At 42.8% G+C, this 143,371-nt stretch overlaps 1 protein-coding gene, 1 long non-coding RNA gene, 32 other non-coding genes and 3 pseudogenes across 66 annotated transcripts; 1 reads left to right on the top strand and 36 right to left on the bottom strand.

Moving 5' to 3' along the window:
• Positions 1-25,275: 25,275 nt before the first annotated feature.
• Positions 25,276-25,349, bottom strand: LOC136147685 (small nucleolar RNA SNORD113/SNORD114 family). The gene has a single exon (XR_010659340.1). It is a non-coding gene; the product is annotated as a small nucleolar RNA SNORD113/SNORD114 family (small nucleolar RNA).
• An 862-nt stretch (positions 25,350-26,211) lies between these two features.
• LOC136147705 (small nucleolar RNA SNORA79) lies at positions 26,212-26,356 on the bottom strand. Its single transcript, XR_010659358.1, has one exon. It is a non-coding gene; the product is annotated as a small nucleolar RNA SNORA79 (small nucleolar RNA).
• A 1,893-nt stretch (positions 26,357-28,249) lies between these two features.
• LOC136147669 (small nucleolar RNA SNORD113/SNORD114 family) lies at positions 28,250-28,324 on the bottom strand. The gene has a single exon (XR_010659327.1). It is a non-coding gene; the product is annotated as a small nucleolar RNA SNORD113/SNORD114 family (small nucleolar RNA).
• A 747-nt stretch (positions 28,325-29,071) lies between these two features.
• LOC136147658 (small nucleolar RNA SNORD113/SNORD114 family) lies at positions 29,072-29,143 on the bottom strand. Its single transcript, XR_010659316.1, has one exon. It is a non-coding gene; the product is annotated as a small nucleolar RNA SNORD113/SNORD114 family (small nucleolar RNA).
• Positions 29,144-30,352: 1,209 nt separating this feature from the next.
• LOC136147680 (small nucleolar RNA SNORD113/SNORD114 family) lies at positions 30,353-30,424 on the bottom strand. Its single transcript, XR_010659337.1, has one exon. It is a non-coding gene; the product is annotated as a small nucleolar RNA SNORD113/SNORD114 family (small nucleolar RNA).
• Positions 30,425-31,779: 1,355 nt separating this feature from the next.
• Positions 31,780-31,855, bottom strand: LOC136147670 (small nucleolar RNA SNORD113/SNORD114 family). The gene has a single exon (XR_010659328.1). It is a non-coding gene; the product is annotated as a small nucleolar RNA SNORD113/SNORD114 family (small nucleolar RNA).
• A 1,795-nt stretch (positions 31,856-33,650) lies between these two features.
• On the bottom strand, positions 33,651-33,723 carry LOC136147660 (small nucleolar RNA SNORD113/SNORD114 family). Its single transcript, XR_010659318.1, has one exon. It is a non-coding gene; the product is annotated as a small nucleolar RNA SNORD113/SNORD114 family (small nucleolar RNA).
• A 1,122-nt stretch (positions 33,724-34,845) lies between these two features.
• Positions 34,846-34,918, bottom strand: LOC136147686 (small nucleolar RNA SNORD113/SNORD114 family). Its single transcript, XR_010659341.1, has one exon. It is a non-coding gene; the product is annotated as a small nucleolar RNA SNORD113/SNORD114 family (small nucleolar RNA).
• A 752-nt stretch (positions 34,919-35,670) lies between these two features.
• Positions 35,671-118,981, bottom strand: LOC136147291 (uncharacterized). 33 transcript variants are annotated; one of them, XR_010659144.1, is made up of 33 exons: positions 118,842-118,981; positions 118,204-118,366; positions 115,107-115,220; positions 104,116-104,186; positions 101,275-101,372; positions 96,672-96,757; positions 69,462-71,684; positions 67,507-67,548; positions 64,503-64,561; positions 63,508-63,584; positions 63,113-63,209; positions 62,504-62,587; positions 62,148-62,284; positions 61,623-61,682; positions 60,381-60,587; positions 60,190-60,248; positions 59,166-59,249; positions 58,197-58,273; positions 57,538-57,714; positions 56,028-56,099; positions 54,114-54,195; positions 53,296-53,371; positions 52,042-52,131; positions 49,509-51,372; positions 48,785-48,876; positions 48,183-48,260; positions 45,586-47,105; positions 44,703-44,786; positions 44,060-44,118; positions 43,452-43,514; positions 41,360-41,444; positions 39,936-40,009; positions 35,671-37,750 (listed from the first exon to the last, which is right to left on the bottom strand). It is a non-coding gene; the product is annotated as an uncharacterized lncRNA (long non-coding RNA). The 33 variants fall into 33 exon arrangements; XR_010659155.1 differs by lacking the exons at positions 62,148-62,284; positions 63,113-63,209 and having other exon boundaries at positions 69,462-69,521; positions 70,779-70,884; positions 71,632-71,684; positions 118,842-118,975; XR_010659160.1 differs by lacking the exons at positions 62,148-62,284; positions 63,113-63,209 and adding an exon at positions 40,724-40,928.
• On the bottom strand, positions 36,047-36,118 carry LOC136147681 (small nucleolar RNA SNORD113/SNORD114 family). Its single transcript, XR_010659338.1, has one exon. It is a non-coding gene; the product is annotated as a small nucleolar RNA SNORD113/SNORD114 family (small nucleolar RNA).
• On the bottom strand, positions 36,331-36,402 carry LOC136147689 (small nucleolar RNA SNORD113/SNORD114 family). Its single transcript, XR_010659344.1, has one exon. It is a non-coding gene; the product is annotated as a small nucleolar RNA SNORD113/SNORD114 family (small nucleolar RNA).
• On the bottom strand, positions 39,524-39,593 carry LOC136147683 (small nucleolar RNA SNORD113/SNORD114 family; annotated as a pseudogene).
• LOC136147682 (small nucleolar RNA SNORD113/SNORD114 family) lies at positions 41,008-41,079 on the bottom strand. The gene has a single exon (XR_010659339.1). It is a non-coding gene; the product is annotated as a small nucleolar RNA SNORD113/SNORD114 family (small nucleolar RNA).
• LOC136147684 (small nucleolar RNA SNORD113/SNORD114 family) lies at positions 41,920-41,988 on the bottom strand (annotated as a pseudogene).
• On the bottom strand, positions 43,657-43,731 carry LOC136147657 (small nucleolar RNA SNORD113/SNORD114 family). Its single transcript, XR_010659315.1, has one exon. It is a non-coding gene; the product is annotated as a small nucleolar RNA SNORD113/SNORD114 family (small nucleolar RNA).
• LOC136147679 (small nucleolar RNA SNORD113/SNORD114 family) lies at positions 45,179-45,250 on the bottom strand. The gene has a single exon (XR_010659336.1). It is a non-coding gene; the product is annotated as a small nucleolar RNA SNORD113/SNORD114 family (small nucleolar RNA).
• Positions 46,170-46,241, bottom strand: LOC136147654 (small nucleolar RNA SNORD113/SNORD114 family). The gene has a single exon (XR_010659313.1). It is a non-coding gene; the product is annotated as a small nucleolar RNA SNORD113/SNORD114 family (small nucleolar RNA).
• LOC136147663 (small nucleolar RNA SNORD113/SNORD114 family) lies at positions 48,406-48,480 on the bottom strand. Its single transcript, XR_010659321.1, has one exon. It is a non-coding gene; the product is annotated as a small nucleolar RNA SNORD113/SNORD114 family (small nucleolar RNA).
• Positions 49,339-49,410, bottom strand: LOC136147659 (small nucleolar RNA SNORD113/SNORD114 family). The gene has a single exon (XR_010659317.1). It is a non-coding gene; the product is annotated as a small nucleolar RNA SNORD113/SNORD114 family (small nucleolar RNA).
• LOC136147664 (small nucleolar RNA SNORD113/SNORD114 family) lies at positions 51,858-51,930 on the bottom strand. The gene has a single exon (XR_010659322.1). It is a non-coding gene; the product is annotated as a small nucleolar RNA SNORD113/SNORD114 family (small nucleolar RNA).
• Positions 52,600-52,673, bottom strand: LOC136147677 (small nucleolar RNA SNORD113/SNORD114 family). The gene has a single exon (XR_010659334.1). It is a non-coding gene; the product is annotated as a small nucleolar RNA SNORD113/SNORD114 family (small nucleolar RNA).
• On the bottom strand, positions 53,645-53,718 carry LOC136147662 (small nucleolar RNA SNORD113/SNORD114 family). Its single transcript, XR_010659320.1, has one exon. It is a non-coding gene; the product is annotated as a small nucleolar RNA SNORD113/SNORD114 family (small nucleolar RNA).
• LOC136147688 (small nucleolar RNA SNORD113/SNORD114 family) lies at positions 55,678-55,753 on the bottom strand. Its single transcript, XR_010659343.1, has one exon. It is a non-coding gene; the product is annotated as a small nucleolar RNA SNORD113/SNORD114 family (small nucleolar RNA).
• On the bottom strand, positions 58,751-58,828 carry LOC136147661 (small nucleolar RNA SNORD113/SNORD114 family). The gene has a single exon (XR_010659319.1). It is a non-coding gene; the product is annotated as a small nucleolar RNA SNORD113/SNORD114 family (small nucleolar RNA).
• LOC136147652 (small nucleolar RNA SNORD113/SNORD114 family) lies at positions 59,961-60,035 on the bottom strand. The gene has a single exon (XR_010659311.1). It is a non-coding gene; the product is annotated as a small nucleolar RNA SNORD113/SNORD114 family (small nucleolar RNA).
• On the bottom strand, positions 60,466-60,539 carry LOC136147671 (small nucleolar RNA SNORD113/SNORD114 family). The gene has a single exon (XR_010659329.1). It is a non-coding gene; the product is annotated as a small nucleolar RNA SNORD113/SNORD114 family (small nucleolar RNA).
• On the bottom strand, positions 62,142-62,214 carry LOC136147667 (small nucleolar RNA SNORD113/SNORD114 family). The gene has a single exon (XR_010659325.1). It is a non-coding gene; the product is annotated as a small nucleolar RNA SNORD113/SNORD114 family (small nucleolar RNA).
• On the bottom strand, positions 63,107-63,181 carry LOC136147668 (small nucleolar RNA SNORD113/SNORD114 family). The gene has a single exon (XR_010659326.1). It is a non-coding gene; the product is annotated as a small nucleolar RNA SNORD113/SNORD114 family (small nucleolar RNA).
• Positions 64,079-64,153, bottom strand: LOC136147656 (small nucleolar RNA SNORD113/SNORD114 family). Its single transcript, XR_010659314.1, has one exon. It is a non-coding gene; the product is annotated as a small nucleolar RNA SNORD113/SNORD114 family (small nucleolar RNA).
• On the bottom strand, positions 64,999-65,073 carry LOC136147666 (small nucleolar RNA SNORD113/SNORD114 family). The gene has a single exon (XR_010659324.1). It is a non-coding gene; the product is annotated as a small nucleolar RNA SNORD113/SNORD114 family (small nucleolar RNA).
• Positions 69,012-69,084, bottom strand: LOC136147674 (small nucleolar RNA SNORD113/SNORD114 family). Its single transcript, XR_010659332.1, has one exon. It is a non-coding gene; the product is annotated as a small nucleolar RNA SNORD113/SNORD114 family (small nucleolar RNA).
• On the bottom strand, positions 70,942-71,015 carry LOC136147673 (small nucleolar RNA SNORD113/SNORD114 family). The gene has a single exon (XR_010659331.1). It is a non-coding gene; the product is annotated as a small nucleolar RNA SNORD113/SNORD114 family (small nucleolar RNA).
• On the bottom strand, positions 73,732-73,806 carry LOC136147672 (small nucleolar RNA SNORD113/SNORD114 family). Its single transcript, XR_010659330.1, has one exon. It is a non-coding gene; the product is annotated as a small nucleolar RNA SNORD113/SNORD114 family (small nucleolar RNA).
• Positions 79,826-79,900, bottom strand: LOC136147678 (small nucleolar RNA SNORD113/SNORD114 family). Its single transcript, XR_010659335.1, has one exon. It is a non-coding gene; the product is annotated as a small nucleolar RNA SNORD113/SNORD114 family (small nucleolar RNA).
• Positions 95,880-95,949, bottom strand: LOC136147675 (small nucleolar RNA SNORD113/SNORD114 family; annotated as a pseudogene).
• Positions 110,287-133,773, top strand: RTL1 (retrotransposon Gag like 1). Its single transcript, XM_065906630.1, has 4 exons — positions 110,287-110,469; positions 110,676-110,753; positions 119,786-119,845; positions 128,707-133,773. The coding sequence occupies exon 4, from the start codon at positions 128,825-128,827 to the stop codon at positions 132,821-132,823; it is 3,999 nt and encodes a 1,332-aa protein (XP_065762702.1). The 5' UTR covers positions 110,287-110,469; positions 110,676-110,753; positions 119,786-119,845; positions 128,707-128,824; the 3' UTR covers positions 132,824-133,773.
• On the bottom strand, positions 116,254-116,330 carry LOC136147708 (small nucleolar RNA SNORD112). The gene has a single exon (XR_010659361.1). It is a non-coding gene; the product is annotated as a small nucleolar RNA SNORD112 (small nucleolar RNA).
• Positions 133,774-143,371: the final 9,598 nt, after the last annotated feature.

The raw sequence follows: 143,371 nt of genomic DNA, 5'->3' as shown, positions 1-143,371 counted from the left end.
GCCCCTGGGTGAGCGCATGCAGTCCATCCAAGCACCCAGGGGAGCAGGCCTGGCGGCCACCTCAACATCCTGAAATTGGCATCGTGGCCAGAGGCTGGTGAGACCACAGAGACGCTGCTCAGGAGAGCGGGCACGTTTTTGGCTCACTCCCAGGGCACACTTATCTCAGTTACCACAGGGACACGTACACCCCAATCCAAGGTGGGTCCCCCTGCCCCAAGTTCCCCCCCAAGGATTCCCTGGATACTGAGATGTATGACCTGGGTCATCAATAAAGTCCACACGCCCCGGTCAGCAGGTCACTCCAGTACTCTGGGGTGGCGCAGACAGCATGCCCCTTCCCCTGAGTTTGGATGGCCTCACATCTTGGAAGCCCTCCAAGACAAGATCCCCTACTGAAAACAAGTCCAAGTTTGCGGTATCTGGCACGCAGGTGGCCGCCGCCTCGAAGGTGTTCTCTTCCGAGTCCCGCGGAGCCCAGCTGACTCCGCAAACTCTCCTTCCCCCAGAAGGGCGCTTCTTCCGGAAGTTCTCCAAGAGGGAATTAGATACTGAGGGTTAGTGGACCAGGTCACAAACGGCACAAATAAAGCGTGTGCTCTCTGGTCAACCATCTCATGTACCCAGGCACGTGGTGAAGCCACTCTCCTCGTCCGCCAGTTAGCTCTGCCCTCGAAGTCACCAGGCCAGCGGGGTCTGCTGAGAATAAGGCTGCCGCGGGTCAGTCATCATCACACACAAGATAAATGCATCACAAACAAACCCCACCGTGTGGCACCGAGCGCAGACAGAGCGTGCCCACCCGCCGCTGATGTTAGCTCCAGGAAAGCTCGCAAGGCGGGATTAGATACCGCAAAGAGGTCGACCGTGTAATGTGCGCCATAAATAAAGCGAACGCGCCACGGACCACCTCTCTCCAAGTACCAAGCAGCGGCACTGCTGACACCAGGGCTCCTCCTCAAAGCTGAGATCACCTCCGGGAAGTCTTCCAAGGCGAAGATGTGATATTGAGAAGAAGTAGACCATGTGTCCTACGTCATAAATAAAGCGTACACACCATGGTCAACCGCGTCTTCAAATACCAGGAAGGGACGCCGACCTCGCCTCGCTTCCCTTCATCTGGGACCACCTCCCGGAAGCCCTGGCAACCTACATCATGAGTTACCAGCCACCAGCAAGGGTGGCCACAACCACACATACCCACGCCCAATGCCACTACCACCTCCAGGATGCCCGGAAAGGCTGGGATTGAGTGCTGAGTGTTGGCCGGGGGGAACAAAGCCCATGATCTGTGCTGGATGGTGCCTACCACCTGCTTCCGAGCTGGCGTGGCCTCCAGGAAGTCCCCTCAGGCTGACTGATGCTGAGAATTAGTGGACCATGTGACATACGTCATAATGCACACGTACGTTTTATGGTCGACCATCTCTCCACATACAGCGAAACGGTGCTGAAGCCAGACCAGCGCGTCTCCCACGAAGTCGGCTTTGCCTCGGGGAAGCCCTCTGCGACTGAATTTGATATTGAGAAGACGTGGACCACATTACATACGACACAGAGACAGCGCATGTTCTATGGTCAACCATCTTTTCAGGTACCGTGGGAAGGGCTGATGTCAGAACCGGCGTCTCTTTCCTCTCCTTAGCATCCCCTTCCGGAAGCCCTCAGAGGCTAGATGCAGTATTGAAAAGAGGCCACTATGCAATGTCTGCTAGAGGCGCAGTGGACGCGGCACAGAGAAACCCTCAAGGACCCACAGTGGAGGTGACGCCGGGACGAGCGCTATGCCTGATGCTCAGCACTGCCTACAGGAAGCCCCCCCGAGGTGCATGGCTGTTACGGAAAGGTGGACTGAGTCACATGCTTTGTAAGTAAGACGTATGAAGCGTGGTCAACTTCTTCTAAGTATCTCAAAGCGGTCCTGGAGCCAGAACCGATACCTCGTCTCAGAGGTGGACATGACCTCCCTGGAGACTTTCGAGGCTGAATGCGATACTGGAAAGAAGCAGACCACATCACATACGCTGTTAATCAAACACATGCAGTGCGGTGGAACCCTTTCCAGGTACCGTAAGGTCGGCGCGGGCGCCAGAACCAGGGCTCCGACTCGACTCTCAGGCTGGCAGCATCTTCGGCAAGTTCCTCAAGGCTGGATGGGAGACGGGGGAAGAAATGGGCCTGTGGACTGCACATCGCCTGAAAGCACTTGAGGCCAATCAGATCTTCGTGGAGGCTCAATGTTGAGTCCAGAGCCGAGGCGTCTTCCCCGAGAAGACTAAGGTTGATATGGAAAAAAGATAGACTGTACACGCATCGTCAACGAAAAATATGACTCAGTGTCTCTTCAAGTACCTGGTGTGGCACCGTCTTGCAGGCACCGTATCCGCCTCTGCATGGGCACGTGGTCCTGAAGCCAGCAGAGGATGGCCTTGAGGTTGACGGGACGCAGAAGGTGGCAGAGCCCTCCGTGAACATTCTTGGTGCTGGCGACGGTTACTTCAAGGACCAGGGGCGAGGGGTGTGCCACGGTGGAAACAGCTCCGAGAGGCGATCATTGTCCTCGGGGAGCCCGTGAAGGCTGCATTTGACAGTGAGGACAAGACGGCGTCGCAAGCATTAACAGATTAAGAACACATCTACCAGTCTACCATTCCGCCAAGTACCATGGAGCAGGCAGGGCGCGGAGCGCAGGGTCGCCTCTCTCAACTTCAGGCTTTCTCCAGGAGGGTTTGGATGGCTGGGCTGGATACCAAGAAGCGGTTTACCGTCCCACATACATATTCAGAATGTATGTGGGACGGTAAACCATTTCTTCAAGTACCGCACGGTGGCAGTGATGCTGGAAGAAGGCTGGCATCTGCAGAGTTGCCTCTGGGGACCTCTTCACGGCTGTCTTTCATGCTGAGAAGAAGCAGGTCACGGTGTCATACTAAACAAGAGTTGCGAAGTCAACCATTGTCATTGAATGCCAGAGAGCAGCATTGATCCCGAAAGAGAAGCAAGATCCACTCCCCAGAGACGGTGAGATTTCCCGAGGCAGAACTTGATATAAGAAGAGCGAGAGTATGCAATTTCGCACCATGCAGAGAAGAGCATGCCATACAGAACACCATCTCTTCGCGTGTCACGGAGAGGCCTGATGCTGGGTCCGAGGGCGCCTCCATGAAGACGGCGTCACTTCCGGGGGCCTCGAGGATGGATTTGATACTGAGGGTTAGTGGACCGTGTTACATACGTCACAGATAAAGCGTACGCTATACGGTCTACTATCTCTCCAAGTACCACACAGGGACGCCGAGGACAGAGGCTGGGGGCACGTCCAGAAAGTCTTCCAGAGCTGAAGAGAATCAGAGGGCAGGTCGACTACAACACAAACATCACGGCACAAGCACACACAGGCTAGAAGTCTTGTCTCCGCTGTCAGGAGTTGGCGCGATGCTGGAACTGGCGGCTTATCCCCAAAGCTGGCAACTCCTCCAGGAAGCCCTCCAAGGCTGCAAGTCCCACCGAGCAGAAGTGGACGACGTTCTGTTTCACCATTCCAAAAATATCGATCAAATGCCTACTAGGTGTCAGGCTCTGTGTTGGATCTGAGAGAATGGGTAGGTGGGTATGGCAGGCGGGTGGGCATGGCATGTGGCAGAGAGGAACATGTGAAGGGCTGGTCATGAGCAAATTGAGAAATAGAAGATGGCATGTGTGCCATCACAAGGAACACCTGTCTAGTTCTGAGCAGGCCAAGCAAATAATCTCCAGGCACATGAAGCCCAGGTCTCCGGGCACATGAAGCCCAGGTTGTGAGCCCTAGTTTTGAGCATCAAAAAGAAAAAAATATATATATGTATATGCCACAAAGAAAGATTGATGGCCAAGGGAATTTCCAAGAGATTGTTCCAGGCCAGATGGGATCTGAGCAGTAACCACCGTGCCATCTTCGGTGAACCAGGCAGATGTCATTTTGGTCAAACAGACTCCCTAAGGTCAGAACCTCCATCTCATCCCCAGTCTTGGCATCACCTCCAGAAAATCTTGGAGGAGGAATTTAATATTGATCAGAAGTGGACTTTCATACAAACATAGGAACTTCAACATAGGGGACTATCTCTCCAATACCATGATGGAAGCTGGGCTGCTGGGTCTCCCTGAAGGTGGTGTCGGTTCCATGAAGCCCTCCAGAGCTGGCTGGGCTACTGGGAAGTGGTGGCCCACGTCCCACCAGTCTTTCCTCGTGCACAGGCCACAAAGCAAGCCATCTCTTCAAGGACCATGACTGAGGCTGGAAGCAGTGTCTCTCCCCCAGGCAGCGTCACCTCCAGAAAAGCCCCCAGAGGATGCACTTAAAAGGCCTTGTTGCGAGATTCGGACATCAGACACGGGCCCCGGGGGTGACTGCAGAGGAGGGCCATGGCTAAACCCAGTGTCCTCTTCCCTCACGTTGACAACACCTCCGGGGTGCCCTCCGAGGACGGATTGGATACTGAGAGTTAGTGGACCATGTTACATAGGTCAAAAATCACAAAGCCTACGTTCCATAGTCTACCATCTCTGCAGGAACCATGGAGTGGTGCTGACCCCAGAATCAGGGCTTGTCCCTGAAGTTGGTGTCGCTTCCAGGCTTAAGGTTTCTGAGGCCCCGTTTGGCATTAGGAAGCAGGCACATGGGGAACACAAACAGCTCCCCTCAAATGTGGGGAAGCAGTTCTGATAGGGAAGACGTGCCTCCCTCCTAAACCAGCTTCTCCCGTAGGAAGGCCACGCCAACTCGGAAAGACCGAGAAGAGGCAAACCACACAGCGCTGACTGCTGTGGCCACTGCACGGCCAACGGCGTCTGAATCACAGGGAGCGGCAGTGGTGTGCTCTGCGTGGCAGAGCGGGAAGCTCCAAGAGCGGAGCTCATGTGTGAAAGGAGGCCCTCAACTTCTGCGCACCGACCTACGCGCGCTCACCCAGGCTCCGACAGTCCTCGCCACATGCCACCCCGCCCTTGGAGACTCGAGCCGCAGGGCTGGGTGTGAAATGGGCTCTTCGTTATCCTGCTCAACACCAACACCTCCATCTCCTCCCCAAGGTCTTCCCAGGGTCTCTCCGTCCCCTCTCATAGCCCAACTGACGATACAACCACCCTGGACGAATGGGAGGCACAGCCGTGAGGTTGGGTGGTCACCACGGAAAGGGCAGGGCTGGCTCCAGGCAACACGGGGGGCATGGCTGTCCCCTGAACTCTCAATGTCCCGCACACGGCACCCCTGCTCCCAGTCCAGCCACTGAAGACCAAGCAGCCCGGAACCACGTTCTAGGCTTCAGCTTCGTCCCAATCCTCATCCCTGGGCTCCCTGAGCCGTGTGCCCACCCTCCAACTCTGACCTTTGCATCCCCTGCCCCTGCAGGGGGCAGGCTCCACAGTCCCCCACTCACGTGGTCAAAGAAACACGCTCATGTTTATCAAGCACCCATGAGCTGCTGCAACTGTGAATAAAACATGATCTCTGTCCTCCTGGAGCTTCTAGCCTATCAGAAGAGACTCACGTGGAAATAACGCAGAGCATTGATTTCAAAATTAAAAGGGGCCAAAATGTTGTGAAATCGCAGGGATGTGTAAGAAGAAGGTCTAATCGTTGCAGAGAACGCTTCTCAGAAGAAGGATAGAGTAAAAGATGAAGGATGCGGAAGCTCAGCCAGGAAGAGAAACAAGAGAGGACCATGCAGGGCTGAAGTAGAGGAATGGATGCGGTGTGGACTAGAGAGGTGTCTCAGGGACCAGATGGAGCACGAGCCAGATCAACGGCTCCTGGACCAGACAGGTGGAGCAAGGTCTGCATGGAGCATGGTGAGCAAAAGAGCATCTATAGGAATGGTACATGGAGAGGCAGAAATGTGCCCAAGGTCGAGCCAGGTGAGGTCTAGATCATTTAGAGCCTAACAGCAAAGTTTAAAGATTACGGATTTTATCCTCAAGCCAAGAAAAAGCCAAGAAAAAGCTGATAAAGAACTTGAGTTTGGCATTTTGATACAGTATCTCTTGCGAATGTGGAAAGAAAGTGCTGGGGGCAAAAGTGGAAGCAGGGAGAAAGAATACAGGAGTCTCAAAGAAGAGAGCAGTACCCTGGACAGAGGAGGAACCACGGTCGTGGGGGGAAGTGGGCGTGCTGGGGAAGAGTCAGGAAGAAGAGTGGAAGAGATGTGGCAAGGTCCCAGGTACGGGTGGGGAACGGGGAGAGTAAGACAATGGGAAGATTCTGGGCGAGTGTTGGTCACAGAAGCCAGGAGAGGGCCTCTGGGCTGGCGAGCATGGGTCGGGGGCAGGCGTTCACTGCTGAACACTCCGAGTTCAAAGCGCTGGTAAGAAATCCTAATCCAGATGCTGAGTCGGCAATCGGATGGAGGTCACCGACGATCCTAATGGAGGCACTTCTGGGGGAAAGGTGGGGTCAGAGAGCAAACAAAAATGACACATGGAGAATCCACCAGGAAGATGGTGGCTCTATATTTTTTAGACTCAAAGGACAACAGTCTGGTGGGACCCCGTGGGAAGGCTATAGGAAGTGGGGGCTGGAAAGGGCGGTGGGAGACCCCTGAGAAGCTGAAGAATGGAGTCAGGCTCGGGGGCAGGTGCTGCAGGGCCAGAAGCAGGTCACCTCCTCCCCTGGTCCTAGGGAAAGGGAAGCAAGGGGCCGGGGAAGATGGGGGGAAGCCACGGGGGTTCACTTGGATGGCCTTGATGTCCTCTGTGTCCGGGATGAGGGAGGAAGCCAATCACATCGCTCCTTGGTACGGGGGCTCCTCTGACGCAGGGAGGGGTCACTGGCCCAGCACCAGATATATTCCACAGAGTAGTGGGCAAGGAAGAAAGGACAACTCTGAATAGCAGAGATGGACCCGGAAAGTATCCTTGTCCTCCTGGATAAAGTGACATGCCGCTCCACTGGATCCTGGATTACTAGAGACGCAAGGAAGCCCACCTCTCCCTCCCACCCTCCAGACCCCAGAGGGTGGCCCTTCTCACTTCCCCCAGACCCCAGGCATCACTCCACTCCCTTGCATGTCCACCGGCTCATCCACTCTTTCAAGGACACATCGATTTGCCTGTCCACTCATGTATTCTGTCTCACAAACTCACCCCCTCACACACATCTATTCCCCCAGTAATTCACCTGTTCATTGACGTCCTTGCAGACACACAGCCACGAACACACATGTGCCAACAGCAGTCCCGTGAGGAGCCCAAGGCGGCCCTGGGGCGACTTCTGCGTTCCTGCCTCCTGGGAGCTCACAGGATGAGAGACAGACAGACACAGTCCACACGGCAACGCATGATGACGGAGCTGCACTGAGGATGAGGATTTCTAGTCCAGAAACAGGACAGAGTTTCAGCTACTGCAGGATGGGCTGGTGGACCACAGAAAGCACCGTGTTCCTCCCAAAGATTAGGGCAAGCAGGTGGGGGATGTAAGCAGAGGAGATGGTGAAAAAAACCCACCCATCTCTTAGCATTTGGGAGGGGATACACAAGAGGAAGGGGAAGAAACAGATACATCCTTGACTTAATAATTACACAGAGGGCAGAGGGAGTATGAAATCATTTCACTTTAAAAAAAACTATTTCATTTTTACCATAGAGAAACTTAGATGAAAGTTGTTTAAAAAAAAAAAACAACTAAGGTGTAAGCACTAACAGACTTAGAAACTGATTGTGTACTTTTTGAATCATCAGAAAACAATTTAAAGAAAAACGTTGTAGCCGTTGACTCACTAAGTCATGTCCAACTCTTTTGTGACCCCATAGACTGTAGCCCTCCGGGCTCCTCTGTCCATGGGATTTTCCAGGAAAGATACTGGAGTGAGTTGCCCTGCCCTCCTCCAGGGGGTCTTCCCGACCCAGGGATTGGAAGCTGCCTCTCCTGCACTGCACATGGATTCTTTACAACTGAATGGCTAGGGAAGCCCAAGAGAAACATAGCATATATAAGACAGCGGGAAAGAAAGTAAGGGCAAAAAAAGAAAACAAGCCTTAAGTGCAATTAACTGAAGTTAACACAAGAAAATCCAGAAAACAAATGTGAGTTATACGCCCTTAAAAGGAGTTTCCAACTCAAGTCAAAAATCCTCAAAGCCAACTCTATTTGTCTATTTGAAGCACACATTCAACAAATTAAAAATAATCAAACCCAAGGAATGGGCATCCATTTTCATGCATTTGACTCTCAGGCAGCCCACACAATCATACGACATCTGAAAAAACCACGGAATTGATACAGCAGCTGACGGCCAGCAGTCAACTTCCTATCAACAGCACCCTCAGTTTTGCATATACAGCAATTTGCTCAATTTATTTGTGCAATTCCTTAAATGACTCATTGTGGAGGCTTTCAAATGGTATTTTAGGGGTGCTTGGGGCCCCCACCACTGTCAGGATGGTGCCCACAGCTCAAGCTCTCCAACCAGCTCCAAACAGGGCAGCTTTGATCTGATCTATTTTACTCATTGGGCTTCTGGGTAATATTTGGTCTGAATAAAAGGCTTGGCTGCACTTGAAAACCAGTATTTAATTACATTTTGCTCTTATTGTTTTATAAAAATAAGTGGAAAATGGAAAAAGAAAATCACTGATACCAGTGGTAAGAGTACAGATCTTACATGTACTTAAGAAATTAAGACAAACATGGAAGTCCTTAGGCGAACCCAATATGGCCAGTCCTTAGTCTCCATAATTGAATTTAAGGCAGTCAACTATGTGTTTGGAAAAAATAAAATTAAAGAACATCCGTGGAATGCTAGAAATTGCCTGGAAAGGTACAGAATGTTGAGCTCTCAAGGAGCAGAATTCTTTGGAACGCGCAAGTCTCTGGTTCAACTTTCAAACACCACTTTGCCTTGAATACAGACTTCCAGAAACAATTATCTGAGAGAGCAGGGTTACCTAACTCAGGAAAACAAATGAAAATGAAGGAGAAGTGCTTCTGAATTTCACGTACCCAAGAGCAAAGTCATTATACAGGTTGATGAAAAACACCTCTCAGAGACAGAAGGTACCATCCACAGCAATGACACTCACGAACATTTACATTAGAAATAAAATAGCATCCAAAGATGGGGAAATAGAAGCACAGTTTCCATAAACCTCTCAGGCCAAAGTCATCAAGTGGGCAAAAAGACAATGAGAAAAATACCTCGAATCTAGAGACAAGCAGCATCATATTTAACAGAAAATGAGAAATAAAGAAAAATGTCTACTCCTTCAATACTAGTTTATACTGTTCAAAAAGCTCTAATCAATATAACAAAGGCAAAAAAATAGACAAATGTTATAAATGCTTGGAGTGAGGTTTAAATTATGATTGTTTTATAGGTTACTTAATTATTTACTAAGAAAATCCAAAAGAATAAACTGAAAAGCTTGTAAAATGAAATGCCTTTACATCAAAATCTGTACCCTATAAACAAGATGTCATCTTACTTTTAAAGGTCCACGAGTCATTAAAAAAATTGATAAAAGAAGGCACAAAGAAGACATCCATAAATTCTCAAAGTAGAAATTTGTGTGTCCACATTCTCTAACCACAATAAAATAAGATCATAATTTAATAAGAAAGTATAAGCAACAATAAAACCCAAATAAAGTAGAAAATAATTTAAAAAGTAAGCTCCATTTTTGCACATTTTATTCAGATAATCATTTCTTCTAAGAACAAGAAGAAATGAAAAGCATTAATATAAGAAATTTAAAGCATAATTACAAATATTTTAAAATTTTGAAAAGGCTACATATTAACACTTATCACATGCAGTCAAAATTGCAACTAGAGGCAAATTCATATTATGAAATGCTTTCATTATTAAAGAAGAATAACAGAAAGGACATATGAACAGGTCCACAGAATAAGGAAACCAGAAGGCAGTAGTCCATAAGGATAAAGGCAGATATTGGTGAATTTGAACACACACACAAAAAAGTTAAATTGACAAATTATTCCAAGAAATGATTCCTTGAAAAATCTCTAAAATAGACACTCCCATAGCTCATCTAATGAAAAAAGAGATAAAGTACACATGTCCAAAATTAAGAATGATAAAGACGATATAGAAATAAATTTTATTATACAAACACTACTTATAATTCTACATTAAGAAGTATTTACATCTCAAAAAATAGATTATTTTCTAGGATTAATATTAGCTTTAAAAGAATCACAGTGCACTCACTATGTGCCATACTCAATGAGAGATACTTTATCTCTTTAATTCTCACAGTGGCCCTCTTGGCTTCAGGCTCTTATTATCCATTTAACAAGTGTGCACAAACTAAGAATTAGGGAGAAGACATAGTTTTCCTGAGGTCACATGAGAAATGAGAGAGCAAGAATTTGAACCCAAGTTGTCCGATTCCAGTGCCTGCACATGTAAACACTAAGCTATATTAGAAAAAGAAGCAAACCATCTAAAGATTTAGGAAATCAAAAGTATCCAATCAATACAGAAGAAATAGAAAAGGTTGCCAGAATTATCCCATGAGAGTTATATAGCTAAGTTCTTTCAAGTTCTCCATGAAATAGATCATTTAAATGATGTCTATATGGTACAGAATACAGAAAAAGATGGAATGTTCCCTAATTCATTTTACAAAGCTAGCATAACTTTGATGTCAAATGACCGAAACTTTAATTCCAAATAGTAGCAGACCAAATCACGAAGTATATTAAAAGAACAATAAACGAAAACCAGGTAGAATTTCATCCAAAAATGTTTCAAGGTTATGAAACATTATTATAATTCATTTCATCAACAGATCAATGGAGAAAAACAACACAAGTATCTCTACAGATATCAAAAAAGTATTTCAGAAAATTCTAATCCATTCCTGATTTTAATCATACATGAAGTAGATAATTAATTAGCATTATAAAAAACATACAGCCTTAAAAAGTACCTGTTATCACACTTTACATGAACCAGAAATGAGACAAACATTTGTTATCAACAATTTAATGTTTTGGAAGATCTAGACAATACTATAAGACAAGAAAGAAAAATAAAAAAGATAAAATATTTTCCATTTTTTTCTATAATTGTATAGATATGTATGACACTTTACCTAGAAATTCCAAAACATTCAACTGAAAACTTGTAGAACATATGAGAAAATTCAATGAGATAGACAATAACAATAGATACATAATCTCTTCCCTACATACCAGCATAACCAGTTAGAAAATACAAGAAAAATTCACAACAGAAGCAATACTTAGTTTCTTGAAATAAGCTTAATAACAAATTGTGAATTTGTCAAATTTGACGAATTGTGACTGTATATTGTAAACTATAAAAGATGCAAAGCCCAAGTGTCAAAACATACCAATTCTCTTTAATTTGTAATTTTATAAAATTTCACATCAAATCTATAAGGAATGTTTTTAACTTCACTATATCACTAAAATTCGCCTGGAAAAATAACAGGTGAGACTAATCAAGAAAATCCTGAAAAATAAGAAGGAAGGAAGACTACTTCTATCAAATAATAATACATATTTTAACAATATGATCTAGTATAACAGAGCAATACTAGGATAAGAGTAGATGAATTAATGTCATATTAGAAAGCCACAATGAGAAACAAAAACTATAAAAGTACCTAGCACGTGGTAAATTCAATCTACCACATGCTATCTAACATCTAGCATGTGGAAATGGAGCAAAAGTTGTTTCTTACAATGATTCAGTTAAAGGATTAAACAGTCAATATAAAGAAGAAATCATAAAAGAACTAGAAAAAAATAAAAGTGACTAAATATATGAGCCTAGGGTAGGAAATTTCTTTCTAATTAAGAAGTAACTATAAGAAAAAATTAGTGAAAGATTTTTCATAAAATGAAATTTTAAAATAAAAAGTTAAATGCTTCATGAACAAAATGGAATGGTAAATGAAAAATGGGGGGGCAGGATATTGGTAATATAAGATGGAAAAAGTTACTATTCTTACTTTCAAAGGTATTAATAAAATAAAAATAAAAGATACAACAGTAGAGAAAGATGGGTAAATGAATTTACAGTTCAGCATAGTGAATAGCATATAGATATCCACCAGCCTTTGCTCTTGAAACTGCGCTAAATGAAAGTGAAGAGATTTTGATCTTGAGCATGAGTACATAGGACAAAGACAAGACAGTAGGAGATTTGGAACTGATTCAGAGTGGAAACCCTGGACCGGCAGTGAGGGGACCTGAAATAAAGGCCAGTGTGTTCAACAGAACCCACAAAAGTCTTCAGGAACCTCCAGGAAAGCCTAGGCCTAAATAAGATCAATTGGCTAAACGTCTGTTAAAGAAGAGACAGAGCCCCCAATCTTCACCCATTAGGCAAAGCCTTCCCTACCCCTGAGAGAAGTCTGAGAAGGTATTACATGCAGAGAGCAAAGCAGAGGTGACTACAGCAGAGATGCATGCACTGCTGAGGGCAAGAGTCCTAAATTCAAAAGAGAAAGAAGGCAAAGCTTTGTAAGTTGGATGTTGAGACCACTCAGTCTTCCTTCACAAACCTCACAGAACACCAGCAACTAGTAAAATTCTAGATCAGAAACTTTTGGATCATCCAATCAGTCTAGAAGAAAAAGATATAAAAATGCTAAAACCTGGGGTTCCGCAATACAAAGACCAATTACCTCTCCCTACAGTAAACGCCATAGTTTACAAGATCCAACCACATACTGAGAGCTTCCAAATAGCTCTTTAGTTTATCTGGATGTGTGCATTGTATATATGTATCAAAATCATCTATATCTATATATCTATCTATACAAATAGAGAGTTGAGAAAGAATCTGAATTGAAGGTTAGACACTGACACACACAGAAGGGAAAAAAGAAAAAAAAAAGCTTGGAGACTCTTTACGAGAAAGACAATTTCAAAAAAACTATTATTAATATTTTTAGAAATACCAAAGAAGCAATTGCATCCATGAAACAAAATTCAATAAAATAATACTTAGAGTGTAATAAAAACTCTTGAAAATCAGAGATTGCAGAAGTGAAAATAGATTGAAAGATGAAGACAGAGTAATTGCTCAGTGAGAACAAAGAGATGAAAGATACGAATATCAGAGGAAAAATACATGAAAAGCAGAGAACCTGTCAAAGAGATCCAACATACAAACAATATAAGTTCAAGAAAGAGAAAACGGATGGGAGGCCATTGTCCACGGAATTGTCCAAGAAATGTCCACACCTGAAAGACACATGCTTTCAGATCAAAAGGGCCTGGCAAAACGGATGAATGTAGATCCACATCAAAATACATACACATGAAATTCAAAACACAATGAGAAAAGACTACAAGTTCCAGAAAGGGAGGGTAACAGAAGATCACATACAAGGGGTGGGAATCAGAAGTCTTCAGACTTCTGATCAATATCACTGGAAGTTAGAAGACAATTAAGTGTGCTTTTCAAATCTGAAGGGGAAAAAAGGTACCACCTAGAATTCTATACCAAGCCAAATCATCATCAGTGTGGACTAGTCATTATCCTTTTCTTATGTGAAAGATCTCCAAAAATTTACCTCCCATGGAACCTTTACCAGGGACCTGCTAGAGGATGCACTCTAGCTATACAAGGGAATAAACAAAAGATGAGAATAACACAGAATTTATAAAACCAGGGATCCGACCAAGGAGAATCCCCAGGAAGAAATGAGGAAGTGATTCCACAATAAGGGCAGAAAGCCCAAAGATGAACCAATCTGGAACAAAAGAGGGAAGGAGCCTCCAGGAAGAGATGTCTTCAAAAAGATAAACACATTAAGTAAAAACAAAAAACACTAATGTGTTTGGATGTCATGAAAGGCTGAAGATAAATTTGGGATAAGTTCATTAATAACCAACCAAAGAGAGAAGGAAAAAAGAAAGACAAAATCAAAACAATTGTCAACTCCAGAGAAAACAAAAGCTGTAAGGAAAAGTAAACAATCATAGTGTTATTGTTGTACTCTCAAGTATTTACACTGCTATAGTATAAAGACTGAATACTGATCAAACCAAAACTGAGCTAAATATATTAAAAGAAGGGGACAGACAGGTATTCCTGTGTGTCTTAAGGCCAAAGGTGAAAGAGTTAAATCTTCATTTTTTGTGGTTGAAAAATCAAGATAATGCCTAAGTCAAAAAAAAATTTTTTTGAGAACTAGAAAAATCAGAATGTTACTTAGAAAAATTGTTGTAAATGTCAGAAGAACCATTTAAAAGACTAAAAAGCTGTAGCTTAGGTGGAGAAGGATATGGATTTGGAGTGGAGAAAGATGCTTCTACAGAATCTTATAAAGCTATTCAACTCTTAAAATGAAGCATATGCATGACTTTGACAAAAATAAAACTTAATGAAAGCTGAATAAAGTAAAGAAACTGAACTGGCAATTCAGCTACAGAGAACCAATAAAGATATGGGGGAAATGTTCTTATCACAGTAATAAAAGAACTGAAAATGAGAAGAATGAAATTTGACAAATTGATGAGTGCTAAAAACCTTGATAATTCCCAGAGAAAGTCACTTGTTAAATTAATTCTGAGAATGTAAATTGGTACAAAGTTCAAGGGGGGCAATTTGGCCATAAAATGCTCATACCTTTTGGCATGGCCACTCCACTCTTAAGAGTACAAATAAGAGACATACGTGCAGATGAAAAAACAAAGCTATTCACTCCAACTTTTTATCATCCAGCTTTTAAAAAATCATGTAAATATCTGACAAGAGTGTGTCAATTAAATCAATTATGATATAGTCATTTGCTAGGATACTAGGTAAAAAATTATAAGATAGGAAATTACTTAATGGCATGGGAAATGTTTAGGATGTATACTTAGGTGAAAAATTAGGATGGCTATGATGAACCCAATTAAAAATTTATGTACAATGTACACACACACACACACACACACACACACACACACACACTCACTCACTTTTGCAATTTATAGGTGAAACCAAAAGACCAGAAGCTGGTCTTCAAAATGCTGGCAGTGGTCATCTTTGAGTGATGAGACTAGGGTGAGTCCTGTTCTTCCTCTTGTTCTGTCCAGTGTTTTACAATAAAAGTGTTTCTTTTTCTAGAATTACTACATGTAATAAGTTTTACTTCTCAGCTTAGTGTCTTTTCTAGGAAAAGCTGACATGACTCCCCCTTCTTCATTCTCCAGTACAGAAATGAAATTATCTGCATAATTTGTAAAAGAGATTCAGTGGGGGCAAGGGTGTGAAGGTAAGCCTGAGTCCTAAAAAGGACTCTGGTGTCCAGTCAGCTGCAAAGTGACCAGTTGGGTGGGAACAGAGATGAAGGCCGGGTGTCTGGGGTTGGTCCCCTGCTGACCTCACCTCTTTGCCCTGAGTAACTTCTGAATGGCTTCACCCTCCACGCAGAGAAGCAGCTGCCAGAAACAGCCCCACTGCCACCTGCCACTGCTGCAGGCAGGCAGGGCGTGCCTTCGGGCCCCTCTGAGACCTGGATATATGCCCCCAGCTCTCCTAGGATCACCTCTAGTCTTCACCTTTTCTAGACCATGCCTGAAGTCACAGGCACACATGCCTCTTAGAGTGTAACCCAGAAAAGCAGGACTCACCCAGTGAAGGAAGGGATCCACCCATCGGAATCACCGAGGGGAAGTCTTGTGCTTCGCCAACCGCACCTCCACGGGCTCCGTGCGAACAACCTTCCAAGACAAGAGGGCTGAGTCACAAAACCAAGTCCAACAGTGTGAGCACACGTCTGACCACACCGCAGCATCCATCCCCAGAAGGGGGGTGGGAAGGGCAAGGCCAGCCCTGGGGACACGGAGCTGGAGCTGAGCTGCTCCCACCTTTGGGATGCTTCTAATCCAATGAGAAACGAGCAGCTACGGCATGAAGCTCAGGGGTGTTGCACGGGTCTGGGTGTGAATGGGGAAAGGACGAGAAACTCAGGCTGGAAAATGGCAGAGGGGAGGATGGAGAGTTTCAGCCAGCCTGGATGTTCCTCAAGGTAAACATAGGGGTCCATGGGACTGGCTGAGCCGATCAGCGCCCTCAGCCTTCCGCCCATCGAGGTAGCACTACTATTAGCATCACTGTCGTCATCCTTATATCCAGGGACACACAGAATTGGACTGATGACAGTCTTCAATCCCAATACCAGCCACCACTGGTCCACGAATGGCTCTTTCAGTTTATCCTCTTTATGTGACATTTTAAGAAGGTACTGCTCATTCATAAATGCACCAGAGCGCCAACCCAGAGAAAGTGTCGTTTGCATCCCCCAGGGCTGGGGGGCCATTCTGTGCAGCCCTGCTGTGGGAGGTGGGTACCCCCCAATCCTGGATTTGGGAAATGTGCTCTGGCTCTCTACCTCTCACCCTGACCAGTTCTCGCTTCACGGTTCCTGACCTGAGAGCCTCAGCCTGGCTCTCCCTGCTGGGAAGGAAACGGGCTGGTCTCAACAACAGACCAGACCCAGCTGAGATTCTCCCAGAGGTCCTGGCAGCCAGTGTTTGGGGGCAAGTGAGCACGAAGTGGGCTCTGGGGCGGGGGGTGAGCTCAGGCAAACCCAGGGTGGCCCTGCACCAGCTCCCCTGATGGGAGGGGCCCTGTGATCCTTGTATTTTGAAACGAGCTGTTTGGGGTGACTCTTAGGAGCAGGAGGAGCATTTTCTAGATGCTTCTCTGCAGGGTTTTTATAACGCTTCTCTGCAGGTAACCAAAGTTACCGCACTGGTGGACTTGGCCAGACACACTGGTTCAGTTCTTTCATTCTGACATTCAAACCGCAAGCCATGCTGTGATGCTCTCAGGACCCAAACCCTGGCATGAAGGAGATCAACCGCCTCTGATCCCACAGGTGGGAATAGCACACCAAGCTCGGTGCCCAGAGCACCCCCCCTTTACTCTCAGCAGAGGTGGGGGGACAGTCGGGGCCAGAGCAGGGACACATCTAAGCGGGCCCACCTTCCTCCCCTCCAGGCAGCCACCAGCAGCTCCCGCTGACACCAGGGACGTTTGCTGGTGATGCGGCTCAGCCCCCACCAAGCTAGCGGACGCTCATTGTATCATGTTGAAAAAACATACAAGCTGGGAGATACCTTAAATCCGACTCTTTGTGACCCCATGGACTCTGGTCTACCAGACTCCTCCGTCCATGGGATTCTCCAGGCAAGAACACTGGAGTGGGTTGCCATTTCCTTCTCCAGGGGATCTTCCCGACCCAGGGATTGAACCTGGGAGATGCCTTAGATCTGCGGGAAACGAAAATAAAACCTGGCCCCCAAATTACAAATGAGGCTCAAGGGCCTAAAGGATACATGCGATGGGGTCAGGACTGCAGGAAGAGGGGGAGACAGATTTTCTCTCGCCCCAGTGGGCAAAAGGGGGATGAGAGGGCTTGGTGTTGTAATCCTTGCTTCAATCTGCAGATGGGGGAACTGAGGCCAGGCTAGGCGGCCTCTGGCTACAACTGCAAGACTCGGGTGGTGAGAAGAAGGAAGCAACACCCCTGGGAGGGTCCCTGGGGGAGACCAAGGTTCCCTGCGAGCCTAGGAGACCAGGGGAGGGAAGACGTGAGGAGGAGGAGGCCAGTGGGGAGATTCCTTGCTGGAGGGAAAACAGACAGCACCGCTTAGGCTCAAGGGCAGGGACGGGAGGAGAACATGTGACACGGGAGCGCACACACTGCACGGGGCGTGGAGCTGCACGCAGGGGCCACGTGCTCCGGCCTGGGCACAGCTCTTCACGCTTTCAAGATGCTGGTAGAATCAATGAATGAAATGTGACTTCCCTTTTACAGGTGACGGGCATGGAGCTCGGAGAGGCCCGGTGACGTCCCCACAGGCACACCTTGCTGTCCATCCTGGTAGAAAGAAGACAAAGTCAGAAGAGAACGAGACACAACAGAATCGCCTGTCCACGGGGGCCAGTGTCCACTCAGCGAGGACTGTCAGCCCCCCCAGCGCTCATAGACGTGTCTCACTGATGTCAGGACCAGTTCAAAGTCCCCTCCGGCTTCCGGAGGGTCTGAGGCCTCCACCGAAAGCTTGAAAGAAGAGCTGATGAGGCTGACCCAGCCCGCTCCAGTTTCATCAGAGAAGCAAAACCAAACCGCGGAATTCTGTCTTGCAAACCCTCAGCCTACTCAGTGACAGCTGAAGGTTTGTTTTCAATCTTCCCTTCCCTTCCTTGGGAGGAGGCCTCAGCGACCCCCACCAAACCAGACTCAGTTCTGGCCGGTGGCCACTGGGTCTCAAATTTTGAAATGGGCCTTTTGCAAAATATTCAGTTTCAAGTCCTTGGTCCGATTGCTTATATCCTGTCCAAACTTCCTGGGGGAGTGAGATTTATTTAAGAAAGGAATAAAATCCCCATGTTCAGGCCATTGAGTGAAAACACGCTCCATCCCAGGCAATTTCAAGGATTAAGGTTACATATCTCCTAATGAGTCGCAGGCAGAAGGCAAAGTGGAGCTGGCTGGAAGAGCAGGGCTAGCCTCAGTCATGAGGAAGTGCCAGTCCTTGGTGCCAAGGACCCCGATTCTCTGCCAGGGAGGTAATTTGCCCCCCAGCATGGCCTCACAGTCATTCCTTTGTACATTCATTGATTCTTTCACTTCATCTGCATTCTTACTGTCGGATGAGCCAGACTGCATAGGCTCTGTACTGGACAGTGGGGAGATCCGAGGCACCCAACACTGAGCACGTCCAGCTGGGAAGCTCGAAGCTGGCTGAGAAGGCAGATGCCTAACCAGATCATGGCCAAGCAACAGGACAGGTTTCTGCACAGAAGTGATGTTCATGGCCATGCAACAACTCTGAGTGTTGGCGGGGGGGGGGGGGGGGGGGGGAGACTCATCCCACCTGGGGACGTAGGACAAGCCCTCCAGCGACTGAGCACTGTGGGGAGAGCGCGAAAGGATGAGCTTGTGCAAAGGCGTGGAGAACCAGATGCATGCAGACTCAGTGGGGAGGGGACTGGTCTGCTGGGCAGTGCACGAGGCCAGGGAGCATGTGGTAGGATCTGTGGCTGGAGGACAAGGCATGAGGATCCTCGAGCATGAAGCCAAGGAGCTTGGACATCACCCTGAGGGTCTGGGAACTCATGAAAGGGCTCTACGGAGTTGGGGACTCTTCTCCAGGCATTCTAGAAAGATGTATAGGGAGGAGGAGCAAGAAGACCAATCAGAGGCAGACGAGAGCCCAATTAGCCTGGACCAACATGGAGTGATAGAGACGAGAGGGGTGGATTCCTGGGCTCCTTGGAGAGATGCTGAAGGTGGGAGGGACTGGAGTCAGAGGCAGAGTGAGGGACGGGTCCGGGGTGGTGAGTAAAACAACACTGGTGGTGCTGTAGAACATTCTAGCAATGTTAGTTAGCAACAGCTGGTGTCCCAGACAGTCATTTTGAGAAACTCAGTGGAATACAGTAGAGGAAAGAGAGAAGGGTCAACACACTTTATCCTTGCCTTGTCATTTGGCAACATACCTAAGAGAAGTACCTGAAAGTTGATGGGGCACATCACAGCCTGACATGCAACAGAGCCTTCCTTAACAATACGATGCTGGCATGAAGGTAGTGGAGGCTGGCTGGTCACACCTGCCCAGGAAATGGTCACACCGACCAGCAGCTGCACAAACTCCAAGGTACACTGGTCTCTCTTTCCTCCAAGGATGACCGAAGACCCCACTGACCTGACTGATCCCAGGGAGCCAAAGCCAGCGACCAGCTCTCTCCAAGGCTATAGCCTTGTCCTCCTGCCTCTCCCTGAACACGGGAGAGAAGCACGGGGGGCTTCTCATGACGGGAGATCAGTCCAGACGGCAGGTTCACAAAGCCCCGGGCACCTGGGCTTCATGGCAACTGCTCACACGTGTAATTAGGTAATTTGGAAAACCTACCTCCCACTCAAGACTGGACCCTCCACCAAAGCAGAGATGAGATACACCTCATTTCTCGCCATCTAGCTTCTTGCACCAAAGAAAGGGCCCAATATTTTTTGAGTACATGAAAGAATGAATGATTCTTTCAACAAGCACTTCCAGATGCCCCAGACCTTCTTCTGGGTGAGTGTGACACAAAACGAAGACCCCCAAACTCAAGAAGGTCAAAGCCATTTAGGAGAAATTGGTAGTCCACAGTCAACGAGGCAATATGGGCTCTGTCAGCAGTATGGACAAAGGATGAAAGAGTGAAAAAGGGCAAGTTTGGACACAGGGATGTGGACAGCGGGAGGAGAGTGCAGGGCACGGTGGGAGTGTGAGAGGCAGGGGACGTCTGTGTTAGGCTTCGAGGTGAGCTCAACTCATTTACCTGGGAACTCTGGGGCAATGAGGGAACCCAGCCCCAGGACTTGCACACACTTGCCAGTCAGATCTTAGACTCTAGCCCAAGGCCATCAATGCTTATCGTTCTGCTCACCCTCAGCATTAGGAGGGTCCACCAGCTACCAGTATGGTTTGAACTCCTCTACAGAGGGACCGGAGTTTAACCAGGTGGGAGACAGTTGACCCAGAAGATTCAAATTTAGAGGTCCGGATGCCCAGGGTTAGGAAAGAGGATTCAATTCTACCTGTTCAGTCTGCAGGAGAAAGGTCAGCGGTTTGGTCCAACATCAAATCTTGTGAGGGAGATGGCTGTAGTCCAAGCCAGATGACCAAGCAGCATCATCAAGTTCAAAGGAAAGATGCAGCATGAGGAGTGGGAGATGGAATCCAGGGTCAGGAGCCGGTCAAGACAACAGAGGAAGAGGAGTGGTCAGTGTTAGATAAACCATGGATACTGAACAAACAATTGCTGGAGGGAAGGAGAGGATGGGAGGGGTAGAGGGAGGGAGGGTGGATTTGGGACAAATGTGCGGTCAACTCACGGTTCTTCTTGTCTGTCCCTGGAAAAGGGCACATTATGCTGCCTGAAAGGTGAGTAGTCTGGGCTCATCCTAACTGGCATTCCTTAAAAACTCAGTTGAACTCTTTGCTCTTCTGGGACAGGGGAATATGGGTGCCACATCCATTTGGGAGCTTTTAAATGAATGCAGGTGACACCATCTATTACAGCTGCTTAGTAATTCCTAAGGCATCTCTTCCCTCCCTGGTACCACATTATGTATAGGATGGGTATTATGTTAGGTAAGAAGAGCCTCATAAGTTTTTGTTAGATAAGGTTGGGCTTCCCAGGTGTCTGCTAGTGGTAAAGAATCTGCCTACCAGTGCAGGAGATGCAAGAGACTTGGGTTTGATCCCTGGGTCAGAAGATCCCCTGGAGGAGTGCATGGCAACCCACTCCAGCATTCTTGCCTGGAGCATCCCATGGACAGAGGAGCCTGGCAGGATACAGTCCATGGGGCCACAAAGCGCCGGACACAACTGTGCAACTGACTCCCCCCGCAACACACACACACACACACACACACACACACACACACACAAGATTAATTCTCAGGAAAATCCAGCCAGGGAGGTATCATTATCCTTGTCTAACAGGTGATGGTGAGGCTGGAGGTGCAGGGTGTTCCCCGTCTAACCCACTGTCCCACAGATGGAAAGCAGGAGGAAGCAGAGGAGCGGCCCCCCTCGCTAGAGGATCAAAAATAAGACTGTGTTATTTTCGACCTCCTGTCTTGGCAGAGGCCGGGGCAGCTTTCGGGAAGACCCAGGGCCTCCATTCCACCAGTCCGAGCCAACGTTGCCCAAGGATGGGCCAAGGTCCAGGGCAGCTGGAACTGCCAGGATCCTGTCTCACTGTCTGGCACTGGATGCAGGAAGCTGGACTCGAGGGGGAATTTGCACAAGGGTGGGAGAATGCCGCGGACCATCTGACACACCGCCACCTCCCCATTCTCAGAAGGGCCATCCCATTTCCACAAAAGCACATGTAGTTTTAGCTCTTCATTCATTCATTCAGCAGTAATTTACTGGGCGCCTCCTAGGCTCAGGCTGGGAAGGCCCAGGGGAGACAGAAGAATCTGACCCATTTCTTGGCTGTCGGGGCAGGTCAGCTTGGTGGAGACATGGAAACAAACGCTTGTGAGCGGAGGAGGACGGGTAGCCCCGGGTACTGAGCGTGTGCCCTGAGACTGGGGTGTGGCTGCGTGGTCGGGGAAGGAAGCCCAGTGGGACCTGCTCCCCTCACTGCCTCACACACGGGTCACTGACTTCCTCACTCATTTACTGATCTGTTCACCCTCACTCTTCCATTCGCAGAGCGCTCCATTTAGTCTTGGATGACATACTCACTCATTGAGTCATTTACTCACTCAATAATTATCCTTTCCCTCGATAACTCTAATACATGCATTCCCCCATCCATCTGCCTATTCACTCCCTCATTAATTTGTGCCATGCGTTGACTTATGTACTCATTAGTTAAATTATTTGACTTTGTCCTCTTTTTACTGACTTTATTCCCTCACTCATTTTTGACTTATTCGTCAATTAATTCATTTGGTTCCTCATCGACTCACTGGCTTATTCATCCCCTCATTACTAACTTCTACTAAACCACTCATTGATAAACTTGTTCCGGAATGTACTTAGTAATTCACTCATCTTTCACTTATTGGACCATTGACCTACTACTCTTTCGTTCATTCCCTCCTTGACCTATTTGTCACTCACTGTCCACCTCTTGACAATTTTACCTACACAGAGACTCATCCACTCAAGAATGTAACATACACATATTGATTTACTCAGTGCATTATTAATTTATTCCCTCATTCTTATACTCCACATTTTCACTCAATTTTCCATTCGTTTGTTTACCCAAAAACTCATTCATTCACTAACTCACTACTTCATTCATTCATCATTTATACCCTTTATTCAACAACTCATTCAACAAATATATTATGAGTACTCTACATGCAGTGCATACGAGGAGTGCAATTCCTAATGTCCTGGATCTTACAAACCAGGGATTCGGTCATTGGCTCAGGCATCTTCTCTTTTATAAAGCATCTGATACCTAAGCTGAGGTCCTGCCTTCTGTGCTTTTGGAAAACCCATGTATTTGCCCTTACATTGAATTATTATATTTATCAGTAATCCCACCTAACTCCAAAGAGTTACCTGACGGCTGCAACTAGATCTGATTTAGAAATGAATGCCATGACTAATACAGAGCCTGCCATGGATTCGGAGCTATACTTGCTGAGCTGAAATTATTACCCTAGTATTGGTTATTTTTCTACTCTCTCAGATAAAAAGTGCCAGGAAAACTTCAAAATGTGGGATATAGGTACCTCCTGCCATCACCTCCAATCAGATCACTAATATTTGCCCTGAGATAGGGTAAAAAAATAATCCAAGTAATGAATTACGATCTCCGCATGCAAAATATGCAAATAATTGCAATCAGCACGCAGAGCAGAACTGCATACTGTGCTGCGCTTCGTCACTGTGATGCGTCCGACTCTGCGACCCCGTGGACTGTAGCCCACCAGGCTCCTCCGTCCATGAGATTCTCCAGGCAAGGATACTGGAGTGGGTTGCCATGCCCTCCTCCAGGGAATCTTCCAACCCAGGGATCAAAGCCAGGTCTCCCGCATTGCAGGCAGATTCTTTACCATCTGAGACACCAGGGAAGCCCAGGAACAGTGGAGTGAATAGCCTTTCCCTCCTGCGTTGCAGGTGGATTCTTTACCAGTTGAGTTACCCAGGAAGCCTGAACTACATACTATGTACTATTAAAACCAATGTCTTTTAAACTGTGTTATTTCATAAATTATAGTAATGTAGAACTGTAATAATCATAATCTTTGTTTCAAAATACATCTTCACCACTGGTCCTCTTCTTACTTAGGTTTTCATAGATTTAACTCACTAAAATACAAGAACGAATGCAACGAATATTTTAACTTCTATGTCCTCACTATACACAGAATTAATATTGATAGATTAAATCTTCTTGGTTAAATGGATCTCAGAGAAGCAAAGCTGGGTCAATCGCAATTTTTGTTTCACAAAATTTTATCATTGGAATATTCTTGGTCATTTTAATTTTCTTCATGTATGAATTTTACTTATTGATTAATTTAGTCAGGTACTCATTTTCAAAAATAAAACCAATAGCAAAGAATCTGCTTCTAAACAAGAGGAAGTTGGAATTGGCTGTATGAGGCAGGGAGCTCAAACTCGGTGCTCTGTGACAACCCAGGGGGGTGAGATGGAGGGGGAGATGGGCTGGAGGGCACATATGGCTGATTCAAGTTGACAGATGGCAGAGACCAACACAATATTGTAAATCAACTACCTTCCAATTAAAAATAAATTAATAAAAAGAATCAACAAGAGGTTAAACTTTGACTATTAAGTCTCTCTGTGTACCCCTTAAACAGAGTGGTAAAATAGTTGAATTAAACAAATGTTTGTTTCATGAATAATCACATCATTGGTCATGAGTGGCCACTGTGATTTTACTAGTCTGTTTATCTTTAATTTGTTTAATTATTTAAAATCCAAGGAAAACACAACCAACCCAAGAATAATATCTTTGACTAAGTCTAAAATTCATCTATGCCCCTTTTACTCTAAGAGGAAGCATTAAATCTATGTTCTAATGAAAATCTTTTTTTTTTCCTTTTGCAAAATGAATCAGCCATGACATTTCTCAGACAAATTCTTATCCTTGGTGCCAGCATAATCTTTGATTTGTTTATAACTGCATGAAACCCTCTATTTTTAAAGAATATACTTATCATCCATAAACAAAATGACCAAACCAAGAATAAAAACTTAATCTCATACTTACATTGATCTATGTTCTCCTTGACCACATAGGTAACCGTTAAGATCATCATCATTAAATAATAACTAAAACAACCAAGGTGCAGCCATTCTAGGGCACAAAATAGAAGAAAAAAAAGAACATACACTGATCATCGGCTCATATCTTATATACTCATTCATTTAGTTAACCATTTGTTTAATGACTCAAACCCACTTCAAACTAAGAGAAGGACATATATTTAGCTTAGCTGTATCTCACACAAACCAGTAACAACTTGATGTGTGTCTTCTTGATGGACCAACATACTTCAGATTGAGTGAGTGAAATAATTATATTTCAGAACTGAAATTTCACACTGAACTGAAACTAATTATGTTTTATAAATGTCTTCAAAGTTGATCTGTGCTTTGACCTCTCTTTTCTTTTCAATATATTTATTGATCCATTCATTTATTTACAGAGAGTATAAAGCCAGTATCTATGAACCCTCTCAACTAGATTCTCAAACATCATGGGATGATTCCCCCAAATATCATACACTAATTGTCTTTTCACCATGGACCTCAGGGGTTCCAAACATGATTGATCATAATTTTCATTCAGATGCATTCCATTCACATCATTGGTCCAGGTGTGGGCCTTCAGCATTTAATTTGAACAATTTTTAGATGTTACAATGAACAGCCATGAATCCTCTGTCCTACTCAACAAATGGAGTATGTCTTCCTAAATGAGTAACAGCCTAGATCATCATCAAGAGAGGAATGGGACAAACATAAAAAGGGACATATCAGTTTTGAAATGAATGGGAAAGCTCAGGGTTTTTTTTTTCCCTTTTACCTCACTTGTGCTAAACTACGTTAATCATAAACTTTGGCTCATAGCACATTCTCATCATAGGTCTATGCATGGCCTTTAATTGTAATTACATTTATTCTTTTTTAATGATACAGTGGAAACCCACAAACTAACCACCCAAACCAAGAACTTCATTACTCACATGGCATGGTGTGCTCCTTCCCCAGAGGGATTAGGCTAAGCTCTTCATGGTTGGAGAAAAACTTAATGAGCTACAGTCCATCCATCCTGTGGAATGAAAAGATGTTGACAAATGAAAATGCCTGGATCCGGGTTTTAATTTAGTGAACACTAGGTAACCATGACAACAATTAATTGTAAACAATCATTTATACTACATTCTTATATCTGGCTCTACGAATGAATGGACCTCCATTTTATTAATTAATGAATTCAGTTTATTTTAATAGCATAATAAGCACCCTTAAATAAGCCACCCAACATAAGAACTATGAATCTTGCAGACAAGAGACTCTGGCCCCTTTACTGACGTTGATAAGAGGTTAGAACTTCATCTTGTAAAATGCGCCTGCTGTGTTGAATCAGACTCATCATGAACCTTGGTTGACAACACAGCCTTATCATTGATCCTTATGTGACCTTCTTTGGTTATATCCTGTCCTTCCTTTTTTCCAAATGTTCGACTTGCAAAAACCAGGAGTCACTATCAGATAGGCAAGCTATCCGCATGGTGCTCTGGGTGAAAACAAATCCGCTTGCTCTATGATGGACTAAATCCCACTACCCATGGTTTAAAGTAGTGAGAGGAACAGCCATCAAGTGTATCCATACTTTCAAACCACAGACTGAATATCCTAAACAGCTTCCCCCAATGAAGACAAGAATTTGGCTATTGCTCACCTTGAACCATGAAGGTCTTGATCATTACAGTAGTTCATGTCCATTCTGTGAAGGACAAAGCAAATAGCAAAAAAAAAAAAGGGGGGGTGGGGTGGCGTGGGGAAGGAAAAATGAATAGGCATTCTTTTATAAATTAAAACGTTAAACGAAATGACAGAATATCTCTTGTTCCCAAAAAGAGAAATATGCAAAGGAAATAAATTCCTTCTGCTAATTCATGTTTTCCCCTCAATTGATTTGCTATTTAGGTTTTGACTAATTTACTTCATTATTTATTTCCATTTCTCTTAACAAACTAGAACTCACCACTGATCGAGGGCAAGAACACTGACTATGACTCTTCTCTGTTTAAATGACCTTACCCCAAAAAGGAAACTACTCTGGTTTCTTGATCCAGTGGTTAAGACCTCACCTTCCAGTGTGAGGTGTGTGGCTCTAGGATGATATTTTTTTAAATATGTACAACTCAACAGTTGTATTGACTGGTTACAGCCTAATCCTTAATGTGTAATTCATTCTCATATCTGGTCTTTTCAAATTTTGTGTCCAAATATAGCCATTTATCCATTGTTCTGTCATACAACAGACTACCCGCCCAAGGGTGAAAACGCTGTTTGCCACTTAATCAGGCCTACAGGCTTCTTCTCCAGAGACTCCCGAGCCATGACACTTACCTACGAGGAGCCCCTCTGGGGAGCACAAAACAAATATTAAAAAGAATGAAACAGCCTAGATTTCGACTTTGCTCTAATGCACTAATGGATGCAGAGTGAGAAAAGTTTAGATTAATCTGAAAACTTTGGGTGTGCCACTTGCTTCAGTTGGCAGAAAGTTAACCCTTCTTTTAATCTAATCAGTTCAATGGTAAATTTTTTAATCATTTTTTTAAAGATCCTTTCTGATGTGGACTATATTTTAAAGTCTTTATTGAATTTGTTACAACATTACTTCTGTTGTTTAGGTTCTGATTTTTTGACCATGAGGCATGAGTTAGCTCCTCAACCAGGGATCAAAACCACACCCCTTGCATTGGAAAATGAAGTCTTAACCACTGGACCACCAGGGAAGTCCCTCAATATTCTTCTTACCTGAATTAGCAAGAGACAGAATTTCTGCTCTAAGAGGGACATCCTCTGAGTGGAACTGGTTAAATCATAATTATTTCAAGACATGCTCATTACTGGCCCAGGCTTTGTCCCTTTGAGCGACTGATTGTTATTAACTTATTCATGTATGCACTCTAATGATAAAACTGCACAGGCTCAATGCCATAGCATGAATAATACTGACACATGCGCAGTTCGCTGCTCATTACCAAATTGATCACAGACAGTGTAACTCTGTAATGGAATTCTGTGAGCACAATAGCTCGTGCTGCCTAACAAACTTTTATCAGTGTCCTTCTTTAATTTAAACAGTGCTTAATCTTTTATTTAATTTTATAAACATGTTTCCTAATTAGTAATATAACAAATAACCAGTAGACCAAAGACATCCCAGAACGTGAAACTGACAATTCATGCATCTGGCTCTGTGTGTTGCATTCTGAAAGATAAGCAACGTGAATACCAGCTCCTCCAAAAGAGGTTAATAATACATGCTCCATGGCATATGCAATCATTGTTCTAGGCCTGGCCACGTTTTTATTCACTTATTCCTACTGGCTAAACCTTCATGCATTAATTCGCTTATACTAATATATAATCATTATCTGTGACCCAAAAAAGCCCCCAAACAGGATAATCAAATATTTGTAACAATTGTCTATAGGATCATTTTCAGCAGACCCATAGATTATATTTATTCTCATGGTGGACCTCAGATATCCAAACAAGTATTATTCACCATCCTTGACTCAGACACCACCAGCCATTAGCAAAGATTCAAGCACAGAATCTTTTTCTTCATCATGCTAAGTCACTTCAATTGTGTTAACTCTTTGTGACCCCGTGGACTGTAGCCATCCAGGCCTGTCTGATGGTGGGATTCTCCAGGCAAGAAAACTGGAATAAGTTGCCCTGCCCTCCTTCAGATCTTTCAGACGCAGGGATCAAATCCAAGTCTCCTGCATTGGCAGGGGGTTCTATACCACTAGCACCACCTGGGAAGTCTCTTTTCTTCATTCTATTCTGTCTATTGATTTATTAAGTTATGACTTATAACTAAAAAGAAATATACGTGAATCAGAAAAAAAACAAAATAAGAACCTTGATATCCCTAAGAGCTACCTATCAAATCATTTTCCAGAAATGAGATCTATTTCTTGAATTGACCTCAGTACTTCATACATGGATGCCTTGACACAATTTGGCCTATCAATCCATGTTATTGGACTACAATTGCCCTGCTTCGATTACATTTCCAACTTCTTAACAATGCACTGACCATGATAAGCCAACCAAACCAAGACATGAACTTTAACTATGACTCACACTGGTCTCCCTGCTCCTAAGACAACACTGAGTTTGGGGCCATGGCAGAATGCTAAAATCAGTGCAGGAGTGATCGTTCTGAGCAGCACAAAAAAAAAAACAAAAAATAAAGTTTGAGACCTTCTATCTATTGGCTGTTTGCATTCCACCTTTCCTAGACTCAGTCATTTAATATTCATTAGTTTAGAGTAGTCTTTCCAGTTGAACCTCAGAGTTCGAGACACGTATTCATTGTACATGACTCATACACCACCAGTAGTCATCACTGATCCAGTATTCCTTTTTAGAGTCACAGATTACCAATAATTTATTCCTTTTGATTGCTGAATAGTATTACACTCCATAGATATACCACATCTTGTTTCTCTATTCACCAGTTGATAGACATTTAGATTATTTGTATGCGTGCGTGCTCAGTCATGTCTGACTCTTTGAAACCCCACAGACTGTAGACCTCCAGGATTCTCTGTTCATGGAATTTTCCAGGCCAGAACACTGGAGTGGCTTGCCATTTTCTCCTCCAGGGGACATGGATTCAATATTGTCCCACTTTTGCTTCATTCATAACTGTGTATACTGATCAAATCTCATATGCCCCCGGTCATCATTAATGATCCATGTTAGATCCTCATTTTATTCATTTGTGTTACATTTGTATCAATTAAATCATTCATCATGGATATTAATAAAAATCACATTATTTAGGAAAATACACCAATGAGATCCTTAAATATTCCTGAACTCTGTCTAAAGAAGCTTTTCCCATATACTCTGTGTGTGTGTGTGTATGTATGTGTGCGTGTGTGTATGTATGTGTGTGTATGTATGTGTGCTTACTTGCTTAGCCATGTTCAATTCTTTGTGACCCTGTGGACTATAGCCCACCAGGCTTGTCTTTACTCAAACAATAACTAAAACCAAAATAAGATCTTTGATTACTGTTACTCACCATGTTCTCCTTCCTAACACAGGCAACATAATCTTGACCAAGACAGAACCCAAAATCAGCTTGGTGCATCCACAAGCACACAGAATGATAAACAAGCTGAGATACTCCCCTCTCCCCATTGATGCACAATTCCCAGTCTCCATGTATGGAATCATTTAAGTGTTTACTAATTCATAGTAATCTTTACTTTTCTTTCAATACAACAAACATCAAACATGCAGCTGACTCAGGGCAATTACTGGTTACTACTTATCACTGAAAATATGCTTAATTTAAGACATAATATATTTAGTCAATTTTATTATCTATTTCAATATATTAATATTCATTTTCCTGACTAAATATTAATGAACAATGTTTCACCCTCTTCATCTTTATTCATTTATACATTTGCTAATTTATTCTGCCATTGATTCATTTATAATTATATTTTTAAAATTCATGAGCACAAAGACCAGGAAAGAGATCACTGTATAATATTGAAATCTATCTGCAGTCATTTAAAGTATGTTGAATAGATGAGTTCTTTTGCATTGGACCTCAGACTTCTGGACACACAGAATTCATTGTATGTGATTCACATACCAGACATCATCATTAGACCGTGACTGGTCAACTTTCTCTTCATTTGCATCTATATTTGTTTATTAATTCATTAATAAGGAAAGTGAAAGTAAAAGTCACTCGGTCAAGTCCAACTTTTTGTGACCCCAAGGACTATATACAGTCCATGCAATTCTCCACGTCAGAATACTGGAGTGGGTAGTCATCCCCTCCTTCAGGGGATCTTCCCAATAATACTATTCCTCCTCATACATTCCTGACCTTAGTTGAAAGGGTCAGATGAAGCAGAGACAATAAACTAGAATTTTTCATGTTTGACCATCTTTCAGGCACACATGTATATGACTCATACATCAACACTGGTCATAACTGATCTAATATTGTCCCCCCCTTTTTTCAATCATTTCTATAGTTTTACTGAACAAATAATTATTTCACTAATAATAATTTTTAATGTTATGATTCACAAAATTTCAAGAATACTTTTTGTGTCCCTAATCTATATATAGAATTATCCTCACGACAATATATCTCTTATTATCCTCAGTTTTTCTTACATACATCAATATAATGTTAACTCTATCCCATATTTATCACTAAGGTAGAGTTGCATTCTCTAAATATATTTTGCACTGTTAAATGAATAACTTAAAAAAACCAGAAACCAAGAAAGCAACTTCACTATTACTCACATTAATCTCTGTATTCCTATTAAATACAGGCAACCCCAGAGCTCATGATGGTGGAAGATGCATCTGTCCTGAGAAGCACAGCACAGAACAGACAGTAAAATAAATAATGACACAATCACCATTTCTGAATAGGCGTCAATGTTTTCAATTTCATTAACAATGCCTTTTGCTATACAACATACATTCCTAATTGGACAACATTTCATCTTATTGTTTTTTTAATGTATTTATTCATATATGTCTAATGAAATGAAAGTTGCTCAGTCGTGTCCAACTCTTTGTGATCCCACGGACTCTATAGTCCATGGAATTCTCCAGGCCAGAATACTGGAGTGGGTAGCCTTTCCCTTCTCCAGGGGATCGTCCCAACCCAGGGATCGAACCCAGGTCTCCCACATTGCGAGAGGATTCTTTACCGGCTGAGCCACTAGGGAAGCCCAAGAATACTGGAGTGGGTAGCCCATCCCTTGTCCAGGGGATTTCCCCAACCCAGGAATTGAACCGGGGTCTCCTACATTGCAGGAGGATTTTTTACCAACTGAGCTGTGAGGGAAGCTAATTTCATTATTAAAAACAAATCTAAGCCTATACAAGAATATGATCAATATTGATCACAATCAATACAATAATATGATCTTTGTAAGTGTATCACACCTCTTTACAGAAACAATTTCAATAGAGGAACAGACTAATTTTGTTCCATGTTGGACCTCAAAGTTTCAGATACATATTTTCTCATCACCCATGACTACTTTATCATCAGTCATCATCATTGGTCCATGACTGGATCTATTCCTCTTCATTTGTATGTTTGTACTGATTAAATTATGAGTGCAAATAAAAATAATACATGGTTCATATAAGCTCTAGGACAAAATCAAGGATATGCCTAACATCAGTTTGCAGAATCATTTTCCACATAGACTAAACCTTTTTAATTAACAGATCTCAATCATGTTAATTATTGATTAATCAACATAGTACTTCATATTTATCATTAAACTTTTTCATATTTATCATTATTTATCATATTATCATTAAACTTTTTAATGAATTTAATACTTTCTAATAATTCTATAAATACCCTTAAACAGATGACCCAGTCCAAGACAATAATGTTGACCATCACTCACCTTGGTCTCACAATCTTGATAACAACAGAGGCTAAAATCAGCTCCAGCATCTATTCTCAAAAGGATCAAGCAGACAAGATGATAAAAATATTGAGATTTTCTCTCCGTTGATTCAGAGTTTTCACAATTCATTTGCATAGTAATTTAGGCATTTATTAATTTACAGTAGTACTGATTTATTTTGCTCTTAATAAATCAAATATCAAAGTTGTAACTTTATCAGTAAATGATGATCACCACTATTATTCCCGCTCAAAGACATATACACTTGATTATTTTATTTTCCATTCCAATTTATTTCATTCGATTTCTTTATAATACTTATAATGAACAGTGTTTCCTTGTTTCACATTTATTCACTTACATATTTGTTTATCCTGCCATTGATTTCTTAACAATAATAATTTTAGATATTACTGTACACAAAGACTAAGAACATGATCCCCATATATGCCTGGCATCTCCCTATAGCATTAGATTTTTTGTGTTGACCTGTGGTGTTCCTCATCAAAGACTCATACCACAAGTCATCATTGTCCATATTTGTCCTCGTTACCTTCCTTCACATCAACACTTTTTACTGATCATCCATTCACTATTAACAATTTAACAAAATTGCTTCATGGTCACAAAGACTTAAAACGAGGAAGGCCCTTGACTCTTTCATTTGTCTATAGAATTACTTCCCACAGAAAATGTCATCAACGGCTCTCAAAGTGTCCTATCCAGCTGCCTTAATATAATGTTTCATATTAACCCTACTTTGACTGTTTCACCATGGTTCACAATCATCAATTATTTTCTCATAGACTGTATAGAAGGCAGTGAAAATCTTACAAAAACTAAAACCACAAAACCAAGAAGAGGTTTGACTATGACTCACTTTGCTCTCCTAACCCTTAACACGTCAAATGCAACCGCAGAATTCATGACCACGAGGAAGGCGTCCATCAGCCCATTGTGGCAAGTCTAAGGAATAGAAGATAATGTAGAGGATAAGAAAGACATTAAGATATTATTTTAATTCGTCTTTGAAATCCATGTTTCATTCAGTCATTTAAATAGGTAGTGAACTGGGATCATTTATACTTTAGTTTCTCCTAAGTAAATGAATAATATCAATCTTGACACTGATACAGATCACAGACACATGAAATAGAGAACATAAAATTTTACTTATCAGTAACTATATCATTCTTAGCCAAAGAAAAACATCCCTGAACCATAAACTTCCTAATTTACATCTGTTTTTAATGTATATTAATAGAATTTCTTGCCTAACCACATTTCTATGGTTGAACAAAATTTCACCAATTTCATCTTTATATTTCATTGATCCAATTATAAACATAAAAAGAAAATATATGAACATAAAACAAGATACTTGTACATTCCTGACAGGTGTGGTCACCTGGAACAGATGCAACGGGTCTCCGCTTGCATTGGACCTCAGAGTTCCAAACACGTATTCATCGTACATGACTCATACACGCACCGAAAACCATCATTGATCCAATGTTGTGCCTATTTTCTTCATGCACTTCTATGTTGTTTATTGATGAATTCATTAATTCACCAACAATAATTTTAAAACTCAATTATTTGCAAAAAGCAAAGGAAAAAAAAAACCTGAAGCTACTATTCTATGCATAGAATAATTTTCATACCAATGTATCTCTTTCTTTACACCCTTTGTTTTTCTGTTACATGTCAGTTCAGTGTTTATCACTGGGCTGCTGTTGGCGATTCTTATTATATATATGTTACTTTTCAACAATATATTAGATGCCCTGAAAGAAAGCACAGAAAGGACATAAGATTTTGACTTTTACTCACACTGGCCTCTGTACTCCTAACACAGAGATGCCAACACAGGGGTCACTATCACGGTACCGTTGCTTAAATCAGCTCGAGTGGGTAGGGTCTGCGAAGTACAAAACAGTCAATGACAAAAAAAAATAGTTTAAGTACAATGCCCATCGATCCTTGATTTCCACATTTCATTTACTCACATATTGAAGTATTTATAAATTATTCATAATGGATCTATTTTTCTCTTAACAAAATGAACAACAGAAAACTTGAGACAAATCCATAATACTGTAAGTGACTCTTAATTATCAGTATTGATATAATATTTAGTCAAAGATATACTGGTGAGCCACTTTTTCCTGACTGAGTTTCAGTATTTTCACTTTTATTAATAGTATTTCTTGCCTTGCCATCTGTTTATAGTTAGACAAGTTTCACCCTTTTTACTTATTATTTCTTTACCTTTTTCTTTACCTATTATTTACATTTCTTTACTGGTTCTAAAATTAATCTCTTAATAACAATAAAGAAAGAAAGTGAAGTCGCTCAGTCAAGTCCAACTCTTTGCGACCCCGTGGACTGTAGCCCGCCAGGCTCCTCTGTCCATGGGATTCTCCAGGCAAGAATACTAGAGTGGGTTGCCATTTCCTTCTTCAGGGGATCTTCCCACCCCAGGGATCGAACCCGGGTCTCCCGCATTGCAGGCAGATGCTTTATCCTCTGAGCCACCAGGGAAGCATATAAATTGATGAATACAGTAACTGTACTGGGTATATTTCAGCATCTATCTCTAGGATGAACTAAAAGAAATACACTAGGTTTTTGCTGGACCTCAGTATCAGGGCATATATTATTCATTATATAGACTCATCTGTTACCAGTCATCATCAGTAGCCCAAGAAAACCCTTTTATTTTTCATTCTCATAAACATTTGGGTTTATTTATAAATTTGCTACTAAATACACACAAATGAAAAGTAAGCTAAAATATCCTCAATATCTATCTCAAAAATCTTTTCCAGACACTAACTCTGTTTCCAAAACTGACCTCAAAGATACGTTTATAGATTAATAAAGACAATATTTCATGTCAGTCTGATACTTAACATGGCATTCTCCCTTCTTTGATTGTTTGAGCAAGCTCCGGGAGTTGGTGATGGGCAGGGAAGCCTGGCAAGCTGCAGGGCCTGGGGTCATGAAGAGTGGAAAAGAACCGAGCGACTGAACTACAAGTGTCCGTAAACAAACCACTCAGGCTAAAACGTTGGCTGTCACTTACATGGTCTTAACATACCCACAACACCAATGAAACCGGAGAGTGTGTAACCGTGGAAGATGCTTCCATCCACCTAAGTGCACCCATTCTGAGGAGTATAAGGCAAAGGAGATGATAATAAAACGAGGCACTCTTTCCATCATCTGTCTACAGAATATCGTCTCTGCTGTGAATGGACAAGCTTAATGCAACACTGGACCACAGAGTTCCAGACACTCTTTCATTGTATACGATTCATATTGATGAGGATCCAACATCGGTCCCCCCTTTTTCTGCACATATTTCTATATCTTTATTTTGGTTAAATAAAAATCCACGAATAAATTTAGCAAGAACAATTCAAAAAATAAAGCAAAAAGAGCCCAGGTGTACACTGAAGCATTTTTATTTTTTTTAATAATGTCAAACTTGTAACTGACTCAGTCAGTAACTAATACCTGTCACTATCTATATCACCTTAAGCCAAAGAGGTAATACCCTCATAACATATCTTTCCCATTGATTATCAATGTCTTTTCAATATATACATAATAGTAATTTTTGCCTAACCACATATTTTTATAATTGAAAAGGCTACATATTCATCATTTTTTATTTTATACATTTGCATATTGATTATTTCATTGATCCACTTATAAAAATAGAAAAAAAATGCATGGTGATAATAACCAAAACAAAGATCTTTGTATATTCCTAACCACTGCCTAAAAGGTCACTTCACACAGGTCACTGGACTTGATTTCATTTGCATCAAACCTCAGAGTTCCAGACTCATATTCATTGCACACAACTCATACGCCTCAGGGAGTCACCATCAAGCTAATACTGTCCATCTTATTCAAATACATTTCTATTTAATTTATGAATCACAAATTCACTAATAATTTTATCAGCACAATTTTAAAAAAGATGATATATACAGAATTATTCTTACTTTAACACTTTAATACAAGAATATGATCTCTTTATATTCCTGAAGTCTCACAAAAGAAACAGTTTCTCATTAGAGGGAAAATAGCACTTATTTCTGTATCGTGGATCTCAGAGATCTAGCCACGTTTTCATCGTTTAGGACTCTTCCCGAAACGACCATCATCATTGGTCCACAACTGAGACTCCACTCTTTGTTCAATTCTGTTTATTGACTAACTCAGTAATTTACTAGTAATAATTTAAAATCCTATTATTTACAAAACTCTAGAAGAGTCACGATATTCCTAAGGTGTAAATAGATCATTCTTACAACAATGTATCACTTTTAAGTTAGATACTGTTTTTCACCTTTGCAGTAATCAATTAATGTGTCATAAATTTTGACAGTTATCACTGAGCTAGACTTGGTCTTCTGTTATTCCATATGGAACATTCGGCCAATACACTGAATATACATACACACACACACAAATCAACAAAAAGAAATGAACAAAACCGAGACAAAAAAATGGATTATTACTCACACTGGTCTCTGCGGACCTAACACAGAGGTGCAGTCAGAAGGTGCACCACCATGGAATAATGCTTAATCAGCGTAAACGTGTCCATTTTGAACAATGCAAAGCACAGTCCATGAGAAAGGGGGGAAACACATATCGCCACTCATCTTACATTCTACATTTCATTTATCCAATCATTGAGAAATGTATAGCTTTCCCATAATGTACAGATTGTTTTCTCTAGACAGAAAGAACATCCTCATAATTGAGATTGACTCAGATCAATAAAATTGACACCCAGCATTTCAGATCTATCTGAATCAACCTAGACAGCATATTAAAAAGCAGAGACTTACATTGCTGATAAAGGTCGACCTAGTCCTTTGGTTCAGAGCTATGGTTTTTCCATTGGTCATGGATGGATGTGAGAGTTGGACCATAAAGAAAGCTGAGTGACGAACGATGCTTTTGAACTGTGGTATTAGAGAAGACTCTTGAGAGTCGTTTGGACTGCAAGGAGACGCAAACAGTCCATCCTAAAGGAAATTAGTCCTAGGTATTCATTGGAAGGACTGATGCTGAAGCTGAAGCTCCAATGATTTGGCCATCTGATGTGAAGAACTGACTCATTGGAAAAGACCTTGATGTTGGGAAATATTGAAGCAGGAGGAGAAGGGGACAACAGAGGATGCGATGGCTGGATGGCATCACCAACTCAATGGACGTGAGTTTGAGTAAACTCCGGGAGTTGGTGATGGACAGGGAGGCCTGGCGTGCCGCAATCCATGGGGTCGCAAAGTTGGACATGACTGAGCGACTGAACTGAACTGAATCTTAGCCAAACTTCTTTCATTTTTTGTCACCCATGTGATTAGTGCAGTCATTATTTTTAGAGAAATCATTCAACCCCAGACTAGGAATGAGATGATGTCCACATAAGTCTCCTGGCTCCTACAACAAAGATGCCATCCTAGGCTGATGCTCCAGAAGGAATCCTTCCTTCAGGTTCCATGCATCCACTCTGAGGAGTATAAAGCAAAATGAAACATCAATGTGGTAGAGACACTCTCCACTGCTTCTTGTTTCCACACTCACAGTGTTATTCAGGCTATCCTTAACTTAGGGTACATAGAAAACTTTTTGACAATGAACCATTTGGATATTACCACTGAACCAGAATATAAAGGTTGACTAGGAGCTTCATAGGCTTCCCTTGTAGCTAAGCTGGTAAAGAACCACCTGCTGTGAGGGAGACCTGGGTTCAATCCCTGAGTTGGGAAGATGCCCTGGAGAAGGGAAAGGCTACTCACTCCAGTATCCTGGCCAGGAGAATTCCATGGACTGTATAGTCCATGGGTTCACAGAGTTGGACACGACTAGGAGCTTCCCAGGCGGCCAAGTGGTAAAGAATCCACTTGCTCGTGTGGGAGACGCAAGAGGTGTGGGTTCAATCCCTGGGGTCAGGAAGATCCCTCGGAGTAGGAAATGGCAAACCATTCCAGTATTCTTGCCTGGAAAATTCCACGGGAAGAAGAGCCTGACAGGTTTTGGTCCATGAGGTCTGAGCATACACCTCTCTGATCATTTATTCTGTCCCCCGCAACCTTAAGCTAAGTGGTAACAGCTGTGTGCCATTCATTAGTAATTGAAATTCAGGGTGTCCTTGGTATATTAACAGTATTTCATGGCTCACCACGTATTTCAGTAATTGGAAATTGCTTCATTTCATCCATCTTTATTTTTAATTATGTATTTATGGATTCTCTCATTTTCCAATTATAATAATACAATGAAAATTCATGAACACAAAGACCACAGATAAGTCCCTCATTTATTCCTGACATCTCTCTATAGGCTGCCTTCTCAAGTTGAGAACGGACGAGATTACTTTAACACTGCATTTCAGTATTCCAGACAAGTATTCACCATATTATCACTCATGGATCCAACATTGTTCCTATTTTCCTACATTTATTTCTACTTGTATTGATTAAATAAAAATTCAAAAAAAGTCTTAATGTGTATAGAATAATTCTTACTTAAATATATATCTCTCTTTAATAGACTGTTTGTCATTTATGCTTTAATCAAAATAGTGGTTTGTATATATCAATGCTCAACACTGAAAAGCAGCTGCCTTCTTTATTTTTATTCTGTATTTCTTAATAATACAGCAAATTAATTTAATAAAAAAATAGAGACCTTCAACTACTTCTCACATTAATCTCCATGCTCTTATTATACAGAGGAAACTACAGAGCTAATTTGTCCATGGAAGATGCTAAATCATCTAAACTGCCTTCATTCTAAACAGTACAGAACACAGCTGATAAAAACATTGAGACCTAATAACCACTGATCCTTGTTTTCTACATTTTATTTTCTTAGTATTTAGGTATTTATTACTTTTCTTTTGCTATATATTTTTTATCTTATTGAAAGGAAAGATTCTATAGTCAGAGGCAGAACAATTAAACAATTAAACTGCCTCATGCATTTCTATCTAACCTTGGTCAAAGAGGTGACCCTCAACCATTTATTTTATAGGACTTAGGGACTTCAATGTTCATTATAGTATCTTTTGCCTCACTCGCTATGTTCATCTTTGGACAAAGCTTTACCTTAGTTTTCCTTATGTATATTTACATCTGTTTAATGGTCCCATCACAGATCTACTGATTATAACAAATCAAAGTCTACAAAATCAATGTAAGAATATAATCTACTTATATTCCTGATATCTCTCTAGATAGAAGCAATTTCACCAGAAGGAAGACACTCTCAATGTTCCGGACTGGACCTCAGAGTTTCAAACATAGTTTTCATTGTTCAGGACGCTTACCATCACAAACATCACTGGTCCAACACTGAGTCTCTTTTCTTCCTTATTTCTGTATGTGTAATCATTAAATCATTGCTTAATTGGCATTAATAAAAATAATATATGATTCACTAAACATCCCAAGAATAAAACCCTTGAATATCTATAACCTTAGTTTACAGAATCATTTCCCAAAAAGACCCTTTCTCTTCTAATTTTGGACCTCAGTCCTGGCCATTAGCAACTATTCAAAATAATCTTTCTTATCATATTTATCACTGAACTATGAGTAACTTTTTGATTAACTGAATATTTTTTTAATAATACTGTAAAGATACTCAGACAAATCACCCAATCCAAGACGACAACCTTGACAATTATTCACCTTAAGTTCCTTCCTGACACACAGGTGGTGTGACCACCAAGCACAGCAGAAGCTGAGATAGCAGCAACATCCACCTGCAGAATAATAAGCAGACAAGGTGATAAAAACACTGAGCCATTCTCTCCATCGATCCAAATATCCTACTCTTTATTTTCACAGTAACTGAGGCATTGACTAACATATAATTAGTAATTGATGAACTCATTGTCAAAGTTGGAACGGACCCAGTCAGTACCTAATACCTGTCACTTTCTATATCATCCTTGACCAAAGAGATGACACCCAAATACTACATCTTTCTCGATGGCTATCAGTATTTTCAATATATATTAATGTATTACTACATCATACTAATTTTTGCCTAATCACATTTTTATAATTGAAAAAGACTTCACATTCATCTTTTTTAATTTTACACATTTTTATACTGACTATTTCATGGATTCAATTATAAAAACAGAAAATACATGGAAGAAAAGTCATAACGAACAGAGAACATACTAAAAAGCAGAAACATTACATTGTTGACAAAGGTCCGTCTAGTCAAAGCTATTATTTTTCTGCAGTCATGTATGGATGTGAGAGCTGGACTATAAAGAAAGCTGAGCGCCGAAGAATTGATGTTTTTGAACTGTGGTGTTGGAGAAGACTCTTGAGAGTCCCTTGGACTGCAAGGAGATTCAACCAGTCCATCCTAAAGGAGAGCAGTCCTGGGTGTTCATTAGAAGGACTGATGCTGAAGCTGAAGCTCCAACACTTTGGCCACCTGATGCAAAGAGCTGACTCACCGGAAAAGACTCTGATGCTGGGAAAGATTGAAGGCAGGAGGAAAAGGAGACCACAGAGGATGAGATGGCTGGATGGTATCACTGATGCTATGGACATGAGTTTGAGTAGGCTCCGGGAGTTGGTAATGGACAGGGAGGCCTGGCGTGCTGCAGTCCATATGGTCGCAAAGAGTCAGACATGCCTGAGCGACTGAACTGAACTGAACTAACATGATTATAAAAACCAAAACAAAGATCTTTGTAAACTTCTAATCACTGCCTATAAAGTCATTTCAAATAGAACAACAAGCCTCAGGGTTTCAGACACGTGTTTACTGTACACAACTCATACACCATGGGTAGTCATCATTGATCCAATATTATCCCTCTTTTATCTATGTGCATTCTATTTCTTTATTGTATAAGCCACAAATGCACTAATGTTAGCAGTACAATTAAAAAAAAAATTGCCTGGATGTATCTAGAACTATTCTTACTTTAATATATATCTCATTAACACTCTCAACTTTCTCTATGGTTCATATATCCATACTCAACACTGAAATGTGGTGCCTTATTATATTCCACATTTATTAATAACACATTGCATTATGTTAATAAAATAACAAACTGAGAAAAATTTCAACTATCACTTACATTAATCTTCATCCTCCTCCTGTTCCGAAGCAATCATAGAGCTCATGTCCATGAAATATGCTAAATCATCTCTACTGCCTTCATTCTGAGGAGTATAGAACAAAGATGAGAAAAATATTCATACCTAATTGCCATTAATCCTTATTTTCCATATTTCATTTAATCAGGTAGTTATATTTTCTCTTTCCCTCAGTATTTTTTATTTTGTTACAAGTGAAAGTTCAATCTTTACTTGGAGGCAGAATAACTAAACTACATATGCATTTCTAGCCAGTCTGGGTCAAATAGCTAACTCTCACCCATTTTTTTGTGGGCATCAGTGTTTCCAATGTGTATAAATAGTATCTTTTATCTCACAAAATTCCAATATGGACAATGCTTCATCCTATTTTTCCTTATATATTTATTTTTGTTTGCTTAATGCTTCCACCATCACAAGATCCGTTAATAATAACAAATGTTAAGTCTACGAAATCAATACATGAATATACATTTTTACATTCCTGACATTTATCTTTTGAAATAATTTCACACATGGAACTGACGACTTATGTTCTGTGTTGGACCTCAGAGTTTCAGATATGTTTTCACTCTTCAGGACTCTTCTTTTCATGATCATCACTGGCCCATGACCGAGCCCCCATTTTGCTGTTTATTTCTATTCATTGACTAATCTATTTATTCACTAATCATTCTTCTAGCAGTGTACTCATTTTAAATTTTTATCATTCACTAATATTTTTAAATTGAATATATGTTGATTTATTGGAGTATAAGGGGTCTACAATATTGTGTTAGTTTTAACTGTATGGCAAAGTGAATCAACTATATGCATACATACACTGCCTCTTTTTTTAATTTCCGTCCCATGTAGGTCATCAGAGAGCACTGAGCGGAGTTCGCTGTGCTATACGGTAAGTTCTCATTATTTATTCTATATGCAGCACCAGTAGAGTATATATGTCAGTCCCAATAAATAGTATGCTGTTATTCATCTATGAGTTAATCAATTCATGTTTCATAAGATTCTATATTTATCACTGAGTTGCATTGTCCTTCAGTTATTGTATATGGAAATTTCAAATAATACACTGTATACCCAGAGGAAAAAAATCACTGAAACTATGATGAGAAATTTGACCATTGCTGACATTGGACTCTGTGCTTCTGACACACGTAAGAGGCCTTACAAGAGACTACAAGTGTGGATGTGTCCATTTTGAACAATATAAAGCACGATCGATGAGAAGAAAAGAAAAAAATTTATCACCACTGACTCTTCATGTGCTTTTCATTTAACCAGTCATTTAGGAATTTATAACTTTTTTAGAATGCAGGCATCGTTTTCTCTTAACAGAAAGAATAACTTTAAATGTGAGATTGACTCAGAACAATAAAGTCAGCTCTGAATAGTTCAGGTCTGTCTGATACTTAGCCAGAGAGGTGACACTGCTGAACCATCCATTTCAAAACTGATATCAGTGTTGGCAGTTTGTATTAATGTCTCTTGCTTCATCATATATGTTCATAATTAGATAATAATTCACTGTTTTCATTCATCTATTATCTATATATCTTTAATGGTGCATTCATTGATTATAGTAATAATTTTTAAACTCAGTCTAAGAACTTGAACTTTGTATATTCTTAACACCTATGCACAGGAAGAAATAAAGAAAAAGAGTATGGGTTTTGTTGGAGCTCAGAGTACCAGACTCTTCTTTACATCATCCACGGTCAGGCTAACATCATCACTGGTTCATTTGGGCCCACTTTTAGTTCATTTATACTTATATTCATAACAATTAAATCATGACTTCACTGATAATAACAAAATTAATATTTTAGCAACAAAAACCAAAGAGCAAGCCATTAAACATCCCTGACTCTTCTTTAATTACTACCAAAATAGATTGCACCTTTCATTAATAAATATCAATGTTATATATTATCAACTAATCAACATCTGGTCTCAAGTCATATTTATCACTGGGACATAGTAAACCTTTTGCTTATATTTACTACTTTCAAAGAATATTATGAAAACACTTCAACAACACAAACCAAGATGAAAATTTTGAGCAGTACTCACCTTGCTCTTTCCTAAAAATGATATTGATCATAGTAGAGGCTGAAATCAACTTGAGCTAATGTTCTGAAAAGTATCAAACAAAGAAGGTGATAACAGAGATTGAAACTTTCTCTCCATTGATCTGCAGACTTGTTTATCGATGCTTTCATTGGCTCAATTATCATGACCAATGAAAATGTTTGAATAGAAAGACACTGCTTTTCTATTGGATCTCAGAGTTTCAGACACGTATTATTCATTATCAATGACTCATACGCCGGCATTAATCATCACTGATCCAGAAAAGAAGACTGGCTCCTCATTCTGTATTGTTAATTGATTAATTCATTGATTCACCAATTATAATTTATAACTCTATGATTCACAAAACCCAACAAAAGACTTGAAACTGCCAATACTCACGTTTCTAGAAAAATACACCAATATATCTTTCTCACCTATGATCAGTTTTCACATAGGCAATAATCAGTATAATGCTTCATACTAATCACTTTATTCTCAACAGGATTAAAATGACCCTCTTTAATCATACTTCAAATATATTAATAATACAGCAAAAACATTAGACAAGCCATTCAACCCAAGACCACAAATTTGATTATGCTCACATGGGTCTCTGGTTCCAACAACAAAGACTCCATCCTAAGCAGGCGCTCCATGAGGAATCCTTCATTCAAAAGCAAAGCAGACCATCAAGATGGTGGAGACAATCTCCACTGCTCCCAGATTCCACATTCACAGTATTATTCAGGCCATCCTTAACCTAGGATACACACGCTATCTATCAAAAACTAACTACTGGGATTTCACCACCATGCCAGAATCTGAAGAATGTCTTTCACTTAGATCCTGTCACCCTCATCCTTTCCCTAAGCAGTATCGGTCATGTACCATTCATTATTAATTGAACTTCAGGGTTTCCATAATACAGTAATAATATTTCTTGTCTCACTACATATTTTGATAATTAGACAGTGTTTTACTCCATTCATCTTTATTTTTAATTAGATGTTTATTTATAGATTCTCATATTATCCAATTATATGGATATATGCAGGATGGCATGCTGCAGTGCATGGGGTCGCAAAGAGTCGGACATGGCTCAGCAACTGAACTGAACAAAGTGAACTGATATTCATACTCAACACTGAGATAAAAGCTGCCTTCTTTACTTACATCCCACATTCCTAATAATACTGTGAATCACCTTAATGACAAAACAAACTGGAAAAAAGAACAACTGTTACTCACATTAATCTCCATCATCCTATTATACAGAGGCAACTACAGAGCTTGCGTCCATGGAAGATGTTAAATCATTCTACTGCATTCATTCTGGGAAGTACAGAAAATGCAATACAATAAAAATATTGAAAACTAAATTTACTCAATATTTAGGTATTTATTATTTTCTCTTATTCTCTCAATTTTTTTGTCTTGTTAAAAGAAAAAATGCAATAATTAAGCTGTCTCTTATTTCTGCATTTCTATCTAATCTTGGTCAAATAAGTGACCCTCATTTTCTGTGTTCAATTTCAACCATGCTTCACCCTACTTTTCCCTTATACATTAATTTATATTTACTTAATGGTTCCATCACAGATCCACTAATATATAACAACAAATCTAAGTCCAGAAAATCAATACAAGAATATGGTCTTTGAATAATCCAGACCTCTCTCCAGAAAAGCAGTTTTGGAAAGGGAGGAGACGCCAGGTATTCTGCGTTGGACCTCAGAGATTCAGACATGTTTTCATCGTTCAGGACTCTACCCGAAACGATCATCATCATTGGTCCGTGACTTAGTTTCTTCTCTTCATTCATTTCTATGTTTCTACTGATTAAATCATCGGTTAATTGTTATTAACAAAAATAATATATGATTCAGTAAATCTCCTAGGAATAAGACCTTCCTAATCATAATCTCAGTTTACAGAATATTTTCTTATTTAGAGGCTTTCTCTTGCTTTGTTCAACCTCAATCCTGCACATTATTTATTAATTAAAACAATGTTTCTTATCACATTTACCACTGAACTATGGGCAACATTTTTATTAATTTCATACTTTTTAATAATACCATGAGCACCCTCAAACAAAACACCCAAGTCAAGAGTCTGGCGCATTATTTACCTCGGGGTTTTCCTGACACAGAGACAGCCGATGACTGAACACAGTGAAGGCTGAAGCAGCAGGAACACCCCTTCTGAAGAATAACAACCAGACAAGGTGACAAAAATATTCAGATATTCTCCCCATTGATCCAATAATCTGCGATTCATTTGCACAGTTACTTAGTCATTTACTAAATGATGATAATATCGACTTCTTTTTCCCTTAATGAATCTAATGTCAAATCGATTACTGACTCAGTCAGTAACTATTACCTATCATTTTCCACATCACTCTTAACCCAACAGATAACATCTTTCTAGGACTTTTTTGCCTAGTGGATATCAGTCTTTTCAATATATATTAATGTATTAGTCTATGTTGGTATTATTTCCCAAAACCACATATTTTTATTATTATTGAAAAGTCTTTAGAGTCATCATTATTTATTTTATAAATTTGCAACTAACTATTTCATTCATCAAATCATAAAAATAGAAAACAAAATGCACGGTCATAATAACCAAAACAAATATCTTTTTATATTCATAAGCTTTGACTATAGGATCACTTCAAACAACACAATGGAATAGATTCCATTTGCATTGGATCTCAGAGTTCCAGACATGTTTTCATCATACATGACTCATACGCCACGGGTAGTCATCAATGATCCAATATTGACCCTCTGTTTCTACATACATTTCTATTTCTTTATTGTATAAATCATAAGTTCACTAATAATTTTAGCAGTGCAATTAAAAACACAGGAGCTTTGGTGTATACAGAATTACTGCTAGTTTAATATATCTCACATTAATAGTCACTTTCCATTTAGGATTAATCAGTACATACTAAACAGAAATGAAGCTACCTTCTTCACTCATATTCCACATTTCTTAATGATTGAGTGAATTTCTTTAATAAAAAATACTGAAAATGGAACTTCAACTATTACTCATATTAATCTCCATTCTCTTATTATTCAGAGGCAACCACAGATCTGGTGCCCATGACCGATTCTATATCATCTCTAGTGCATTCATTCTGAGGAGCGCAAAACACAGAAGAGGATGAAAATATTGAGACCAAATCGCCACTGATCCTTACTTGGGGCATTTCATTCATACCACATTTAATTATTCATTATTTATTCTATGTTTATTAAGTTTAAGTTTATTCTGAAAAAGAATAAATAAATGGCTATTATATAAGCATGTCTATAGAATTCTGGCCAAAGAAGTGACCCTCTCCAATTTAACGGGAGTCACAATTTTGAATTTTTATTCACAATGCCTTTTCTAAAAAGAAGATACTCATATGAGAACACTTTCACAAGTTTTCCTTACATGTTTATTTATGTGTTTAATGATTTCATTATGGATTCATTGCTAATAACTACTATAACGATAAAAGTAACAAGAATATGACCTTTCTGATACCAGACAACAACAATTTCAACAAAGGACATAGACTACTTATGTTCTGTGTCGGATCTCAGAAAGACACTTCAGAAATGTTTTTATCCTTCAGGACTCTTCCTGGAACGATAAGCAGAATTGGTCCGTGTGTGTCTCTGCGTTTTTTCATTTTTATTTGTTTATTGACTAAACAAGTAATCCATTCATAAACATTTTAAAACTCTATTATTCAAAAAACGTTAACAAGCCCAGGACATCACTACTGTGTAAATAGTTCAATTTCACAGCAATGTGATTTCAGCATCTTTTTTTAAATTAGATGCTGCTTTTGAATTATATATTAATCAACTAATATTTCATCAAATTCTCTATTTTTCACTGAGCTATAATTGACTTTTTGTTACTCAGTATGAAAATTTCAAACTGTAACCTTAATACACAGATACACACAAATAACACAAAGACAGAAACCAACAAATCCATGATAAACTTGACTAAATTTCTTTCAGGTAAAAATAAGCAAACAAACCAAGACAAGAAGTTGGCTATTACTGACAACTTAGCTTTCTATTTCTAACACAGAGATGCAATTGTAAGGCACAAAATCAGGGGGAAAGGCTTAATTAAAATTTTAACACTCTGCACTTCGAAAATACTCAACAAAGCCTTGTTATAGCTAATATATCTCTGCAGAAATTCTTATCTCATACTGTCTCACATTTATTGTAAGGTTTCACAATGCATTAATCAATAGAAAGCTTCATATTCATTACTTATTTATCAATGATTTGATTATCTGGAGATTATTCGGCCTTATTTGATTATCTGGTGAAGGGAATGGCAACCCACTCCAGTATCTTGCCTGCAAAAGCCCATGGATAGAGGAGCCTGGTGGGCTACAGTCCATGGGGTCACAAAGTGTTAGACACAACTGAGTGACTAACATTATTTGATTATATTTCAAACATCTTATTGGAAAAATAATTACCAATAGAAACCAGCAAAAAGAGTTAAAGAGCAGGTAATGCTCAAAATGGTCTCCTGGCTCTTAAAAAAATGCATTCCAACACAATACCTCAGACTCCATAAAATGTATTCATAACACACAACTCACATGAAACTAGTGGGCATCAATCATCCAGTGTTATCTTCTTTCACCTCATTTATTTCTATACTATTTATTGAATAAATACTCACCTGGCTCTCTGTCTCGTAGCAACCTGAAGCACACAACCTGTATCATCATGGAGGCTGAAATCACCATGAGCTTCTATTCTGAAACGTACCAAGCAGAGAAGGAGAGCACAAAGATAGGAACTTGCCCTTCATGGATGGGTACTCATGCTTTTTGATACTTTCATTGGCTCAATTACTGAAACCAATGAAAATTCATGAAGAGAAAGACCATATTTCTTTTCTATTGGACCTCAGAGTTCCAGACACGTATTATTCGTCATCGATGACTCATTCACTGGCATGGATCATCATGGATCCAGAAACCATGACTTTTCATTCGATATTGGTGACTGATTCATGCCTTAATTCACTAATGACAATTTTAACACCATGGGGTTAAAAGGAGGCCAACAAGGTGTCATATGGCTCACAGGTCTCTAGAAATTTTTCACATCATTCCATCTCTGCCTTACCCCTTACGCGTTACCCCTGCATCACTTCCTTGTTCATCAAGAAACTGATAAAAGTGGCCTTCTTTCATTTTCTGTCACCTAAGTTAGCAGTGTAATCTTTACTTTTAGAGAAACCACCTTAGAACAGATGAGGAATGAGATGATTCTCACATGGGTCTAGGTTCTATGGTCCCAACAGCAAAGATGCCATCCTAGGCTGGTGCTCCATGAGGAATCCCTCCATCAGATCCCGTGCATTCACTCTGAGAAGTAAAAAACACAGCAGATCATCAGGATCGTGGAGACACTCTCCACAGTTCCCTGCGTCCATTCAGGCTTTCCTTAACTTAGGGTATGTGGGAAGTCTCTTGAAAACAAACCACCTGGATCTTACTGTAGAGCCAGAAGACAAAGGCTGACTATTACTTATCCTGTCCCCGCCATCCTTTCCCTCAGTGCTAACATTTATGGTCCATGGCTTCCTCATTGAAATTTGAGGTGTCCTTGCTATATTCTACCTCGTCTTCCAGGATTGGCAGTTGTCTTCCACTTTTCACCTTTATATCTCATCATGTGTTTAGGAAGACCTACTCTATTTGTCCATTCTACTCAACAGAAGGTCCCAGCATCCAAACAAGGACCATTAATGAGACCCTCATGCATTCTTGACCTCTGCTATAGTGTCATTCCTGTCAGGATAATGGATGGACCTGATTCTATTTGTATTGGACCTCAGAGTTCCAATCACGCATTCATCATTCACAATTCATACGCCACCAGTAGTCAGCATCGATCCAATGTTGTTGCTTCTTCTCTTCACTGATTTCTACATTCTTTAATCATTAATTCCACACATCTCTCCTAGTACACCCCCTTAAATGTGATCATTACTCACATGGGTTTCTACAACCATAAGGTCCATGACCATGGACTACTGACAGTTTATTCACCTCAAAGGCGTCGATTCCCATGAATAGAGTCCAGTCCATGAAAATGAAAGAAAAAGAGAGAGAAAGAAAAATTTAGGGCCACTGATCCTTCCACTCCAAATTTCATGTTCTGAATCATGAGGAATGAATACCTATTTCATAATGCAAAGATATTGTTTTCTAGAAATAAAACTATACTCAAATCTGAGAGTATACCAACAATACAAGTGACTCTTCCTGTAGTACATCTACATGATGCTTTGCCAAGGAGTTGACCTCTTAGGTTCATGTGTTGCTAAATGTGTATCCACAGAGGCAATTTTTATTATTATTTCTTGCAGGACCGCAAGTGTCCAGAGGAGACACTGACTGACATTTTCTACTCAATCTAGTAGGTATATCCTTTCAAGGGACCTGTCTTTTGATAACAAGAAATCTAAATCACTAACCCAACATAAGAATATGACTTATAGATTCCCAATATCTGTCCACAGGAAGAAAGAAAAGTAGACAAGAGGAGAAATGCTGTCATGGCCCTCAGGTTTCCAGATACTCTGGGTTACTTGCCCACCCCTCATCTTCTACCCAAGTTCATCTTTGGGTCCCTAAGGCCTAGTTGTAGGTCTTTCATTCATTCATTTTGATCATATAAATCATCATGAATCATCATTATATGAATTAATCATATAATGCTTCATATTAATCCCATATTTCACCCTGGGCTATCTGGATTTCATTGATTGTATTTCACAGTTTGCAATAATAAAGTCAATACCTTTAAAGAAAACATTGAAACTAAGACCAAACTTTCTCTATTACTCATATGGCCTCCACAGTCCTAAAACATGAATACAACCAGAGATCTCATGACTGTGGAAGAATGCTCCTACCAGTTTAAGTGTACCCATTCTAAGGAGTGCAGAGCAGAGAACATGATAAAATGGAGACCTTATCGCCACTGATCCTTGTTTTCCACCTTTCATTTACTCATTTAGGCATTTATTAATTTTTCATAGTGTAGCATTTTTTTCTCTTAACAAAAGAAACCCTTGAACGTGAAACTGACCCAGAACAACAATGCTGGCTCTTACGTATCAGTGTCTTTACGACCTTTTCAGTAAGAAGGCAAAATGCCTAGCTTAATGGGCATGAATGCTGCCAATTTTATCAATAATATTTCCTACCTCACCACATATGTTCCTAGTGGACAACCTTCCCTTTCTGCTTTTGACGTGTCCTTTTACATTTTTAACAGTTTGCATATTGATTATCATTAATACATTTAAATCTGTAAACCCCAAAATGGAATATGATGTTTGTGCTTTCCTGACATCCATCTCTGGGGTTATTTAAAATCAAAGATTGACTAGATTTTGCTTTGTGAGGTATCAGGATTACACGATAGACTCCCATGCTTCCAGTCATATGGTCCAGGACGGGCTCTTTTCCGTACTAAAATCTACATTTGTTTATTAATTCATTATTATTTAAATGGACATAAGTTACGCAAATAAATCATCAGTAAGACCCTTGAGTATCTCTGACATCCATCTAAACAATCATTTCTGCTGACACTCAACTCTTTCATTAACTGATCTCAGTGCTTCATATATGGATTAATTGTCATATTGCTTTGCATCGATGGTATTTGACATCAAATTTCTGAAATTTTTATGATATTTAATTTTTAATATCTTTTAAAAATATGGCTTAATCCAAGACAAGTGCATCGACTAGTACTCACATTGATCTCCATTGTCCTAACATACAGATGCAACCACAGGGCTCCAGGCCATGGAAGATGCTTAAGTCAGCTCAAGGGCATCCATTCTGAGGAGTACATGGCAGAGGAAATGATAAAAAATTCAGAATCTAATTTTCATTGATCCTTGCTTTTGCATTTCATTTTTAGTGATTTAGACAATCATTAAGTTAGAAGACTCTAAATTAATTCATTTTCTCTTAAGAAAATGAAACTTAAAACTTGTCCCTAACAAAAAAATGAGCAGTGACTATGATTATTGTCTATATTATTCTTACCCCAAAATTTAACAGTCATGCACTGTTTCCTTCTCTTTGGACTTATTTTCAAATTTATTAACAGTATTTCTTGCATGACCACACAGTTTTTCAACTGGATAAGGATATATTCATCCAGCTTTATTTACATACTTATAGATTATTTCATTTCTCCAGTTATAACAATAAAGTGAAAATGCATGAATGAACACAGAAAAAAATAAGATTCCTGTATGTTCCTGATTTTGATCTATGGGATCTTTACAAGCAGAGATAATGCATTGAATTTCCTTCTCCTGGACCTCAGAGTTTCAGGCACACATTATTTATCATCTATGATTCAAACCATCAGTCATCATCATTAGTCCAGGACTGGCACAATTTCTCTTTGTTTATTAACTCATTAATTCACACTAATCATACAGTAAATACTCTTAAGTAAATACTCAAACCAACGCAAGAACTTTTACTATTACTTACATTGGTCACCATACTTCTAATGAATATATAGAGGCAACCAAAGGGCTTGGGATCATGGAAGATGGTTAAATCACCTCAAGTGTGTCCAGTCTGTGGAGTACAGAGCATACTAGTTTATAAAAAAAGATTAGGATCTTATCTACATTGATCCTTCCTTTCCACATCACTTACTCCATTTTTTATGTATGTATTAATTTTTCATTACACATACACATTTTTTCTATTAACAAAGAGAACAAACTCAACCTTGGAACTGATCCAGAATAGAACTGACTCTTAATTATCCATGTCTACATGATCCTTGGCCAAAGAAGTAACATATTTGATCCATTTATTTCTCAATGGGCTTCAGTATTTTCAAAACTAATAGTAATATATCTTGCCTCACCTCATGGTTGAATAATGCTTCATTTTTTTCCTTCCTCCTTCTCTAATGATTCTATGATCCATTAACAATAAACCTAAATCTATAACCCTAAGAACATGACATTTGTGTATTTCTGACAGTTGTCTATAAGATCCTTTCCAAATTAAAGTTTGAACACATTATTTTGGGAGTTGGATTTCAGTGTTTCAGATACTTCTTTTCATCATCTACAACTCATATGCCACCAGTCATCATGACTGTTATGTGCTCCATTTCTAATGTTTGGGTCTTGTTTTCTTCATGGGTATCTATATTTTTATTGATCAAATTATTAATAAATATTAAATTGTTAATTTTTCATAATAAGGAAAAAATAATTCATTATGAAAAAGCCAAGGGTAAGATTATACAGTCTGTCTATATAATCATTTCCCACATGGACCATATCTCTTCTGTTACTCAGTATCAATGTTGCCAAGTCACTTCAGTCGTGCCTAACTCTGTGCAACCCCATAGACGGCAGCCCACCAGGCTCCCCCATCCTTGGGATTCTCCAGGCAAGAACACTGGAGTGGGTTGCTTGCCATTTCCTTCTCCAATGCATGAAAGGAAAAGTGAACGTGAAGTCACGTCTGATTCTTAGCGACCCCATGGACTGCAGCCTACCAGGCTCCTCCATCCATGGGATTTTCCAGGCGAGAGTACTGGAGTGGGCTGCCATTGCCTTCTCCGCAATATCAATGTTACATGCTATCAATTAATCAACATGTTTCATAGGTATTTATCATTGATAATAGCTAACTTTTTAATTTAAGAATTTTTAATAATACCAAACACACCCTTAAATGAAGGCTCAAACCAAGACAAGACTTTTGATCATGACCCACCTTGGCCTCTTTCCTGACAGAGACATTACGATGATCTTCATTGTGGCAGGAGCTGAGGTCCACTCCAGTGTCTGTTCTGAAGAGTACCAAGAATAGAAAGTGATAAAAAAGATTGAGACATTCTAACCATTAATCCATACTTTGTATCATTCATATACATAGTAATTTAGGTATTTATTAATTTATAGTAATATTATTTTTCTCTTAATCAATCAGATATTAACTTTACTCTCCTATTGATTCTATTACAAAAATATATTTAAAATCGGTGACCACAAGTCGAAAAACAGATCCTTGCATATACGTGAGAAATGTCTAAAGCAACATTTTCTACCAGATTCTTTCTGTGTTGGACCTCAGAGCTCCTGACACGTAGTATTCACTATACATGACTCATATGCGCCAGTCATCATCATTGGTCCAGATTTTATCCTTAGTCTTCATTTTTTGTTTAATACAGTCATTCACAAATAACAAAATTATTTTGTGTAAATCACAAAGACCTAAGTAGTTTCTGGAAAATTTCTAACATATGTCTCCTAACAGACTCAATGTTTAATATACCAATTAATCAACATCATGCTTCATACCAACACCACCTTCATTGTCAGGCTATGGTTGGCCTTCCATCATTATATTTCATAGATTTTGTTTTGGCTGCATAGCATGTGGGATCATAATTCCCTGAAAAGGGATTGAACCCATATCCCTTGCAGCGGAACCATGGAATTTCAACCACTAGACTGCCAGGGAAGTTCCAAGTCTTTAAACAGTGAATCCCATTAGCTACCTCAATAAGAAATTTAACTATTACTTACACTGGTTCCCACACATAGATGCAGCCATAAATTTTTTGATCACAGGAATCATGGGAAACTTGAACAGCATTGAGAACCCACCCTGAGGAGTACAAAGCATAGCAGATGATAAAATAATTCAGGCTTTATGTCCAATGATCACTGCTTCCACATTTCATTTCCTTAGTCATTTAAATATATACTAATTGATCTTAATAATTCTGCCTCATGTGCTAAAGTAAGAACAACTCTGAACTCACTACTGGCACAGAGCATTAGCAGTGACTATATATTATCTCTGCCTATGCATGAGATAGCTAGCTAAAGAGGTAATACCCTTGATCCAATTACTTCTTAAAAAATACTCATACTTTCAAATTAAATTAATAGTATTTGTTGTCTTGTCTCCCATAATTGAACAAAACCTTACTCTCTTCATCTTTATTTACTCAAGTAATTGAATGGATTTGTTATTGATTTTTTTTTGTAATAATAACGCCATCAAAATTCATGAACCACTAAGGTCCAAGAACTTTGTCCAGGACTAAGTTCTAGGACTCGCATTCCTAGTCTGCCTCGGGATCACATCCACCAGAGACAATAGACTAGATCTCTTTCTATGTAGCACAACTCAGTGCCAGACACAGGTCACCCATCACCCCCGATTCATACCCTACAAGCTGCCCTTTGTGGGTCCACGATTTGCCCTCTTTCTCCTCATTCATTTGCACACTTGTCGATTTTTAATTTTTAATTGACTAATATTAATAAAAAAAATTTACTTGAAGCACAAAACCTCAAAAACAAGAGCCTCAAGTATTCTTAACATCTGTACATACAATAATTTCCCTCAGCAATTCTCTCTTCCATTAATCAGTCTAGGTTTGCACCTACTCATTAAGAACCATGTGTGACATATGAATTCCATAATGGACCACAGCTCACTTCTTAGATCATACTTAATGCATGTTTTTAACAAAACAGTGAATATTCTTAAATAAGACAGCCCCACCAGGGTAAGAACTTGGCCTATTACTCACATTCGTCTCTTTGCTCCTAATACAGAATTCACTGCCATGGCAGAAGGCTTGCATTAGTTCAGTTCATTCTGAGTATAAGCAATGCAGATAAGAAAATCTTGAGACATTCATCCCATTAATACATGCTTCTCTCATGGCATTTTCTCAGCCATTTATGTATTTATTATTTCATAGTGATTTATTTCTTTTTTTCTAAAGTAAACTACTTGAACTCAAACTCAGACTCAAAGCCAAGAACAGAATAATATGTTTCCCTGCCTCTATCATTCTTCCCCAAACTGTAACCTCCTGACCCATTTATTACTTAATGAGAACCTCCTTAATGAGGGTAGAAGTTATATTAATACTAATTCATGCTTCACCACATATTTTCATATTTGGATATGCTTCACCCTTTTCATTTTATACACTGACATATTTGTTTATTCATTTAATTATTTAAGATAATAAAATCCAAATTCATTAAGTACCAAAGACTGAGAATACAATCCCTGAACATTACTGAAGTCTACCCCTTTCCTCAGATGTAAACATAATTTTTTGTCATGGACCTCAGTAGTTTGTAGATGTTTTAATCATAAAAAATATTTCAAAATGCATTCCATTCCCATCATTGGTCCATGGTGGGCCTCTTTTTCATAGTGTGAACACATTGTGTGTGTCTGACTCTTTGTGACCCTATGGACTGTAGCCCACTAGGCTCCCCTGCCCATTCTCCAGGCAAGAATACTGGAGTGGGCTGCCATGCCCTCTTCCAGGGGATCTTCCTTACCCAGGGATCGAACCCACATCTCCTGCGTCTCCTGCACAGCAGAGAGATTCTTTACTGCTGAGCCACTGAGGAAGCCCATGAACCCAATATCAGAACTAAACTATTGACTAGTATTATACTTACATCTCCAATATGCTCTTCCTCGTGATGAAAATATCTTACATTGCTATCAACTAAGGAATGTTTAGGGAAAACCTAAAACAAAAATTTAAAGAGCTATAAAAATGGATGACAGGGACTCAAACTGTTTTTAAAATCATCCCAAATGATCAAATTTATCATAATCAAATTAATCATAAATTTTCATTTCTCATCATTCATACAGATCTGTCCTTATTCGATTTTCTTCATCTATGTAGTCATATACTCATTTCTTAAACATACTGGCAGCCTAGAGATCTTGGTCTTTTCAGTCCAGGTGCATCCGTTTAGTGGTCTGTAAAGATGATGTTAAAAGAATGAGACATTTTCTCCATGCACGCATCCTCAGTCAGATCTGACTCTTTGCAACCCCACTGACAGTACCCCTGTCCATGGGATTTTCCAGGCAAGAATACTGGAGTGGCTGCCATTTCCTACTCCAGGGGATCTTCCCGACCCAGGGATTGAACCCACATCTCCTGTGTCTCCTGTAGGTGGACTCTTTACCACCTGAGCCACAATAACATACAGCAAGACCACTACTCTAGAAACATTACTTTTTGATAGGCAGAACTAGCAGAACTTGGGAACATATTAGGAAGGCAGATTAGTGGAACCCACACTAATTGTATTGAGTCAGAAATGCTGACACTGGGACCAGCAATCTGTCATCTAACAAGCCCGTTGGGTGATTCTGATCAAGTGTGAGAACACTGCTGTACATTAACTGAACAGAGAGGTAACACCCTTGATCTACTGGTTTCTTAATGTAATGCTGTACTTCAGAACTATTTGAGCAAAAATTTCTATCTCTCCATCTACCTATTGATTCTTTAATTTATTCCCATAGACTACTGTAACAAGTCCCCAGGATCTATCTAAACCCCAGAATTAGATTCTTGAAAATTACAGAAATCTAACTAAAGACTTATTCCCATGGATAATAATATCAAATCTCCTTTTGAAATGAACTTCAATGATGCAGAAATGAATTAATCACAAGACACATTCAGAAAGCATTCCATTCACATCATAGGTTCCTGCTTGACTCTTTCTCATTTAAATTCTACATTCTTTAAAGATGTAAAAAAGAACCACCATGGACCCACTATCCACTCCACATTCAAACACTGTAAATGTTTTACATTTTCCTGCAGGTTGCTTCACTAAATTAATAGCTTAGATTTTTTCAACAAAGGAATGTTTATAAACTGTGGTGCAAACCTAATCTGGAATAATAAGTAGCTGTGAAATAGAATGTAAAAGCCTCAAACTTTTAGAAAATTATATTGAATTCGAAGACTTCATAAAACTTGCCACACTGCATATCTTCAGCATATATCCACATTTGGTCTTCTCTGACTTTATTTGTTGGTAGCTATTTATTAGTAATTTTAATTTTCATCTGTCCATTCTTTAATTTATGAAGTAATTTGAAAAACTATTTATGTTTTTAAATAAAATGAAAAATGCCAATAGTGTGGGTGCATACCAAGGTCACTTCATTTGTGTCCAAGTCTTTGCAGCTCTTCGCCACCCAATGGATCATCCCCGCCAGACTACTCTGTCCATAGGATTCTCCAGGGAAGAGCACTGGAGGGCGTTGCCATGCCCTGCTCCAGGAGTGATCCTTCTGATCAAGGGATCAAAACGGTGTCCCTTATGTCTCCTATTGGCAGATGAATTGGGCATTCCTCTTTATCTGTTCGCTTTTATTTTATTCTACCATCAGTCCATTAGTAATAGTAAATCTTAATCTAGGATATCAAAATAAGAATGTGATTCTTGATATATTTCTAACATTCATCCACCAGATCATTTCCAAAACTAACCATCTTTTGTGTTGGGAGTAACAGACCCATAGGACTCCTTGTCTATAATTCATTTGCCACCAGGTGACATCATGGGTCTATGGTTGAGTCTCTTTTCCTTCATTCATTTCTACTTCTGTATCAACGAAATTAAATTATTTCATTCATAATGACAGTATTTCATTATAGTATTTCAACATAGTATTTCATTATCAGTTAATTGATATAATGTTTCAAATGATTTGGACATAGTCTATTTTCATTATATTTATTATTTTTTATTATTACTGTTAAATCCTTAAACAAATAAACAAAGACAAGAATTTTAACTTTTACTCACCTTTGTTGCCCTCCTGTCAGAGGCAACATGATGATCCTAATCAGAGCAGAAGCTGAGATCAGCTTGTAGGATCCATTCTGGAAAGTACCAAGCAGAGAAGATGATAAAAAATGGAGACATTCTCTCCATGTATTCACTTTTTCCAACAAAGAGTCATTTAGGTATTGACTGATTAATGGTAATATTTCTTTATTTTTCACTTAAAACAAATGAAGCATCAAAGTTGCACCTGACTCAGAGTAGAAACTATTACTTATCATTGTCTGCATCATCCTTGGATAAAGATATAATACACTTGATCCATCTAATATCAACTTCAATTTTATTAGTATTCTCTTCATGACTATATATTCCAAGAATGAACAATATTTCAGCCTCTTCATCTTTACTTAAACATTTGTTTATTTATTCTGCCATTTACTCTTTTAGAGTAAGATTTTGTAAAACTCACAGACACAAAGACCAAGAACAGTATCTTTGTATTGAAAATATTCCTGACATATGTCAACAGAATCAGTAGACTCAATACAGGGACTGGACTAGATTTCTTCGTGTTGGACCTCAGAGTTTCAGACACGTGAGTACTCATCGTATATGTGACTCATACTCCACTAGTCTTCATCATTGGTCCAACTATGGAACACTTTCTTCATTCTCATATATATTTACTGATCAATTCATCAATTCACTAATACTAGTAAAATAAATATCTGTGAATCACAAATACTCAAGGAAAAGATCCTCAATATCTCTAATATCTATCTATACAGTCATCTGCCATATGGAATATACTTATTTCATTGATCATCTTCATTGATATCAACACCAATTAAGCAACTAAATATCTCATGTCACTTCTGTATTCATCTATAAAACATGGCTACTCTTCTTTGTATACATTTAATGCTATTTTTATTATCACAGTGAATAAACAAACACCCAAACTGAGAGAATTTGACAATTACTTACATGACCCACATGTATTTATACACAGGAAAACCAGCAGAGGTCCTGATCACAGTCAGATGCTTAATCAATTCAGGTGCATCCATTCTGAGGAATACAAATCAGAGCAGATGATAACAAAATTGAAGGACACTACACTAATTTTAATTTTCACATAGTTGCTTAGGAATATAGTACATTGGGATCATATTTATTAATTCATTCTTAATAAACAAAACAAGGTCAAGCTTGACACAGACCAAGAATAAGAACAATTACTGTTATTTACTGTCTGTATCATTCTCAGCCACAGAGGTCAAGGGCATGAACTTAATGAACTTCAGTATTATCAATCAATATTAAGAGTTTGTATTGATTCACCACATATATTAAGAGTGAATATAATTCAACATCTTCATTGTAACTTATTTACACTTGTACATTGATTTTTTCTTTGGGCTATTTTTCATAGTAAGATAAAAAATTGATAAACACAAGCCAAGAAAATTATTCTTTTGTTTTACTAATATTTGTCTGTAATAGTATGCCAAATAGAAGCAACAGATTATATTTCATTTTTATTGGACCTCGGGCTTCCCTTGTGGCTCAGCTGGTAAAGAATCTGCCTGAAAAAAAAAAAAAAAAGAATCTGCCTGAAGTATGGGAGACCTGAGTTCAATCCCTGGGTTGGGAAGATCCCGAAGAGAAGGGAAAGGCTACCCACACCAGTATTCTGGCCTGGAGAATACCATGGACTGTACAGTTTATGGGGGTCTCAAAGAGTTGGACACAACTGAGTGACTTTCATTTTCACTTTTTTTGGACCTCAGAGTTTCAGGCACATAGTATTCACCATCCATGACTCATACGCCATCAGTCATCATCACTGGTCCATGTATGGGCCTCTATTTCCTCATTCTTATCGGCATAAGTCCATTGATTTATTCATTAGTTGACCAGTATTATTATGTTTCACACTTTTATAATACAGTGAATACATGAGAAAAAAGTTCTCAAAGACATAAATATTAATTATTGTATTACTCACATCAGTCTATAGAGGCCAAGACCATGGAAGATACTTCAACCCATTGGTGTGCGTCCATTCTAAGGAGTACAGAGCAGACAAGACGAAAACAAGATTGAGACTTTCTCTGGATTGGTCTTTGTTTTCTTCATTTTGTTTACACAGTTATGAGAGTATTATATTTCATAATTTATACTTATATATAAGTTTACCTATAAAGGTAATAATGTGATCCTTAGAAAAACGATTCTACCATCTTTCCATAAGATCACTTCAGACAGAGGCAGCAGGTTCTGACTGGACCTCAGAGTTTCAGACACAAAGTGGTCACCGTCCTGACTCATGCTCCACCAACGGTCATCCCTGGTCCCGATCTGAGCCCGCTTCGTCATTCTCATGGACATTTTCCATGATTGGTGCTTTGAATTACATTTTACAAAAACTCATTAAATACAAGAACTTGAACCTTTACTCACATTCTTCTCTAGGCTCTCAATACACAAATGAAACCACGGAAAATTCATATATCCGTTTGAGTGCATTGATTCTGGGAGGCACAAGGAAAAGTAAATAATGAAAAATCCAAATATTTTCTCCCTCAGTCTTTGTTGTAATCATTCATTTTTTTCATTTACTCAGATAACTATTAACTCTTCTAAACTTATGTACATTTGATCTATATATAAATTTATAACATTGCAAAGTTGACATTCTCTACTTGAGACAGACCCAGGCTTATCAAACTGGGAACTACTTATCAATGTCATTGTATGCAAGATCCTTAGAAACAGGGGTAACATCACTGGTCCATTTATTTCTCAACATGCATCAGTTTTCTCAGTTTATATTATTTCTTGCCTCACCACGTACATTCATGGGTGGACAAGGCATCAGTATCACCATTATTTATCTGCATTTCATTTATTAGTTCTGTCACTGATTCATTTATATTAATAATATAGAAATCTATGAATTCAAAATTACAAGAAGAATATAACTATATATTCCAAACATCAATCTATAGGCTCACTGATGAGAAAGGAAACAGTTTAGATTCTCGTGTGTTGGACTCCAGACTTCCAGACATATGGCATGTGACTCTTATGCCACATTGACCTGAAGTTGGGTTTCGTTCTCTCATTCTCCTCTACATTTCTGTATACATTAATTCATCAATATACTAATTAAAATTAAATAAATATACATGAATCACAGAAACAAAAGGACAAGAGCCTCAGTATCATTTTTCTTTAGAATCATTGCCTAATTGAATATAGCTCTTTCATTAGTCACTATTGTAAAAACAGATTAAACAACATTCTGTTTCATACATTTCCATTTGAATTGCTGGACCGTAGTTGGTCTCTTTCCTTATACTTAATACAATTTAAATTATTACAGGGAAACCCTCAACACATCATCCAAACCAAGCACAAGCTTTGATTACTACTCACAGAGGGCTTGACGCTCTTATAGTGATGCCACCATGGACTTCTGAGTTCTGCGTCCTCTTTCTGAGAAGGACAAAGCACAACATATAACAAAATCGAGACATTAAATCCATTATTGTGTGCACGCTGCCTTACATTTAGCCTATCAATTACTAATATACTAATTTGGGACAATACTTACAAATTTTCTTTTTAAAAAATGAGTAATATTGAACTGGCTATGGACCCAGAATAAGAACATCTCTATTAACATGAGTCAAAGAAGTTAAGGCACTCAAACCACTTGTTTTTCTTAATGGAATTCAGTATCCTCAATACATTTTAGTAGTTTTTATTGCCTCACCACATATCTCATGCTGTTCACCTTTACTTTTTAATATTTATACATTGATTCTTAATTAATTATGCACTTATAAGAAGAATCAAAATACATGAAAATAATCTAAGAACACGGTCCATTTAGAGTCCTGAAATCAGCCTATAGGATCATCTCAGAAAGAGGCAGTAGACTGTATGTCTCTAGTAGACCTCAGATTCCAGAATGAAGTTGTCATCGTCCGTGACTCATACTCCACCAACGGTCATCATCGATCCACATGTCAGCCTCCTTTTGTTCACTCTTCTGTACGTTAACTCTTTATTCATAGATAATAGTTTTTAAAACCCTACAATTACACATACATACAAAACCAAAGAATAAGAAACTTGAATACTCCACATCTGTCCTTAGAATCGTTTATCACATGATCTGTTTCATTCACTATTCTTACTCTACTCTAAATTTTAATTTAAAAAATGCTTGGGAATAGTTTCATATTTATCACTGGCCAATAAATATACTATTTAAAAAGCTATCAAATGAAGGCATAAACTTAACTACTCACATGGGCCTCTATACAGCAAAGACATGGAGGCAACTAGAGAGCATGTCCGTGAAAGAACTTTTCAATCAGCTCAACTGGTCCATTCTGAGAAATACAAAGCAGAGTAGATGATTCAATAAAAATGAGACCTTGTCTGAACTGATATTCCATTCCATATTTTATTTATTTAAAGCACCTTGGTAGTCATTAATTTTTCATACTTTAATTTTTTCTTAACAAAAAGAATAACCTCAAATTTAAGACTGACATAGAAAATAAAACTGACTCTAATTTTCAGAAAATAAAACCGACTCTTGGTGATCCTTGATCAATTGATACCTAAGAGGCATCAGTGTTTTCAATTTCTATTGATAATAACTCTTGCCTCACCACATATCTTCACAGTTAGACAATGCCTCACTCTCTTTAATCTATTCCTTTAGTACTTCTCTAATGGTCCTTCATCTATTTATTTATACGCCTTTAATAGTTACATTATTGATCCATTAACAATAATAAATTTAATCAAAGAACTCAGGGTAAGAATACAATCTCTGTATATTTCTAGTATCTGTCTCTACAAGATCATTTCCAACAAAGGGATTTGATTAATTATGTTTTGCGTTGGACCTCAGAGTTCCAGACACATATTGTTCACCATCTATAATTCACGTGGCATCAATTGTCTTCATTGCTTCATGCTGACTCTCTTTTTCTTCATTCATTTCTACATTTGTATAAAATCAATCATTAATTCATTAGTAATAATAAAATGAACACAAAAGTCACACCATCCAAGAATAAGATCCCTGAATATCTCCAATATCTAGCTATAGAATTATTTCTCACATGAACTGATAATCTTTCATTAACCAATGTTAATAGGGCATGATAGTAATTAAAAAATATGTTTCATAGCATATTCATCATTGGCCATAACTTCTTTATTTAATACTTCAAATAATTCAAGGAATAGATTTAAACAAATGACCCAATCTAAGGTGACAAACTTGACCATCATTCACCTTTTTCTCCTTCTAATCCAAAGGCAATAGGACAATCTTGATCACAGCAAAAGCTGAAATCAGCTGGAGCATCCTTTCTGCACAGTACCAAGCAGACTCCAGTCAGAAAAATTTGAGAGAGTCTATCCATTGAGCCCTGCTTTCCACAATTCATATACATAGTCATTTAGGTATTTATTAACTTATGGTAATATTTAATTGTGTTTCCCTTAACAAAACAAACATCAAACTTGCAACAGACTCAGATCAATAATAGGCTACAACTTATCAATGTCTATATCGTCCTTACTCAAAAATGCATAATACACTTGATCCACCAGTTATCCATTTTAGTTCATATTAATGTCATTTCTCTTTACTACACACTTAAGTAAAGAACAATATTAACCCATCTTTAGTCATTCATTCATTTTTATTCACTTATATACTTTTTGATTCTGTCAGTAATACTGTTATAATAATTTTTTTAAAAACTTCATGAACCATGAATAATAAAACAAGGTCAATACATATTCATGACATCTGTCTATAGGGACACTCCCAACTAAGGAAATGAACTAGATTTCTTTCACTGGACCTCAGAGTTTCAGACACACAGTATTCATTGTATACGACTCATATGCCATCAGTCATCATCACTGGTCCAACCAACAGACCCTTCTTCTTTATTCTGATCTACCTTTGTTTACTGATCACTTTATTACTTCATTAATAATAATAAAATAAGCATCTATGAATCAAAAAACTGAAGGACAAATCCTTCAATATGACTAACTTGTGCCTATATTATCTTTAGGCTCATGGAATATATGTATTTCAATAATCATCTTCATTGAAGCAAATATTGACTAATCAACTTTGTTCTCATCTGTATAAGTTCATCAATTAACTCATTATTACTAATGCGAATTATATGTCAAACTTTTCATAATACATTGAATACAGAGAGAGAAGAAAGCTTTCAAAGACCCAAATGTGCTTACTGCATTACTCACCTTGGTCTATAGAGGACATGGCCATGGGAGATGCTGAAAGCTGCTAATAGGCATCCATGCTGAGGAGTAAAAAGCAGAGGAAGAGATAGAAAATAATTGAGACTTTCTGCAATTGGTTCTTATTTTCTTCACTTCATTTACTCAGTCACAAAGGTATATACATTTTCCATGGCTTACATATCTATAAGCATAAATAGAAATATAATGATATGATTCTTAGACAAAGAGCTAACACCTTTGGTCCATATATTTCTTTATGAGCATCAGTTTTTCTAATTTAGATTAATAGTATTTCTGGCCCCACGAAATACACTACAGTTGATAAGGCTTCATTCTTGTTTTTAGTTATATTTTGTTTATTGGTTCTATCATTGATCAATTTATATTAATAATATAGAAATTCATGAATCCAAAATTAAAATTATAATATTGTTGTTTACTCCTAACACTGATCCATAGAATAATTGGCAACAGAGGAGAAAGATTTTGTTTTGTGTTGAAACTATGACTTCCAGTCACAAAGTACTCACCATATATAATTCACACGCCATCAGACATCATCATTGATCCAGGTTTGGACCTCTTTTTCTTCCTCCCATCTACTTCTGTTTAGTGATTAGTTCATTACTTTACTAATCATAATTAAATAAATATCTGAGTCACAAAAGCTCAGGGACAAGAGCCTTCAGTAGCTTCCTCATTTTTCTTTACAATCACTGCTTAATTGAGTATACTTCTTTCATTAATCACCCTCATTATTCTAAAGATAGATTAATCAACCCAGGGTTTCATACATTTCCAATTTAATCACTAGACCATGGTTAGTATTTTTTTACCCAGAATACATTTTTTAATATTTCAAAGAATAAACTAAACAAACCACCAAAAGTATAATAAGAACACTATTACGTTGGTTTCCACGTATAGGCAAATTTAGAGACTGCTGACCAAGCCGTATGCTTAAATCAGTTGGAATAGGTCCATTCCAAAACACAGAAAGCAGAGTAGATGATAACATGATTGAGATGCTTTCTCTATCAATCTTTGGATCTACATTTCACTATTCAGTGATTATGCTATATATTACCAGGGTTAATATATAACTCTTTCCTAAGAAAACAAACCACACTGAACACTCTACTAATGCAGAACAAATACTGGCCATTATTTACATTATCTATAACATCTAGCTAGAGGAAACGTCCTTGAACCATTTATTTTTTAATTAACTTACTGTTTATTTATTAATATTATCTTTAGCCTTATATGCTCAGTCGCTCAGTTGTGTCTGATTCTTTGTGATCCCATGAACTTTAGCCCACCACACACACACACACACACACACACACACACACACACACGCACAACTGCACTCATCTCACACGCTACTAAAGTAATGCTCAAAATTCTCCAAGCCAGGCTTCAACAACATGTGAACCGTGAACTTCCAGATGTTCAAGCTGGTTTTAGAAAAAGCAGAGGAACCAGAGATCAAACTGTCAACATCCGCTGGATCATCAAAAAAGCAAGAGAGTTCCAGAACAACATCTATTTCTGCTTTATTGACTATGCCAAAGCCTTTGACTGTGTCGATCACAATAAACTGTGGAAAATTCTGAAAGAGGTGGGCATACCAGGCCACCTGAACTGCCTCTTGAGAAACCTGTATGCAGGTCAGGAAGCAACAGTTAGAACTGGACATGGACCAACAGACTGGTTCCAGATAGGAAAAGGAGTACATCAAGGCTGTATATTGTCATCCTGCTTATTTAACTTACATGCAGAGTACATCATGAGAAATGCTGGGCTGGAAGAAGCACAAGTTGGAATCAAGATTGCCAGGAGAGATATCAACAACCTCAGATATGCAGATGACACCACCCTATATGGCAGAAAGTGAACAGGAACTAAAAAGCCTCTTGCTAAAAGTGAAAGAGGAAAGTGAAAAAGTTGATTTAGGGCTCGACGTTCAGAAAACTAAGATCATGGCATCTGGTCCCATCACTTCATGGGAAATAGATGGAGAGAGAGTGGAAACAGTGTCAGACTTTATTTTGGGGGGCTACAAAATCACTGCAGATGGTGACTGCAGCCATGAAATTAAAAGATGCTTACTCCTTGAAAGGAAAATTATGACCAACCTAGATAGCACATTAAAAAGCAGAGACATTACTTTGCCAACAAAGGTCCGTCTAGTCAAGGCTATGGTTTTTCCAGTGGTCATGTACAGATGTGAGAGTTGGAATGTGAAGAAAGCTGAACGCCAAAGAATTGATGCTTTTGAATTGTGGTGTTGGAGAAGACTCTTGGGACTCCCTTGGACTGCAAGGAGATGCAACCAGTCCATCCTAAAGGATATCAGTCCTGGGTGTTCATTGGATGGATTGATGCTGAAGCTGAAACTACAATACTTTGGCCACCTCACATGAAGAGTTGACTCATTGGAAAAGACCCTGATGCTGGAAGGGCTTGGGGGCAGGAGGAGAAGGGGACAACAGAGGATGAGATGGCTGGATGGCATCACCGACTCGATGGACATTAGTTTGAGTAAACTCTGGGAGCTGGTGATGGACAGGGAGGCCTGGCGTACTGCGATTCATGGGGTCGCAAAGAGTCAGACACAACTGAGCAGCTGAAATGAACTAAACAGAAACTGTTTCAGATCCCTGTCCTTGAGTGAGTCGTTTAACAGTTCCTTTGATTTTCAAGCACAGATAGATTTATGTGACAAAACTATGTCTTTATAGAGGAAGGCTAAAATCAACTGTGACTCAAATTAAAATTGATAATACACTGTACATTAATTGATTGAGTAATTAGCTCTGAAAATAAATAAAACGGCCTTCCTTTTTTCTCCTTAATTGACCACAGATGTACTGAATTGGCTTACATAAGACCTCCATTCATTTAATTTGTACTTGTAGCCACTTATCCCTTCCAATAATAGAGTTAACACCCATGACAAACCACCAAACCAGAAGCAATTACTTTGACTGTTACTTACGTAAGTTTTTACAGTCCTTAATTGAATCATTGAGCATCCATTCTGTAGAGTACAAAGCAAATATTAAAATAGATAAGACAGACAGGTAGACAAATAAGGGAACCTAGATTTGGATTTTTCTTTAGTTGAATTCAAGTCAACAAGTGATGAGGAACAAATGCTAGTACTTACTGTTTATTAAAGCTCTGAATGACATAATGATTGATTGATTGAACCAAGTATTAAAATTAATTAATATAATGAACATCTCTGAAACCAACATCAGACAAAAGAATAAGAACGGTGACTATTACACATGTCTGTTTGCACGTCCTCTATTCAGTCAGATAGGAGCTATAGCTGTTCTGTCGCTCAGTTGTGTTGCAATCCCGTGGACTGTAGCCCACCAGGCTCCTCTGTCCATGGAATTCTCCAGACAAGGCTACTGGAGTGGGTTGCCATTTCCTTTTCCAGGGGACCTTCCCGATGCGGGGATTGAACCCAGGTCTCCTGCATTGCACGCAGATTCTTTACAGTCTAACCTATAACACCTTTCCAAATGAAACTTGGGTGGAAAGAATTCAGGTAATCTCGATCTTAGATTCAAGCACATTCTCAGAGATTCTCCGCTCCTCTTCTACCTTCATATATATATGAATATATATAACCACACATAGAGCCATTTTATCTTACATTTTTTAAAGAAACTACACCAACAACCAGGAAGAGAAATACTTTCTAAATATATTGACTGTTCCAAAACTTAAGAACCTAGCTCTAGTTCCTTTATCTAGATAGCAATTTTTAGAAGTGGATTAATCACTCTCCTTGTTTCATAACAAATGGTCTTCATTGGACCATGCAATACTTTCAAGTAACTGATTAAAATATTAACTTATTACTTGATACATTTATAATAGTAAATTAATATTTGTGACAAAAAAGATTTAGGACAGTATTAATGCCTGTCCATAAGCTCATAAGGCACAGGAAAAAGATTAGATAATTTTTTTAAATTAAAAAGTATCAAAGATCATTGGATTGATCATAATTGGTCATGTGACATATTCTTAACATAGATCCATGTATAAAGCCTTCTCTCAATTAGGTAGGTAGTTAATCAATAATTACGTAAAAGCTTTGCCCTTCTCTTAATAAAACAAAAACCAACAAACCAGCCCAGAAAAATAGCATGAGCTCTTACATCCACTTATGCAAATGTTCTTTACCCAAAATGGTAAGCTTTACCATTTTGTCAATTTATTTTACTGGAATCCAGTACTTCAGAAATGTATTAATAATGATTTTTATATTACATATATTATATTACACTCTGTCATATTTGAACCAGGAATAAACCATTTTGTCCTTATTCACTTATACTTTCTTGATTTATTCATGCATTGATTTACTGAAAATACAATACTAAGAAGCCCAAACACAAGAACAAACTCTTGAATATTTTTAAATCCTTGAGCAAGCTCATTTCCTATAGAGATAACAAAGAGGAATGAATCTTTTTTACAATGGACCTCAGAGTAACAGGGTTTAATCAAAGTCCTTGACTTCAGACACCCCAGGGTACTCATCACCGATCCAGGCCAAGTAATCTTTTACTTCATTTGTACCTTTATTTACTGATCCATTCACTGATCCACCAACAGAAATAACCATCAATGTCCATGAAAATAAAAAAATCCAAGAGCCAGATCCTTAGATATGACCAAGGTCTGTATGCAGGCTCTTTTTTCCCATAAACGAGATCTTTCTCAACAGATGAGACCTCTTTTCTAGTGGCCCTCATTGAAGTATGTATGGATCAGTGAACACCCCTGCTTCATATGCATCCTATTCCAGCTGTCTTGCACCTTCCTAATCTAAATGATTTGATAAACTCTGATGAAAAATTCACTCCAAAATCTTATGACAAGATCTTTTGACTATTACTATTATATTTGAGTCATTAGGATCCTTACCCACAAAAGTAACAGCCAAGATCTTCCTCAGAGAAGACTGAAGCAGCCATAGTCTTCATTCTGTGGGGTCAAATGCCAGTGTTCAGAAGAAGGAACTGTCCAGATGTAGACTGATTTAAAGGATATTAGCTGTGTGATCCTAGGTTAATCATGAAGTCGACTCAAGTCTCACTTTCATCTTTGACCCAAGAAGAGCACTCGTTTTTATTACTTGGTTTAACTAATACTTTCAAATACTACAATGAGCACAGTTGAGTTCATCACTCAAAAATAAAAACTATTACTACTGCTCATACCTGTCTACAGACCCCTACCCACATAAGTAAAAGCCTAGATAATCCTTTTAATGGACTCAATTTGCAGTGAAATGGCTGAATTTAGAATTTATCATTCATGGCATATTCTCACCAAAGTCTATGCTTGACTATACTCACACATTAATTCAATTGTTCATTGTTGTATTTATTCAGGTATGGAATTATTCATGGAATATGTGACCATATGTTCAAATATGTAAACACACAAAGAAAATGACGGAAATCCAGAATAGAAACAACCCAAAATAGAAATGATCTTCATGTACCTGCCTACATGTTCATATCTAAACTAGGAAGAGAGAATTAGGGGTATACATAGAGATGAGTCATTATTCTTTCTTACTGAGCCACATTTGCCTCCTTTTAAACTACTGACGGTGATTAGGACTTCATCTATTTATATGTAAGAACACATCAATATCTAGGAACTAACTAACATTAGATAAGAAACTTAAATAGTATTTATTATCTCCATATGTCTATTTCAATACCTACAGAGATTTAAAGATGAGGTGGTTTTGTTGTTTTTAATAAAACTCAGTGAAAAGAGTTGGATTAACAATAACCATTTTCATGAGGCACATTCTGAAGATGAGCTATGTTCATTCTCTTATCAATTAAATACTCAATCAGCATTTATTTGTAATTTTTCTCTTCTCTAAACAGCCAATTAGCAAACCACCTACACCAAGCAATACTACTGAATCTTAAATACATCTGCACACATACTCCTTTGAAAAAAGAGAAACAGCCTTTATGAATATATTTCACTAAAATTCAGGGCTATGTGCTGCGTTGTGCTTGGTCAGTCAGTCGTGTCCGACTCTTTGTGACCCCATGGACGGCAGCCCACCAGGCTCCTCTGTCCCTGGGATTCTCCGGGCAAGAACACTGGAGTGGGTTCTCATGTCCTTCTCCATTCAGTGCTATAGTAATGTATAATAATAACCCACGTTTGCTACATACTCACGTAACTGGTCCATGCTTTCTTTATATTTACCCATCTTTACATTTCTTCATTTACTCATACATTGATTTACTTGTAAAAATCAATCTATCTCCAGAAGATGTCTGTGATCCAGATATCTGAATATTCTGAACTTCTGCTGAATACTCGTTTCCATAAAGGAAAAAAAAAAAAAAAAGAAGGCCACTTGTAAATGATGGACCTCAGAGTTAGATATCACTTTAATCAAAATGTTTGATTCAGACACCCTCCCATCTCATGACTGGTCCAGGCTTAGTACTCTTTTTGTTAATTTATACCTCCATTATCCCATGACTCACAAACTCCCAGAACAGGATCCCAGAACAGTCACAAGATGTAACTCTAATCATTGCCTCTAGGCTGATTTCTGACAGTTTACAGACTAGATATGAGTGTAACCTTGTTTCATATCAGGAACATCACAAAAAATTACCCATAATTAGGCCCAGATTTAATTCACTCAATTTTAAACATGATGTAATGAACCATCCAAAAACCACAATGGTACCCTACATCTAGAACACACACAATAAGCTGCCCCTTCTAAGAGCTTCCTCTGAACAGTTAATTGTCTGGGTCTCTAATAATATTGAAATATTAAACCAACTGTGGTGTAGAAATAATATGGAATAGACAACAGTTTTGAAAAATTTAATTCAATGCCTTTCATCTCTTTTTAAGATGAATCTCAGAGGTACTGAAACGTGTTCATGCTACTCCTTGGGCCATAACGCATTCTCACTACGGCCATACTTGGTGTTCTTAGATTTGGTTTTATGCATACAGCCTTTTATTCTTTTGAGCTACTTCAGTGACCACACATGAATAAACCACACAAACCAAGAAAAGAAACTTCGTTACTTACATTGCTCTTTACTCACAGAAGAAACAGCCAAGATCCTCATCACTGGACAATAACTGAATTCAATGTGGAATGTTCAATCAGAAAGAAAAAGCAGATTGTTTTAAAGAACGAAAAGTATATATCTATATACTATAGTGTATGGTATAGTCAGATTATTTTTTTGGAACAAGAATTTAAATTCATCAAAACTTCCCCCATTAAAAAGTTACCTGGCCTTTTTGTTTTGATAAGGATATATAGGCAAATTTCAATAATATAGTTCATATATGGGGTGCTGGATTACGTGTAACTCTATGGCTGATTCATATCAATGTATGACAAAACCCACTAAAAAAAAATAAAAAGAAAAAGAAAAAAAAGAAAAAATACCTACTAACTTAAAAAAATTAAATATTTTAATTTATAAATAAATTATTAATTTATTTATTAATTAAATATAAATAAATTATTAATTTATTTATTTATTAAATAGCTCTAATAAATGGATGGAAAATCCCATGCATAGAGGAGCCTGGTGTCGGACACCACAAAGAGTTGAACACAACTGAGTGATTAAACACCACCAAATAGCTCTAAACATAATTTAACTACCTAGACCTTTTCTAAAAAATAAAATACAAAAATAAAAAAATTTTAAAAAATACATACAGATAGAGTCATCTACTACTCAACACTAAATGTTATTCAAAAGTGTTTCAAGTTTCCTCACTGATGACATTTTCTTCAACAATGGAAATATTCTCTATTAGCACTGCCCATTATGCATACTATTATATATAAAAGAGATAACTAACAAACACATACTATATAGCATAGGGAATTCTACTCAGTATTATTTAATCACCTGTATAGGAAAAGAATCTTACAAACCTGAAATATGTACATGTATAACTGATTTACTTTGCTATACACTTGAAACTAACACAGCATTGTAAATCAACTATAAGTGAAAGTCGCTCAGTCGTGTCCAACTCTTTGAGACCCCAAGGACTATACAGTCCATGAAATTCTCAGGCCAGAATTCTGGCAGGGGTCGCCTTTTCCTTCTCCAGGGGATCTCCCCAACCAAGGAGTCAAACCGGGGTCTCCTGCATTGCAGACAGATTCTTTATCAACTGAGCTATCAGGGAAGCCCTCATAAATCAACTATACTCCAATTTTTAAAAACGGCAGGCACTGGCCACATAGTGTTACTAGGAAAATAAATTTTTATCTTTGACTATTTGAATTTAAAAGTTAATAGCAAGATGTGTTTAGAGAATAGGGTGCATATTATCCTTCCCTGAAGAAGCAGGGGCTTGGATCTTTTTATTTAAGTGAACTTTCAGGCAGTAAAACAAGATTAATTGGGCTCCTTCCCATATTACATATGTTCCTCACTGGCCCATAGTTTTTACTCTTCTAAATAATACAGATATGAAATCATGCTTTGACTCACTGGTAATAATGGCACCAATATTGGTGAAGCCTAAAGACACTTAAACATACTGAGAGACACTAAATCCATCCATCTGCTTACCACAAAAATCATCAACATGCATTTACTTGAACAATGAACACAAGAGGATTCATAATTTTGCATTCATAAATCTCATGCTGAAACATTTTCCATGTTTCAATAACTATCTAGTCATTTGTATCTTATTTTTAACTATTGATTATATTAAACTACTATTTATCAAAATATTTCATGCTGTGTTTATCATGATTTGCTATATTGCTATTGATCATATTTATTACATTAAGTATTATTATTATAAATGATATGAATATTTTTAAAATAAGACATATGACCAGAAACTCACCACCAACAATAACACTGATATTCACATATATCTATCTATACTTTCTCAAAGGAGGAGCACCCTTAGTCTGTCTTACTGAACTCAACTTTTCAGAAATGTATTAACAATAATTCTTGGTTCATAAGCTCCTTTCATAGCTGGAGAAGGGGTAGCTCTCCTCTTTATTTCTACTTTATTTATCCATGCATCGATTTACTTATAATAATATCATCCATATTCATGAACAACAAAAGGTCAAGAACACAATCCTTGAAGATTTCTGACTTCGTTTGTAAGCACATTTCCCAAAGACAAAATGGACCTCAGAGTTACAAACTGGGTTTAATCAAAATAGTATTCAGATGCCCCACGCATACTCATCATCGATCCAGACGTGGTATTTTGTGCCTTTGTTTGATATGTTGTTCTTGACATATTCATTGATTCACTGATGATAATATAATGTTCATGAATTAGGAAAATAAAACCAACATGCTTGAAGATACAAATATGTCTGTGAAAGTTCACTTCCCACAGAGCTAGAGAAATAGCTTCTTGTGCAATGCAGCCCAGCATTGAAAATATGAATTAATCCATTTCTTGTATTGTATCAGTTCCATATTAGCCATTGGTCCATGCTTAGACTTGCATCCATATTTGAAAGATAGGACAATGAACTTTCATTTTCTACCATGATTAAGAAAAAGGCAAAATTTTCCATTTTTGTATATTCCTCTCCTTGATGGGTTCATCCTCTTTAACAATATCAAAACAGTGTTTCTATCCCCTGTGGTATGAAAATTAAAATTGAAAAAAATTTTAAATTTGAGTTAGAAAAATTAAGTGGAACACTAAGACTTGAAAGTCCCTTGGAGAGCAAGGAGATCATACCAGTCAATCCTAAAGGATATCAGTCCAGAAAATTCATTGGAAGGACTGATGCTGAAGCTGAAACTCCAATACTTTCACTACCTGATGCGCAGAGCTGACTCATTGGAAAAGACCCTTATTCTGGTAAAGATTGAAGGCAGGAGAAGGGGACAACAGAGGATGAGATTCCTAACATATTTTAATCATTCACCAATGCATGTCCACCTTAGAATTGTTCATGTATGTAACCATTTATTCCTTCAAAATGTCTCAGTGGATACCCATGACCAGGCCCCAAAGAGAACATGAATTTTACTACTTACATTGATCTCTTCTTTCTTTATCTAAGAGGTAAAAGTCAAGATCTTCACCATGAGTGAATAATCAAATCTGGCAGAATGTTTGCTCTGGGCAGTTAAAAGCAAATTTTAAAAAGAATCCATCTACAATTATCAATATGTAGTTATTGTACATATTGTACAATATTGTATAATTGTACAATATGTAATTATCAATTATCAATCTACAATATCAAAATGATCAATAATTAGGTAACCACAATCCTTGATTTGCATCCTATTTTCAATATTTGGAAAGAGTTCTACTTTATATATATTAACTTGTGCAATCTTATATTTTATAAAATATGATGGATACCACTGAATCGAGCAGTAAACACCAGAAAAATAACTATAACTATTAAGAATATGTCTCTCTACATATTACCCATGAAGGGCTAAGATCATCTTTTTCACTGAACTTTAACTGTGTGGAACTGGATCCATGGTAGATGCAACTCATGGCACAATCTCACCAATGGTCCAAGCTTGACCCTACTTAATAAATTTATTAATTCACTCACTAATTCCTATATTTAATTGTTCATGGAATAATAAGACCATCCCTTTATTTTTCCAAAAAGTTTAAATAACCATCAAAACAGAACTGAAGCACTATCATTTACAAAAGTCTATGTGCACCATTGGAAAAGCCTAGAATGTTTTATTCTCCCATGGACAACAGCTGTGTAAAACATGATGAATTAGGATCTTTCCATCAAATTGCATGCCTTCCACTGATGCACTATTGGCTGACTTTTTGAAAAAGTGACAAGAGATACAGATGTATACATTTGATTACTTATAATTATACTTCAATATCTGTGACCCCCACACACTGGATAAGGAACTTAAATAATATTTACATTTGTCTTCAAGTCATTAGCCAAAACAATAGCAAACTGGTTCTTTTAATGCTTGTTTGTATGCAACATAAAATTGCATAAAAAGACTGAATTAAACACAAATGTGGTCGAATAAAACAGTCTCATCATTGTTCCATGCTTTCCCTCCCAATTACCCAGTTTATTCAATCAACTATTTATGTAAATGCATTTCTCTTTCCTTAGTAAAATGATTGATTGGCAACATGCCTCCACACAAAACAAAAACATTCAGTTTTGTGTGCAAATGACCATCTGCTCCTTACAAAAATGACAAGAGCCTTGACTATTAAGAATCTAAAAAAACTGTTTTCAGAATTACTAATGTTTCATTACATACCTTACAAAGTTGGACGCATATACCTCTTATTCTGCGATCACTGACATATTTTTAATTCATAGGCTAAATTTATTTTAATAAAGCTAGTCACACCCTCAACCAAAAAGCTGAGAAGAAGGTGTTGTAGTTTCATTTCCCGCAAAGAGAATAATGAGATGACTCTCTGTCATGAACCTCAGAGTTGCAGATGGGCTTAATCACAGTTCTTGTCTGAGAAACCCCATGAGATGCAGCACTGATCCCTGCTAGGAAATTTCTTTTCATTTATTGATTAATTTTCTGAGACACACACACACACACACACACACACACACACGAAACACAATCACAAAATTCCAAAAATCAGATTCTTAAACTTTAGGCTCTTGCCCTATAGAGCTAATAAAACAACATTTCTTCTGTAACGGAAGTCAAAGCTACACATGTGGATGGGTCAAAAATCCCTGCTTTCCATCAAACCCACATACAGCATTCCTTCCTATGTGGCCCTCTCTGATTTAATTCATCCATACATCAAAGATGGTTCCATGAAAACATCATGAAACTACCATCAGCAATCATCTCTAGACTGTCCGCAAAGTTATCAGCCCCTCTACCCACATGCAAACGGTGAAAGCAACCGTGGTAGAAGAGAGAAGATGATACTAAATGAAATCACTGCTGTCTTCTAAAGTGACCTCAGCAGTGCTGATTCAGCTCAAACACAACTTGGGGACTGTGACCCATCTCCATCACTGGTCCACACTGGAGGTGTTTTATATAGTTCATGTATGTAGTACATAATTATTACTTTGGAATTCTTCAGCCAACACTCATGAACAGACTATTCAAACAAAGAATGTGAACCAAGGGGCTTGCTTATATTAGACTTTATGCTGCTTGCTCACGATAAAAATTCTTTATTAAGTGATTAAATCAGCTGTCCTGTGTTCACTCTGGGGAGGAAAAAAGCTGATTTAGAATAGATCTGGGGTTTTTTTTCCTAATGATTGTTAGTCAGGCAGAACTAGATAACAATAAACTTTGGCTCAAATGCAATTTTTTACTAATCCAGTATTGAAGTTTTAGTTATGAATAATATATTAAACATTATTAAGTCCACCACCAAGCCCCAGATTAAGATCTGTAGGTGATGGACAGGGAAGCCTGGTGTACTGCAGTCCATGGGGTCGCAAAGTGACGGACACGACTGAGCGACTGAACTGAATGATTACAAATATCCATCTCTTAAGTATATGGTTAGTAAAGTCAAGTCTCGTCGGACTCTGCAATCTATCCACTGTAGCCCGCCAGGCTCCTCTGTCCATGGGATTCTTCAGGCAAGAATACTGGAGTAGGTAGTCATTCCCTTCTCTAGGGGATCTTCCTGACCCAGGGATTGAACCAAGGTCTCCTGCATTGCAGGCGGATTCTTCACCATCTGAGACACCAGGAAAGCCTCTAAGTTATGGTTACTTTATAGGCTATTGACTGAGGCAAACACCTTTTCTTTTCTTACTCAAAAAAAGAAAAGAAAAAACATTGTACCAGAACTCAAAACATTGCCTCTTGACCACAGATACTAATACATTCCACGTGAAAGAGGACTACAAATTAAACCTACTCATTTTACTTCAAGATTGTATTAATATTAATACTTATTTTATTCCATTCTACTAATTGTTCCAGGAGCAGTTCTCTTCCTATTTCAGATGTACAATTCTTTCTTTATTCATCCACTGATTCACTTGAAATAATACAATCCAAAAAAAAAAATAAAAAATACAATCCATATCCATGAACCACAAAAGCCCAGGAAAAACTACACTGCCTTTTCCTAACTTCTCCTACTACTTAATTTCTACAAAGCATATTGATTGATTCTCTATGCAGAATTGACCACAGAGTTACACAGAATGCTTACTTAATGTTTTTGATTCATTCACTTTCACCAATAGCCATCACTGATCCAGACATAACTTTCTATTTCTTAATCCACTTATCCCTTCCTGAACTGATTCATTCATTCACAGATTCACAAATAATAATTATACAATCAATAACCTGCAGGGACGCAAAACTAAGAACAAAAGGCTTAAACACAACCAAGATCTGTTCATGGCCCTGTTACTGTAGCGTGAATAGACTCAACCACTTTTCACAATATGGCTCTGTTTTTACACACAGGGGTCCATCAGCACACTTATTTCGTATCAGTCCCTTCCCTGAGATCAGTGCCCACTTGCTCCTTTTTCACTTGATTTGTCATTATATTAAAGCTGGTGATCAACAGCCACAGCCCTATGATCTTAGCCCACAACTGACAAAAACGACATCTGCCATCTTTCAAACTACTCCAGCCTCAAAGAGTTAACAAGTGAATCTTAATCAATGAAGAAATGGATTTAGCAAATGTGGCCAGAATATTAAGTAGGAAGTTAATAGAATACTGCTCTGAAAATATGTGAAATTCCTTGCAGCCCTTTAGTAATGAATGATCCCTAGTGGGGCTGAGTTGAATTAATCATAAATGTTAATTTATGACACATTCCAATCATGGGCTCATAATTGGCATTCCTTAATTTCACATGCTATTTGACTATTTATTTTATTGAAATAATTCAGTGGGATCCCATTAATAATCCCCATCGGAGCTTAGAACACCAACACTGATATTTCCTTATTTCAGTCTTTAAGCTCCTTAGTCCCAGAAGTAATAGCCAGGGTCTTCACCATTAAAGCTGATTAAGTCAGCCGTGTGGTGTTCATTTTATAAAGGGAAACAAAAAGTCTATTATTAAAAACTCTAAAAACAGAGTTAGCTTTTTTAAAATTGGTATTTGTAGGGAGGACTAGATTAATCATAAACTCTACTTTATATCATATTCTCATCATTTTCCTAAGAAAGGTACTCTTTCATTTCCATAAGTTTGGCTGTTAAATAATATGAATTCCACTGAATTCGACTGCTCAACAAACTGCAATTAGAGACATCTTACTTTACCTCCTACTTACACAGGAAGAGCCAAGATCACCTTACTTGACTTACTTCTATGGAATTGGACATATTTTTTTCATGAGATAATCTCACGTATCCACCACTATATTGATTTAGGGATTCATTCACTTACTGATTTATTGTGTTATTCAGGTATTATCATACCTTTATCTTTCTAAAGAGAACTCAAAATGGTTAGACACCAACCCAGAATCAATTCACTGGGCCACGGAAAGGCTCAAACATGCATTTCAAAACGCAGACGAGCTTAGAATTTTTCTAGAATATCTAACTCAGAAAATAAGATGCATCAGTATCCCGATACCAAAACATAGGGTCTGAATTGGTATGTGGTTTGCTGACCGTTTCAAAAGAAGATTGAGATATAAAATTATAACTTCGTCCGCTTACACAGATGTATCAGTATCTGTGATCATATCCACTAGACAAGAGCACTGAACAAAATTTTTGTCTATCTATATAGCCATTGCCATTGAGAACAGACTTGCTTCATTTTCATTGTTTTAATAAAAATCAACGAAGAAAAGGATTGGGTTAATTAAAAGTGTTGTCTTACAAAACATTCTCACCACTGGTCTCTGTCTCTTAATTAAATGTGGTTATTTAAATAAGAATTTATATAAGCTAATGCATTTTCATTTCCTTAATACCACAACCAGCCAACAATGCAGTACCAACACAAAGCAAAAACTGTTATATACAGATAACCATATATATACACACTCCTTTCCAGAATAGTAAGATCCTTTACTGTTAATGTACAGTAAACAGTCTCAGCTAGATTTTAACAATAATCCATGTTTTATTATATCCCTTAATAATAGGTACATGATATATTTAATTTACTGATACACTTTTTATTTATGGGTCAACTTTATAATAAAAATACAATCCATCACCAAGAACCACAAATGTACAAACACAAGGTGCCAAGCACTCTTGTGCCACATGGGGGAATAATTTAGCCACGTGTCTTTATAATGGACCTCAGATTCACTTATGGGTTTAATCAAAACTCCTGTTTCAGATACCCCATGGAACTCATCATTGATCCAGACACGTTTTTCTTTCTGTATTTACTTATTAAGTGATCCATGAATAACAACACAATCATAAAATTCCAGGAACAAAATCTCCTTTTATAATGGACCTCAGAGAACATGTGTGATCAGTGAATATCCATAATTCATACAAAATTCATATTCAACACTGATCATTTTGGGTGCATCTTTTATTTAATTGCCCATGTTCTAAAGAGGGTTCAACAGCTGTGGTGGTTGTGTGGTGGTGAAGTCACCACCGTTAATCATTTCTCAAACACAGAGTCTTCCGTGGGCTTGCGGGGTACCCCGCAGCTATTAGCCAGTGTTATACCAGCATGGTTTGTGGAGGAACATACAATGTAACATCGCACGTGCATGTGCTCAGTCACTAAGCAGGTTGCCATTTCGTCCTCCAGGGGATCTTGCAGACCCAGGGATCAAACCCACCTCTCATTCACCTCCTTAGCAACCTGGGAAGCCCCAAAATGTAATATAAAATAGTTATAAAAATGAATGAAATGACTATTTCTTCTTTTCATTGCCTCAGTTGTGCTGAATTAGACTAAACATAACTTTTGAGTCATACCATATTCCCATCACTGGTCCATATTTGAGATTTCTATTTCCTGCAGACACATGTTGACGCTTTTGAAATACCACTAAGTATTTGGGTACAACCCACCCTATCCAAGGATAGGAAATTCAAGTCTTACTTACTTATTTTTCTCTACATTCTTAACCCCCAAAGCTAACTGCCAAGATTTTGCTTGTTAGAAAATGAATGTGTGCTGTCCTATGTTCGTTCTGGAGAGGAAACAGGAGAATTAAACTAGAATTTAAATGTATTTTAGTTATGTGGAAGTAAGTAGTTATAAACTTCAAATCTTTCTAATTAATCCAATATTAGACTTTCAGATAATGTTATAACCACTGTTAAAACAACCACAGAAGAATAAGAAAGACATTTATCAAAACTATCTTTGTATTTTAACAGTTTAACAGAATAAAAGATAATTTTAATGGATGCTATTTTTGCAGAACTGTGTACATTTCAGTCTTTACTTGGGTACATTTAAATACATCCAATAAGGGGTATATATCCAACACATACTCTTATAGCTTATATAGCTCATTGAGCTCATATAGCTCAATATAAAAAAAAATTTTTTTAATGGGCAGTAAAACTTAATTTTTTTCCAAAGAGGAAATCCCACGTACCCAACAGGCACAAGAAAAAATGCTCAGCCTCACAAATGCAAAACAAAACTACATGAGATAACACCTCACACTTGTCAGATGACCATCATCAAAAGGAACACAAATAACAAGTATTGGCAAGGATGTGGAGAAAAGGGAACCCTCATATACTATTGGCAGGAATGTAAAATGTGGAAAAGAGTGTGGACGTTTGTTGAGGAACTAAAGAGCCTCTTGATGAGGGTGAAAGAGGAGAGTGAAAAAGCTGGCTTGAAATTAAACATTCAAAAAACTAAGATCATGGCATCTGGTCCCACCACTTCATGGCAAATAGATGGGGAAACAATGCAAACAGTGACAGACTTTATTTTCTTGGGCTCCAAAATCACTGTGGACAGTGACTGCAGCCATGAAACTGAAAGACACTTGCTCCTTGAAAGAAAAGCTATGACAAACCTAGACAGTGTATTAAAAACCAGAGACATCACTGTGCCAACAAAGGTCTGACTAGACCAAGCTATGGTTTTTCCAGTGGTCATGTATGAGAGTTGGGCTATAAGGAAGGCTGAGCTCAAAGAATTGATGCTTTTGAACTGTGGTGCTGGAGAAGCCTCTTGAGAGTCCCCTGGACTGCAAGGAGATCAAATCAGTCAATCCTAAAGGAGATCAGTCCTGAATATTCATTGGAAGGACTGATGCTGAAGCTGAAGCTCCAATACTTTGGCCACCTGATGCGAAGAACTAACTGATTAGAAAAGACCCTGATTCTGGGAAAGATGGGAGACCAGGAGAAGAAGGGGACGACAGAGGACAAGATGGTTGGATGGCATCACTGGCTCAATGGACATGAATCTGAGCAAGCTCTGGGAGATGGTGATGGACAGCGAGGCCGGGCATGCTGCACTCCACGGGGTCGCAAAGAATCGGACATGACTGAATGACCAAACAACGACAGTCTTCCCAATCAGAAAGCACCACACCTAGGTGGGTTCTCTGGTGAGTTCTATCAGAATATTCAAGGAAAAACAATTATACCAATTCTCCTAAAATCTCTTTTAGAAGATAAAAGTTGAGAAAAATTTCCTATCCCATTCTATGAAGCCAACATTACTGCAATCTAATACAAAACAAAAACAAAAACACTACGGAACAGTATCTCTAATGAACATAGGTGCAAAATTCTTCAAAAAAATATGAGCAAATGAATCCAATAATGTATAAAAAGAAATAAAGGATGATCCACTAGATATTATCTCATCGTGCACATCACGTCAAAAGGGTGTTGATCAAAAGAATACCCACATGATTATATCAATAGAAACAGAAAAGGTATCTGATAAAATACAATATTCATGAGGGAAAAAAAAACTCTCAACAAACTAGAAACAGAAAGGAACATCCTCAATTTGACAATGAATATCTATGAAAAAAATACCTAAAGCTAGGCCTTAATCACCCTCTGCAATGGCCCATACTGTCTGTGGATTCTGCTTCTCTCTGAATCTGAATAAATCCACTTTTGACCTGTCAAAAAAAATACCTATGGCTAATATCATAACTAATGAAAAATTTGAAACTTTCCCACTAATATCAGTATCAAAGCAAGGATGTTCTCTCTCAACACTTCTTTTCAATATTGTATGAGAAGTTATAGCTAACATTAACAAGAGAAGAAGAAACAAAAAGTATACCATTAGTGAAAGATGAAATAAAACTGTCTTTGTTAACAGATGACATGGTTATCTGTGTAGAAAATACAAAAGGACTAACAAGAACTCACAAGCAACTATAGCATGGCTGTAGGATACAAGGTAAATAAAAGTCACTTTCGTATATAATAGCAATGAACAAGTGGAATTTAAAATTAAATTGACAACCAAAAAATGAAATACATATAAATCTGACAAAATATGTACAAAAATTATATGAAGAAATCTACAAAACTCAGATGAAAATAATCAAAGAACTAAATAAATGTAAAGATACTCCATGCTCATGGGTAGGCAGAGTTAATACTGTCTATATGTCAGCTCTTTCCAGCTTGATCCACAGATTCAAGGCAGTGCAGATTAAAGTTCTAGCAGGTGTTTTGTGGTTGTAAACACAGTGATCCTAAAGTTTATATGAACAGGCATAAAAAACAGGATAGTGAACACAATATTGAAGAGCAAAGTTGGAGGACTGACATCACCTGACTTCAAGATGTACTATAAAGCTACAATAATCAAGACAGTGTGGTACTGGTCAAAGAACTCATAAAGTGATCCATGGAACAGAAGGGAGCCCAGAAGGAAGGCCCACAAAAATATGGGCAACTGATCCTTGACAAAGGATCGAAGGAAATACAATGGAACAAAGATAATCTTTTCAATAAGTGGTGCTGGAACAACTAGATGTTCACATTTAAAAAAAGAAGAAGAAGAAGAAAGAAATCTAGACACAGATCTTACACCCATCCCGAAAATTATCTCAAAATGGATTACAGACCTAAATAAAAATAAAAAACAATAAAACCGCTAGAATAAGACATAAAAGAAAATCTAGCTGGTCTTTTGTTTGACAATGACTTTTTAAATACAATACCAAAGACACACTATGTGAAATAACTGATAAGCTGCAATTCATTAAGTTTCTGTTCTGCAAAGAAACTTTCAAAAGAACAAAACACAAGCCATAGATTGGGGGAAAAGTATTTGCAAAAGACATGTCTAATAAATGCCTGTTTCCAAAATATACAAAGAATCCTTAGAATCAACAGTACGAAAACAAACAACTTGATTAAAAAATGAATCAAAGACCTGAACAGACATCTCACCAAAGATGATAAACAGATGGAAAATAAGCATCTGAAAAGACACTCCAGATTATGTCATGAGGGAAAAGCAAATTAAAGCAATGAAGTACCACTACACACCTAGCAGAGCAGATATTTGGCAGTTTATTATGAAACTAAATTTATTCTTACCACACTATCTAGAAACCACACTCCTTGGTATTTACCCCAAGGAGCTGAAATTTTATGTTCATACAGGAACCTCCACATGGATATTTATACCAGCTTTATTCATAATCGGCAAAACTTGGAAGCAGCCAACACATCCTTCAGTGGGTAGATGGATAAATAAACTGTTTTACATCAAAATAATGGAAGATTATTCAGCACTAAAAAGAAATGAGCTATCAAAGTCATAAAAAGGCATGAAGGAACCTCAAATTTAGTATGACTAAATTTAAAGACAATATGAAATGGCTATGTACAGTATAATTCCAACACTATTACATGCTGAAGTCGCCAGGGGTTAAAGGGAGAGAAAAATGAAGCGACACAGAGGATTTTTAGGGCAGCGAAATATTCTGTATGATACCATAATGGCAGATACATGTCATTTATTGAGTTGGCCAAAAAGTTCCTTTGGGTGTTTCCATAAAATGGTACAGAGAAACATAAACTTTTTCACCAACCCAATATATTTGTCCAAAACCACTGAATCTACAACCAACAGTGAACCCTGAAGTTGACGATGGACTTTGGGTAAAAATGATGTGTCAGTGAAGGTTCATCAGTTGTAATAAATGTACCCTTCCGGTGTGGGATGTTGATAATAGGAGAGGTGATATACATGTAGAGCCAGGGCAACTGTGGGAAACCCCTGTACATTTTCCTTAATTATGCCATGAACCTAAGACTGCTCTTAAAAAATAAAGCCTTTTGGAAAAGGGAGCAACATGTAAAAAATAACAGAAACAAAAAAATCTGCTCTTCATCAAACGCAACATTGACTCTTACATGAAATTGTCTTTTCTGCTTCTTACTCAAAAGGACAAGAGCTTTGATCTATTTAATTTTATTGGAACTCAGCACTTCCAAATGGTATTAGTCTTATTCCTTATTTAATTATGTACTCTCATAACTGGTCTTTTCAGCACCTTCCTTGTCTTCATTCATTTACATACTTTATTCACATACTGATTTACTTAAAATATAATCTATACTCAAGAACCTCAACAGACCAAGAACAAAAACTGACACTTCTTCACTTCTGCTATATGATCATGTCCCACAGAGTTAATGGGGTAATTTTCTTTTTCTAATAGATCTTGGAGCTATAAAGCTTAGTAAAGTAAAATTCTAGATTCAGATACCACATGATACTCATCGTTCGTCTTGGCTTAGCATTCCACTCCTTCATTCATTTGCATCTTTATTGACTGAATTATTCACTGATTCACTAACAATAAGAAAGTCAACACAGAAAAATCTCAAAATTAAGATTTCTGAAACTGCCAAGACCAACATACAAATCTCAGTGTCACACACATGGATTTATTAGCTTCCTCATTTCTTGGAAATTCTGTAGTCATGGTTGATCCATGCTTACTCCTTTTCATTTAATTTGCCCCACATTAAATATAGTAGACTGAATGATCATGAACCACCCCACAACTGGAACCCTGACAATCTCAACCACCTTCCTAGGTGCTATCACTGAAGACTCGGTTACCAAGGCCGCCTGAGGAAATTTAAATTAGCTATGGTGCAAAAGTAAAGTGAAATGGTTATTTACTCTGAAGCAGATGAACATGTCCTCCCTCTTATTTTCTTTCACAGCCTCACTTAGGTTGAATTGGAGTAAACTAATTTATTTGTTCACAATACATTCCTATCACTGGCTGAGGCATGGAACTTTTTACTTTTCTAAAATAAGCATGAACCAAATCTAGAACTTCTACTATTACTTAGATCTGTTTTAGCACTCTGATTCACAGAAATGATGCCAAGATTTCCACCAATGGAGAATAATTAAGTCAAGTGTGGTGAATCCTTTGTGTGGAGTTAATAGTCGATTTTAGAAAGAATCTGAGTCTACAATTTATATTTTTCAAGGAGTATTAGTAAGCCTGTAATAGATCAATCATAAACTTTGATTCATGACACATTTTAATCAAAGGGCCCAGAACAGCTAGCATATTATTTATTGACTTGTCTAGAACTCAACACAAGAATATGAAATGGTGATTAAAAGAATCCCACAGTGTACTGTCTCCCAACATGGTAAGAATCTATCAATGTATAAACTATAATGGAAAAGAATATATATGTATATTTTTGTATATAGATATTCAGATGTAACTGAATCACTGTGATGGACAGCAGAAATTAACACAATATTATAAATAATCTATAACTCAATAAAATATGTTTTTAAAAAAAGAATCTAGAGCATTTTTCCTAATAGTAGATGTCACTTGTGCAGGATGGGATTCATTTAAATACTTCCTCATGGCACATTTTCACCAATAGTATATGCTAGACCCTCCATTATATATTTGTTTATCTAGTCACTGTTTATTTATTCATTTACTCTTGCACTCATGAATAAGTTAAACTTCAATTTACTTTTCCAGAGAAAACACACTGTGATCTATCCATGAACAACTCAAATTGCAATACAATTAGATGCAACTATACACGTGAATCTGAGATAAAGTGGGAAGAGCCTAGTTGCTTTTTTTCTTCATCTGAATATCAATAAGGAACAATAAGACAAGTGAGTCACATTGTTTTTTAACACATGTTCCTCAGGGGCCAAACCGTCCTCAGTGGCCAAACTGTCCCCAACAGGGGCCAAACCGTCCTCAACAGGGGCCAAACCGTTCCCAACAGGGGCCAAACTGTCCCCAGAGGGTGTTGGCCAATGTTGAAACAGTTTTGGTTGTCACACTGGGAGAGGGGGTTCCACCTAGTGGCATCTAGTTAGCAGAAGTCAGTGCAGTTACCAAATACTCTACAGTGTACACGAGAGTCTCCCACATCTATGAAACATCCAACCCAAAATTTCAATAATTCAAGGCTGAGAAATCCCACTTCACCTTCTTCAAAATACTTGGTTGAAAGATAAATGGGCTTCTATGTTCACTCATAATATCATCAGTAACCTTGAACATAGAGACTGGATCAGAAATCTGAATGGTATTAAGAGCTGTTCATGTATTCATTACTACCAGACATAACCAATTAGATATTTTCTTATTTTCAATAAGCAGTCAGCGCTTCTCAAATAATGCAGAACATTGATTTCCAGGTATTTATCTATGTATGCTATTTATCCAAATAGATTTATATTGGAATTGAGCACTTTAGAAATGTATTAATAGCAAAAATACATTAAACACTCATAACTGGACCACATATGGCTTTCCTTGTCTTCTATATAGATATACTTTCTCATTTATTAATTCACTTATAGCTATCCCATCCAGACCTATGATTATTAATAGCTTGAGAACAAAATCCTGAGCATTAACTTCTGCTGCACAGGCATTAACTAGGTCTCTGACCTCAGAATTTGGTTAAACAGGGTTTAACCAAATCATTTATTCACATACACCTCAGCTATGCATTGGTTCAAACTCTGCACCTTTCTATTCATGCAAACCTTTGTTTACTGATCCCCTAATTAAGTCACTAATAATAATAAAGTCAATGTGTAAAATTCAAAAAACCCTAAAAACAATATCCTAGAGTATTACTAAGGTCTATCTATAGGGTTATTTTTCACAAAACTAAGATTCTACATCTTTTTTGCAGCAGATTACATTATACACTGAGATTATCAGCTTACTTGCTTCATGTCAATCCCATATTTACACTTTATCTACTATGCCTCTCCTCCTTTCACTTAATTTTTCCATGTTTTAAGGATGGTACATATGGTAGCCAGCCTCCAAGATGGCACCAAGGATTCCTGGTTCCTAGTACCCGTGGCCTTGCAGTCTCCTCCCATACTAAATCATGCCCGGCCTCTATACCCAACAGAATACTTGACAGGCAGACAGTGTATGACCTCTGAATCTTAATTATACATACATTGACCTTTCCGCCTCCCTTTCTCTTGTACTGATTGCTCGTGGGGAACTCGGCTGTCATGTTGCAAGGACACTCAAGCAGTCCTAAGGAGAGGTCCACGTATGAAGGGACTGTGGTCCCCCTGCCAACGACCAGCACAAACTTTCTAGCTTTCTGAGTGATTCATGGAGGCAAATCCTCCAGCCCAAGCTTTCACGTATCTGCAATCCTACCTGACATCTTGACTGCAACCTCACAAAAGACTCTAAACCAAAACTGCCCGCTATCCTCTCTAGATTCCTGCCCCACATAAGATGTGATGCATAGCAAATCTTTACTGTTGCTTTCAGTTGCTCAGTTGTAGGGTAACTTGTTACACAATGAAAAAAACTGATACATACAATGACCAACCACCAAGTGTCATATCTCACAATGAGGACATTGATACTATATTCTCTCATCCTATCTACTCCCCTTTCAAGGAGTTATGACCTAGCTCTTTATCACTGATGAAAGGTTTAAATTAACCATGGTATAAAATAAAATATAATAATAAAAACACTGAAGATGAATAAAAGTTCTCCATCATTTTTAATGGACCTCAGATTACTCGTAAAACTTGGCTAACCACCACCTTTGACCCTGCATGGCATCCTTTGGTCTTCCCCAGTGGCTCTGCAGCAAAGAATCTCCCTATGATGCAGGAGACACGGGTTCAATCCCTGGTTCAGGAAGAGCCCCTGGAGGAGGAAATGGCAAGCCACTCCAGCACTCGTGCTGGGAAAATCCCATGACAGAGGCGCTGTCGTCGACAGGGTCGCAGAGTCGGACACGCTGAGTGGGAGAACGCAGCACGTGGCATTCTTTGATTTTCTGTATTTAGTTCTTTTCCTTTGACATAATGTCAGGATGAACAAACCTCCTTACCCAAGGACATGCATCGAGACCACGGTCGTCTACCAAAGTCTCGATAACTTGTGCCACTCAGCCGTGTCTGACTCTTGGCGACCCCGTGAGCTGTGTATGCAGCCTGCCAGGCTCCTCTGCCCATGGGAATTCCCAGGCAAGAATGCTGGAGCAGGTTGCCATTCCCTTCTCCAGCGGATCTTCCCGACCTGGGGATCAAACCCAGGTATCCCGCATTGCAAGCAGACTCTTTTCCATATGAGCTACGGGGAAGTTCCGCAATACCCTCCCCAGAGGTAAAAATTAAACTCTTAAGACTATTGAACAATTAAATCAGCTACAGTGCTTTCATTCTGTGATATAAGATCCATATTTTTATAGAGAATGTAATAGGATAAATTTAACTTTTTTAAACAAACTGGAGTCATGAGGTACTAGATTAATCATAAACCTTGGATCCTATCACATTCTTGTTACAGATTTTTTTATATATTGACTTGTTTACTGCTTAATTTTTAATTACTATAGCAAATGCTGTTAAATCCAGCACCTAACACAAGAATAATTAATGTAACTGGTATTCTATTGATCTATATACTCCCTAACCACACAGTTCACAGCCTCATTCATCTTTTCCAAAGGACTACATTTATGCATTGCTAAGAGTAGGCTGTGAAAAAATGGTGTAATATTTACCTTAATTTTTCATTGACTCTTATTTTTCTCTTATTTAAATACTCCAAGAATAATTTGATAAGACAAGAATTCCTTTTTCATTGAAAATAGTTTATCATTACCTTTGTTTCATGACACCTGTTCCTCACCAACTCATGTACTACCTTCTTCTAAATAACTGACCAAAATATGAACTCATTCATTTATTCACTTTTAACAACAAATTCAAAATGAATTCAAGCCAGGACCCTGAAAGAGAATAGTGACTAACACTAGTTTCTGGTCAGACACTCATTCTCCACAGACAACTTGTTAGATCCTTTCTTGTTTTGTTTTAAATAATAGACAGTAAACAGTGATTTGATCATATATACTAACATTGTCAATACTTATCTATGTTTGGCCTTCTTTCAATTAGGCACTTATTTAAACAATTATTTTTAATGTGAATGGTTTGTTCCTTTTCTAAATAACCTAACAACCAACTACCCAACACCAATCCAAAAGCAACAAGGATTCTTGTAATAGAATATATCCTATATGGAAAACAGTTAAGTAAGACCTGATCTATTCAGGTTATGATTAGTGCTTCAGGAAATAATATATTAATAATCCTTGCTCACTGCTGGCTTGGATCATTGATCATCATTCATTTACACTTCTTCATTTATTCTTGCATTGCTTTACTTAGGATATATTTCACAGACATTAAGAAATAAAGCTCAAGAACCACATCTTTGATTACTCCTGACTTTTGCTGTAAGTCCCTTTTCCACTAAGGAAATAAGATTTCTTTTTTCTAATGAATCTTAAAGTTACAAAGCTTCATCAAAATCCTTGACTCACACATCTCAGAATATTCATCATTAGTCTATATTGAATATCTTTTTCTTCCTTTCTTATGTATTGTTTATTCCCTTATATAATGACTCACTAATAATAATATAATCCATCCTCACGAATCAAAAACCCCAAGAACAACATCCTTGACTATCACTAAGAACTGTCTATATATGCCCACTTCCCATTGTGCTAACAGACAACATTTTTTGCAATATACTTACATATTTGCTTTTTGCACATATAAATTAACTAGCACTCTTGCATCATATCAGTCCCATTAGTCCACTAGCTTGGCCCTTTCTATTTAAAGACAATGCAATGAAAAACTAAGGGATCCATAATCTCACTCCACAACTAGAACAATTGTGTCCATCTTCCAGTGTGCTCCTCTGTCAAAAATTAATAGCCTGAATCTTTATCAGTCGAGCAGTGCTTGAAATGCACTGCAAAACTAAAACACAAGGTTTCATCCCTGGAAATGAAGGAAACACCTGCATCTTTTTTATTGAATTTTAAGAGAATTAAAAAATTTTCCGTCATAAACCCCAATTCTGGCCTACGCTGGTGGTTTTATTGATTAATATACCCATTTATTACTTTGAAAAATTTAAGTGACACCCATAAACTAACCTCCCAACCCAAGAACATAAACTCTATCACTTACATCACTCTGTTCTGTCCTTACCCACAAAGTGTGTAAAAGCCAAGATCTGCAGTACTAGATAATGATTAAATCATCTGTAGTATGTTCACTTGGTGAAAATGTAGACTTTCAAAAAGTTTTCTTTAACAGAAGTTAGTTTTTCAGTGTTAATTATTAATATAAACTTTGGTCATTTAATAATCTCTTCATTGCCCAAGAATGTCACTCTTTATTGACTCACTTCATTTTTATTTTTAAATAATACAGTGAATAGCAGTGTGAGACTACAAACCTTTATCTATCATAAATATGTGTCTACATACTCCCTATCCATAAACCTAAAAACTTGCTGATTGCTTATAACATACCTCACTTGTGCAGCATTGGATAAATGTAGATCTTTACTCTATGGCATATTCTCACCAATTCACATGATTTTTTTCTGAGTTATAATGTCTAGTAGTTCATTTATTGATTTCTGTATATAATTAGGCATGAAATGGATTATTTGTCTAAAGAATTTCTCCATGTAAATTTTGTATGTGTACTTAGCCAAAGTGGGGAAGAACCCAGAGTTCTCCTTCTTTATCTTGACAATATTTGGATATATCAGGAGTACATATTAGTTTTGGTTCCAAACACATGTTCCTCCCTGGCTCCTCTTTGGCCTTCTTTTGAATAACTAGTCTATATATAAAATGCATTCCTTTATTCTCTTGTAACATTATATCAAGATCAATGAAAAAAACCAAAGTACTACATAAGAGCACTGGACATCCTTCTTAATGCTCATAGCCTATTGACGTAACTAACTAAATCCTCTTTTGATGTTTTTTAAATAAAACTCAGTGAATACAGATAGATTAATCTTAACTCTGATCATATGACAAAGTCTAATTTTGCTTTGTGTTTGGCCCTCTCTCAATAAAACGACTATGTAAGCGACTCTTTATATAAACTTTTTTTGTTGTTCTTTTATAATTAAAACAGCAAAACCAGCAATGAAAGCAGCCACCTGGACTCTTAGTTATCTCTGAATTGTTCCCGTAGAAGGGTACAGAGCTTTAATCTGTTCATCTACAGAACCCCATGTTTCAAACAAGCACTAATAATCTTTGCTTTATTGCATAATTCCATAATTGGTTTCTGTGAGGCCCTCCTTATCTTCATGCATTTACATACTTGTTTATCCATTTCTGAGTTCATTTCCCAAAGAGTTTACCTTCTGCCTTTTTCTCGATAGGCCACCAATTTCAAGATAGGAATTAATTACAATTTTGGATTCAGATCTAACCCCCACTCTAGGAGTCATCATTGGTCCAAGCTCAGCACTTGTTTTCCTCAATCTTTTACCCCTTCATGTATTGATTCATTCACTAGTTCAGTAATAACACAATCACTACATACACATCATAAAATCTTCAAAATATGATTCTTGAATGCTACTAAGATCTATCGATATGCTCATTTCCTGTAGAACTAATAACACTAGATCTCCTTTTCCAATGACCCTCAGTGTGGACATATGTGCTCCCTCCCACTGAGATCTTTTGAAAGGAAAATCTTGATATCAACTGTCATGTAAATATAAAAGAATAGCAAACATCTCTGAAAATATGTGAAACATTTTCCAAATTTTTGGAGGAGTCATCAGTTGTGCAAAATTGAATTAAACATCATCACCTACGGTTCATTAGCTAGTCTAGTCATTGGTACTGTACAGCATTCTTTAATTTTATACTTTTATGTAGCCATCTAATTTTTTTGAAATATTTCAGTGAACAATGAACAAATACTCCTAACCAAGAACATAAACTTTCAATGTTACCCAACTTGGTACATATGCTTCTTAAAGAGAGTGATATTACCCAAATGCTTCTTCATTAGATACGATTAAATCAGTTACAGTGTATTCATTCTGAGGTCAAAAGGAGGCTTTAAAAATAATGAAAAATCATGAATTTACGTATGCTTAGAGGATACTAATTGCAGAGTTCTAGATGGGACCTAAAACCTGTTTCATATCTTTGACCCAGGAACATCACTGTTTTTTATTTACTCAATTATTTAATTTTCATTTTAAGCTATATACTGAACACTAAATCCACAATCTAACCCACAAGTCAGAACCTTAAAGTCAGATTTTCTTCTTAACGATTCTTTTTTGTGCAAATCAGATAAATTTTAATCTTTGTTTTTCATGGCCCAAGCTTGACTCGTCTTTATGTATTCATTCACTCACTCATTCATTCATTCATTTAATTACTCATGGAATAAGTTCACCAGCTGCTCATTATATAAAGAAAACAGAAAATGCTAAAATGGGCAGCAGCCCAGAAACAAAATACTATTATGTGCATCTGTCTATGTGCACATTATGCAAAAGAGGAAAAGCCTAGATTTTTTTTAAAGTATGAAAGTCAACTCTTTAAAACAGGATAATCACTATGTTTATTCCATAATAGAGTGCCTCATTGGTGTGCGATTTGCATCTTTCAAGTAAAATATGAATCTATTCATTCATTCACTAGCAGCAATATATAATTATAACATGTCACTATTATAATTATAACTCCCTGGACAAAAACTTTCCAATAATATTAGCATGTGATCATATACTCACAGTCAACCATCTTAAATTAGCCATAACTCTTGTTATAGGACTTATTCGCATCACTGGTCCATGATTTTCTTCCTATTAGATATTTAATTATTTGTGCAAACATTTCGCCCTGTTCTTAACAAAATAAACAATCGGCAACCAACTATCAATCCATCAATCCATCATAACAGTATTCAATGTTGAGCACATCTGTCTATTTGCTCCCTGCCAGAAGAAGTAAAATCTTGATGTATTTATTTTCCTAGACTTCAGAGCTTCAGAAATATTTGAAAACATATTCTCATAATTGAACAATGTATGGTTTTCCTGTCTTCATTCCTTCCTTCCTGTCTTTCTTTACTCATGCATCATTTCAGTTATTATAAAGAAAATTCATACTCAAGGAACACAGAGCTTAAGAACAAAATCCTGAATACTCCTTTCTTAAGCCACAAGCACCTTTATCTAGAGGGAATAACTTAATCTCCTCTTAAAACGACCTCAGGGCTACAGAGTTTAATCAGAACTCTTAATTCAGACAGTCCAAGACACTCATCATGGATCCAGACTTGGCATTTTTATCGTCTTCATTCACATCCTTCCAGATCATTTTTACATGAATAAATTAAAATACAACAAATATCCATGAATTATAAATGCCAAGAACAAGATGAATGATAGTTACTAAGTTAAGTCTATTTACATTTGTCCCACAGAACTAATACATTTAATGTCTTTTTTCAATGCACCTCTGTGCTGCACAAACATAATCAAGAGGTGTGTTTCAAAGCAAAACCATACTGATAATAGGTTTTTGCTTATCTCTTTACCCAATTTGTTCATATTTTAAAGGTGGTAGAATAAAAAACTATGAACTGCCATCTTCCCTTACAACTAAAACAATGTAATTTTCTTCCTATGTTCTCCATGCTCAGCAAGTAAACGATCTTGATCTTTAATCATGGACTTCCATGGAAGATCCATGGATGGATCTTGGTCCATCAAGGACTGGATGTCTAAATATACTTTGGGGTCATACTACAATGGGACATTATGTGGCTCTAAAAATTATTAATCATGAACCTGGGTACATAACATCCCCTCTTGATCAATGTTTGGTGTTCTTTAATTTTATTTATATATGTAAAACCAGATTTAAAAAAAAAATAATTCCTTGAAAATCCATGAACAAACTTCCCAAAGTGAGAACATGAACTTCAACAGTTATTTATATTGATCTTTGTGCTTTTCACTGACAATGGCAACTGCTAAGAGACTGGTCATTAGAGAATGATTGCGTTGGCTGCGGTAGGTCCATGCAGTAAGGAAAAGCCAGTTCTACAGTCCGTAGTGTGAGCTTTGCACTGCCAGATTAATCATAAACTTGGATCATATCTCATTCTCATAATTAGTAGAAAAGCTGCAATCCTTTTTATTTATCACCTTATTTGATTTTTCATTTTAAGCTATGTAGTAATAAGCATCACTGAATCCAATACCCAACTCAAGAACAGAGTTTTTAAATATCACAGGTGCATAGTTGCACATTCTCTGCTCTTAAGTTAGTGGCCTACTCATTATTTTCATGAACTTTGTGCAGAATTGTATAGCTTTTTAAAACTAATGTCATGGCACATTCTCACAAATAATCCTAGCTTTGTCTTATTTTATGACTTTACAAAGCCTTTCATTTATTTATTTAATTTGCAATGGAATAATCTGACCATCGATTTATTTTCCATAATAAAATTATATATATATGTATATATATGAACTCTCCAGCTGAAACACTATTTTCACATGTGTAAGTCTCTATGTGACTTAGAAGGAAGAAACTAGGTCCTACTTTCTTCATATGAACATCAGTAGGATAGATCAGGATTCTCTATAAACCTTACTTCAGAACACAGGCTCCATATTTGTTCATAGTTTGCCTTCTTAAGATAATCATTCCAGATAAATCATATTACCTCAATTACCTGAGAATCTACACATTATATACTTGAACACCAAAAATGCTAACAATTGCCGCCAGGCTTAAAATCCACATAAATATATGACTATATCATCCTCCCACCAACTTTGAATGCCAACATGGATACCCAGGTGTGACCCTTTTTGTCTTTATTCACTTACACATTTATCTATTCATTCATGCATTCACTGATTCATTTACATCAATAAAAGCCATAATGAGGAACCACTAAGGCCCAAGAACAGATCCCCAATTTGCCCTAAACTCTATCCCCTAAAAGGGAAAAAACCAACTTTTTTTCTAATGGACCTCAGAGTTAGGGTTTAATCAAAATTCTTGATTCATATACCCCAGAACGCTCATCAGTGATCCAAGCTCAATACTCTTTTTATGATTTACTTCAATACTCTTCATCTATTTACTTATACATTGTTCATGGATTGTTTATACATTCATTATTTATTATTTCATTCATGATTTCAGTGATTTTTAAAAAAATTGATTTCTGTGAATCACAAAAGCCCAAGAGCAAGATCTCTGACTATTGCAGAGAGCTGTTTACAACTACTTATTTCCCACAGAGTTAACAAATGAGGTCGATTTTTAATTGAATCTCAGTGTTTCAATATAGATTAATCAACAACCTTGTTTCGTACCCTTCCCATGTGTTTTACTACTCTCTACTTGCCCAGCTTTCATGCAATTTCTTCATGTTTTAGAAGTAGTACAATGAACTTACTATCTTACCCAACAACTAGAGGACTGACAATACTTTCCATCTTGCTAGGCGCTCCCTCCTCCAGGACTTAACAACCTAGACTGTCATCAACTGAGAAATACTCCTATAATGTGGTACAAAAATAAAATGGAATATTAAGCAACTGCAAAAATGAATGCAAAACCTTCGAAGCTTGTTTTTCATGGATCTCTGCTGCACTAATAGGGATCGCTCTTAATCCACGGTTTATGACACATTCTCATCAGTGGTCCATATGTGGCTTCCTGTGACTTTGCAGTAGCCACTCATTCCTTTGAAACAGTTCCATGGACCACATGAATTACCTTCAAACCAAGAATATAAACGTTGTTACTTACATGAGTCCCTTTGCTTTCTGTCCACAGAAGTGACAAACAAGATTGTCATCACTGGTAATGAATAAGTCAGATTAGGTATGTTGAATCTGTGGAGTAAAACACGGATTTCAGAAAACTGATGATGCAATGTAGATTTTTTTAAGAGACCTTAGACTCGCTGAAACAAATCTGTCATAAAATCTCCTTCTAAACATATTCAATTAGCCCAAGAACGGCTCTCTTTTTATTTTTTAAATTATTAATGTACTAAACGATGACAACTGCTGCATCTATATTCTAGTATAATAATTCTAGATGTCTGTTCCTAATTCTTCGTATCAAAACCTACCCACATAGTTAAGAGCCTACATGACCTTCTTTATAGGTCTTCCTTGATTTGAGTGAGGGAAACTTACATCATTCTTTCTTCATATTTTCTCTCACCACTCTTGACCTTACTTTATGAGTTCACTCATATATTTATTTTTTATTTGTTTACTCATGGAATAACTTGTCCATTTTTTTCCCAAAACAAAAGCAAAGTGGTCTAAAACACTAGTGTAGTGTTTTAGATATATATCTATATAGATATATATATAACTGTGTCTACAGTTCTTTACCTAAAGTGGGCATAGCCCAATCCCCTTTTATTTATATGGACATCAGAAGAGTACTGTTAGATTAACAAATGATGATACGATATCCTCATTGGTCTATGTCTGCCCTCTTTTAAATAACCTCTTCCTTCATTGGGGCTTTCCTGATAGCTCAGTTGGTAAAGAATCTGCTTGCACTGCAGGAGATCCCAGTTTGATTCCTGGGTCAGGAAGATCTGCTGGAGAAGGGACAGGCTACCCACTCCGGAATTCTTGGGCTTCCCTTGTGCCTCAGCTGGTAAAGAATCCACCTGCAGTGCAGGAGACCTAGGTTTGATCCCTGGTTTGGGAAGATCCCCTGGAGAGGGGAAAGGCTACCCACTCCAGTATTCTGGCCTGGAGAATCCCATGGACTGTATAGTCCATGGGGTCACAAAGAGTCGGACATGACTGAGCGACTCTCACTCACTCACTCCTTCATTAGTTACAATAATATCACCCACATACCCCAGGTAAGAGTCCAAAATAACATTAACATCTGCCCATAAACTCAACACCCAAAGAATAACAACTAAACATATTTCTCACTCTGTATTCTTGCCTGGAAAATTTCATGGGCAGAGAAGCCTGGCGGCTACAGTCGACAGGATTGCAGAGTCAGACACAACCAAGCACACGCAGAAACAGTGTCCAAGCAGAGACCTTAAAATGCACACAGGTGGTTTTACTTGGAGTTTCTCCAAGTTTATTCCAGTTTACTCTGGAGTTTCAGGTTTTCACTATGAGTCAAGCATGACCCAGACACTACAACTCCTTTATCTCAGGGCTTTGAATAAGAAGGCAAGGAGTGAAGTCAAGCCACAGCCTAGAGCACAAACGCTGCAAGACACCTACGTTAGAAAGAAACACTACTGTTCTTGCAACGAGTGTTATTCTGTAAGCCAGTGAAATTGTGGGTTACTTATGCAGCACTATCACAATGACTAACTCATACAATTCCTCCCTTTTAAGAATTTTTTCATTTATTGGTTTTTTATAATACAGTCAATGAAATCACCGTCAAGGTACCATCAAGCCTAACAAGAACTATAATTTCTATCCATCTCAGTAATCTGTTGTTGTTGTTTACTCAGTCGTGACTGACTCTTTTGTAACCCCATGGACTCTAGCCTGCCAGGTCCTCTGTCCATGGGATTTCTCAGTAATGTATGTATATGTACTAGGCATGGATATAAAAGGCAGCTAAATCTTTGTAATTCTTACCCATAAACTCTTACTTTATGAAATTAGTTTCAACTATACAGAGAAGTATTAATACAAATATTTGCTTCATGATATACTTTCTTCTTTGGCCCTCGCTTAGTTCTGTATGCATACTGACAATTAGTAACACCTGTCTGTACATTCCTCACCAACAAATGTAAAGATCTTTTATTTATGGACAACAGTTACTATTGATATGTTAACCACAAATGTTGGTACATGCATACTCTCTTCCTTGCATCATACATGGAGTCTCTATTATTTATTACTCATTTTTTTGAAATAAACAATATTCTTACAATGAGTATCTGCAAAATGACTATTCAACCTACCAACTACAACCTTAAAAATAACTGCTTGATACTCTCTCACCAAAATACACAAATCTTCAACATTAGAGAAATGTTCACATAAACTTTGGGGCATGCATTCAAAGTAATACTTAATAGTTGATCCAATAAATGAATAAGTCTATATCTATTTTTCATGAACCAAAGACTTTTTTTGCCAGTGAATCTCAGCCATGCAGAATTGGATTAATTATCATCTTTTTCACATGGTACATTTTCATCTCTGGCCCATAATTAACTCTCCTTTATTAATTTATGTATTTAATTATTCATACCTAATATTCAAGAAATTCTCATTAACCAACCACCCGATGCAACTAATAGAGTCACCATTATAGTCATATGTGACTATTTAAATTTAAATTAATAAAAATAAAGTAAAATTAAAAATTCAGTTCCCCATCCTCATTAGCCACACTTCAAGTGCTCACTACTCACATGTGGGTCGTGGCTACCGTATTGAACAGAACAAATTACAGGTCATGTCCAGCAGCACAGAAATTTCTGTTGGACATGAAATACATTCTTTACCTTTAGCTAATAGGCTAGAACTGTTTCTAATGAAGCTAAATGGGACCGATCATAATTCTTTATCATTGGTCTATGCTGATTCTCCTTGGTCTGATTTGATCATTTCCAAAGGACTGTTAATTAACATCCATAAATCCAGGCTCTGACTCCACAGGTAGAACACCTACGCTATCTCTCATCTCCCTTTGTGTTCCTTGCTCAACGAGTTAATAGCCTAGACCTTTATCCATGGAGGGCTGTTTAAATAAGCTAAGCACATATACACCATGAAATACAAAAGAGCTGGTAAAAGGAATGAAACACGCTAGGTTGTGGTAGTCAAAAGCACAGAACTAAATTAACTGTAATTCTTTCATCTGTGGGTCCATCTCATCACCAGTCTACATTTTGGATACTCTGTATCTTATATGTCTATCACGGGCTTCCCTTGTGGCTCAGATGGTAAAGAATCTGCCTGAAATTCTGGTAAATACATAAATACATTTATTAATTTTTTTAGCACTGAAATTAACATCCAACACACGATCATGCAAAAACAGGAATATTGAATATCTGCTCCTTAACCGACATACTTTAAACGGACCTGGGGTGTACGAAATTCTTGTTTTAGTTGCTAAGTCTTGTCTGACTCTTTTGCAAATCCATGCACTATAGCCAGTTAGGTTCCTCTGCTCATGGGACTTCCCAGACAAGAATATTTGAGTGGATTGCCATTTCCTTTTCCAGTGAATCTTCCCAACCCAGGGATGGAACCCGTGTATATTGGCAAGGGGCGTCTTTACCACGTGGGCCCCCAGGGAAGCCCCATGTATAGAATCACAAAAATTTTAATTCTGGAATAATTAAATATTATTAGCGGCTCATATTTGCCCTCTCATTTTATTTATTAATTTGTTCATTCATTCATTTACTTACTTATGAACACCCTTGAACTACTGTCTACCTGAAGATTTAAGAACATCAACTACTACTTACATTCTCTTTGCCTTATCCTTATCATCCAAATAAGAGTCAAAATTTTCATAAAAACTGCATGATTAAATAAACTATGCTGTGTCCATTTCATGCAACAGAAAGCAACTTTTTAAAAGAAGGAACAGCCTGGATCATTTTTAATGAGTCTCACTTGTGTAGAATTGAATTAATCAGCCTTAGTTTATGAAACATTATCCTCACTGGTCTGCGGTTTGTCCTTTTAAATTTTATGTATCCCTTTAAAAAAAAATAATAAAAGGACATTCATGAATCTTACACAAAATATAATAAGCTACCACTTCTTTTCATTTCTATGTGCATCTCTCACTGAGTTAACAGTCTAAACTTCACCAATAGGAAAATGGTGCTAAAACCATAGTGCATAACAGTAGAATGCTACTAAAGTAAATAAAATAGCATATTTTTGTTTCAATGTCCCTCAAAATTGCAGAACTGTGTAGTCCTAAATCTTGGCTCATACTATATCATCTTCTTTAGTCCATGCTTTTACTAATTTTGATTTTACTAATATAAACATCCATTTCTTTATAATAAATCAATAAACATATAAGGACACACTATTCATCCGAAGGCTAAGGGAAAGTAACAATTATATTTATATAAATATATATATTATTAATGTATAATATAATCACACATAAAATTAACATAATGAGCCACATATATAATTACTTTTTTATTTGCTTATTTCTTACGGAGAGAACAGCCCAGTTATATTCTTTTTTAATTCAGTGACAGGCCAAATGAGACTCCTCATCCTGCGTTCAGGACAGTGTCTCGTCACTGGTCTATGCTTGGCCATCTTTGATTTTATTTGTGCCCATTCATGTTCAACAGCGCACATGCACCCATCAGCCAACCACCCAACCGTAAAACAACAACACTAACCATCACTCACGCTGGTTGGTCCATGGCTCATTTCCCACAGAGGTCACAGCCAAGATCTTCATCAACAGTGTCATTAGACCCACTCTGGGGCCTCCACGCTGCGGAACACAAGGCAGATATTCAAAACGGTGAAGCAACCAAGATCTTCTCTAACGGTCGCCGGGTGAGCAGCACAGAATTAATCACAATCTTTAGTTCCTGACACACTCTCATCACCGGCCCAAGTATAGCTCTCATTGTACATATTTTTCCATCTAATAATTGTATTTATTACAATAAACGTGCATGAACTCACCACCCTAATCAAAAACAAGCATAGTGACTGTTAGAAACATCTGTCTCTACGCTTCTTCCTTACAGAAAAACCAGCCCTGATCTTCTTCCTAATGGGACTCAGCTAGGCTGAATTGTGATAATAATGATCTTTGATTCCAGACATATTCTCATCCTTGTTTCCTGGTTGTCCTTTTTCTTGTTTTTACTTAGTTTTTTGAAATAAATAAGCACACAGGAACTCAGCACTAATCCACAACAAAAATATCGATTAGTCCTTACAGACCAAAGCTTCTGATCCACAGAGGTAAGAGTTTCTGTATTGCTGTTTTAAATAGTCCACAATTGTATATAAATGGATTAATCTTGAGCCAAAATCCATAAAACGTGATCTTTGGTGGCCCACACTTGGCTCTCCTCCTGGCATGTATTTTATTTACTCATCTAATTCACTCCTAATAATATATCAAAAAGACCAGAAGCCACCATTCAGCCCAAGACCTGTTAATACACCTCCTACCCACAGTCCCAACAACCTAGAACTCACTAGGAATTTGTTTTGTTATTTTTAATAACTACTGTTGGGTAGAACTAAATTAGTCATAGCGTTTGTTTGAAAACACAGTCATCAGTGGCACTTGCTTGGCTCTCTTTAATTCAATTTGTGCATTCATTCATTTGGACAAAAACCATGCAGCGAACACTCACTAAAGCCTGCTTTTATCTGTCTACACTTCTCTTCCCACAGCCAAGATCTCTTCTGGCACACAAACCCCAGTGTGCCCATTCTACGGAACACAAACCCCCATGAAAAAGAAGAAAATAGCCCAGACCTTCTTGCGTGTTAATTGTCAGGTTAGCAGACCTGGATTAATCATCACCTTTTCTGCAGACCCATTTTCACAACTGCGCTACTCACTGCGCTACTCAAGGCCATTATTTCTTTATTCTTTGATTTTTTTTTAATATAAAATGAAGGACCACAAACCACTCTGGTCTCTTTTTCATGTTCCTCGGTTGTCAAGAATTAACCGCAATCCTTGGTTCACGACCCCTTCTCCTCCCGATGCCTCTCTTATTTTACTGATTACGCAAAGCAATAACCCTGCAGGGCCCCCACCTTCAGCGCCTCCCCACTTCGTTCCCTGCTGCCCTCTACCTTAAACAAGGACCCCCATATCCCCTGTGTCCTCTCCCCTTCCCCTTTAATACATGCAAAATTTTATCACATATGTATTCTTAAAAAGTATTTTCCACAGTTCAGTGGCTGGCTGGGCCTCTGCAGGGCCTGTGTCAAGGGGGAGAATTAAACACATATGATGGACTTACAAGCACACTCATCAAGGGGTGGGAAAAGGACCGGAAGCTCTTTGTCTGTGCTCGCAGTCACGAGGCAGAGTGGCCCAGCGGTCAAAGCACATGGCTGGCATCTCACTGCTGCCTCCACACCCAGCCTCCAGTCTTGGCTAGCTGGGCCACATCGGGGAGGCGAACTAACCCCTCTGTGCCAGTTCTCCCCACCCGCAGTCACGGCAGCAGTCCCTGAGCAGCACCAGCCACTCTCTTCCTGCCAAAGTCAGCCAAGGCACCCACCCCTTCGCTCCCCAGCTCTGAGCCCCGCCCCATCTTCCGTCCGTCTGCAGCAGCTGTGGTGCTAGACAGACAGACAGACCAGGTTCCACCCCAGCAGGCACTCGTGAGCGGTGTAACTGCAGAGACGTGACCTGGCTTCTCTGTCTTGTGCCCCAGACTCGTGCGACCCGTCGACTGCGGACAGCGACACCAACGTGGGGGCGCGTTGGACCACAGACCTTCCCGCAAGCGGCTCCCACCCTGCGCTCACCCTGCCCGTCCCCCGCCCCCACGTCGCCCACCCCGCGGGTCCAACACCCCCGATCTGATTAGAGAAACGAGTGATCTCGATGCTCAGGCCAAGCCGAGGGTTTCCGAAAGGATGGGCCTCGGGCCGGAAATTGTTGGGATCTGTTCTTTTTTGGACCCAGCATCAAAGCTTAAACAAGTGCCCTGGAAGACAGAAATCCAACTAAGGGATGCGTGTTGTAAAACTAAAATTCATTTCATGAAATGGGCCTGCCTTCGGGGGAGCCCATGCCCTGAAATTCTTGATGTTCACGCTGTTTCCCAGAAACCGAAAAACCATGACCATTAGTGACAAGACACAGCCAGCTTCCTTCCTGCCCTCCCAGACTGGCCCGGTGGGAGCCCAACATGCTGGCCCCAGAGCAACTCCGAGGCATGAAAAATAAAAAATAAATGACAAGTTAAAACATGTTCTCTTATGCAGTTGTGCATATGATGTAATCCATACACACAAACGTACCCACGTGGGGACCTACAATGAGGAAGTCATGGGACGAGCCCTAGGCTGGGGATCCCGATCCAGGCTCCCGCCTCTGCCTCGACCCCACCTCGGGGCATGGGGCGCTCCCCCTGCTGCACCTAGGCGTCAGTGATCTCCCAGGCTTCCCTCCCCTCCCAGAGGGTGTGGAAATGAAAAGCATGAGCTTCAAGTTTCCTCGAAGCGGCAGAGGACCGTTAACGCTGTACCTCCGGCGCTGGCGCGTAGCGTCCGCAGCATGTCCTTGCGTACAGCGTCCCATCTGAGCTTCACAACAGTCCTGTGAATAAGACACGATCATCACCATGAGCCAACATTTACTGCATGGACCCTCCTCCAGGCACCGCGCTGCCTACTTTGCAGTCATTGGCAATGCTCTGGGATGAGAACAAATCAACAGCATCTTTCTTTTTTTCCCCCCAAAAAGTTTTGAGCATGCGCTTGGTACCAGCAATAGGCCAGGGAAGACAGCAATGAATGAAACAGACAAAATCTGAGAGCTAACATCCTTGAGGTGGAGACAGGAATAGATAGTATTCAAAATAAGTTAAGTACAATATGCAGTTTATAAGCTGTGTATAAGAACTATGGGGGTGGGGTGGACAGAAAGCAGGGAAAAGAATGATAGAAGACAAAGAGGGAATTCCCTGGAGGTCCAGTAGCTAGGACTCCACACTTCCACTGCTGGGGATCCATGTTCGATCCCTGGTGAGGGAACTAAGATCCCACAAGCCACATAGCACGGCCAAAAAAAAGAAGAAAACACCAAGGAGGAGAACGTCTCACTGAGAAGGTGATATCTGAGCAAAGACGCGATTAGTCCCATTTAACACAGGGGGAAACGGAGCCTCAGAGAAGTTATGTGACTGACAAGCGGTCACACAGCTAGGAAGATGCAGGCAGCCAGGGTGGAGAGCCTGGCCTCAGCGTTTCTTAGTCACTTAACCCCAGGACCTCATTTCTGCAGCAGTTCTTGCTCTCTGCTACCAAACTGTCAGCCCATAAAGTGAGAGTGTGGATCCACATGTGGTTCATCTCCTCTCCCACACAGGCATTCCCAGGATGTACTGAGAGTTTGGGTCAAATAAGTGAACCTTCTTGGAGGAGATGGCAGCGGTTGACAGTTCCCACAGGACTTGCATGGATTCTGGGACCAGGCCATGCTGGGAAAACCTGCCCAGCACGACCCAGCAAGTCAGCAGAGATGCTAAACCCATCTCCTACCACATGGCTGTTGGGGCACCCAAATGCATTCGCTCCCCTGGTGCCAGCCCCGTGCGCAGCCACATGCCGGCTGGGCTTCAGCGGCAAGTGCTCTGCCCAGGAATGGAAGGCAGTCACCCGACCCTCGTGTCTCACATGGCGTGAGACTCAAGTGGAACCATCCTTTCTCCAACCGGCCAACCGCAAAAGAGCAAACAAGAAACATGCCTAATGTGGCTGTTTTCTAGGCTCCCCTGCACCCACCCACCCCCCCCAAAAAACACGTAGTGAAAGAAGTTTGGTGAGAGTACGCATGGGAAATGTGCCCACTGCTTCTAGAAGCCATGAAGCTGAACCAAGACAATTTTATTTCTTCATCTTGCCCTTCACCTACTCCGCTTCTTCTCAGCTCCCATCCAGTCTCTCTAAAACTCTCAAGACCCCCAAGAAAATTCTTTCAGGGCAGTTTCACCTATTCTAAGGTTTAAGCTTTCGTCAGATGGATCATGTCCATTGGGCACATAGAACTCCTGTGTACATAACCAGAAATGAAATCGTGGATGCATATTTGTTTTTCTATTTCACTGACTGCCCTCTCCAAAGGCAAAGGCTCACACACTTCTACAGGTACCTATTCAGCTGCCTGTAAAGTATGGATAAAGATTCTTACCAGTAAGACATACTAAATGCCGTCTCATGGAAAACAGCCATAACAACTGCACTTTTAATTATAATGAAATTTTTACTGCATCCTCACCATGAACACTATTGGTATTCCCATACTACAAGTGCGGAAACTGAGGCACAGAGGTTAAACACTTTGTCCGAACTCACAAAACTAATCAGTGGCAGAGCTGGGATTGAAATTTGAGCATCTGGGGGGTGTGTAACAGGACTTAGCCCCTAAGCAGATTATCAAAACACAACTGCTGAATTTTAGCCAGGTCTCCAGGGACACCACTGATTTCCCCTCGACCTCCCGTCTGCTTCCCTCTCCCCTAGCCTTGCACCCTTTCTGCTTCTGGAGTCTAGCTCTGCTTCCCTGAGCATTCAGTCAGAATCGGAGCTCCCAGAAATCTAACTTATAACTTGGATAACTGCCCTGCAGGATGTCAATGATAAGGCTGACCCCTACATGTGTGATCATTAAAAGTGAGATGAACCAGAGAAGAAGTTGCCTGAGAAATAAATTTAAGATCTGGGGGACAGAAGTTTGGCTCCCTGACAGTCCAGGAAGCTGAGTCTGACATTGCTGAACCCCAAGGAATACAGATTTTTTTCAGGCACGGTCAGAGAGAAAAGAAAACAGGAAGAGGGTACGGGTTTGGTGGAAGAGCAGACAAGGGATCAAATCCTAGCTCTGCAATTGCCCCCTACATGATGTGGGGCAAGACACGGGCCACTTCTAAACTTCAACTTCCTTTAATCTTGATTGAGATAGTGACTGTTGCAGTGGAGGGTGGCTCTGATGACCGAAGACGATGTGGAGGAGCTAGAAGAAGACGGAGCACGGGGTTGGGCTCAGGGCTCAGTCATCCAGGAGAGGCAGGGGCAAGGGGACTGTCCTCTGGTTCTCGGTGCAGCGTGAAAGCAGCTGGGACCGAAGGCTGCAACTGAGTGGCTCCAGCACCACACCTGGGGCTTGGTCCCCACGGGCTGGCAGCCCCCCTGTTGCCCAGAGCCCCCAGAGACAGTGACTGCTCAGAAGCAGCACAGAAGGCAGCTTTCCCAGCAAGCTCCACTCAGAGGAGACCTCTCTTCACAAATCAAGTGAGCCCTTGGTGTTGATGAGAAACTGACTATTCCCCCTCATTTATCCATCCATCCGCCCCTGCACTTTAATTCACTCACTCAACTCACCAGCCTCCATCAGGCAGCCAGCCACCCCTCTACTCCCGCATCTTGATACATCCATCCTTCCAACAGACCTGGGTTGGGATCCTGGGTCCTGCTTCCTAGCCAGTCTCAGACAAGTCACTAACCTCTCCAAGTCCTCTCATCTGTGGCATAAAGGGACATCAGACACAGCTGGGGCAACGATTTAAAGACCTCACGGACATACCAGCAACTGGCCTGAGCAAAGGCTCCTAAAACCTTCACTCCCACTGTGTCTACGATGGGGCTAGGATTTACGTGGGAAGAACACCACAGTATCTTGCATGATGTTTTCTAGGAATTATCTGCCATGTTTTTGTCGCGTGCAACCCCCTGTGGCCCCTGGGACTGGGCAGTGGTCAGGGCAGGTGAGCGAGGGGGGCCCTCGCGGACACAGAGCAGAGAGTGCCACCTAGTGGACTGGCAACCGGTGGGGTCCTGACTGGGTCCCAGGTTGCAGCAGCTGCAGTCTGCTGTAGCACAGCTGAGTTGCAAGCCAGCTGGGAGGTCCCAGCCTCCCTGACTGCAGGCTGCTCTGTTGGGATTTCGTGCACGTACTTTCCTCATCACTCAGAGGGTCTGGACTGCCAGGAGCCTTTTGTTTTGTGGATGATTGCCAACTTTGATTTGCCTACCCCAGCCTCTCTTTAGAAGTTTCCGGGGGGGCTGGGTGGAGGACAACTCTGGCAGCCACTGTTTGCTAGTATGTCTGCTATGTATTAAATACAGGGCTGGGGGCTTCATGTGCATTATCTCAAATCCTCTAAATGACCCCAGAGGAGACCCAGAATTTGCTCCACTTTCAGTGAGAAAACTGAAGCTTCCTGAGGTTGGGTTACTCACTTAAGGGGAAAGTAGCTATGCAAACCCCTGGATTTGTAGCTGTGCTTACTTCCTATAATCCTGGTGCCCCCCTTGAAAGTGCAGGAAAGAATTTGGACACTGATTTTAACAAGCCGAGTGTAAAAGAAATTTATGAGTCAGTTGGGGCTGTTTGAATGCCGAATGGCTATTGGATGACATTAAGAAAATGCTGTTAATTTTTTAACTGTGATAATGGCATTGTGGTTATGTTTGCAAAACAGAAAAGAGTCCTTCTTTGTTAGAGATGCACACTGACAAAGGCTGGAAGAAAAGGTAGGGTGTCTGAATTTGCTCCAGGAGTCTGGGGCAGGTGGGAGTCGTGGAAGGACAGTAGGGGGTCTGAATGGAAGGAGAGGGGCTGGGAGTTGTTGGCCGGCAGCAGTAGGAAAACGGTAAACTGCGATGAAAAGACGTTACCATTTTCTCCACTTTTATGTTGTTGGAAATTAATCACAATCAAAGGTTTTTAAAATCAACATGTAAAAAATACAGCGCAGTAGTCATGAAATGAAGATAATAATAATAAACAATATCTTAAAGTGCAGGAGCCAAGGAGGTAGCAGAGGTGAAGCCACATAAAAGAGCAAAGGGGTCCAGGGTCTGAGCTGACTCCTGGAGGGCCAGAGGGGGCTAATTCACAGGCAAAAAAAAAAAAGGCTCAAAGTGGAAAGGGGACAAGAGAGGGGCTCGGATGGGTGAAAGCAAGCCATTCTAAGGTGGGGAGGTTAAGGAGAAAAAGCGCAAGGGTGCAGAGCAAGACACCTACCTGCTACCCCAGCGCCCTACCTCCCTCCCAGCCCCTCCTACGCACCCCTCCCAGCCCCTGCTATATCCCTCAGACATCCCCATTCTCCCCGGACCCTCAGGGCCAACTGATCCCTTTCCTAGGCACCCGTGCCCCTCCCCGGCCCCTTTGCCCACCCCCTAAGTCCTCCTAGTACCGTGCACCCTCTTCTGACCCCTGAAGGGCCCACAGGAGCCTCCCTTCTCCACAGCAGACCTGGCCACCTGATGACGCCTTCCCTGGGACCAGCTCAGATAGGACTCGGCTATCTAGCTTGTCAAATTTTTTTTCTTTTTTCTTTTCTTGTTGGCTCTTTGGGGAGGACAAGAGGATGTGGCTTTGGTCCTCCAGCTGTGTGCCAAGCTGGCCCCACCATCACCAGCCCCCCTGTTCCCCCACCCCAGCCCTCCTCTTTCCGGTCAGTGACATCACTGGAAACTCACTGACGCCCAAGCCCAGGTCCAAATCAAGCTTCCCAGACCCCTGGGCCCCTCACCGCTGCCCCCCTCCCTGCCTCTCCCCCCCTCTGGCCCTCCTGCAGCTGCCAGACTGCAGTCTGCTTCCTGGGCGCCTCAGCATCCTCTGCCCCGCCTGCAAACGCTCCCTCCCTCAGCCTTCCTTCCCCACTTTGGAAAGCCGGCCAACGGATCAGCTCCCGGGACCCTCCCCGCAGCCTGCTGCATTGCAGCGCGGTCCTCTCTTGGTGAGGGTGGGGCAGAGCCTGCAGTCACCCCCAAGGTAGGGTGGGCCGCCCCTCCCCAGCTGCCCCCAGCCCCCTGGAGCGCACGGCGCATGCAGGTATCTGGGGCGGGCAAAGAAAATCAAAATCGCCGCCTCCGCAGAAGCCAAACAAAAAAACAAACAGGGCCCCGACCCCATGGGTCTGCCTCCCCCTCCTCACTTTCCGGGCTCAAAAATCTGGCCCAGGCAGCCCCCTTGTGGCACTTGGGGGCGCCACAGACGTTTGCCTGGTGTCTGAAGAACTCAGACTGTCTTGATTCCACTGCACCGTGAGTTGGCACAAATCTCAAGTGGCCCAAACTCCTACCCAGCTACAGAGCCGCCTCTCTGAATGGGGGGCGCAGTTCCCCTCTCCTTCCTCCCATGCACAGCACTCCCCGTGGCTCCCTCCCTCCTGGACGTGGAAGTCTCCTGTTGAATACTGCTCCAGAGGAGCAGACAGGTGTCCGGGGACGTGCACTGTGGCCGGGATCGGGGCTGGAGGGAAGGCACGGGAACAGGGGCTCTCCGACAGAGACGAGGGGGACTCTGAGGGGCAGGGTGGGCCCCCGGACCTAGTCTGTGTCAGAGAAAGGGGCTGGGGTCCCTGCCCTTGAGAGTGGGCTCTAGGTTGGGCATTTTTCTGGGGGAGGGGACTCACTCTCTCGGCCCCCAGCCATCAAACCCTCATCCACGGCCACAGCTAGTCCTGCCCAGGAAGCTGCCCCTAGTGGGCCCCCCGGATGCTCTCCCGCCCCTCCCTCTAACTCCCCGTCCACGCAAACAAGGCCCAGCCCCCTCGATCTGCAATTTGCCTGGACGTGGGCAGGGCCCCCTCTACGTCAGGTTAATAATGCCACTTTTATAAGCCTCTGCCAATAGGTGCTACCACCCAATTCGGAATCTGCCCTTCAAGCGGATTCGGCCACAGAGGAGCTGAGATCTCAAGCACCCACCGCCGGGAGGTGCTTGTAACTCCGCACTCCGTCCCTTGCCCACCCACATCCCCAGCACTCAGCACAGCCTCGCTGAGCTCTCTCCAGCAGCCGGGTGTGGTGGGGAGCCTTGGACAGACTGGGGTTCCAGCCTAGCTGGCCCTCACACCAGCTGAGAGTCGGTGAGTATCGGACTTCATCTTTTCCTGCCTCAGTTTCTCCATCAGGCCAATGGGTATTTTTGAGGCTGATGCTCAAGAGTTCTTTCTGGGGCTGAGTTCTAGGCAGACAGCCCAGCTCGGGCTTGTCTCCTAGAAGACAGGGCTCCATGATGTCGGTTGCATCACTTGATTTACAGTGACTGACTCCCTTCTCTTTCCCCCACCAGATTGAGCTTGGAGGACAAGAAGCCAGCCGACTGGCACTGCTGTGTCCAGCCTTTCCAGCCAAGTCTGGGCCCGGGAAGGTAGGTGCCATGCAGTGGTTTGGAGAATTGAGTGCCCGGAAGGATGGCTGCACCCCCACAGTTTGTGGGGTGCTTGGACTCCACTGGGTTTCTCTTCCCAGACACCCTGCCTTGTCTAAGCTGGTCCTGCTAGGGAGCAGCCAAGAAAAATGTTCCCTCTGCCTTACCCCAGGGGTCCCCTGTGCTGTTTGTGAACAGCGCCAATGTCTGCCATAGTAAAGGCAGATGTGGGCTTGCCCATCTTTTTTGCGGCCTACTCTAAGCATCTACTGTGAGCTCACAGGCCTACAGGCCTCCTCTGGCTGAGTTAATTTGTGCTGGTGGAGGCCACAGAGGGGTCTCTGCCCCGTGAGGTCCCTGTCTGTATTCGGAGCGGGGCCTCCGAAGGCCAGGCGGTATTCTTTGCTGCGACACTTCTTACATGCATGCGCGCGTCGCTCCCTGAGTCCCATGGTCTACCCTACCAGCCCTGATGAGCTGTCTAGTGAGTGCTGGGCTGCACTTATCTCATTTAGCCTCCCTCTGAGCCGGTGCAGAAGCGCCCTCTCATCTCCGTTTCAAAGAGGAAAACCCGAGGCTCTGAAAAGTAAGAGGAATCGCGTGGTCTCCCAGTTAGAAAGCCGGGAAGTGCAGCCAGGGAGCCCCCAGCCCCGCTGCGGGCGCCTGCAGCCGCTGTCGCCGCTGCTGTGGGCTGACCAGGGCCGGCCCGGCTGCCGGCGGCTCCTGCGGAAAAGGCAGGGGGTTTGCATAGAGAGCGTTCTCCCTAGCAACTAGCAGAGGGGCCATAAAAAACCGAGAGGGCTCGGAAGCCGCTTAACAGATAGCTCCCGAGCAGCTGGACCCGGGAGGGGAGACCCGCGCCCTCCCCTGGGCTGTTTGCAGAACAGCAGGGCAAAGGGCTCCGGCCCGGATGCGGGCGGGCGGGCCGGGACAGACGCGCCCCGGGACAGGTGTCGACGGCCGAGATCGGACGGGGCTGGGGGACCCCTAGCCTGATCACACCGTAGACGGGGGGCTCGCTCTGGAGAGCTCCAGGAAGGAGCGTGCCGCCCGCAAAGAGCCGAGGGCAGAGGGGGCGAGGGGGCTGCGTCGGAGCCGCGGAGGCAGATGCAGAAAGCGGGGAGGGCTCAGCGAAGCAGCTCGGTGTGCGAGCCCCGAGCGGGCTGCTCGGGGAGAGAGGGAGCTCCCTGTTACGGGAGGCATCCGAGCAGAGAGAGGCAGGCCGGTGCTTGGCCGGGAAGCTGCCGCGCGGCTCCCTGCCCAGACTGGCAACCCGCGCACGTCTAGGCCTTCGAGAAGCTCCTGCAGCGCTAAGTCCCGAGCGGGACTGGCCGCGGCGGGGGCGGGCTGGGGTCACAGCAAGGATGCTGACGAGTTCCCAGGTCCCTAGCCCTGAGCTCAATGGCAGAGGCGCCGAGATGGCCGGTGGAGCGCTTCTGTCTCGGTGAGGCAGTAAGGGAGAGGAGCGGAGAATGGGGGTGAGTGCGGGGCCGGCGCGGGGGAGGGGGGAAGGGTGGGGGGCTGTCCTGCAGCCAAACCCCCATCTCAAGGGCAGGGCCACCTGGAGTGGTCAAGGTCTCGCCCCGGCTCCCAGGCCCAGAGACGCTGGCCTGGGTCCTCTCTGGGGCAACAGGCTGGCGCAGAGGGTGGGGGGAGCCCTTCTGGGGTCGGGGGGTGACAGACACCGTGCGGGAAGTGGAGGGGGTGCTGTCTGCTGAGTTGAGGGGCTGGCCCGGTCATGGGAAAAGCAGAACCCTTTTCTGATGACTGGGCCGCAGCCCCGGATTCGGCCGGCTGCTGGACCGTGACTTGGATGCGCTGGGGACCCGTGAAAGCCCCCTCGCCTGGCGACGGGGGCGAGGGGCCTGCATGTTGATGAGTGTGGTCCGGGCTGTGTGTTGGGTACTGGCCCTTTAGGCCCATTCATGGGGGCTCGGTTCCCAGGAACTCTGGCTGGACGGGGCCTTTATCAGGGGACCCCGCTAGACGAGTCTCTGTTCTGCAGTTTCTAAAGGAGTTTTCTTGTCTTTGTTCCCGGTGCAGCACTGAGTGTGTGTGAGTGTGCGTGAGTGTGTGTGTGTCTGTGTGTGTCTGGGTCAGGCTGAGGGGCCAGCCTGGGGTCCTTGTCTGAAATGACCAGGCTGCCCTCACTCTGTCCCACGGGTGGGGATGCACCACTCACGGGCAGGATGAAAGATCGGGGAGGGCCAAGGCACCCAGGGACCCCAGGACGAGCGCCTTGTCAGTAATGCCTCTCTGTCCCCCTCCTGACAGCCCAATCTGTCGGGCAGGCGCTGTCTGTCGGCCTGGGGTCCCGACAGCTGCTAGGACCCGCCGTGGGGGGGCAGCAGCGTGTTGCAGGTGGAGTGCGGGCTGGCTCCACAGACAGACAGACAGACATACTGCCCCGCCACACCGCTCAGGTGCTGGGAACAGCCTTGGGAGGAACTGTTTGCTTTCTCAGAGCCTCAGGGGAAGTGGGGGGGGGGGGGGGGGCTTTGTGGTTGTTTTCTGTCGTTGCTGTTGTTTTAATCAATTAAAAGATGGCTCTGAAACTGTCACTGCGAAAATGTTTAGTTAAGTATTTACAAGTGCGTCACAGCCTCTGCGGCATCGCAAGGATGTGCGGAGGGGCGGGGGAAGCGGGGGTGCGGCAAAAGAAATCACGCACTTAGAAAATTTTGCAAAGAAAGGTTTCTGATCAGGGAGAGCCCCCAAAGAATTCTTTGAATAGCTTTGGTATGGATGTGAAAAGTCACCTCCCCAAATCTCTAATGGGGCAGAGGCCGCAGGGCAGCCCACCTCTGGGCCCCCAGTGGGTCAGCTTCACTGCGGAGGGGAGGGGGTCTCCCACTAACAGTTCATCTTGCCCCACACACAGTCACAGCCCGGCACCCTCACCCAGACACAAGGATGTTAGGGGTGCAAGGGGGTGCACGCTAGAGGCACGGAGAGCTCCACTGACAGCTCAGAAAAACGGCGCGAGACAGGGGTCAGCCCAAGCCCAGGCTCCGGAGTGAATACACCAAAAATTTAGGAGAGAGGGGTCCTTGTGCTCAGTGGCCAAGGAAGTTCACTTTTGTGTCAGAGGCCAGCCCTGCTTCCAACTAGGTGAGGCTGCCCTGACGCACAGAACCCTCATTTAGGCTGGGCCCGGCCCAGGGAGCCGTTTCTGTGAAATTTAGGAGAAGTCAGGTTTAGCCAGAAGTTTTTCCAGGAATTATTACCCTCTGGAGACTGTAACCACTGCTCCTTGCGAAGCGCTCTTGCCAAAGTCTATAAAATACAAGTCTAAAAAATCTGCCTGAAGAGCAGGCCGACATTTTATATATATTTATAAAAAAAAAAAGAATAAACTGTGTCCAAACTTTTTAGGAGAAGCCAATTAAGGCCAGTGGGGGCAGCCCCTTTCCGCCCCCCGCAGGGTTTGAGGAAAGGCCCCGAATCTCCCTCGCGGGTGTCTGCGCTGCGGCGAGGGGAGCGGGGCTGCTCCCGGCCCGGCACTTGCCCTCTTTGCCCCTCTGGGTCTCCCTGCCCTGAAGAGGAGCCGCCTGTGCCTCTGGAGGGAGGTTAAGCACTTGGGACGGGATGAGATGGAAAGGCTGCTGGTTTCTGCTGCAAACAGCGTGGCGGCTACTGCACGGGGTGATTTAGTTGTGTGACTGTCCCGCTGGACCCCTCGGCCCGCCGGGGGTGATTAGCATTCCTCCTGTGACTTCAGGAAACTGAGGCCCAGGAATCCTTGGGGATTTGCCAAAGACACACAGCTCTGTGTGTGGCCCCGGAGCCGCATGGCTGCCCTGTTGGGGGGCCCCCTCCCACCCCCACCCCAGGAAAAGAGAGGGGACCAAAGCACCTGGAACACCCTGGTGCTTCTGCTTCTCCCGACAAGCAGCTGAAGGCCTCTGCCCCCACCGCAGGGTGAAGCAGGCATGGCATCACGGCCCCTCTACACCTGGAAGCCGGTACTCTTTCTAGAACACGATGTATGCCAAGCATCACTCTCAACCCGGTCCTCTCCCCAGCACGTCTCCATCAGCCCAGCTGTCACCCTCTCCCCAGCTGTGATTCCTCCGTCTCATGTTCCAGAACCCCTGTTTCTCTCTGGCAAGGAGCGGGTCACAAAAGGCGCAAGGAAGCGTTTCCAGGGTATAATTATGCCCCCAAAACTCATCACTGCCACTCCAACCCTCAGATGTACAGCACCCGACCCCTGCACCCCAGGACTCAGGGTTCCAAGGGCCTCGGGGAACCTGGCATGTGCACCCAGAAGGGTGGGATGGAGCAGTTTGAGGGATGCCAGCCCACCCCCCGGGTGTGCGTCTGCAGTAGGACGGCATTCTGAGGACTCACCCAGCGCCGTGGAGCACTCAGGCAGTCCTCTGAAGCTGCCCCCTTGGCCCAGGGGAACACAGGCGGTTTTCAGCTAGGGGAGGCTGGATCTAGGCAACACGGGAGCCGAGGTCACTGAAAAGGGACAAGGGAAAAGAGGGTAATTAACATGTGGCCAGTTTCACAAATTCTAGAAAAATGCAAACCGTTCTTCTGGACGCGGCAAACATGTCAATGACACATCAGAATTCCATAGACTACACTTTGCTGAAATTTTAAATGAGGTGTTGGGGTGGGGGGGGGAAGATGTGCCTCTAAATTTGGGTTCCCCCAGGAAATATTTCAAGCCTGGTCTTAAGGGCCAAGGCGAAGCTGGCTGGAGCCCCAAAGGGTAAAAGGAAGGGCACACACAGAACAAGGTAGCTGGCGGAGGCTGTCGTGTGCTTAGCACACGTATGTGCATGCATACGTGCGTGCGTGTGTGTGTTCATGCGCACACATGGGGAGGCGGCACAGGCTGGGGAGCTTCCAGCCAGACCCTGAAGGGTCTTAACGTGCCAGGCTAAGGTTCTTGGACCACATCCCAGAAGCTCCGGGAAGTCAGATGGAGGATTTAAAGCAAGACAGTGACAAGGTCAAAATGGCATTTTAGAAAGATCACTCAGTGAAAATAAACTTCGCTGCAAACCATTTCATCTAGCTATCCCACCTCTAAGAAGCCGGGGTAAAAGCACAGTTGGGGATGTGTTTACATATTCAGCTACAAGAATGCTCATTGCAGGGTCGTTAGCAATAACACACACTAAGAAACAAAAGCGGGACAGCTTAGATCTTTTTTAGCTGGCGTCAGTTCAGCAGAATCCCATTAATTAAAACCTCGGTTCATGACACGCTCTCCTCATTTATCTATGCCAGGACCACTTTTATTTTATGTATCTTTCTTATTTATTTTCTTAAATAATATAACAAGCACAACATGAACCAGTGACCCGCCCGACGGCTAGGACTTTGACCAAAGCGTCTATATCCACACACTCGCCTTCCCGGGCAGACTTACAGCTGGGGTTTTCAACAATAGAGGAGGCTCTAATAAACAATGGTGCAAACACACCCCGGAATATTAAACAGCTCTTAAAAAGAATGAATCAGCCGAGACCTATTGTCTTTTAATGGACCTCAGTATTTTGTGCAGAACTGGATTAATCACGATCCTTTGTTCATAAACATTTTCTCATCATAGATCCAGGCATGTCCTGCTTTTCTTTTTCTAATATATGCATTCATATATTCATTTGTAATAATGACATAAACACTCGTGAGCCCACTCCTCAAATCCAGACCTTAGCAATTACTTAACACCTGCTTCCACAAGCCAGCACCACCACACCCCCCATCGTGGGTAAGAACCCCGGGGCTTTCGTGACAGCAGCGAGACAGTAACCCAACTCCAGTATGCAGAGATTACAGGCTACTAAGGTGTTGTAATAAGGAATGGTGTTTCTTTATGTTCTCCAAGCAGGATCTTGAGTGACGAGAAACAAGCTGTGCATTGTACAATGTACATTGTGATATAGCTTACATAGAAAATAAACAAAGTCATATATGGGAGGGGCTCTATTTAGATATATATGCAAATGCGCAGAAAAAAAACTCTGGAACCAGACACGTGACTCTGATAGCAGCACTTAAAATGGTGGCGGCTGGTGGGGAGGTGGGAAGTTGGGGAGGAGAGAAGAGTTGACGATGGTTGTAGCTTTTATCCACAGTGTTTGATTTTCAGTAATAGGTATATTAATTATCAATGCATTTCTTACATAATTAAAACAAACATTTTGTGTGTGGGTTTTTTTGTTTTGACTTGTTTGTGGGGGTTTTGTTAGCTTTTAGCCTCTTTTTTTTCTTTTAAATACAAAAGAAAGCACATTTTGGCTGATGGATGGGGAGTGGGTAGATTCCCCCCCACACACATCAGTTCCGCAGACACGAAGGATTTATTCTGCCCCCCAGATCACTCTTTTCTTGAAATTTTCTATGTTCTAAAGCAGGAGTGCCCCAGGTCTCTGAGTGGTGGGCACGTGATATGAGGCTGGCGGGTGTGTGCCCACCGGCTGGGACTCACCCCCCACGGCCCCAAATCCCTTCAGACCCGCAGGGCATGTGTTTGCAAGGCATCTATTGGGGAGGGAGTCGCTTTTCAGTTTTAACAGGCCCGGGAGCTAATGTCCTGGCCCGTGTTTTCGAAGATTAGCGAAGTGGAAATGAGGACTCAGGAGAATGTGAGACGAGACAGTCCCGGGGGAAGGGGACACAGGAGCCCCTAGGGAGCAGCCCACATGCTCCGGCAGCCCTGCGGCTTGCTGGCGGGGACCCGGGGGCTCGCTGCGTCCTCTCACAGCTCGATTCCCAGGCAGAACCCACAGCTGTTACGTTGCCCCTCCCCAATTCTAACCAACAGGGAGCGTGGCCAACACGTCAGCTCCCTGAAAATGGGGTGCAGGTCTTTGCTGGCCGCTCCCCATGTGTCCAAGGTGGCGCACCCTGACTCCTCATCAGAACTCCCTCTCTCCCCCAGACACTCCAACCTCTGCCTGCATAATAAGCTTCAGACCCGGCCCCAAAGACCCCCTCCAGCTGTCACAGGCAAGGGGCTAACTGTGCAGCTAAGAAGACCCTTTATCTTTATGCAGATAAAGATAGCAAGGCTCAGAGATCCCAAGAACATAAAACCAGGCCAACTTGAAACCCAAATCAATCTAAAGTTAGGTTTTGTCTTGGCCTCCATCTGCACAGATGAGCTGATCATTTAGCTGCTTAAGGTCTTCCCCTCCCTAAGCTGACACAAGCAGAACCTTCTAGAATTCTCTCCCCTCTGCCAGGCAGATGCTTATTTTCAACCATGACTCTGCACAAAAGAAATGTGAGCCCAGGTTAGCCAGCTCTCCACCAACACAACCAGCTCTTCATCACCTTTTCCGCACGAGCCCCTGGTATTTATTACATGGCACTTTATTTTGGATGGCCTTTGATCCTGGCAAATACTTTTGAGATGTCTGCAATAGTTTTGCAGATACAAAAGATGCTTATGATAAATAAAAGTAAAATACAGTTCCCAAGTTACCTGCGCCTGCCTCCGGGCCAGGGTAATTCCACATGAAGATGCTCATTCCTCCAGAAGGCTACATAAGTCCCGCCAGGCCAATAAAAGTTACAGGGTTGACTCAAGGAAAGAGCCTCTGGACCCAAGGCTGACCTGTTTATCCCTCCAGGTGTACCTCTGGATTCTACAAAAATGAGAAGGGCTTTGAAAGGGACAGTTAGGGGACAGATCCACTGAAACGAGAACCAATCTTACATCAGTTGACCACCTACTATGCACCAGGCATTCTCCTATTGTCCTTCATTAAAAGCATCAAGGTGATACTTAAAGATGGCTGTCCCCATCCTACAGGAGCCAGCGAAGGGAATTATAATCACTTGACCAAGGCCACCAGCCTCCACCCACGGGAGCCTGCCCCTGCTGCCCCCAGAGCAGACCCCCATCAAAGATGCCCCCTCATCCCCCGTCGTAATCATAGTGAGAGATTTTAACACCTCCCTGGGGTGGTATGTCAAGAGGGACAGTCAAGAGGAACAGCATTGTGTTGGATTTTTAACATAAACTACCATCTTAAGGTTGTGTGACCTCGACTGCCACCCCCAGCCTTTGAGGGCCTTCCCCCCTGAAAGAGGCTGCATGACAGAGCAGGACTCACATACCTGGGGGGAGGGAGGTCTCTGAGGTCAGCCTAGAAGGGCCTCACACTCCCCTGGGTGGGCCTGCCGTCCTGGGGGGCCAGGGCCGGGCCTCTCCTTGGCCTTGGGAGCCCACTGACTCACTGCCCGCTGGGGGCAGCGAGCCACGGCTGCAAAACAAAGAGCTCAGGTTAGATCCGCCCTGAGGACCCTACGAGTTCACCTATTGTTCACATGTACCAATCGGGATAAAAAGCAATCATTTTTCAGACCTTTTGATTCGATCCTGGGCCAGGCATCTACTCCCTTCCTGGAGAAAGCCGCCATCCCGCCTGCCTGCCTCCTGGAAACGGAGAAGAGATAATACACACCAGGTCCCCAAGCCGAGGGGCAGCCCACCTTTCAGATCCCCCACCCCCGGGTCTCCCCCAACCCCTGCTGCTGACAGCCCTACTGTGTGCCTGGGGGGAGGGAGGGCAGAAAGAGCAGCGAGTGCAGACTGCTCTCAGGGGCAGGAAGAAAACCCTGCAGGGTCCAGTCGAGGGGCTTCTGAGCTCAGGAGTCCAGAGCAAGGGCGGGGCCCCAGGGCCTCCGGTGCGGGCAAGGCCGATGGGATGTGCAGCCTGTGTCAGACCCGAGAGAGAAGGGAGGACGGCCCACGGGGTCTGAGGTTTGTCCCGGGCCTCAGGCTCCTCTTCTGCAAAACGGGGATGAGAAAAAAGTCACACCTTCAAAGGGTGTTACGAGGGTTAAGAGAATGAAAACAGCGCCTGGCACATAGTTAAGGACTCAAATGATGGAGGGAGCCAGACGCAGCACTGGGGAGACTGATGTGATGTGACGTGGACCCTTGAGAAAGGCAGGACAAAGCCGGAAGCAGACTGAGGTCGCTACTGTGCAAAGTGCATGCACCACCCCAACCTGGCCTTTCATACTTAAAGAAACTCATTTATCCAATAACCTTCTAGAAAGAACCGGAGCTCCAGCTGACGGGACAGAAGCAGAGCTACTGATCACCTGCATCAAAGGTAAGACTCAGGGTGAGGGGGTCCCATGCTGACCTCCCACCCCCAGGGGGGGCGGTGCTGGTGAGTGGGTGGGTGGGGCTGGGCCAGCGCTCAGAAACAAAAGTTAAAGGATTCGTTTGTCTGCAAGAAAAAAGCCATGACATGGAGGACTCAATGGTTCGGTACAAACACTCAAGTGGCTATAATTAGCAGGCCCTGGGCCAGCTGTCCTGTCCCTCTGCCCACACCCAAATTAGCCAAATTGATTGGAAATAACCACGTGAGGTCTTCTGGAAGACTGAGGGCAGACCCTGAGGTCCTCATTCCTTCAGTCTCGCCTCCCGTCAAACCATGAAATGAAAGTGGCTCCTCCGGTCCTCAGGGACTCTGAATGGCCACTGCCCACTGCCCCTGGGGCGTCAGCTCCCGCCATCCCCCCGTCCACCAGTGGAGGGAAGAAAGCCTAGGCCCGGCTTCAATCACTGCCTCTGCCTCTTCCTTCCTAAACCGGGCTCTCTGAATCCCAGTTAAAGCTGTGAGGCAGGGAACACACCCCACCCTGTAAGGAACAAAGTCAGTGTTAGGGGTCTAGTGCCCTGGGCCAGGCCTGCCACAGAGCAGACACTTGGGAAACATCCATTTTAATAAACGAATGCTAATTACCCCGCTCTGGAGGACACGTGCCTTCTGCATTTAGACACCCCATCTCTCACTAGCTCCAGACCTGCTCAGTGCTGGGGCTGTTCAACGGTCCTGATCCCAGGGGCCCTCGCCACTGCTAATTACAGCTCCCCGGCAGGTCGCGTGACCCTCTGAACTCTGGCTCCCTCACTTACAAAGGAGGGCGGCGTCATCTCATGGGGTTAATGGGAAAATTAAAGTTGATGCCACGCGTGAAAACACTGTCTGAATCCATCTGACCATCACAATTATAGTGGGTGTGATAAAAGTGATAATCATAAGAGTCTTAATGATAATAACAAGCCCAGACTTGTTTGGAGCATTGCACAGTACGCAAAGGGCTGGCTGCACCCCACTCCTGGGAAGGCGGGGCCCTCCATTAAGTAAATGGAGAGACTGAGGCCAGTCTGGGCCGAGTTGCCCGGTACCAAGGCCCTATCCTCCTGCTCCAAGAACCCCAGGCTCCTGGGCCTGCAGCCACAGCACCCCAAGAACAGAGGGAACCCACCAGAGGCTCAAAAAAGCCCACTGAAGCCCCTCTCAGCCCGACTCTGACACCTGGGCCAGCACTAGAAGAAGCCCCCCAGTCTGTGCTCCTAAGAACCCCCAATTTCTAAGAGCAATTGGTGGAACTGAGCTCCACCTGCTCTGACAAGGAGCTTCCCAGGTGGTACTAGTGGTCAAGAAGCTGCCTGCTGATGCAGGAGACATAAGGGATACGAGTTCGATCCCTGGGTTGGCAAGATCCCCTGGAGGAGGGCATGGCAACCCACTCCACTATTCTTGCCTAGAGAACCCCCATGAACAGAGGGGCCTGGTGGGCTACGGTCCATAGGGTCACAAAGAGTTGGATACGACTGAAGCGACTTAGCATGCACACACATACTCAGACAACCCCTCCTCACACCCCTGCTCCCCAGGGTCACCCCTCAGACCCCTCTCAGGACCCTTGAACTATAGGAGCCACATGAGAAGACCCCTCCCCAAGCATCCCTGCAGCTCTGGGGAAACTGAGGGTCAGGAGAAGGGCACGCTGAAAGTCAGCGAGGGCCCAGGGCTGGCAGCTGGTCCGGGCGCCCTCCCCTGCCCGCTTGCCTTGAAAGGCAAGAGCAGTCCCGGGGAGCAGCTGGTTGGCCCTGCCGATCAGGGCAGCCCAAAGAAGGAGGCCGCTGGCCGCCTGATCCCTCTCCCAGCCCCGCCCGCAGGCGGCACTCTCCCCGTCCCCCCCGGTTATTCTGGGCAGAGTGAGCCAGCTGCCCCCGGAGCCGCCCGTCAAGTGGAGGGCGGGCAGGCACTCAGCGGAGGGAACACGGCTGGGTCAGGGGCACTGCCCGTCCCCTGGATAGCTGGAGGGGGAAGCGAGGGGCTGTGCAGACCCTCTCCAGGAGGCCCCCTGCCCCGCCCGGGCTGGAGGTGGAGGAGGAGCCCCGGGAACAGTACTCACTGTCTTCTTGAATCACAGCATCCGCTTTCCAGACAGTAGTGTCCCCAGTGATGTCCAAGGCCCAGTGGGGTCTGACAGCCTAGCCCCTCTGTCCCTAGTCCCCCCTGCCCCAGGGGAAGGAAAAGGAGGATGGAGACTCGCTGTTTGGGGTCAGTGAGAGGGGTCTCCCATCTGGGAAGGACCGAGGGGGTCTTTGGCACACATCGGGGTTGAGTGCTCAGGAGGGGGGACCCCTGACTTGAACTCTGCTCAGCCAGCAGTTCCTGAAGGTCCCAGGGACACAGCGCCCAAGCCCAGCTCTTCGTAGGACCCTCGGGAATCCCCCTCAGAACTCCCAGCACCCTCCTCCTCTGCTCCTGACCAGCCAGCTGAACGCAGAGGGGGACCATGCCCCTGGTCCGTACCAGGGGAACCAAGAAGGGCCCCCAGCCTCGTCTGCGCACACTGACCTTGGCACTAATCTAACAGAATAACAAACAACAGCCCGTGGCCCTCCTAGCGGCCCTGTATGCCCACCCACATCTGGATGCTCGCCTCCGTCCATGCCAGCAGCCAGGACAGGGGCGGCGGAAGGGGCACGTGAGGACACTCAGACCACCGAGGCCCCCCGATCCCACAGTTGTGTCCATTGAGTCCACATGGTTCTGGGCACGGCCTGGAGGCCGGGCGGGGCAGGCCGGGGTCTTCACCTGACTTCAGGTGCCCTGAGAGCTGGGCTGGGGGGGTGGTCATTGCTCCAGTTGTGGCAGCCAGCACCTGGGAGGCCGGCAACATGTCCTCACCTCTCCCTTAACTCCTCCACGCCCACCCCCCTGCCCCTAAACATCCTCTCATCTCCTCTTCCAAGCTCTATTTTTAAAATCAGATTTCCTTTACTGCACAAGTGAGCTGACAGTGGGGGGGGGGGGGGGGGGGGGCGCGGGGAGAGAAGTATTCGCTGAGGGATTGGCCCCCCGCCTCTCCTCCACACCCAACCCTTCATAGACACACGTTGGCGGCCCTGACCCAATGGGCCACTTGCTCAGAGGCGAGCAAGGAGCTGACCTGACCGAGAAGGCTCCGGGCACCGAAGGTGGTGAGGCTGGATTGTCTGTCTATGAGTGTCGGGAGGGGAAAGAGAATCCAAAGCCAAGACCCCAAACCAGGTGCACTAACCAGCTGCACATCCTGGATTTTGGAGGGTTTTTTTTTGGTAAGGTTAAGAATTTCCAAGTCGGTAGATATTGCTCAAAGAAATTTTCGTGAGCCTTGAGACTTCAACATGATCCCAGCTGCGTTTACAGGACTGGGAATAATACTTCTTTAGAGCCCAGAGCAGAGGCAGGGGCAGCCTCTTGGGCTGCATGGAGCTGCGACAGGTGGGCCCATGGAGGACAGGGGTCAGAAGGAAGCCCGCACTGGTTTCTAAAGCAATATGCAGCAGGACCCAGGCCCTGATGATGCCCAAAGTCCTGGCAGAGGGACAGACAGCTGAGCCCAGTGGAGCCTCAAGAGAGCTCTCACCAGGGATTCAGGGAGACCCCTGGCCCTGCCCCGAGACCCCAAGCTCACCTCTGGCACAGTACTGAACACGAGGGTGCGTGGTCCTCATCTCTTGGCTGGTCATGTTCTGCAAAGCAAGGCTGCCTCCATTTCTTCATGCTAGAGTGGCGGTCTAGCATAATGTCTGGCCCAAAAGAAAAAGTCAGGACATTCTATATGAATTAATGAATTAATGAATCATAGGTACAGAGACAAGTTCAAAAAAAAAATGATCTGTGACAATGAAATCAAGATGCATTTGGGGGCCCAAGAAGTAACGAACCCCAGTCTAATAAAGAGCCATGTAAATATTTTTCAATATAACAAACACTTGGTCCAATTTTCATTTCATGCTCAGGCAATTGGATTTTATGTTATGGACACGAAATGTTAAGGATTTTAAACTGAGGATACCGTGATTAAATGGGGGTGCCATGCTAAGGTGTGGAGACATTTTGTTAGTGATGATTAAAAAGATTTTAAGCGGGGGCTGGGGGCGGCCTCATGAATAGATACAGAGTTGGGAGGGAAGTAATCTGGACTTTATTACTGAGAAGTGATAAATCAAACTTTTATAATTACGCTAAGGAGTTTGGATTCTTGCACATGCGTTTGAAGAAATATGATGGGGAGATATTTTGCTTGTGGGAGGTAAGTAAGCAGAAAAACATAAAACATATTTTAAGGCTTTGGCTTTTATGAATGGACAATGAGGAAACATTGGGAAGTTGTTGACAGAAAAGTAAAAGTCACTCATTTAAGTATCACGCTAAAACATCCTTTATGAGTTGAGGGGGTGCTAAAGTCTGACTTTCAGAGCATACCAAGGAAATTTGACTGATGTTGACAACAAAGTTGAAACAGAGAAATTCCATGAGCAACACTGGGAATACGCAAAGAAATGTGGAATTTACTTTGAGGCTCTGACACGATGAGATTTTTGCAAGTGCCTAGGAAATTGATTTCAGCCAATAAAAAGTTCTAAGAGGGATGTGCTGAGCTTCGTTGTATTTGATAAAGAGTTTGCAGTGAAATTACCAAATAAAATTCACATTTTATACTAAGATTTTGAATTTTTATTCCATAATTCCACAATCAAGAGAAATTGTAAGATTCTTAAGGTGAGGTGACAAGATCAAAGTTTACTGACTGTGTTAGAAAGTGTGAATTTTATTTTAAGGAATGACAAGATCGGATTTTTATCTCATGCTAATAAGTATGGATTTACGCCAATAAAGTGTTTCAAAGAGTGACAGGGTAAGCTGTGTGGGGTTTTCTAATAGACCAACCCAACGATAAATTATATGGTAAAATGTTGCATTTTATGAGTAGCTGGGATTTTATGTTATAGGCTATGAAAAAACCTTGAGTTTAAAATTGGGGAGTTACATGATCAAATGTACACACTTCAGGAGAGCTACAAGAGCAGATTTTTATGACAAAGATAGTATGTTCAGATTTTCATAACATACCAAGTAGATGTGATTTTATGTGTGAATTGGATGAATTGAAGGCATCCAATGAGAGCATCTCATTCGGAGGAGGGATATGATCTCATTTTTGAACCTCGTGTAGAGGCGTCTGGATTTTAGCCAATAAAGGATCTTAAGGAATGACTGACTAGAGTTTCATCTCCAGGGGAATTAGCTGGTAAAACGTATTTTAGGCTAAGGTGTCTGGATTTGATGAAGCAGATAATGAGGGCACATCGACAGTTCAGGCGAGGCACCCCTTGGCAAAACTGCACCCAGTCTGAGCTGTATGGTGACGGATTGAGCGTTTATGGCAAGTAATACAGAGGCGGGGCAGGAGATACAGAGGCTATAGGACTGAATTTACATAGCATGCTAAGAAGTTTGGGAACAGGGTCTGAGGAACAGGATCAGTTTTTTGTGTCAGGCTAAGGAATTTGGATGTTGGCCATTAAGAGATTCTCAGAGAGTGATACGGCAAAATGTCTGTATTTGATAAACAAAGGCTGCAGAGAAATTGTACAGTAAAATGTGTCTTTTATGCTAAGGAGTTTAGGTCCTATATGCTAAGGACTTTAATGACTAGAGATATTATAAGACTTTAAGTAGAAGTTACAAAACCAAATTCATGTTTCTTGCAAGTGTGGCCTTTAATGAAATGGTCAGACTTTGATATCATGTCTAATTACTGGTTTGGAATTAAGCCAATAACACAAAGTTTAAGAAGTGATTTAGTGAGATTTGGGGTTTTATATTCATCAGTTTGCAGATAAATTCATAATAAAGTTTTTTATTTTATCCTAAGTGATTGGAACTTCATGTTATAGTCAATGAAAAGAAACTTTTGTAAGCTTTAAATAGAGAAGTTATGGATAACTTTTATCCATCTTGCTAAAAGTTTAAATTCTATGTTAAGGAATATTAGCAACATCAGGTAATATCCAGAATATAGTAATATCAGGTTTTAACAACATGCCAAGGATATCAGATTTTAGGTTGAAATGGGGAGAGTTGAAGGATTTCATCAGGTGCCTCAAATTTATAAACATATTGAGTAGACTTTATATTAAGAAGGGGATAATCTAGTTTTTAAATCATTGTGCTAAGGTGCTCAGTTTTTAGCTAATTAACGGTTTTAAGAGACACACTGAGATTCCGTATTTTAAATTGTAACCAATTTAACATTTTTTTATTTTAAAATTCAAATTTAAACAATTTATTTTAGTCAGTAAAACACCTTAAGGGTTTTAAAAGACATACTGAGATTTTATATTAAAATTTTAGTCAATTTAAAATTTTAGCCAATAAGTGGTTTTAAGGGTTGTAGGTGACATTTAGGGTTTTTACATTCAAAATTTTTAATTTAGCCCATTTAAATTTTTATATTTTAAATATTAGCCAATACAGTGTTTTAATAGCTTTTAGAGACATACTGAGATTCTGTACTCTAAATTTTAGCCAATTTAACATTTTTAATTTTAAAATATAAAGCAAATTTAATGTTTTGATTTTTAAATTCAAATTTTAGCCAGTTTGAAATCTTAAATATTAAGTGTTAGCCAATAAAATACTTAAGAGACAACTGAGACTATAGTTTCAATTTTAGCCAATCTCAAATTTTTAATTTTAAAATTCAAATTTTAGCCAATTTAAATTGTTAAATTTTAGTGAATAAAGCATTTCAAGGGTTGTAAGATACATATTGAGATCTTATATTGTAAATTTTAGCTAATTTAATTTTTAAAATTTTAGCCAATAAAGGGTTTCAAGAGTTGTAAGAGACATACTGAGAAATTCTATTTTAAGTTTTAACCAATTTAAAACTACCAATTTAAAAATTTTAAGTTTTAATTCAAATCTTAAGCAATTTAAATTTTTTATTTTAAATTTTAGACAATAAAGCATTTTAATGGTTGTAAGATACATAATGAGATTTTATGTCTAATTTTAGCCAATTTAAATTTTAAAATTTTAACCAACAAAAGGTTTTAAGAGCTGTAAGAGACAGCTGAGATTTTTATTTCTAACACATGAGTTGGCAGATGAATTAATTTGTCAACTTTTGTATTTTAATTAGTGACTTGGAATTTTACAATAATAATATATAGTTTACAGGACTTTTATGAAGAGGAAATGAGCTAATCTATGAGATGTGCTATATATATAATCTTGTTATAATGGATATGAGGATGGTGATGACGATTTTACCTAAAGAAATGTAGTCTCTACTTTGAAAGAAAAACATGATCAGAATTTTCTATTATTTTAAGACCTTAAATTTTAGCCAGAAAATGATTTTGATGAGTTTATGTGTCAGGAATTTTTATACTAACAGGTTTGCATTTAATATCATAGATGGCGAATAAACAGTGAAGGCTTAATCAGAGGGACGGCAGAATTAAATTTAACTGTCATGCTAACAAGAATGCATTTAATTTTGAGAAGCAGCATATCATGTTGGAAAGGTTGGATTTTAGCCAATGAGGAGTTTTTCGCTAGGGAATGCATTTTTTTTCTTTAATAGATTGGCCTGGGGGCTGAAAACCAAACTGAGAAGCAACAAAAAGTGTTAAATGCCTAAAGAACGATAACTGTAGAGCTAATCAATTGGACAGCCAGAACTCAATTTGCCCTGCACCCGCAGAGGAGCACGTTAACAATCCCAAGCAAAACATCTCTGTCAATTCAGCCTTGACCCACTAAAGATTTTCCAAAATCAATTCTTCAGTCACTCAGGTGTCAGGGTTATCTCATGCCTCTCCCACACCTTACTGAATATCCCAGCTCTACTGGCTACACCCAGTGTTGGGGGGAAACCAGCCCAGGACAGAGAAGTGTGTCCACTGGGGCAAAGAGATTGGAGGGTCTGTAAAGATTTTTGCACGAGTGGAATTGAGGCTAGATGTTTGAAGTTCCCGAACCCCGCAGACAATAAGGGCTAGTCTTGGGAGAGTGGAGATTTTAGGAGAGGTGGAGACATGATTGGTAGGTCTCCCCCGACAGCTCAGAGCTGGGGAGAACTCAGCACTGAAGTCGGTGAAAGAGAAAAAAATCAGCAAAAATTCCGAGTCAGAATTAAGTCACAAATGACATGTCTCTAGCAGACAGTAGGTATTTCGGGGATGCGGGGGGAATAGAAAAGCCAGAATTCAGATCATGGCTTCCACCTGTCCCCAGTGTCTCCTTTGAGTCTAGAAGAAATAAGAGCTATTTCAGGCAGCTGACCCAGCTGACGGGATCGCAGCCAAGTGCCCATTTTCTGCTCGTGCCCTGAACTTGCTAACCAGTAGGCATCTCTACTGGAGATTCCCACCTCAGCCCCAAGGGGGCCCAGCCTGCCAGGGGAAGCTTTGGATGGCACTGAGATGTGACCTCTGTGACCTTCTGGTGACCAAAGAAGGGCAGGGAAGTTGACCAGGCCTATGTGCCAGGCTTGAAATGAAGTAGCCAGTGCATCCTGCCAGGTGCCTGCCTGCCACTGGGCCACTCTGGGCCCATCACACCACAGAATTTATGAACTGTGAATTTCTCACAGCCGTGGGGGAAGCAGGCAGGCCAGACAGGCAGAATAAGCCTCAGGTGCAAAGGTGCAAAGGTCAGGGGGGTTGAGGATCTTTTCTCTCTACAGAATGCCCTAAGTTAGACCCAGGGAGATTTCCTTTGCTGATTCAGACTAGGTGGGCATCTAACCTGTCCTAGAGACCCTGACCTCATGAGACTCTAAACCACTGCCTTTCCTCCAACCCCCGCCTCCCCACCCCCAGGTTCTGATCTCTGCCGTCCCAGTCACTGACCGGACGCGTCACGACCTTACCAGTCTTCAGAGAACACTCCTTTCCATCCGACGAAAAGATAGAACCCTCTGAAGACTCATTTGAGACGATGATGGAGCGTAAGAATCCATCATCAAAACAAATGGAGTCCTCTGAGGGCTCATCCAACACCACTGTGGAGACACCACCAGACTACGGAGCAGAGGCGGCGGGGCTGGCCAGTGGCCTGGCCCAGGAAATGGAAGAGCAGTCCATTGATCTCCGCCAAGACATGGAGGAGCCATCCAGTGGCCCACATAGGGAAATAAAGGATCCACCCAATGACCTACTCCAAGACTTGGAGGAGTCATGCGAGGGTTCTCATCTGGAAGAGGGGGGTCCATTCAGTGGGGCACCTGGTGGAATGGAAGAGGCAGAGGACAACCCATGGGAGTCCCAGGAAGACGAAGACTACTACACTGACCTGGCTGAGTCCGAAGAAGACGAGAGTCCCGAAGAGCCAGACAGCTTAACAGTGGAGGTCATGGGCATGGTGAACTCCATCATCTCTCTGTATTTCCGGACGCAAGACCTCAGAGAGCAGCAGCGAGTGGCGGAAGAGATCCTGATGAATGCGATCAGCGATGGCCAACTGCCGAACCCGAGCCGGTTCTCAGGCGATCGCAGAGAATATCATGAGTTCATTGTGCTCTGCCAGCTGATCTTACAGAGCTACCCAAGAGTGTTCTGCAATGACCGCCTGCGAGTGGGGTACGTCATCAGTCACCTCTCGGGCATGGCTATGGAATGGGCCAGTGAGCTGGTGGAGAAAGACAGCTCCGTGCTTGACAACTTCCCGGCCTTCCTGGAAGCCATGAACAACACGTTTGAGTACCGCCAGGCCCTGCGGGTAGCGGAAGATGCCATTTTACGCCTCAGGCAGGAGGATCGCCCCGCCATCGAATACATCAATGAGTTCCAGAGCCTGATACCGATCTTGGGCTGGCCGGACGAAGTCCTCCAGGCCCACCTGTGCCAGGGTCTCAAGGAAGAAATCAGGCACTATCTGTTCCGAATCCCGCAGCCAAATTCACTGGAAAGCCTGATCGCACTGGTCCTGCAGATAGAGGAAAAGCTGGCCGAGAGAAGAGCGGTGCTCAGGCTGCCCCCGGAGGTCCGCCCGCGGCACCTGACCTGGCTCGACTCACCTGTTCCCGAGAGGTGGACCGTGAACACCTGGCTGCCCAACCAGTTCCACCCTGACATCAGACACAACCACCTCTTCCTGCTATTCCTGGTGAGGGTGAACCCCTACCACAGCGTGGCGGTCCAGGCCCTGGTTGATTCGGAAGCGAGAAGCAACTACATGGATGAAGAATTCGCCCAAGAGCACCACGTGGAGCTTTACCAGAAGCCCTACGCAGAGTCGGCCCAGTTCGCGGACAGCTCACTGATCAGCAACGAACCGGTCTGGCTCTACACCGAACCCCTGGTGTGTTTGCACCAGAACCATCAAGAGTCTCTGGAATTCGACATTGTTGCTTCATCCACCTTCCCCATAATCCTAGGCATCAAGTGGCTCCAGCTCCACATCCCCGAAATCGACTGGATGAAAGGCCGCTGTACCTTCCACTCTCCCTACTGCCTAAAGAACTGCTTCAGCCCGCCCCCACCATGCGTTGCTCTGGAACACCATGCCATAAGCCTGCTGCCCGGATTGCCACACCAGTACTCCGACCTGGCCGACGTGTTTAACCCGAAGGAAGCAGATGAGGAGACTTCCGACCAGCCAAGCTCAGACGGATCCGATGATCTTTCTGAATCAGAGCCCTCTGAGCTTCAGCAGGCTGGAGACAGTGATCAAAGCGAGGAGACCTTTTACGACTGCACCTCCAACGCGCCGTGGGAACCTGTGAGTGCTGGGATGCAAGAAAAAGCCAAGCAGCAGGAATTCTGGGATCTGCAGGACATGCTGACCGGCAGGCATGACTACGTACAGATGATTCCAGAAATGTTCGACCAGTTACACGGGGCTACATGGTTCACCAAGCTGGAGCTGCGTGGGACCATCGTGGAGGAAAGCATGAACATACACAAGACAGAAGACGTATGGAAAGTGGCGTTCGGTTTGGAGCTCCAAAACATGGAGAGCTACCAGACCTTCCCGATCTGCGCAGACCCTATCATCTCCCAGGGTGTGATCCACTTTATCCTAAAGGACATGATCGGTATCTTTGTCGTCTCCTACGGGCAGGACGTCCTGGTCTACTCCATGAGCCAGGAGGAGCACTACCAACACGTGCGCCAAGTCCTGGTCCGCTTCCGCTATCACCACGTCTACTGCTCCCTACAGAGGAGCCAGTTCCACCAGCACACTGCCGAGTTCCTGGGGTTCGTCGTGACCCCCAAGGGGGTGAAACTCAACAAGAGCATCATCAGCACCATCACAGGGTACCCCACCCCTGGGTCGAGGAAGTCCCTGCGAAACCTCATGGAATTCGCCTTCCCCTACCGGCACTTCGTGGAGCAGTTCGCCACCATCACGGAGCCCCTGATACGGCGGCTCCGGGCTGACCTGCCTTTCTCCTGGGGAGACGAGGAGCAGGAGGCCTTCACGAGCCTGAAGCGGGCGTTCCACCGCGCGCCCCTCCTCTACCACCCCAAGGCCCAGAACCAGTTCTACTTGCGGACGGGCGTCACCAAGACGACCCTGTACGCCAGCCTGATCCAAGAGGACAAGCGAACCGGCAAGAAAGTGTCCTGCGCTTTCTACTCTCGCAACACCTCCCCGACGGAGGTGGACGCCTCGCCGGTGGAGGTGAGAATCCTTCCGATCCGGGCTGCCTTCATGGTGTGGTGCCGCTACCTGGAGAACACCGAGGAGCCCATCATGATCCTTCTCAACAAGGAGGATCTAGCCTCTCTGAACAATGACAGGCTCACCGTACTTCTCCCCGGCCACTGGGTCTTCTTCTTTGCCCACTTCTACTTCGACGTCAAGGAGATGCCGAGCTTCGACGACGTCCGGCCCCTGCCCCGCCGGCAGAGACTCCGCCGCCAGAGGGCCTTGCAGCGCCGTGCCACCCCCACCACCAGGCGAGCGATGTTTGTCGCCGAGCAGGCCCCCACCAGGGATCGGTCCCCAGAATCAGAGGACAAAGAGGAGAGTCAAGATGCCCTTCACCCAGACGAGCCCAATCGGCAGAACCTCCAGCAGGGATTCCTGGCGCTGGTACCAGTGGACCACATATTCAACAGCCTCCTAGCCCACTTCAGCATGGCCCAGATCAGGGCAGTCATGCTGCACTTCTACCGAGGCCTCCTGTTCTGGAAGAACCACCTGGCCATGGCCGCACTCCTCGTGATGCTTCAGTTCAGGAGGCGCCTGGCTTTGCTGCCCGCACCCACCGCGGGCCCAGCCCGGCCAACCCCACAGCGCTCTCTACGCCTCTTCCTGGACACGTCCCTCCTCGCCAACAGTGGCATCGCCACCGCCGTCACCCAGCTGTTCACCCAGATGCCGCCTCTCGTAGGCGCCAATGCCCTCCCGGCCGAGGAGCTGGCCGAGCTGTTCCTGGGCCCCAGCCCCTGGCAGATCCACGCCCTGCGGGGCTTGCGGATCACACCCAGGTTCTGGCAGAGACTGTGCCAGTTCTTCGGCATCAGGGGCCCTGTCCTCGAGGACACCCAGACCTACCTGGGTTTTTATTACTCCCTGGCATCGCACGTCGAGGGTGATGAATATGTCGTCTTGCGAGAAGCCCTGCAAGACGACCTGCAACGTTTCCATCAGTCTGGCCTGCATGACGGCCTGCAAGACACCTCGCAGGACGCGCAGGACGCGCAGGACGACGTGTGGGAGACCCTGAGCTCCGCTGCGGGCGCTCTCAGGCCCCTCCAGCACCTTCCCACCGAAGCCGAGGTCTTGGCCCGCCTGTCCTACATCCGCAGAACCCGAGGGGGCTCCACCGTGATCCACTGGGAGCTGACGGCCAGGGCCCTGATCAACTTCCTGATAACTGTCTTCACCGAGCCTCTGCCCCCGCTGGTCGAGGCAAGCCCGCCCACAGAAAGAACCACGCTGGAGGAACTGCCCAGCGACTCCGACGAGGATGCTGACCTCGAGTAAGCGCGCCTCCTCCCTGCCACCCTGCAGCCCCATAGAACCTTCCTCCAGCACCTCCCCGTGCCTCGGCCTGCTTCGCTCAGACCCTGCACCCACTTCCTGCCCCTGGTGACCCAAGGGGAACCGCCTGAGAAGGGCATGCAACCAACTCATCAACCAGCAACAGTTTCCGTCCGTACCAATGGACCAACCACCAGACTATTCCACCATCAGAGACCCAGAGCCAGCTCAGGGCTACACAACTCCGTCTTAATTCACCAGGTGCCAGGTCTGCAACTGGGTGTGAGATCAATGAGAAGAAGGCAGTGATGAGCAGGAAATGACCCCATGACCCAAGGCCAGGTGAAAACTCAGCACAGCAGAGGCAGCCAAGCAAGCAAATGCCAGGGACCCACCACCCCCTGGAGTGACAAGGGGCCGCCTTGGGCCACCCTGGGACACTGACCTTGGGTGCTCCACTGACTTCTTCTACCTCCGCAGCGGTGCTCCAGCTCCCCTGGGCCCTGACCCGCCCCCCACGACTCGTGGTGTGTGCTGTGGTGTCTTCCCCACCCCCGCCACCCTGCAAAGCAGCACCCGCCCCCCGGCCCTGCACAGTGACCCCCAATCTGGTCCAGCTCCCTCTACACTGACTGTCTGACCCTGACTCCGGCTCTCACCTGGATGGTGCTGCTCCACAGAGGGTCCCGACGTACCAGTACTTACCGGACTCACATCCCCAGGAGTCCCCCACGGCTCCCGGGACACTGGTGGGGTGCCCTCGCCCGGTGCGGCTCCCTCCGCCACCCCCCAACACTGACAGCACAGGGCCCCGGAGGCCCACGACAAGCGGAGGGGCTCCGAGGGACACCGAGAGACTGAGACAGCCAGTGGACTGTGCCGAGTAGCTAAGAGGGCTCCCACCAGACCACCGCTTTCTGCCACGGGGAGGAGACCCCGCCCCCAGCCCTGCCCCCTCTGCCCTTTCCCACCCCCCAAAATAAAGCAGAATAAAAGATTATCTGACTCCGTGGTCTGTTCCCAAGCTGCAGGATGGGGCGCAGGCAGGGCAGGGGGGTGGAGGGGAAGCACGTGGAGCGGGGCAGGGGTGGGGAAGACAGGCCCATCCAGTGCCTGGCGCTCCGTCTGGGGGAGGCGGGTGCGGGGAGGGACCCTGGGAGCTGCCTCTTTCCGAGGGTCCGGATTAGGGACCCCAGAAACTCAAGTTCCAAATTTTCCCACAAGAGAAATGCGGGTGGGGGGGTGGGCTGGGCTGTCCCCCAACCCAGCTCAAAGGATGTGCAAACCAAGGAGCCTCGGCTTCAAGCAACTCTCCCACTATCACCCCTAGTGAGAAGGTCGAGGTCATACTGCCCTAAAGATAGCAGAAAGGCTGTTCTGAGGGTGCACTGCCCTGGGAAACGGGGACGGGGTCCCAGTTGAATGGGGAGAGCAGGAAGGGAGTACTCAGGCCCTCAAGGCCCACTTACCCCCAGCCCAGCCCACGCCAGCCCAGGCCCCTCTGCCTGGCCACAGGGCCCACCCTTGGGCCTCCCAGAGCACAACTGCCCCCACCCCCCGCGCTACACCAAGACCACTTGGGGGGGGGACACGGAACCTCCACTTGGGGAGGGGTCCAACACGGAGCACATCGTGCGCCCCAAGGCTGCCCTCTCACCTCAGCTCTACCCCTGACAGCAGCACCATGAGACCACCAAGCAGATCTCAGGTTCAAAGGTCAGGGGCTCAGCAGGGGCCTGACCCCCCGCCCCCTCACAGGCCTGCCCTCACTGCTAAGGAGAGCCCTGTCCTTCTCAGATCCCCCAGAGCTCTGTGCCCCCTCGGGCCCCACTGGCCCTCACGACCTGTGCCTCACTGGTCCCCTGGAGGTACAGGTCATGGCCCACCCACCCTGGTGGGCAGTTGACTGTGTGTCTGAAGCATCTACCCCCGTGGCAGCACTGAGAGATCATGACCAGGATCTCCAGGTTCAAAGCCAGGGGCTCCGGTCTACCTCCGGGCTTCTCCCCGCCCTGGGGCCCCTGCTGACTGGCTGCACCCCTCTCCCACCCTCGGCCTCCTTGTCTGCCGTTCGGACCCATTGGAGCTGCCGTCACCACGGAAGTCACACTCTAGTCCCTGACCTCCACCGCAGCCCAGGCCCTTATTCAGAATAAGCTCAGGAAACCAAGCCCCAAAGGAGGCAGGTGACCTGATGGTGGCTGAGAAGGGGTCAAGAACAGAGCCAGGACTGGTGGCCTCTGCCCTCTCCCCCGGGGCCTCCACCCCCACCACGCCCTGCACACCTACTGTCATGGGAGCCAGGAGAAACTCCCATAAACAGCCACCGTCTCCGCAGCCCCAGGAGCCCAGGCCACCCCACTCCCGTCCACTCCCTGACAACAGCCCCAAGAAGCCAGCCCAGGGCTCTCCCCAGGGGACAAGTCCCAGGGCTCAAGGTCAGGGGCTCATCTCCAAGAACCCCAAGTTCCCCTAAGTGGCCCTGCCCCTAACGTGCTGGCCGGCCCTGGCTAGTAGCTGTATAGTCTTCAGGCCTGTTCTCCCATCACCAAATGGGGGAGGGAGTGGGGTAGGAAGAGGGGAGGGGGGCCTCAGGGGCAACAAGACATAGCTTCCAAAGGTCTCTGGTTTCTAAAATCCCCCATTCCCGGGTGACATGCTTCTGGGGTCTCCCGAATCCCTTGACGAGCACTCCCCTAGGGCAGGGCCTGGGGGCACGGGGGGAAGCCATGCCCAGCCCCCGCCCCACCCCCAGCTCACCCGTGCAGGGGGAGGGGCAACAGAACAACCTCATGGCCAAGGTCAAATTCGTCATTGAACAATCCAGCCATGCCCTACCCTAGGGGCCCAGACGCCCACCAAGGTGCACCCACTTACCCAGGTGCCAGCCCCAGTGGGATCGCCAGCACCATCATGCCGGCACAGCGGACGTAACCTGGACACAGAGGACAGCGGGGTCCTGGCCTCACTGGGTCCCCCTCCCCAACCCCGCCAGAAGGGGCTTTAAACCCATTTCCAGAAAAGATAGCCCACTCTCAGGCCAAGAAGGCCAACTACTGACAAGGCAAAAAATACCTGGGTGATAATTTCCCACCTCCCTAGAAAGAAGAGTTTAAAGAACATAATACAAACCTGTTTCTCTCCTGAAAGAAAAAAAAAGCAAGTTGATATTGATTGACATACTGGGTGATGACCGCATGGCACCACCACAAACGTGGAAAGTCAAGACAAGAGACGGCTTACACAGCCACCTGTGCCCAGGTGCCCCTCTCTCCCACCGAGACCACTGGCATCCAGCAAGCTCGGACAGCGTCCCGAGACCCAGAGGAAGTCCCAAGTCCCACCCAAGTGAGGTGGCCAGCCTCTCCGCCACCTCCCTGCCCCTTCCAGGCCACCCCACCCCACCCCACCCATGCCCAAGAGCTACCAGGCCACACACAGACACCTGGTTCTGGAACAAGCAACAACACACGACAAGAGGCAGATGGCTACTCACCACTCAGGTCCAGATTCACCATTCCTCCTGTTGGCAGCCTAGCACGTAGGGTTAGGGACCCCCCAACACAGGCTCGCATATTAGGGGATGTGATAGGAGCTTCAAGACCCCTCCCTGCCCACTGGGGTGGCACCCGAAGTGAGCAAGAGGCTGGCAACACACAGCGCCCCATCCCCAGCGCTCCCGCGTCAAGGAGTGAGGGGGAAGGCCTCTCCTCGGGCAACCTCACGGCCTCTCGTGGTGAGATCTTTCACGTGGCACATCGTGTTCCAACAACCATGCCTGACAAACACACTCACAACACACTCCCACCGCCCTGGCAGGTCCCACCGTCGCTCAAGTGGTCCCCTGGCCAGGAAGGCCTCCCTGACCTCCACAGGGACCTCTTGATACGGAGAGGGAGGGGAAGGCACGAAGGCCTCGGAGGAGAGGGGCCGGCCCTCCTGTTCCAGCTGGGGCCTCCGCACTGCAGGCAAGGCCGGCCCCACCCAGCGCCCCACGCGTGCGCGGGGGCCCCCGCTCTGTGGGCGGGTGACTCCGGTCACACAGGGCTCGGCGCGCCACCTCCCACCGCGCACAGGGCCCGGGCTAGCAGGGGACCCCCACGTCAGCAGCCAGGGCCCAGGGAACACCAGTCCAGTGTCAGGCGCCCAGCTCGGACGAGAAGGACGGGGCACCCGCCAGTAGCTTCCGGCCAAGGCCCAGGTGGACCCAGAGCTTAGGAATCCCGGGGGAGCTGGGGCATCTCCAGATGGGGTTTGAGGGAGAGTAAGCAGCCGCCTGTGAGGGGCCTCGGCCTACTGGTCATGAAAGAGTCCTGGGCAGAGGCCAAGGCCCCTCAAGGAGACCCTCCTCCAGGGGCAGCCCTGCCTGGCCAGGCCCCGCGCCCCCAGTCCTGGGAGTAAAGGGCACTAGGTCTCTCTGAGGTCCACCTGTCTGTCCCGGGGCTGTCCCCGGAGAGCGCGCCTTCCAGGGAACACAGCCGTGGCCCCGTCTGCGGGAGAAGCCCCAGGGCCGGCCCCGTGCCCACCTCTCGGCCTGTCTGCTCCTGGCCACCAAGTCCGACAGTGGCCCCCAGAACCCACCCCTCGGGAGTGTCCCACCGCGGACCTAACCCTCCCCCTCCGAGGAGCAGGCCCTCAGAGACGGCCCAGCCTGGGCCGGGAAGAGGCTGGCAGATGTCGACAAGTTTGAGGACATGGCCCTGTGTGGCCAGGACCCCAGAGGAGCTCCCAGGGTCTGCACGTGGGTGAAGGGGACCAAGGACGGCATCGTGGAGAAGCTGGTGACTGTGCATCAACGCCTGTATGAAGTCATTCTCACCTGGTGAGCGTTACACACGAGTGGTGGGCCTCATGTGACATGACCGGGAAGGGGCTCCAGGTGACACGTATTGGGGGGGGCTCCACAGGTTACATGAGAGGGGGCTTAAGAGGACTCAGGAGAGCGGAGAGGCTTCTCAGTGTAACACAAGATGGGGGACTCAATGTGACACATAGGTGGGGGGGGGTGGATGTGAACAGAGTGGGCACGGGGCCCAGTGTCACACACAGGAGGAGCAGGGGCTCAGAGGGACCCAGGAGGAGAGCGGGGACTGTATGCAGCACGGGGGACTCAGTGTGACGTGAGTGGGGATGGGTGTCACAGGACACATAAGTGGGGGGACTCAGTGTGACCCAGGACCCAGGGAGAGATGCTCAGTATAACGCGAGGGTGGGGAAGGGACTCAGTCACACACGGGGGGAGGGGACACCCAGGTGTGACCTTGTGGGGCAGGGGTCTCATGGGGGTCACGAGCAAGGGAAGGACTTGGTGTGATACACGGGTGGAGGAGAGGCTCTGGGTGGAGCTTGAGAAGGAAGGGTCTCAGAATGACACGAGAGGGGAAGTACAAAGTGTACCATGTGAAAGGGGGAGGGGCTCAGTGGGACACGTGAAAGAGGAGGGGCTCAGTGAGACACATGAATGGGGAGGGGCTCAGAGGGACACATAAAGGGGAGGGGCTCAGTGAGACACATAAAGGGGAGGGGCTCACTGGGACACATGAAAGGGGGGGCTCAGCAGGAAACATGAAAGGGGGAGGGGCTCGGCAGGATACATGAAAGGGGGAGAGGCTCAGAGGGATACATGTTAAAGGGAGCAGCTCAGTGGGACACATGAATGGGGAGGGGCTCAGTGAGACACATGAATGGGGAGGGGCTCAGAGGGACACATAAAGGGGGAGGGGCTCAGTGAGACACATGAAAGGGGAGGGGCTCAGTGGACACATGGAAAAGTAAGGGGCTCAGTTTTACCAGGAACAGGAAAGAGTTCAGTAGGACCCAGGGAGGAGCCCCGGGGAACACACGGAAGGACGAGGATCTGGTGGGACAAAAGAAAGTGTGAGCAGCTCAGTGGCGGTCATGGACACAAGGTAGGATAAGGGGCTCAGTGCCTAACGTGAAAGGGGAGGAGCTCAGTGGGACACGTGAAAGGGGGAGGGCTCAGTGCCTAACGTGAAAGGGGGAGGGGCTCAGTGGGACACGTGAAAGGAGGAGGGCTCAGTGCATAACGTGAAAGGGGGAGGGGCTCAGTAGGACACATGAAAGGGGGAGGGGTTCAGTGAGGCACATGAAAGGGGGAGGGGCTCAGAGGGACACATAAAGGGGGAGGGGCTCAGAGGGACACATGTTAAACGGAGGGGCTCAGAGGGACACATGAAAGGGGGAGGGGCTCACTGGGACACGTGAAAGGGGGAGGAGCTCAGTGGGATACATGAGAGGGAGAGGGACTCAGTGGGATACATGAAAGAGGGACTCAGAGGAATACATGAAAGGGGGAGGGGTTCAGCAGGATCCATGAAAGGGGAAGGGGCTCAGCGGGATACTTGAAAGAGGAGGGGCTCACTGGGACACATGAAAGGGGGGCTCAGCAGGAAACATGGAAGGGGGAGGGGCTCGGCAGGATACATGAAAGGGGGAGGGCTCAGTGGACACATGGAAAAGGGGCTCAGTGGGACACGTGAAAGGGGAGGAGCTCAGTGGGACACGTGAAAGGGGAGGAGCTCAGTGGGACACGTGAAAGGGGAGGAGCTCAGTGGCACAGGACAGGGCGAAAGGCTCCACGGACACATGACGGGGAGCGGTTTAGTCAGACACATGTATGCCACAGGGCTTGCATCTAATGTACGGCTGGGGGAGGGCGTGCCGTGACACACGGGTGGGGACACTGTGTGACACGTGGTGGAAGAGACCTCTCCTGACACACGAGTGGAGATGAGACCAGGTGAGTCACAGGTGGCAGGAAAGCTCCATGTGACACCTGAGGAAGGGACCTGGTGTCACACACGAGTGAGAGAGGGTGAGCGTGGCTCAGTCGTGAGGGAAGGACTCAGAGTGACAGTGAGTGGATGGGTCACAGGGCTCAGGGTGACCCAAACACTATTAAGATACTTAATGAGATACAGACGTGGGGAAGGACCTCTGAGAGACATGAGCGGCGGGAGGGAATCCATACAACACATAACTGGGGGTGCTGGTGTGACCAGGGTGGAGGAGAGGCTCAGAGTGACCCATGAGCAGGGGGTCTTGGGTGACATATGGGTAAGGAGGGGCTCCATGTGATTCATGAGCCAGGAAGGGACTGGCGTGACAACATGCAGAGGAGGCGCTTGGCGTGACACAGAAGTGGGGGGGCTCAGTGTTACACGCTGCGGAGAGAGAGACTCGGGGGGACACCCTGGAGGGGGGCATGTGTGACCGCGGTGGGGAGGGATTGGAGGGATGCATAAACAGGAGAGAGGCTCAGTGTGACAGAGAAGCGGGCAGGGCTCGGTCTGACACAAGGGTAAACAGTAACTCCGGGTGACACCCGAAGGAGCACGTAAGTGCGGGCGGAGCTCAGTGTGACGCTTACACAGGGATAGGGAAGGTGTGACACGTGAGTAGGCAGTCCCCAGTGACACATGGGTGGGGAAGGGGCTCACAACAACACACGGTGGAGGAGCTCTGTGTGAAACATGAACGGGCTTGGGGTCAGTGGGACACCACAGTGAGAAGGCTCCGTGAAACACGTGGGTGGAAGAGGGACGGGAAGTGACCAATAGGTCAGGGATGGGCTCTGTGTTATAAGGAAGAGAAGAATGGACTCAAGTGCGACATGTGAGCAGGAGGTAACACAAGGGAGAAGGAGGACTCCAGGGGACACATACGCAGAGAAGAGGCTCGGGGTGACTCCTGGGTTCAGGAGGGACTCTGTGCCACCTGAGTGGAAAGGGGAGCTGGGTGACACAAGATGGGAAGGGGCCTCTGCGACACCTGAGTGGAGGAGGGTCTCTGTGTGACACCTGAGTGGAGCCGGTACTCTGTGACATCCAAGTGGAGGAGGGGTTCTGAGTGGAATAGGTACTCTGTGTGACGTAAGAGAGGAGGGGTTCTGTGCATACCCCTGAGTGGAAGAAGGTCTGAATGTGACACCTGAGGGAAGGAGGGGTTCTGCGGGACACCCGCGTGGGCAAGGGGTTCTATGTGACACCCACGTGGAGGAAGGACTCTATGACATCCAAGTGGAGCAGGGTCTCTGTGACTCTGAGCAGAGGAGGGGGTTCTTTATGACACCCGAGTGGAGGAGGGCGTCTATTGTACACCTGAGTGGAGGAAGGACTCTATGTGACACCTGAGTGGAGGAGGGACTCTATATAGACATCCAAGTGGAGCACGGTCTCTGTGACTCTGAGCAGAGTAGGGGTTCTTCGTGACACCTGAGTGGAGGAGGGTTCTGTGTGACACCTGAGTGGTGGAAGGTCTCAATGTGACACATGAGTGGAGGAAGGACTCTCGGTGACATTCAAGCGGTGGAGGTGTTCTGTGTGACACCTGAGTGGAGGAAGGGTTCTACGTGAGACCTGAGGGGAGGAGGGGTTCTATGTGAGACCTGAGGGGAGGAGGGGTTCTGTGTGAGACCTGAGTGGAGGAAGGACGCTGTCTGAGACCTGAGGGGAGGAAGGGTTCTGTGTGAGACCTGAGGGGAGGAGGGGTTCTGTGTGAGACCTGAGAGGAGGAGGGGTTCTGTGTGAGACCTGAGAGGAGGAGGGGTTCTGTGTGAGACCTGAGAGGAGGAGGGGTTCTGTGTGAGACCTGAGAGGAGGAGGGGTTCTATGTGAGACCTGAGGGGAGGAGGGGTTCTGTGTGAGACCTGAGGGGAGGAGGGGTTCTGTGTGAGACCTGAGGGGAGAAGGGGTTCTGTGTGAGACCTGAGGGGAGGAGGGGTTCTACGTGAGACCTGAGGGGAGGAGGGGTTCTGTGTGAGACCTGAGTGGAGGAGGGGTTCTACGTGAGACCTGAGAAGAGGAGGGGTTCTACGTGAGACCTGAGGGGAGGAGGGGTTCTGTGTGAGACCTGAGTGGAGGAGGGGTTCTGTGTGAGACCTGAGGGGAGGAGGGGTTCTACGTGAGACCTGAGGGGAGGAGGGGTTCTGTGTGAGACCTGAGGGGAGGAGGGGTTCTACGTGAGACCTGAGAAGAGGAGGGGTTCTACGTGAGACCTGAGTGGAGGAGGGGTTCTATGTGAGACCTGAGCGGAGGAGGGGTTCAATGTGAGAACTGAGTGGAGGAGGGGTTCTACGTGAGACCTGAGGGGAGGAGGGGTTCTGTGTGAGACCTGAGTGGAGGAGGGGTTCTGTGTGAGACCTGAGAGGAGGAGCGGTTCTGTGTGAGACCTGAGGGGAGGAGGGGTTCTGTGTGAGACCTGAGTGGAGGAAGGACTCTGTGTGAGACCTGAGAGGAGGAGGGGTTCTGTGTGAGACCTGAGGGGAGGAGGGGTTCTGTGTGAGACCTGAGCGGAGGAGGGGTTCAATGTGAGACCTGAGTGGAGGAGGGGTTCTACGTGAGATCTGAGGGGAGGAGGGGTTCTGTGTGAGACCTGAGTGGAGGAGGGGTTCTGTGTGAGACCTGAGAGAAGGAGGGGTTCTGTGTGACACCTGAGGAGAGGAGGGGTTCTACGTGAGACCTGAGTGGAGGAAGGACTCTGTGTGAGATCTGAGAGGAGGAGGGGTTCTATGTGAGACCTGAGGGGAGGAGGGGTTCTGTGTGAGACCTGAGTGGAGGAAGGACTCTGTGTGAGACCTGAGAGGAGGAGGGGTTCTGTGTGAGACCTGAGGGGAGGAGGGGTTCTGTGTGAGACCTGAGAGGAGGAGGCGTTCAATGTGAGACCTGAGGGGAGGAGGGGTTCTACATGAGACCTGAGAGGAGGAGGGGTTCTACGTGAGATCTGAGGGGAGGAGGGGTTCTATGTGAGACCTGAGTGGAGGAAGGACTCTGTGTGAGACCTGAGAGGAGGAGGGGTTCTGTGTGAGACCTGAGTGGAGGAGGGGTTCTACGTGAGATCTGAGGGGAGGAGGGGTTCTATGTGAGACCTGAGTGGAGGAAGGACTCTGTGTGAGACCTGAGAGGAGAAGGGGTTCTGTGTGAGACCTGAGAGGAGGAGGGGTTCTGTGTGAGACCTGAGAGGAGGAGGGGTTCTGTGTGAGACCTGAGTGGAGGAAGGACTCTGTGTGAGACCTGAGAGGAGGAGGGGTTCTGTGTGAGACCTGAGGGGAGGAGGGGTTCTGTGTGAGACCTTAGAGGAGGAGGGGTTCTATGTGAGATCTGAGAGGAGGAGGGGTTCTATGTTAAACCTGAGGGGAGGAGGGGTTCTACACGAGACCTGAGAGAGGAGGGGTTCTGTGTGAGACCTCAAGGGAGGAGGGGTTCTGTGTGAGACCTGAGAGGAGGAGGCGTTCTGTGTGAGACCTGAGGGGAGGAGGGGTTCTACGTGAGACCTGAGAAGAGGAGGGGTTCTACGTGAGACCTGAGTGGAGGAGGGGTTCTATGTGAGACCTGAGCGGAGGAGGGGTTCAATGTGAGAACTGAGTGGAGGAGGGGTTCTACGTGAGACCTGAGGGGAGGAGGGGTTCTGTGTGAGACCTGAGTGGAGGAGGGGTTCTGTGTGAGACCTGAGAGGAGGAGGGGTTCTGTGTGACACCTGAGGAGAGGAGGGGTTCTACGTGAGACCTGAGTGGAGGAAGGACTCTGTGTGAGA

Source organism: Muntiacus reevesi, chromosome 15 (genome assembly GCF_963930625.1).
Source record: "Muntiacus reevesi chromosome 15, mMunRee1.1, whole genome shotgun sequence".
NCBI classification, from domain to species: Eukaryota; Metazoa; Chordata; class Mammalia; order Artiodactyla; family Cervidae; genus Muntiacus; species Muntiacus reevesi.
Note: the sequence above shows the minus strand (reverse complement) of the source record. Positions and strands in the feature narration are given on the sequence as shown.

What these genes read in the sequence shown, in the direction of transcription:
- RTL1 (XM_065906630.1), top strand. Translation starts at nt 128,825, where the DNA reads ATGATGGAGCGTAAGAATCCATCATCAAAACAAATGGAGTCCTCTGAG.